This window comes from Coffea arabica, chromosome 7c, assembly GCF_036785885.1.
Source record: "Coffea arabica cultivar ET-39 chromosome 7c, Coffea Arabica ET-39 HiFi, whole genome shotgun sequence".
Lineage (NCBI taxonomy): Eukaryota > Viridiplantae > Streptophyta > Magnoliopsida > Gentianales > Rubiaceae > Coffea > Coffea arabica.
The window spans coordinates 1946135-2072471 of record NC_092322.1 but is presented as its reverse complement, the minus strand read 5'-3'; the positions used below and the strand labels follow the sequence as shown (position 1 = coordinate 2072471).

The following is a 126337-nucleotide window of genomic DNA, read 5'->3' as shown; positions in this document are numbered from 1 at the left end:
CTACGTAAATTTCTTTCTTTCTTTCTTTTTTTTTTGATCTAAGCATTAAGGGTTAAGCTTGTTATCGTGAGAATATCGCTTCTTGGACGACTTTGATCGATATTGTTGTCCAAATTATCTTAGAGTTTCATGGGAAAAATATTGGCACGTCGATCAATCCCTAGGGCAAATTTGATGTACGCTTAGTTTAGACTTTAGATCCCATTTTTCATAGTTAGAAAGGTGAATATATAATAAGGTGATCGTATGAGTTTCTAGGACCTGTCTGCTAATGCAAGTCAGATCTTTAAACCCTGTTGCTTACAAACCCTAATATACCAAATTAAGTAAGAATAGAATTGATCATTGTCGAGAAGGACCGGCAAATGTCTTAATATGCCTGAAATATCACAGCAGAACCTAATCTGTGAAAGATATGGATGGAAAAGTAAGCGGGTTGAAGTTAGAAAATCTAACAGTACCAGGAAGGCAGTAGAATATAGAAGCAAAGAGGTTTGTTTCCTCACATTGGCTATCCTCAATGGTTGTTCTGCACATGAATCATAATGGAGTAGTTATTGATGCCCAAAATTTGCAGTATTAGTAGCAGCAGGAGTATGATTTTTGAGTTTGGGGGGTTTGAATCAAGTAGGCTTCGGATATTTCTCCATACCAAGAATGTGACGCGCAACCAACAGCAGTAAAGACCATCATAAATACGCCTTTCTTTCATCCGGACAATTATGTAGTCGTCGGCATCTATTCGCGATGATCAATTCCATTTTCTTTGCATGAGAATTCTCCTTTTAGTTCGTTAGGAAAATTTTCTTGTGCAGATTGCAGAGCCAGGGAGCATCGTCCGCTGCTGACAACCATGCGGTTATGTGATAGCAGGAAAACTACTCATTCATTGTTTTCTTTCATAGAATTAAAAATAACTCAGTAATGTAGATCGATTTATTTATTTCTCCTTCTCAACCCCGGAATTCAGGAAAAAAAAAATCTTTGTAAAGAAAGCAAGTAATTGATAATGTCAGAGAAAGAGGAGAATCATCAATTGACACCAGAGAGTAACAATTTTGGAAGGAGTAGAATAACACAGAGCTATTGACAATGGACACGAGAAAGAAACCAGAGAGACTCCGGAAACTCGATGAGTATGCCTAGTTAACTTCATCATCCCTACGAATGATGAGAAATATTACTGCTCCGTAGCATGCATTTGACGACCGTGACTCAAATCAATTGATGAACAATTGAAACAACACTTCTTCGTTTTGTGGTTATAACAGTTGATGATCATAAGGCTTCTCATTAGTCGTAACTTCTAAAACATAGGCGAATCAGAGGGTGAAGAATCCACCAAATTTAGAATGCTATTCCAGTAATTCTTGTTATCTTCCAAGTAGTCATGACTTGCATCTCCCGAGCCGGCACTCCCACTAGCATCACCGTTATCAGACTCTCCGCAGCCCTCGCAAAAGCTCCGGTCGCCGCCACCGGAACTACTAAGCAAGAGGTCCGTGAATCTCTCCACAAAATTGCCGCTGCCAGAAACATGTTGATGAGAATCAGGACTTGGCCTGAGGGACTCCCCCGTCCATGCACTGTTATGAGTATTGTCCACAGTGATGGCCATGTCCTGAAGTCCAGAAGTGAACGACATGGAATTATCAATGCCTTTCCAATCTTCTTCACCTTCTTCCTTCATCATTCCCCCCTCGCAAGACCCCGATGAATTCCCCACGAACTCGATGTAAGCCGTGGAACTATCTCCAATTCCGTTGGATGACATTTGGGGTGCGTTCTCGGAATAGCTAAGTGTGGATGTGGGGGACTCCAGGTCACCGGCTAGCCCGGTAACTGACGCCGCGGCACCACCAGCGCTTGTACCGGCTTGATCATCATTGGGCTTGGTCCATACACCGTTCCACGCCTTGAGTATGTCGAGACAGCGTGGCGGCCCCGGAGGGACCAGGGCCGGCTTGTTGAGAGGACTGGAGGGGGAGGAAAACTCTGGAGAAGCAAGGGGGTTGTGGAATGAACTGGAGCGTAGCTTTGATTGTCTGACCAATCTGGCTTCGGCTTCTAGGCGGGCGCTTTCCCATTGAGCCATGTGGCTGAGGTTGGCTGCATGCTTGGACTGGCCGTCGTTGGACAAGATTGCGTCCGTTTTGGGCTTGTGGGTGACTGGATCGATCCCCATTTTGGCCAGTCGTTTCTTGAGATGCGTATTCCAGTAGTTTTTTATCTCATTGTCTGTTCTCTTGGGCAAGTGAGTGGCTATAGCCGACCACCTGAGAACAATTAAGGCAACCGGAACATAAGAAGACAAACTCAAAAACAGCAAAAGAACAAAACCCTTGATTATATCAAAATTTAACATCAACCGAATAGCAAAAGGCAAAAATTTTCAGTTCCTTCCGTGACGACAAAGACAAAAATGCCCGACCAATGTACAAGCAAATGCCGAAATCCTGTTTTCTTTCGCCACGTTGAAGAAAATTACAAGATCCACGAGGCAGATCACTAAAACAGAAGAACCATACGCCACATTTTTAGCCTTGTGCATTTCCAGAGCAGAATTACTCGTACATTAACTTGTCCACATAAGTACATGTTATGGAAGCAACTAGCTAGGAAGCACCGACCCTTGAATTGGAATGATTGAAGCAGTCGTTAATTAATGAGACTCTGATGAAATACATTTGCTTTACTAAGCAAGCTATTTGAGAGGCTGGTATGCATAAATTACTGCCATGAAATAAAATCCGATTCACAAAATGGGCAGTGCCATAAGTAGACTCAAGAATCCCGGAATTTTAAGACTTGAAAAAAAAAATGGGGAATACATACATAGGATCCCAACCTATAAGAAATATGGTCTCTTGGATACCCTGAAGCTAATTGCTCATTGAAATTGTCAACAACAGTGTTAAAATTAATATAGGAACATAAGAAGAAATGGTTCACCTGTTGCCTAAGAGAGCATGGAGTTGAATGATGGTTTGTTCCTCTTGTATACTGAATTTTCCTCTCTTAATGTCGGGTCTGAGGTAGTTGGTCCATCTCAGTCTGCAACTCTTCCCACATCTTTGAAGGCCTACAAGCGAGGAAGCACCATACATACTTTTAGTACACTGATGATCATCATGCAAAAGCCAGCCGTTGATTGATGAAGCATGATTGATAGTGCAAAAAAAAAAAAAAAAAAAAAAAGAGTAGGAAGTGTTAAATTGAGTAAAACAAGTCACCAGCTTTGGCAGGCAAGGCACGCCAGCTTCCATGTCCATGTTCTTCGATGTAAGCCAACAGTTTCTGATCTTCTTCAGGAGTCCATGGCCCTTTCTTGAGGCCTACTTTATCACAGCATGGAGATCGCCCCATTTCGGCGACTAATGATTTTGGTGATGATCAGCAACGAAAAGATTCTGGCTCTTGCGGCTCTTTATATACTGCTGCTATACTCGCACAGTCACACCAAAGCACGGTTTCTCAAATGAGAGATGAGAGAGAGGGAGAGAGAGCTCAATGTAGTGTAATTAACTCTCCATGTCTTAGGACTGAGAGAGAGAAAGAGACGAAGCGGTAAGTAAATACAAGGAAAGAGATGGCTAGGAAGAAAGGTCAGCGACATAGGTGGGATAAAGATATTTAATTCGATCAACCATATGGCCATGGGCTTCCTTTTGACACGATTCTTCTTCTTCTTCTTCTTCTTCTTTCCTTCTTCTTCTCCCAAAATACTCTCTCTAAACACTAGACTAGTAGGCTTTTGAGGGACTTGTATACGCACTCATTCCGCAATCATTCTTCACCCTTTAAATCTTGCTGTACGTATTGAAGTATATGAGGAGGGACTTGGTATTAAAATTTTGTATTATATTTTCATTTTTCAATTTCACCCATATCAGATTCAAGAATTACTAAAAGATAGTAGTAACTATTTAAGTTTCGTGACTTCTAACAATTTTCACTTTCAATAACTTCTATTTTTTTTTTGTTTGCCAGAAAAAATCATACTTTAACTTCGTTTTATATCAAAAAAAAAAAAAAACTGCGCTTCTAATAACTTTTAATTAAAAAACTTAATTTTTTTCCTAATTTGCACACCCTACCCATAGAGTGTGCTTTTTTCACTAGTTATCTTGATTCGTGCGAAACTACCTTTTACTCAATGGGCGTGGTCGTTGGAACTATCCCTATTTGGCGCCTCTTTAGATTTTCTATTGACGTAAAAACATGAAAATATCCTTATAATTTCATTTTAATTACAACTTGACAACGATTGTGCGATATGGAATGAAGTGATAGGGATATTTCTGCTTGATTCACAGCGTAAAATTGTTCAAGGAGACGCCAGTAGCTAACAAGAAACAGCTGGTATTTATAAATTCTTTGCATTTCAAACTCTAGGCAGTCTATATATATACGCATATGATTGAGTTGTGAGGATCCCATTTGAATGGAACAGAACTTTTGCCAAAGAAATAAGAGTGATCTTTTGCCTTTGATCACAATGGCAGGTAACTTAATTAGTTGTCATTATTTTTTTCTTTTTTTCTCATGATTGGATCTTGAAGTCCTATAACTCGTAGAATAGGCTAGTATGACCGTATCAGTATCTGCCGGCCGATGAACAATTCTCAGCAGTGCAAATCCAATGGCAGTAGTATTTTGACTGCAAATTCATCGGCCGCAGAAAGAGCCAAACAAACAAACAAAAGAAAAGCTGTTAATTAATTCGACAAATCATCAGCCTGACAGGACAATTATATGAAGTTCAAATTCACGATTCAGGAGGAACAGTTGAAGTGGGGTGTTATTTCGGGTGTGTCGTGGCCGAAATTATTTCGGGCTTATCTTCTTCGCTGTTGATGATCGACAGGGACTGTGCCAACCGCAAGAGGACTAATTGAAAAAATGTGATACGGCTTTCACCGCATAATTCATAAAGTAACGACATCAATTAATATCTTTTGCTTCTGTTGATAGTCACCAGCTAAAGACTAAGTCCCCTCTACTCATAGTAATAGGCATTTACAGCAAGTAGATTTTAGGACCATTTTAGTTTTTGGAGCAGCACGTACGGTACTCCTATGAGTTAAAACAATAACGAAAGCGTCCCATTTTTTTTTCCTCTCTTCGAAAGTATCTATTATTTTTGGGGGGCGGGGAGAAAAATTCTTCTGTAGTATTTTATTTAAACACATTTTCCTATTACTTTTTTTAACAAAATATTGCCAATCGAAAAAACTTTAAAATTTGTGTGAATTATTATTATTACATCTTTATGTGATTTATTTTCCACATTATCCTTGTAAAGGAGGAATGAATTTATTTCACCTGTGTGCATTTGGCGAGGCACGGAGGCCAGTTTCTGTGATTCATGGATTATTACTTGTTCATTTTATAAGAGATAGATTTTAAATTTAAATCTTTTATTTACGATCTTATGGATTGCATTTTTCATGATTTTTCATAGAAAAATTACTGTAACGATTTGATGTATGTGAGGGAAGAAGATAATAGAAAAATGTGATTACGAAAAACGACGTAATTTTTCGACCAAAAATAGCAATCCAAACAAGGCCTTAGATTTTTTTTTTTTTTTTTTTTTATCAACAAGGCCTTAGATTTTAAATCGAGACTTTCTACTTGTAATTTCTTCGACCTCATGGTCCAATCCAACCACACCGCTGGTGCTCTCTGGTGCAGGGTTACAAGTTTCCCCATGTTGCCTTTGTTTATAGCCTGGCAGCCCATTGTCGCAATCAATGCATTTCCTTCGCCGCAGACATTAATGACGCAGCGCAAGCTTTGTCCGGACCTCAAACTGATTAACTTGTCCTGTCATATTCAGCGTTGTTAAATTTGGACTAGGTAATGATTCGGTTAAACTATTAGATTATGGATTAATGTATCGAATCGATAGACCGTTTACGAAAACTCTTTAATGTTAGTATGATGTCATAATTTATTTATTTTTTTATAAGTTTCAGAAATATTGAAATTAAGTTATTAGTTATATTCAGCCAATCATACAAAATGTTCCAAAAATATTAGACTTACAATCAAATACACACATAATAATTATATATAAATTCATGACTAAAATATGTCCATTTTTTAAAATATTTGAAAAACTAAATTAAAACAAATTAATGTAAGTTAGAATCACTCTTGCTAAATTGATGAGATGACAAAGATGAAAACAACTTGATTTAGAGATCATTCAAAAAAATGAGTGATTTTGGTATTTACACTAAATAGGTGGCATTTTTTTTTATTCCTATTAGTAAATAAAAGTGTTACAATTTAGGTAAGTCAAATTATGTTTGGAGAAAATAAAAAAGAAAAGTTTAAGAATTGGGTCAACAATAGAATCGGGTCACTGGTTTAACCGATCTTTAACAATTTTTATTGATTTTTTACCAAAAAGATTTTGTTCTACAAACTAATTCGAAAAGAAAGCCAATTTACGGTCGAACCGGTCAAATCTATCGATTCGATTCGAGTTTAACAACATCAGTCATATTTCAGGTTTTTACTACCTACGTACAAGCATTTAACCTTACAAATCCATTAATTTTGGCCACTGCAAAAAAAAAAAAAAAGGTCATTTAATTATGAAAAAAAGGCAATATGTATATTTTTTATTTTGGTTGTCTGAGTAAGATTAATCTGTGAATCTGAAGTCATAGATTAAATGCTCAGTATCGGCCACTAACATTCTTTGCATGAATTTTTTCTCCAATCTACACCCAAAAGAACTTTTTAGAAAAAAAATTTTTCATTGCCCGTCAAAGTTAAACACAAAGGGCACCATTTGGATCCCCTTTTTATGGATTTTATTACTTGTACGGTCACCCAATTGCATCATCAGAAAAAAGTTTCGTTCTTCAAAATGTGCTGCTTAGGTGAATGTTATTTCTTGTTTTACGTTTGCTACTTGGGTTGTGGTGACACATATTGCAAAATGGCGTGAATATTGAGATACACACAACTTATTACGTGTCTGTTTTTTTGGAAGTTTGTTTTGTCTTCAAAAGAAAACTTTATTTTTGATAGTACAATTTTTTTCATTTAATATAATATATTTTAATGTTATAAAGCAATATCAGAAAATTTTTCCCCTTAAGACGTATTATAATTTATAGCATGTGATATAGCCCTTAATTGTAGTTTACAAACATACACGTTTATTAAGTCTATCTAAATATTTTCCTTACAAATAATATATGCATGCTGTCCGTGATATATACTCCCTCCCTTTTTTTATAACTGATGTTTAAGAAATTTGCTCTAGTATACTTTTATCTGTCGTTTTATTATCCTCATACAGTATTAATTATTTTTTCACAATTTTACCCTTTTATCTCTCTTTTCCAATACAGGGTTCTTAATTACTACTCCATTTAGTTTGCATTGCTTTTGGCCTAGTAAAACAGCACCATTTAGTACTCTAATAAGAGAAAACATGGGTGAATTGGACAATTAATGAGGGTATAAAAGGAAAGTAGTTTACAGATTTAAGCAATGAAAAACTTTTCTTAATTGATGTGCAAAACCTTAAACGTCAGTTATAAAAAAAGGGAGGGAGTATATATTAGCAATAAATAAGAGGTTATTACGGTAAGTTGGTGACCTCGCGAGGTAGGGAGATTTTAGTGGTGTGGACCTCTCCTCGTGCGAGGGATATCTTGGGTGATTGTATGTTGTCGAAATTAGGGAAAAGGGCCCCAGGAGCAAAAGGCAACAAAAGAAACAAATGTGCTGCCGGTGAGGGAAGAGCGGGGAGGACAATGGGGTCTCCCACCTTAACTTCTCTTTCCGATCGCTGCCAGCTCCAGCCTTTTTTTTGATACATATGGTCCAACATCGTCTTAAATCTTCCATTGAATAATCTCCCCACAAGGCAAGCAAGAAAGAACTCCAACGTGGCCAATTCCTCCTCAAACAAATTAAATATTAAACCCGTTGGAAAATAATGTATAATAATAATAATAATAAATGTTGCACCTTTGATGATTAATGCATATAATGGCCATCCATGTTCTAGTAAATTAATTTGACGCAATGATCATCAATAATTTCTAACACCATCGCCGTTATTTTTGTTTTTAACAGTAATCTTGTAATAATAATAATGTAACCTACGTCTTGCTGCTTCCATGCAGAAAAAAGGGGGGAAAAAAAAAAACACATACCCAATTATCATTCCATTTGACCCCAGAATACAAAAAGGAATTTGATGATTATACACATGGTTATAGGGTTAAAAGACAAATCAAATGACTAAAATTTAGTTGAACTTCGTAAGAATCTTACTCGTTCGAATCTGATTCTTCAACTAATCAAGTCAAGTTTAAACAGTATTTCTGTATTTGGCTTTTCAACTAATCAAATCAAGTTTAAACAGTATTTTTTTATGTTTGATAAAATCGAAACTCGACCAGAGCAATGACTCGATCAGTATAGAATTAAAATTTACAACTAAAAAATTTCGAGTTACTTGAACTCTATTCAAGTTTAGCTTAATAAAAACTCATCTGAATCCATCGAATCAAACTTGAACATTTTAAAGTGTTCGACTTCGTTTGAATCCTCACATGGTTGCATGTACGACTGGAAGAAAGGCGATTTCACTTTTGGACGGACACCATAAGCTTTACGTCGTCGAGGTCACTAATTTGAGTATTATGATCAATTTGGTACCCCATATAAGTGAGGCAGGTCATGTGGGTTCATTGAATGACCGAATGTGGATCTTTCTCATCTCTACGAGGATGGTAATTCGTTAAAAATGGACCAATCTCATTATTTCGCACTCCTCATATATACTACTACTACTAGTAATTAATTTTCAATTCTCATCACAACTCGTTATTTGCAGCATCTTATACGCTTAAAAAAGTAATCAAGTTTTGTGAACGCAAACTATGAATCAAAAAAATAAAAAAAAAAGTGGGTTTGGACGATGCCACTTTTACCGCCAGTGGAGAGTTCCATGCGCATCATGCCTTTGTTTTGTCAAATTCCATAGCAAAATAATCACTTGGAAAGTGAAAGTTGGTGCATCTAACCATTGAATCAATCAATTTTATTTTCATATATTTGAAAGATAAAATATTAAGACAGAGAGTAAATAAGAAAAGCAAGTTGGAAAGGGAAGTTTATGGAGCTTGGACCATTGCGCCACCACCAGCCAGGCAATGGGTTTGATTTGATGGACTCAGGGAATGGACCGCACGGGGTAGCGATGGGTGCATGGTTATCCCCATTGTTGTCAGACAGGGTTCCTTAGATGCAATCAAATTGGAAGTTGCTTTCAATTTTTATTTTTTAATGATTTTACATCAATGTCCACTCTTCTAAGTGTCTAATTGTGGTCATTAGGCCATCTGATTAATGGGTAATAAATACTCAACACTTCGTCACCCGTCGTCTCTGGGGCTTTCGTGCCTGCTCCATCTCAAACACCGAGAGAAAAAACTAACGAAGCCGGCGCTGGGGGGACAACGGCGATGGTGTTTGTTTTGAGACTCATGGGCCGGCGGTGATTCGGAGACTTGACGATTTTTCTTTTTGTCTGCTTTATAATTTAATCGGTTTGTTTGGACAGCTGATTATTTTTTCAAATACATTTGTTTACCTCATCATTACAATTTTCAATACACCTTTTTATCTTCTCAATTACTTTTTTATCTCACGTACATCACACCACATTACAAAAAATGTTACAGTAAAAATATCTCAAATAACTTACCATCCAAACAAACCCGTGTGCACGCCTATACATTATTGCCAACAACGTTGTTAGATGTATGATAACTAATTTAAACACCAATTTTATTAGAACATAATATTATATACAATATCAAAAAATATATATAAGATCTACTTTTATTTGTACATGTATGGTAAAATTTGGGCGTCAGCCCGTTGTGCAGCATATTATTCACAACCGAGTCGTGGAGGTCCCTTTTTGCTATTTAAACCTTCATCTGGGACGGGGAACACTACTACAAGGACCTGATAGCTCCTGTCTCGAGCAAGGGTCATTCTTGTTAATAGTCTGTGATATCTAGCACGGACAGTGATGTACTGCTATCTTTCGCCTTTATCGTTCTTTGCCTTTCTAATAATTTATCTTATCTTCCTATTATGCTATTAATCAAGTTTTGGTGCAGGGCCATGTTTTCTCATACAACCTGCTGTATTTGTTATAACCTCTCTCTCTCTCTCTTTTTGTCATGACGAGTGAGTGGTCTCGAACTCGAAATCTTTTACTTGCTCTCCCTTTTTTCGTACAATCCAACTCATCCCTTTTTCCTTTCGGTTGTATTTGTTCTCGTTTATTAATACAAGTGCAGTTTATTTTTATTGTGTTGTGCCTCCATAAGCTTTTTATATATTTTTATCTCTTTTAATTGCTTTACTTTAAATGTACTTGTGATGCACTCGACTATTGCTTATATAATCTGTTGCTCTCTCTCTCTCTTTGCGTCTTTTTTTAATCAATTATTTTTGTTTGTAAGTGAGAGGACTTAAAATTAATACCTCTTAATTACAACTACTTTCATCTTACCACCCAATTATTAGATTCATAATCGTCCTTGTGAGCTTGCAGTAAAACTCCATCTTCGTCCGCTATTATTTATCAAAATTCAACTATAAAAAATGACTAAAAATCACGACAGTGTTTTGCTTGTATCTGTCATATGAGAGTGGTAGGGTTTTTCTTATTTATCATTTTTCTGTATATTCACGGGATTCTCGTCCCAAAAATGGGGGCGATCGTATTGGGCTTAGATGTTTGACCCATAATCAGTCCTTCGGCATGCTCGCCCCACACATGCTTTGTCCAATCCTACGAAGCAAAAAATCTCACGGTCCTAGCAAAGAAATCTGGCAGACAAATGCTCAAACCAACTTAAGTTGAATCTGGGCCTCCGGACTGAATGGGATCTGTTATTTTTTAGGGCCTAATTGGCCGACAACGTCCACCCAGTCTGTGGACTACTATTATTGATGTACCTTACACCATCAACTGGACATTGAAGATCGTTTTTAATTTAAAAACTTGTTCTTTTAGTTCCCTTTTTTTTTTAATTAAAGAATTTATTTTCAAACTTCAACCTCATCAAGCCGAAAGAGAATTTAATTAAAAACAGGTTCTTATTTGCAAAACTCAACCTTCAGGTTTTCGTTTATAATTGATGGCCCAAGATGCCAGCTATACAGTGGGCCAGCCAAATAACTAACAAATTTGGTCACAGTATTGGGCTGAACTGTTTTAGCTCTCCTTGAGCTAGTAGCTGTGCTGTTCCTCGCTCTGCTTTATATTGTCCAGAATTTGGAGTATTATAGCCGCGAAAAAGCAAGTTTGTTAGAAAAAAGACATTGATAAGAAAAAAAAATAAAAAGGAAGAAAGGTTCGTAAGCAGAAAATCTCTTTTGTCAATTTTTTTTTTTTACTGAAACAGTAAAAAACCCACGCACACACACAATTAGAACAAGCACGAGAGTTAACGGAAAATTCGATCCGAAACAAGTAATCTAAGGGGGATTCACAGCGCAACCCAATCCAGCCAATTGATGATAGGACGGGCACCCCGTAGACTTTAACCCGAGGAGGTTTTTTTTTTTGGAGGTAGGTCAGCAGAAAATTGGGTAAGAGGAATTCAGCAGAGAAGAAAGATCCACGTAAGCTAAAAGCAAAAACTACACAGTTAGGTGAGCTAAACTTTGTGTCTGACTTTCCATATCCTAAACGTCTAGGTTACAGTCACCTGGACACCAATTCTCTGTCTCTCGCTCTCTCTCTCCCTGCGGCTGCGGCTAAGCCACGGCCACTTGGCAGTTGGCATATGGGACTTTTGGCTCCAACATGTTGCAGAAAAAACGTAGGAGTTGGGCAGTTTTTAGTGGCCATGCCTTCTTTTCTCATAAGTTTTGGTTCCAATGATTTGTCATAGTCCGTTGAGTGCTCTTGATGTATACGTACGTATTGTTCAGTACTCGTAGTAGTTTGGTGGGTTAATTCTGGGGTTTGTTTGTATTGTTGTTTATTTATCAAAATATATTTACTTACATCATCATTATAATTTTTAACACACCTTTTTATCTTTCCAATTATCTTTTTATCTCACATACATCGCCTCACAAAAAGCACTATAGTAAAAATATCTCTAATAATTCACAATCCAAACCCTAAACCTTTAACTGTACCTGAATTCTTCTTCCTTTAACTGTACCTGAATTCTTTACTTTAAACCCTAAACCTTAAAGCACTATATACTTTAATGTTTAAAGCGTAAAATATGTTCCACTTAAATTTTTAAATTGTTGACGGGATTTTATTACACTTTGAAAACTAAAGTATGACATATGTTGTGATTAAGAGAGACAAATATTATACTAAAGTGGGATTTTAATTCCTTCGTTAATTTAAGAAAAAAAAATGTATACATATAATAATATTTTAGGGCTTACAGTAGGACAAAAAATTGTATTCTAGGGACTGGAATTAATGCCCCGGTTTAAGATTTGAAAACCGAAGTGAGAACTCGGTAGAGTTAAAAGAGGTACGGTACGAAAGTGAAATAAACCCTTGAGATAGGAGCGTAGCTGCTAATTGCTAATGCGTTGGCGGCAGCCGCAAGGAGAAGTAGATGACACATGCATGTAATTATGTGATGACGCAATTATAACGTGAAGTATGGTCATGGGTTACGTCAACAGCGTATTAAGATGTTTGATTTTGTCCGCATTTCAAAGCCGGCGAGGCGAAGCCCTCTCCTCATGTTATCAATCAAATCAAATACTCACTCCCACGTAACAGAAAGGAAGAGATAAACAAACGAATATTTTTTGACGGTAGAGAGGCTAAAGGCGGAAAGGCACTCAGGAGGATTGAGGAGGACCCCCACTCGTTTCATTACTTCCTTCGGCATTCAGTTTCCCATCGCACTTGATCACTTCCCGCTCTTGTCTTCACAACCAACTAGACGTCAGAGATTAGCCGAATATGCTATTCTTTCATTAATCCAATCAATACATCGAGTCCTCCCTCCCTCAAGAGCCTTCTTATCTTTGCTGATTATCAGAAAAAGCTGATGGCCCTAATTAATATATCATGCATGAATGCTTATCCTAATTTTCTCTAAATTTAACCAAGTGTTTCGTGAGCCTTGATTAGTTACCCAAGATCATAATGATTTAAATTAACCTTTCTTAAATTGCGAGTTTTGGAGCGTCACCTGAATGTGTTGTTATAGTGAAACGATGGCAGTACATTTTTTACCAGAAAGAATAATCAGTGACGACCATGGGTATGCTTGTGTGTTTCCTTCGTCCAGGATATGGTATGCTAAGCAACAAGAACACTGTAAACGATAGGAATTGAAAGAAAGGAGTTTTTTTTTTCTTTTTTTTTTTTGTGTTTTTGTTGGGGGGGGGGGGGGGGGGGGGGGGGGGGGGAGGGAGGGGAGAGGCTACCTCCTTATCCGATCAACGGCATTAATATTGTCTGTAACCTTTAGCCTTTAGAGCACATTTTTCTTAAAATTTTCTGTTACAAAAGAACACATTCTGGACATGCTGACTGACTAGTACAGTTGATTCTTTATTCATGAGACAGCATAATATATATGTTAAAAAGATTGTCGCTACTGATTAGTTGATCTAATTAAGCAACCTTCATTCAACCATTAAAAGCTGTCAGAAAGTTTATTATTCTTGTGTTTTTTAATTAGTTGAAGTTTGATCAGCCATATTCCAGAGGAAAAAAGAAAAGAAAAGAAAAGGTCAAGCGGCATAGCTGATATGTATGACGTTAATAGGAAAGTTACGTCTGAAAATAGGACATAGTCGAATAGTCAAGGTCCCCGTCTCTTCCCTACAGTGCCAGACGTAGGTACATAGTCCTCAAGAAATTTGCATGGTGATTTGCGTGGCTCTTGGTCTATCCAAACCAAGTTTCTAAACTCCCGGATTAATCTTGATCTTCCTCCCAATCCAATCGTATTATAATAAGCAAATAGTCAGGAGAGTCATCATTACGAATACATACATATATATATATATATATATATATATATATACACACAGCAGCAACTAGTAAAACCTTAAAAGGCCGCCTGAATATATTAATGCGCAAAGGTATGATTCATGAACCTGGGACTGGGACGATAGTTGCAACTTTAGATGGAGACTGCCAACTCTCTCTTCCTCTATCTGTTTCTTTCTTTTTTTTTGAGTGCAGGAGCTTTTGCTTTCACTTGTTTCTCGTGGGGTCTTCGGGTCCTCAAACCAGAGTCATATGTGTTGGACCCATTAAAAGGAGCTCAGTTATCCCTCCAAATACAGGATAATTAAAGGAGAGATTAGTATGAAATGTTGGCATGACGTTTTGTGTAGAATCACCAGTCAATTTTCTGGCAGTGGCACAGTACAAGAAACTGAGTTTACTTTTACACGGATCTTGTAAGAAGGTTTATTCATGTAGTCAAAAGAAATTAATCATCATAATGTACTTTGATTTCCTTCGAGACAAAAGAAATTATGCCACTTTTACCGTAAGTAATCCACAATTTTGAGCTAAACTTGGACCGGATAGTGACTCATCTAAACTATTAGGTCAGGGGTCAATTGGTCGGATCGGTCGGACAGTTTTTCAAAACTCATTGATGCCAACATGATATCATAATTATTTTATATTTGTATAAGTTTCAAAAATATTGAAATCAAGTTCTTAGTTATATTCATTCAATCATAAAAAATGTTCCAAAAATATTAGATTTGCAATCAAATGTACACCTATAAAAATGTATATTCATGGCTACATATGTCCATTTTCCAAAACTACATGAAAAACTAAAGTAAAACAAATTAATGCAAGTTGAAATCACTGATGTTAAATTAATAAGATGATAAGGATGAAAACATCGTGATTTAGAAATCATTCAAAAAAGTGAGTGATTTTGATATTTACATTAAATGGGTGGTGTTTTCTTATTTCTATTAATAAATGAAAGTGTTACAATTTAAGTAATTCAAATTCTGTTTGGGGAAAACAAAAAAGAAAAGTTTGAGAACTAGATCAACTAGTTGAATCGTGTGATTGGTTTAGTCAGTTTTTTACGATTTTGACTCATTTTTTATTGAAGCGACTTTACGCTACAAACGAACTCGGGAAGAAGGCCGGTTCACGGTCAGACCGGTCAAATCAGCTGGCTCGGTCTGGATCTAACAACACTGGTGGATAGTTGGATACCAGTTGACAATAATGAGAGTTGAGTTAGCATTTATGAGTTAGCCAAAGAAAATCACTTGAGATCCTCGGTGACATGTTTTCTATGCCAATCCAATGCCACCAATAGTATTGCGCCAAGTGTCATGTTATTATTTACACTTTAATTTTCTAATAATTTAATTTGGCTTGATTTACACTTGTGTTAAATCAAGCCAAATTAAATTATTAGAAAATTAAAGTGTAAATAATAACATGACACTTGGCACAATACTATTAGTGGCATTGGGTTGGCATAAAAAACATGTCACCGAAGATCCCAAGTGAAAGAAAATGATATTTACGATATTTACGGATCAAACATTTCCTAACCTTTCTTTGGTTATGTTACGTAACGCAAAAAGGCAAGAGAAATAAGCTAGTAAGGTACTGTTACACATTGACTTAAGAGTGTTCATGGCCTTGTAATACTATTTTGACAATAGTATGATCGGATAAATGTTGACAGAAAAAATAAACCAAGCATCATTAAAATTTTACTAGCTTCAGAATTAGAGATGTTATAGGGTAATTAGAAGTAGAATAAGAAGCGGTAGTAATTAGTAAGGCTATTTTTAGAGATTGAGTTAGTTTAGAATCTGGCTAGATTTGAAAATTGGGGTCGATAGAACAGTAATCTTTGATTCCTCTCGTACCTTTCTTGTGATTAATCAGCGGATAGCTTTGCCATGTTGTTTTTGTGATTAAAAAGAACCAATAACTTTGCTCTTGTATGTTCATTACCTTCTACTTCTCGTTTCTTGATTATCAAAATTGCAAGCTAGTATTACGTACATTTCCTGCATTATTTTCTGTACTAATCACAAATCAATTTAACATCAAGGAATACATTGCTTGACTGCATCTTAGCGAAATGAAGACTGTTTATGTATAGAAAGATGCATGAACAATTTTCTCAAGTTTCTAGGCCAAAAAAAAAGAAAAAAGAAAGAAGAAAAAGAGATAGTTGCTACGAGTTGATTTGGGGAAAACCCCATTTCGTCCCATTGGGAATCATCTGATGGGCTCACAAGTCCTGAGGCAAACGATAAGGGTGTGCACAGAGAGCGACGGCGACGTGCATGCGATCAGCGCATGGCGTGGTCATTGATGGAGGATAGATGTTGATGTTGATGACGTGCATGGTAATTAATGGAGCATGGATGTTGATGACGTGGCAAGAAAATTGCGGCTATACCCAACCCACATCTGCAACGTTTTGTGGGCCTACTGGTCTTCTGGCATCTTCCCGAAGGTGGGGCTACGGGATCGGGCCCCTATATCGCAACGTTTCGAGCCTTGAGCAATTGCAACAAAGGACGTGGGTCCTCATTGGCTATCCTTAACTTCGATGGCTTTATTTAAACTGGCCTGGGAGTCCCAAGTTGTTGGGATCCCTGTGCGTTTGGACTTTGGACATGAGATTATTTGAAAAATAATTAGTATAATATTTTTTTCCCATGTGATATATATATATATATGCGATAAAAATATGATTAAAAAGGTAGAAAAGCGCATAAAAAATATATTTATGATATAATCAAATAATTTTTAAATGAATAACTCCTATCCAAACATACCCGGACCCAAATACACGACAACTAGTATAATATCTTTACCACTACACTTCATCACTTTGGTTCGTATGAACGAATCATTTTGTCATAAAATAAAAAAAAAGTTATGTATTCGAATCTCATTTCTGATATAAGGAGTGGGTTGATGGATAATTTTGAAACGTCTCCTCAGCCAGAATAAAAAATTCGAGTACAATATCTCTAGTAAATATCCGAATAAACAATTTTTATTTGTTTGGATAGGAGATTATTTGAAATAACACTTTTTGTGACGTAATATATGTGAGATAGATATATAATTAGAAAGAAAAAAATATATTAAAAATTATATTTGTGACGCAAGCAAATAATTTTTGATCAAATAATGGCTATCCAATCACACTTGCCGGCAGCTTTTATATCCTTTATCTGTTTTCCACATGAGATTTAATGATGCCTTTCGGGAAAGCCTGATGAAGAATTGACGCTCATGTCATGTGAGCTGTATCGCCTAATTTTACTGTTTCTTCAAGTGCGTGATTCTCATTACTTTTCATAATAAATAAATTACAATTCCTCTCCGTCTTATGCATGTAAACAAGAAAAAAAAAAAATTTTTCTAATCAAATTTCTTCAACACTAAATTAAAAAAATCTTCAATCTTAATATGAAAAACTCTTATGTATAACAGAAGACTTGCATGTAACAGACCCTGGTGGTGAAGGCAAAAACTAGAGGAGGGTTTTAACCTGGGATACCTTGGCACAATTATTGTAATACTAAATAGACACCACATTCTACACTGCAGTTTCTTTTTGGAGCTAATAAATTGCATGCAGTTCTTGCATAACAGTGACAATAACAATAATTGATTTCAGAATTATCTGTACACAAACTTGTTCCGCCAATAACTTCAGCCAGAATTAAGACTCCATCTTTTCAACATGATCTCTTCATCTCTTTTTTTTTTTTTTTTTTTTTGGGCTGTCTTTGTAGTCTTCAAATAATCAAATTCAATAATTCCACAGACACTCGAGGTCCACGGGTCCAGCTGAAGTGATTGGACATTCTAGATAGCCAAAAGGCCTCAAATCAGAAAGAGAAGAGGACATCTCTGTGCTAATTCCACCAGTGATCTGGGAGACTTCAGATTTGGCATTTCCATTTGATTCGTAATCATCGAACAAAAGCTTCAGTATGGAATGATCTTGCATGAAAACAGAATCTGAATAGTGCAGGTGATCCATATGCGGCATGATCTGAGCAGAAAGAATTGAATTTGGAGTTGAAAATTTAGGCGAAATCAAGGAAGCAGGGGAGAAAGCAGAGATATTTGAAGCCAAAGTTGCATAAGGAGTGTTGATCAAGTCGGCGTACTGAGGCTTTTGGTCCTCCGCCTCCATTGGGTCGGAGAAGCAGGTCACGTTGGATGCCTCAGCAACTGTGGTTCTCGTTTGAGCTTCATCAGAGGACAGATCCATTAAGGGAGGCAGCTCCGAAGAACTCGAATCATCACGACAATTTGTCGCCCTGGTTAGCCCTGAAATGTGTATTTTCTTCCCTTCCGAGCTCTTTTTAAAGATTCTACAGATTACCCATTCATTCTGGGAGGATAAAATCAGAAACATTGACCGGTAAGCATCGTCCAGTAGTCAATAGTAACAGAAGAAGGGAAACAGAGGATCGATGTTCTTACCTTTTCTGCTTTAGAGGCACCATGAATGGAATTCTTCCCCTCTGGTCTGTACTCATGCATGACCCAATTGGTCTTCTCTCCTTTGGGAGCTCTCCCTTTGTAGAAAACCAGAGTCTTCTTCATCCCCACGAGCTTTTTCACTTTGAAAATTTCCTTATCTTTACCGGTTGCCTTCCAATATCCCGCATCAGTGGCTCTATTTGTCCTCATCCCTGTTGGGTATTTTCTGTCTCTGACGCAAAAGAAATACCACTCTTTTTCTCCCAACTTCGCTCTCCCTGCATTTTGCAAGAGCTAATTAGATTTTGTGCACGCAGAAAGAAAGAAAGAAAGAAAAAAAAAAAGACTATTTTTAGAGAATAGTAGTATAGAAAATCACTCACACGGCAAATCCCAAGGTTCAACCTTGTTTAAGTCCACCTCCCCAATTGCTATTGCGCTGAAACTGTAGTCAAGAACCTTTGGAGATAAATAATGAGTTATGAGCTCTTCATCAGTTGGATGAAATCTGAACCCTGGAGGCAATTCCATCTTTTCATCATCATCTGTTACAGCAGAGACATTTTCCATTTCTCGCGTCACTTATAACTAATATCTACCTCCTCAAGTAATATATTCCAGCAGGTAAAGTTTGGTTTAAAAGTTGTATCCAAATTCCCTGTAAAGAACCTAGCTAACAGTCTTTGAAAGTGGATTTAGGAAGAAGAATTAACCCTCTAATTAAGCCCAAAGTTCTAAACTAGGCTTTGAAGACCTCTAAAATCCTACCGTGGAAGACAATACAGGGGAAAAGAAAGAAAGCAAGCAAGCAAGGATTGTTATGGACTCTTGATTATGTATGTTTTGTTTTTAAAAGAGAAATGAAGACCATAAGCACGGAGAAGTGGGTTTGGGATGTGTAAAGGTTGGAAGTTGGAAACATGAGGAGCACAACTGTATAAATAGAGGGTGCTTTCCCACATGAGATGAGAGAAAGAAGCGTGGTTTGTAAGGCAGCTTAGGTTGGCAGTTTAGTCTATCATTTGACCTGGAACACCTTATCTTCCTACTCGGCTATCGCATATGATTACAACTCTAGTTGCATTAAATTAATTCAAGTGCACAATCATATGCGTAGTTATTAGGTAAAGAAGGAAATTTTAAAGGTTCAGACTTGCTCAGTTAGTTGGCCATTTGTTTAACCGAAGTCATCTACCTGCAACAATCGTATGGCAAAGATAACTACTCAATTTTTGCAGTGCTCACCCCTCGTTGTCCTCGTTTTAAAAATAGAGGAAAGAATTACGTACGTTCTGCCACTGGAACATATTAATTATACACTTACTATCATATCATATCAACAACCTCGTAGACCACAAAAGCCCACGTTCAATTCATGGCATAATCATCATCAGTTGATGGCTGCCTAGGATCTTTAAACCTGGTTTATTAGTTGATAGTTTGATTAATTACATCGTATTACCCTGCTCTTCTCTTCTTAAAGGTACGTTAAACAAAAAAAAAAAAAACCGGTCAAATTGAACAGGCTGCAGCACTAAATCAGCGATCGACTTTCAGGTGAAGTCAGAGAAGAAATCAAAGGATTTTGCCAATATGGTTAACTGAGACCACACGTGTGACTAAACCTGTACAAACCCGCGCCGGAGAAATATGACTTGTTCCATCTGCTTTCTTGAATTTCCAGTACGGATGATTGTTGTAAAGGGATAAAGAAAACTACGTACAAATGTTGAGAGACGATAATAATATCTAATCACATGCCTAAAAGGGCTTTTATTATTATTATTATTTTCTTTTTAAAGCAAGAAAATGGTGAAATTTAAGAAGCGAAGAAAAAAAAAAAAAAGAGAGAGATTTGAGATTCCCGCATCCTATGATTGCATCAATAATGTAACTCCTCAAAGTGACCTGAATCTCTTCGCTTTGAGTTTGTGTTCAAACTTGAAGTTCTAAACCGTACTTACTTTCTTTGTGGGCGTTCTCCATGTCATGCACTCTGTCAGAACTCAGATGACGATCACAGTATATTAATGATAGTCTGCTGAAAGTCTTCAAATTCAGTGTGAAGTCTGAGGTGTCAACCTTATCATCATCGACAAATGAATGCATGATTGATTGGCATGCCAATGTTAAGTTTTTTTTTTTTTTTAGAAAAAAGGGAACGATACGAATGAGAGGGGGCTGAGGTTTGGACGGGAGGCCTTAAAATTCCGGATTACTTTGCTCTACTCAAATCAAGATTCAAGACAGTAAAGTATAGAGCACAGTTACGTTGCATACTTGTATAGCTGCACCCGGATTTTCGGCAAAAGTCATTTTAATAATGAATGTTAATTTTTGAACGCAAAATGAAGAAATGTCCAAATCTTCCTCTCTTGCTTTGTAGACTTTTTAGGTTGGATGGTTCTATTTCCATTCTCAAGTCCACTCCGACTCCCCGCGGTGCATGTTTTTCGATCTAGGCAAAGTAAGCAATAAATTCTTTATGCATGGGATTACGTTTCACTATTCGTTGCTTGATGCATTTGGGGACGAGATGCAACCGACTCCCCTCATCGAGTGGTTGGGGTTTGGCAGCAATATACAGTTGTTTTTGAACTGTGTACTACAAAGTTATAAGTTACTGGACAGGACACGAGTTCTGATCTGCCTGCAAAATACTAGTGTAAATTCTTAAAATCGTACTCATTTTTTATAATCATCTTTTACTATTCATTATCAAGAATGATTAATTTGTCTCCGTTTCGATTCACCAGGGTGTTTGTTATCTCTCTCATGCATACGCTTGATGCTCAGGGCTGGGTAAAAACTAAAGGGTACTTCAGCATAAAGCACAACCTGCCTAACCGTCATTATTGACTGATGACAGACCGACCAAGAGAGAAAACCGTCAGCATCCCGCTAATCCCACAGCAACCTCGTTCTGATCCAGACTTCACCTCGAGGTCCTACTCAAGAGACAGTTGTTTATGCTTATTAGTATAGCTTCTATAAGATAGGTTTGGCCTGCAAGAATCTTTTTCCGAGTAGGATTATAGTAAAAAATATATATAAAAAAAAATATTAACCCAGACGCATGGTTTCAAGAAGTCATTTGGTTTTGGAAGTTCTAGCTGAAGTCCAAAAGCAATTTCCTTTCTCTATTCTTTTTTTGCTTCCCCCTCTAGGTCAGAGTCTTGGCAATAGAATAGAAGGTACGTACGACAGTAACTTTTGAAAAATTTTACTAACAGCAAGCGTGCAAAACTAGGGCGCAATAATAGAACACGTACACTAATAATCTGTCGCATGAGACATCCCATCATCCAATAATTGACAAAGATGTAAACAAATCAGTGGATAATCCTAGCTACCTAACCCCAAGAAAAGAAAAGAGTAAAGAATGAAGGATAGGGGTGGGCTAGTGTGGGATGATTAGACCCGTCAATCGGGTCATGTGAATTGGATTTTAATAAGCCAATGCTACTTTTGGATTTCGAGTTATGAGTTTCGAACTCATAAATATGAAAATTATATTTGACTTACAAAATGTTCGTGTTGCGAGTCTAATTCAAATTTAGTCCAAGTTTACTTATTATTCTTTAATTTTCTTGATATAATTACTATAACTATTAAATTCTAAAATTAGTTTAACATCCACAGAACTAGTTTCGAATTAGACCTGTCAATTGGGTCACCTAAATCGGATTTTAATAAGCCAAACTTTGACTTATAAGTTAATGTTACTTTCGAATTTCGAGTTAAGACTTTCGAATTGATAAATATGAAAATTATATTTGATTTACAAAATATTCGGATTGTAAGTCTAATTCAAGTTTAGTCCCAATTCATTTATTACTCTTTAATTTTCTTAATATAATTACTATAACTATTAAATTCTAAAACTAGTTTAACATCCACAGAACTACAACATTAAAACTATACACGAACTAGTAATAGTTTATTAAAAAGTATATAAACTAAAAAATGTTCAGCAATAATAAATCCAATTAGTTCAAAATACATGAAAAATAGGAATAAAATATAATCAACGCTCAATACATCTTCAAAGCTCTTCAATTTGCTTGTACAAAGATTTGTCATTCTAAATCTTTTGACATAATTTTGTATATCTCATATTTCTTATATATACAAATATAATTTGACACATAGTTCATAAGTATAAAGTATTAATATTATATATTTAGACATATAATTGCATATATGCATATGTGTGTGTATATATCAAAATATGAATATATTATATATAATTTATATATATATAAATAGATTAAAGGGTCGAGTCTATATTAGGTTTGAGCCGAATAAGACCTAACCTAGGGTCACATTTAATTTGGACTTGATATTTAAGTTCAAACTCAGGCCAATTCAGTGAAGGGTAAGTTTATCGGGCTCTTTTTCGGATCAAATAGGCTAAGTTTGGGCTGACCTGATTCCATTAACAGTCACTGGATGATTATAATTATAATAGCTACGCATCATTATCCTAGTTTTTTGGACGTAATACTGGCAGTGCGTAATACGAAAATGCTTCCCTTTGGAGTTTGTCAGGAGCCATGCATTTGCCGAATGAAACCAACTTGAATATCCCCAAAGTTTAGCAACTCGATTGTGGCAATGAATAGTTCCATGTTCTTGATCAGGCTAAATTAAGGACTTGGCCCTGTAGCATATAATTGAAGTAATATGTTCCTGAGACTAAAACCTTCCTAGGTTCGAGATATTCTTCAACCCCACCTCCCCCAAAAAAAAAAAAACTATGTGGGTCGTAAATCTTGTATCACATAAAACAGAGACGAGTGTCTATCGCCTTCTACCAAAAAAAAAAAAAAAAAGGCAAAAGAAAAAAGTCAATTGTTATCATATGCTAGTCTTACCTTGAAAGAATTAGCAAAGGCTAACATGTCAAAATAGACGTCTATAGCCGAACAGGGCAACCCGAGGGTGATCTTTGTCAAATGCGTGTTAGCACCTTTAACTAGTTTTGGGAATTTCAAATTCTTGGGCAACTCTTTTGCGTCAGACGGACTAGATTAAAATAATACAATCATCTTACTCTGCCGTGAGAAGGAGAAGAATTGACTGTGCCGCCACCGCCGACGGACAGCCATCATCGCCATATTCTAAAATGGGGAGTTCCCATTGGACGCGGATAGATCAATTATTCGGACCGATGGTTAAGCGATGAACTCTAAGTAAACAAAGAAAAGAAGAAATCGATGAAGTCTAAGTAAACCTACCGCTTTAGCTAAGATTTGACTAGTGCAGTTTAATAGTATTTTTTAAGCTCATCTGGCGATTTAGATGATAATGTCTCATCACTTCCAACATGAAACCGCCAAAGGGAACAAGCACGTGCCCTAATTTTATTCGTCTAATGCCCCCAAGTTGCGTGCGATGATTTTTGCGGGGCTCTAGTCTTAGTAAAGTTTCTCAATTTAGGCTAACAATTTTGAGATAAAAGCCTCCACTTTTGGAATACTACCGTAATATCTTTGATTTAACGGATAACAAACACTTTACTAGGAGTATTATTTTTCTTTTGGGGCCTTGTCCGTTGATTTTGAGCAAATTAAACAAGGTCTATAGATGCTAGAGAGGCACAATAAGAAGGTGGAAGAATAACTTTATTCTTTCTTTCTTATTATTACATATTTTTTTTGGTTTTCTTGGGGAGGGGGGGGGGAGGGTATTGGGGGAGAAAAAACCTTGATTATCATATTTTGAAATGAAGAAGAAACATATATGGCCATGCAAGGGTATAATTACTTGCACCCTGCTCTCGAGTGGATAGAATGGGTGTTGGATAGAATGGGTCTTGGCCAAAACACAAGTATGCCCTACTCATATTTAGAGTTGCAAACGAGTCGAGTCGAGTTTTGATCTAATTGAATCGAATCTCAACCCAAGTTTATGAAACTTGAATTTGACGAGTTCAAAATATAAAATTCCAACTCGAGTTCGACTCAAATTCGAGTTGAGCCCGAACTTAAAATTTTTTTAAATAATTATTTTATTTTTAAAAAATAAATAAAATAATAATTTTTCTTAATAAATAATAAAATATTAGAAATATATATGTAATTTTACTATTAAAATAAAAATAAAAATAAATAAATATATATATACTCGATGTTAGCTGAACTTGAGTCGAGCTCGAGCTCGAACTCGATTGCGAGCGTCAGCCCTACTTATACCCACCGCTAGTATACAACAACACTATTAAAAGGAGACAAGTGATGCTTCTGGTTAGTCAAAACTTAATTAAGAAGATGTGCTAAATGAGAAACCAAAAGTGAGCCATTCTCTTCTCGTCTTTTTGGGTGTAGAACTGAAGAAGTAAGTTAGGCGGTGACGGAACACCAAAGATCCATCATTCATTGCACAGAAGCCAATTATTACTCTAACATTTTAGGTTGAGGAGGGCAGAGGGGGTGCACAAATGCACAGAATCATGCCACCTCTTTAAATTGCGAACCAAAAGGAGGACTAGTGAAGGATAACAATCAATTATCGTCTTAGAATGGAAAGAGATTTTTACGTCCGGTATGCTGAGTAAGTGAATATCAACGAATCCCTGTCCCAACTACCAAGTAGAGCATCAAATGATTTGGTTTTAAACCAAAAGACAAATGCTAATTGGTTAAAGGATTAAGGACTGAAGGTTTATTGACTCATTCAACCCACCACGTGACAGATGATATCAAGGATGTATTAATGTGTCCGACGCGTGCTTATTTCGGCATGCACAGGGGTAACTTTTGCATACCGCACGATGAAGGCAAAGCTGCAACCATCTAGCGAACTGGCTCAAAGAATTGAGATCTACTCCGTCAAGAAATCAAGATCTTTTACCAATTGACCAGTCCTGGTCTTAATAATATATAATTTGTGTGTGTGTGTTTTTGTGGGAAATGGTACAACATTTAATTTCAATTTTCATTTATTTTAAATTTTTGATGCCCCTTTTTCTTTTTCTTTTTTCTAAACAAAGAAAAATCACTTGTTATTTGGGGCATGGTAGGACGTCTGTTTGTTTTGCTAATTGTAGGTTCTTCTCTCCGTCGAAACAATAGAGTCGTCATGCTCATTACTAAACTTGTTGAAGAGATGAAATATAACCTTCAGAATCAATAGTCATTCGACAAAGGGCAGTTGACAATTGAATTTGATTTTGACGAGTATTTTCATATTCATAATAGTGTGAGAAGATGGGCCGGCTCCAAGTTGTTCAAGAAATTACAAATTTTGGTCGACAAATAGACATGTACATTCCCTCCGCTTGGCTCAAATTTGATATTCCCATGTTTAAGTTGTCTAAACAGTTTTCACAAGCCTCTCAAATGTGAGTTCTAAGTGTTTATGGTTGGCTTTGAGTGCCAAGTTTTGTTGGTACATCATGCATGTGGCTTTTCGGCCTACAAGTAAATAAGTCCACCATAAGCCAAATACTAGTGCTAATCACATAAATATTTCTAATTGCTTGTGCGCTAATTAGCGGCTCATTTTGCAGCCAGGCTCTTTAATTAGCGGCTCATTTTGCAGCCAGGCTCTTTAATTAGCCTGAAATAATATGATATATTGATACTCAACAATTTATTGGATCCTAATTTGACAAATACACAATCAAAGTAGATAAACAAAATGATGAAAAAAAAAAAAATCAATCTAAGCACTCAATATTTAGGGATGACCCAGAAAAAGTCACCCCCAGCACTGCAGCAGGTCGGATTTTTGAGCCATGAGAATCCGTTGGCTGGTGCCACACGAATAATTGAACTAATGGCGAGAGAGAGCAACGGCGGACATCGAAATCAAGAGCAGGAGCACGACAACTCCAATGAAGGAACCAACCAAAGCCCCCGCAACTCTGTCGCAGAAGGAGTTGTGCTGCTGACAGATGGCCCCACCATTGCCCTTGTGGGCCAAATGCACCATGGCGGCTGCTGAGGAAGCTCCACCCGTCAGATATGCCACCATCACCTAACAAACATTACACCATCACTACGTATCACCACATCGCTTTAGTTAGTTAATTAAGCCTAATAAATTGACCGTTTAGGAGTTTTTATCTAAACTGCTTCATTTTTTCGTGCTGGGCTCAACTTTAATTGCATATATTTACACAACATGGCCTGGAGAATTAGAGAGACATACAATAGATGCTGACAGATACAAAAATCTAGCCAAACAGCGTAAATAGGATTTTTTTTTTTGGGGCCCGGGGGGGGGGGGGAGGGGGTGGTTGTTTACCGTGTCCAAAATGATCAAAATCACTCTAGTTACTCGGGCAGAACTCTTCAGAATGTGGAAGATGGACAGTAGGAGAGAAAGAACCAGGTAGCCGCATACTATTGCATTGGTAACCACCAGAAACCTGCCACATATATTTGTTTGAAACGAGAACTACTTTAGAAAGGAAAGAAAAAAAAAAGGGTTACTGCTTAAATGCAACGCAGCAATTGTCTTGAGAGGAATAGGATGATCATCATCGATCAGTGATTAATATGATACTCCTAATCAAGAGATGCGGTTATAAGTTAAAAATGACATACGTGAATGTAGGAAGATCATCATATCCCGCCCCAAAACGAAAGAACCCTGAGAAAAACGGGCCTGACCCGTTGGCGGTTCCCACGGCAAGAGCACTCCCAAGGGTGCCGATTGCCGCAACCATTCTCATAGCCAAGTCTAGTTTGGAAATCCCTCTGTTAGCCCCGGCTTTTGGAGCTGACTCATTGGACTCTTCGTCGACCTCAGGCTCGGGCGATACCTTTGTCTTCTTTTTGAAAGGCATTTTGCAACCAACTTCAGGGAGTATGAAACTGGGGTATTTTCGTGGTAGATTAGATCATTAGATTATGGTGCGATTAAACTGAAGAATGCAGCTTCGATTTATACGATTCCTGTTGTTGAGTTGCGCCGCTGGTGAAACCGGAACTTAATTGGGAGGTAGACTCCCACTCAGTTTTTGGCCGACGACCAAAAATGTCAATTCATTGGTGGTCAGGTACCAGATGTTGGTACTTAGCCCAATTTTGAATTTTCAAGCAGTCTATTCCATTGACGTCCGTTTCCTACCTTGGCCTTGTAGTGAACGAAAATGTAGGAAATATACAAATTTAAGATAGGTTCTGAAACATGACTCACTGTATTTGAGGTAATTTTTTTCTTTTTAATAAATTGATGGTTATGAATTCAGAAACTTCTACTTACGATTTTTCTCATCTTATCATCCAATCCGACCATCTCCTGATATTATCTGTCTCTACTAAAAATTAATTATCAAATAGAGCAAAGTCAAAAGAAAAGCTCATTGTGAATAGTTTTAATTATTTTTAGAGAAAGTGGACTTATATAGAAGGATCGAGTACAAAAGGTTAACAATTCGAGGAGGTCTATTCAGATATACATAATTGGTTGTATTAACCGTTGAATAATTTTAAATTAAATAAATTATTATTTTTTCCATAGACAGAAGAAACACACACACACAATTAGATTAGAACGCTCAGAAAGTCATCGCCAAATCGTGTCAGAGACTAATTTAAGGGGGACCCACAAACTAACACCATCCAGCCAATTGATGACAGGAGGTGCGGTTGAGGACCTTAAACCCAGGTTAAATTATTTAGTGACTAAATTTGATCATCAGACCGTGTAAAGGGCAAAAAAGAAATGACATGTTATGGAAAACTTCTATGTCAAATCATGCAATTTTTCTTTAACATCGGACAGTGCCGCTGGGAACTTTAATCCTGCACTATCCAAGCTATAGTGTTTCTAATTTCTATCCTGCAAGATAAAAATTTCATGAGCGATTATGAACCAAGAGGGCAAGGTTTCCAAGAAACTAGAGCTGCCCATCTTCATCTTCCAAGTTTAGAGTTTGGGTGCGTTTTGAGATAGTTTTTGTGGATATGAGCCCAAGATCATATTGAGGCGGTATGATCCAGGACCATTATGTTGTTCTAGTCCAATTTGTTCAATATGCATTCCACTCTTCTCCATTTGATAAAAGAACCCAATGATAGGACCATTTAGTGGTACCATGCAGCCCATCGTGTGGCGTTTGGGTGCGTTTTGAAAGAATTATATGCGTGCTAAAAATATGAGCACAACCATGCCCATTTTCTTGATTGGATCTCATTATCAAGGTTAACGAACAAGCCTATATTTATTATTTACACTCTATTTTTTTTGTTATTTGCACTATCACTATTTATTTTATTGTATAGTCTAATAAATAAAAATTATATGAGTAGAATGATAGTAGCAGTGTCATTAATAAAAATGGATAGTATAATAAATAAATATTATATGATTAGAATGATAGTGGGAGCGTGATTAAAAAAAAAGGGAGTGCAAATAACATTTCTCTATTTATTATTGCTATCGATATACCTTTTTTTTAATCTTTTGAACGGAGAAGAGAACCTGTAGAGGACGGAAATGGCTCAGTTGCTACGTTTCTTCAAAGGAAGTAGGAGTAAGTAACAAACATGAAAAAGGGAAAACTCATGCCCTATCAATTACAATCAAGTATAAAACTATAGAGCCGAATGATAAATGCTACAATTGTTTAAATAATGCCTTAATAAGACCAAGAAGCTCCGGAACAATTTAAGGTAACACGTACGCTAGGACATTATAAAATCTGCAAATTTTGCTTCTTATTAATTTCCCCATTACATTCCTCAAGACACCTAAAATTTGCAGCAGCGCAAAGTTTATGGCCCAATCGAGACGTATCAGTTAGTAATTTGGAGATTAGTTGCTTTTAGGCAGGCATTCTTGATCCTTTCCTTTTATTTGGAGCTGACTAGGGATGTTGCCGAGTCGAGTCGAGCCGACTCGAGTAGTATCATACTCGAGCTCAAGCTCGAAGGTTATGAGCACTACTTGAACTCAAACTCGAACTCGAACAAGCCCCACACTTCAAACTCGAACTCGACTCAATGTATTTAAAAACAATTCGAGCTCAAACTCGTATAAAGATTCGAGCTCGAGTACTCGAGCTAAACTCGTAAAATGAGCTCGATTAATGTTTTCAAATTAAGTTCTCTAAAAACAAGAAATAAGAATTCCTATTTTATGAAATTCCTACTTTGCCCACACAAATAAATAAATGTGATAGAATGGTTCATTGTAAATTTCATAAGTTGTTTATTTGTATTAGTAATTTTATATATATTATATATAATTTTTCTTATTTTTCGTCGAACTCTCGAGTATTACATGTATAAGACCGAGCTCGACTCGCTAGCTTTATCGAGCAGCTTGATCTCAGTCAAGCGAGCTACTGACCGAGTAGCTCGCGAGCTTGAGTCAGGCTACTCGGTTCAACTCCACCCGTAGAACCGACTAAGAAACTGATACGAGGTATCTTCAAGGATAGAATTCACATATATAAGACCGAACTTGACTCGCTAGCTTTATCGAGCAGCTCGAGCTCGAGATCGAGATCGAGCTCGAGCTACTGACTGAGTAACTCGTGAGCTCGAGTCAAGTTATTCGGTTCAACTCCACCCCTAGAATTGACTAAGAAACTGATACGAGGTATCTTCAAGGATAGAATTGCATGGGAGGAAAAGAAATAAATCTGTAAAGAGAGCCCAAAACACGTTCTTAATGTCGTACGTACTATTGTACAAATAATCAATCAATGACTCGAAAATATTTCACAGAATATAAAATAAATTGAAATACATTGACCACCTTAATTTCAGGGTCATGGCAAACACACCATGGCTCCTTTACAACCAAGAAACAGGGGAAGGCAAAGCATTGAAGGGACACAAACTGCTAAAAGAAACAGGAACAAATGAACCAACCATGTGATGTGATTGATAATGTTATCCTAGGCATTTCATGCTCGGATCCTGGTAGACTTGAGCATATATATCAAGTTAGCAACGAGAGAGGGCGACAGCAGACAACAGGATTAACACAACAAAAATAAGTATTCCACCAAAAGAGCCAATCATGGAACCCGAAATTCGTTCGCAGAAGGAGTTGAACTGCTGGCAGATGGCAATCCAGTTTGCCCGGCTATTGCCTTTGTGAGCTAGGTACACTATTGCTGCTGCAGCTGATGCTCCCGCGGTCAGAAGCGCCAGCATTCCCTTCAACCAAATTTTGATATGTTAGTTTACATACTGATATATATATGTCAACACCAGACAAAAAGAAATACTACTACTAATTAGGAATACTTATGGTAGCTGTTCTTTCCCTCTGTAATATATATGATTGGCAATATACATACACACATATACATATACATATACATATACATACACACATATATGTATTGCGCGTTGTCAGCGGAGGTAACTAATTAAAGTACTACCGCGTCAAAAAATATCAAGACGACTCGACTGGCATGCGCCCTGCTCCTCATGATGTGGAAGATGGATAGTGCCAGAGAAAGAACCAAGTATGCACTCACCACAGAGTTCGCGACCACAAAAAACCTGCATTAAACGTCAAGAATTATATTTGTTCAAATCCATAAGCTTAGTGGGAGCACTTTTTTTTATTTTTGGGAAGGGGGGGTTACTGTCGAAGTTGGTCAGGAATCGGGACAACTAACACGATATACTAGTAAATTGAGCACTAGTCCAGGAGTACGTACGTGAACATTGGAAGATCAGTGTATTTGGCCCTAAACCGAATGAACTGTGTGAAAAAGGGGAGTGTCTCATTAGTTGTTCCCATGGCAATGGCACTCCCTAAAGTCGCAATAATCGCGACAACCCTCAGAAAGAAATCCACCACAGCAGCTCCTCTATTCACTGGACCTGAAGCCGCGCCCTTGGCCACTTCACTCCCCATCTCAAGAGCACCACTCCTCATTTTCCGACTAGTACTGGAAAAAGGGAGAGAAAGAAAGGATAATCGCTAAATGAATTTACTGGTAACGAACGTGAAAATGTAGATGATGTTATGTAAGTTCTGGGTAGAAGAGGGACGGATGCACGGAAGGAAGTTATACACGAGCGGGGTTGGCTCGCCCATGCATCACGTTAAAAAAGGAGTTAATCATAGTGGCCACTTGGCCGGCCCGTGCTTGGTTTACTTACTAAAGTGGACTCTGTCTCATTTACCTGCCCGTACTTGCTCTTCCCCATTTTTTTTTTTTTGAGCCGGAAGCAGTATATCCTCCAGATTCCAACTCCACCAACCTAGCCAGTTTCCCTTCTTAGGAAACTCGGGATCCTACCCCATTTTGGAACGCGTTCTTGTACATGTGCATGCGATTAACTAAACCACTTTGAATAGCCATCCCAACAAATTCTCTTTCCCTCCCAATCATGCAAGACAACCTTTCATGATAAGCTGCCGGACGTTTCATTGAAGCCTTGTAATGGTTATCTGCCAGCCTCGTACCTTTTTCCATATTAGTTAAAGCACTGACTACCTTTCAAAAAAAGAAGAATATTCTCTTCTAGTATATTGAGACTAGGGTGAATTTCAATTTGGCCCTTCAAAGTAGATCAAAGCTTCAATTTAGCCTCTGAAAGTGAAAATTTTGTTTCGCGTAAGCCCTTCCATCATTTAAATTGCTATTTTAAATATGATTAGAAAAGCACTTCACTATCCTTTTTAACTCATTTAAATAGACATTAATTTCTCCGAAGTCCCTAAAAAAATTGGGAGATGTCACTGTACTACTAAAGTTGCTTTTGCGTTATTAATCAAACTTGAATTGACAGGAGGGCTAGTTTGAAACCAAAAAAAAAAGCCAGTTTAGAGGGTTTAATTTGAACTTGCTCACTTTTAGGGGCAGAATCGATACATTGGTCTATTTTGTAATGGCTAAATCGAAATTCATCCTTCAAGACTACTAGAACACCAAACTAAATGAGAAATTGAGAATGTTTAACAACTTTAATTAGCATCGTAATTTCTGATCTTCCTATTTTAGCATTCAATCCGTAGGATTTCTAGTCTCGAGCAACCACACAGCCCAACACAAACCCAAAACATGTACAGTCCAACATGTATTCAAAACATGTTCAGCCCAACCTATTCTCCACTGAACTACATGAATGTTTGCACTTGATGGGTCGATGTGGATGTGGGCCAACCAGATTTGCGCTATTGTCAGTCTCAGCTCATGAGCAACGACATGTTAGAGTGGTCTTCAGAGTTTTCTTGATATTTTAAAAGTTTCCCATTATTCTTACTTAATTGGAATCCATTCCTTATCCTAATTAGTAGAATAGAGTCCAACCTTCCTTGTCTTTAAAAGCTTGTAATACATGGCCTGGAAAAGGATTGAGTGAAAGTTTCTGCTTCTAATACCTGAATTTAGATTGTTTTAAGTAGGGTGTCGGACTGATGAATTAGCCAATTTCTAAAGTTCAATGGCAGCCTCAAACGAGGAGGAATCACAAAGACTTGTACAAGTATGCAGCTTCTTGAAGATGTCATTTGAAGAAGTTATTTTTGTCTCGCTGGAGTGAGTCACCCGAACTGGAGAAGGACCGTTATCTTGGGCAGCTCCCTCGGACGAGGTCACCTGCTCAGGTTATAGGGGGGACTGAATCCCCCGATATAACTCCGAAGCTTAAGTCACTTCGGAAGTAAAGAGAGTTGGATAGTGAATGAGGAGAGTATTGTTTTACCAGAAATTGGTCATCCCCCTCTTTAGTAGAAGGGTTGAGTATTTATAGGGGAAGGTTGCGCGGGAGGAACTTCCATCACAGGTCCCTAGAGATCTGATTCGGTCAGTGCATCCGGTGGATTAGACCGGTCCCTATGAAAAGACATGATGGGACGTCGCTAAGGTTCAGGCGGCATGTCAGGACAGCCTTCTGTCAGGTGTCAGAGGTTCCAGGAGTCACATCCAACCTTTATGCTGGAGTCGGGTGTCCATAGGTCACCTCGGCTATGAGATTGACCGAGGTGACCAAGGGGCGGGGAGTGACTCGATGGGCGGTGTTCGGAGCGGGAGACCCGGGGTGAGCCATCGGATTACCCGGGCCGAAATCACCATCCTCACTAAGCCCCCCAAGCTTCGAGAAGGGCGAAGTCGTTGTCATCTGAAGTCGTACCTCCTCGAGGCTGATGAGCGTGTAAAACACGGAACTGAGAAAGGAGTGAGAAATGAGTGAAAAGATGGCTGTCAGCTTTAACGTCGGATCCGTAAAATCAATCGTCAGATGAACAGGATTTGCATTAATGAGGAGAGAGAACGGGTGCTGTAGGAAGTTCGAGGGGTGCCGACTCTTCGGTTTCCCTCTGCTGCCTATAAATAGGGGTTCTTTTTCACCGTTTTATTCTCTACTAAAAATCGAAAATCACTTCAGAGCTCTGTCTCCTCGTCGTTTCACTTCGGCAGTCTTCTACAAATTATCCTCCACAACCTCTTCACTTCGCATTCCCTAGTAAGTACACTTCTCTTTTCTGCCCTTATGGCTAGAATCGCTCATACCCACAAAGAAACAGTGAGACCCAACTTCACTGAGGCAGAGAGGCCCGACCCTTCCGAGGAAGGACATACAGCTGGTACCGGGGACGGAGGTGCGGAGGCGTCTCACCGAACTGAGACTTCGGAGGAACGGGCTGACGAGATCGAGATTGATCCCGAGGTCCTGTATAATGACGACCTCGGGAACGAGGTTCCTAAGGATGAAGGCGTGCAGGAGCCTTCCACTCCTCCTAACGTAGCAACGATGAACTACGGTCACATGCCAGCCTTCCGCAGTGCTATGTCGGAAGCTTCTGTGGCCGGGGTGATACGTAAATACCCCTGGAGAAGAGACTACGGCATTTACGTACCTCAGCCGGACCAGTCTGCCGCCCTGCCGCCAAAGGGGAGGGTGGCGGTATATGTGGATCAGCTGGAGGCCGGGCTCAGAATGCCCACCACAAGATTTCTCCGGGATTGCCTGAGGTACTGGGGGGTGAGGATCACACAACTCACCCCGAACGCGATCCGGGTCCTAGTCGGCTTCCAATTGCTCTGCCGACATCAGGAGATCGTGCCCACCGTCAACCTCTTCCGCCGCTGCTATTCACTTAAGAATAGCGGAAGTGAAAAGGGTTGGTTTTACTTCGGAAACAAGGTTCCGAAGTTGGTGTACGATGCTCCGAGCTCGATAAAAGAGTGGAAGAGGAATTTCATGTTCGTCCCGGCTGAGGACTTTCCTGGAGGATTCTGGTGGAGGCCTCCCACTTCGGTCAAAGAGACTTCCCCGGGGAAACTGGAAGAACGCAACTTCCAGAAACTGACGGGGTCGGGCCTCAAAATCAACTGCTGGGACTTCCCTGAGAACGTGCTCGTGGAAGGAGGGCTCAGTCGAGCCCTAATCAGCCCGGATCACCCCGTCCTGATCTCCACTAGGCTTCATATACCCCGTACTTTTCCATTTTTCTTTTCTTGTTCCTTCTTCTTGAATTCTAATTGACTCTGCTTCACTCTTTGCAGTGACAAGACTTTCCGATCTCATTACTTCGGAAGAAGTCGAGGTGGCGAAGAGGCCATCAAAGAAGCGCAAGGACGCTGCCGAGACCTCTTCCAGGGCGGCCAAAAAGACCGCGGCAACAGCGGGCACCCGTGAGCCCGCCGTGGTGATAATAGGCGAGGGTTCGCACACCTCGAGCACGGCTGGGAGATCCAAGTCATCCATCCCGACCGGGATTCCTTCCCGTGGAGTGACTTGGGTTTCTCCACCTCGGGGGAGAGGCCGGGGTGCTACCATGGTTCAGGATCACCCCATTACGGGGAACTCATTGTTCAACCTCCATCATGTACCCTCTCTCACAGCAGGGGAAGACAAAAGGCACTCTGGGGCACAATTTTGTCCGGAGTGGGAGATTAATGTGAATGACCGCTGCAAGAATCCCCAGGTCGCGCACGAGCTCCTGGTGAATTCAGTCTTGCCGCGGGACAATACTTACACCAGGAAGCTCGATCCAGCCGAGCTGATGCAAGGAACAGCGGCCTCCTGGGCTGCCACTACGGCATTCGTCGCCGAAATGTACCAATGCTTCGGGGACTTCATCAGCACCTACGAGTCACCCTCCGAGCTTCAAAAGAAAATTGCTGACCTGGAAGAGAAACTGACGGCCACCGAACAGGAGCGAAATAAAGCCGAGGCGGCAAGGGAGAAAGCCGTGGTTGAGAACAACTCCCTGGTCACCGCGCTTGATGAGGAGAAACAAAGGAGGGCCCAAGAAGAGCAGTCAAACCAGGCGGCAATAAACGCAGCGGGGGTCACCGCCGTGGAGGCGTTCCGGAAGTCGGAGTCATTCGTCCGTGACCTCGGCGAACTCTCCCGGCCGAGTTTCATGCTAGGCTATACATCGGCCATCACCGAGGCGACACCCTTCCTCTCCTCTGAGCAGCTGGAGTCCTTTCAGAGCACTTCGCACTACAATGAGGATGCCAAGGAGCTATGTGACCGCATAGCTGAGGGTATTCAGGCTGGGAAGGACCTAGCCGAGGTCCGGGCTGAGTTCAACAAATGGCTCCTAGAATCTGAGTTGGATGGGGATAGCGCTGAAGGGAGTCAAACCAGTAAAGAGGCTGAAGGAGGCCAGGTCGGCGAAGGAACTAAGACGCAGCAGGATGCCGAGGCTGAGGGTGGAACTGGAGGGCAAAGTGCCGGGGTAGGGAGTGCTTAGAAGCACTCCTTTTTTGTAATAGAAGGGTCGAGGTCATAGATGACCTTGGCCCCCTACTTTTGTACCATAAGCCGGGGTCGCACGTGACCTCGGCTTATTGCTTTTTCATACTTCAATAGAATTAGCTTTCCTTATATCTTTTTGCTAATTGAGTTCGGTTTTCTCTTGTTTTTCTTCTTTTGGCTACTGTTTTGTCCCCTTATTTCTTACTTAAGATAAAGGAGAATAAGTGAAAAATAACAATGGAATGAGATTCGACAATACGTACCCCTTCAAGGGAAATACATCTTAAGATTCTCAGCGTGCCAAGTTCGGGGCACCCGCGAACCATCTCGGTAAGCTAACTTACAATATCCATTTTGGCTGGACTCAACAACGTGGTAGGGTCCCTCCCATTTGGGGTTAAGTTTTCCCTGGGGTTCAGCTCGGCTAACTGAATTCTTCCGGAGTACGAGATCTCCCGGACTGAACCTTAAGTGTTTGACCCGAGCATTGTAATAGCTAGTTATGATATTTTTATAGGTAGCAACCTTGGCTGCGGCTATATCGCGCTTATCTTCGGCAAGGTCGAGGTCAACTCGCCGCTCCTCTTCGTTGATTTCTGCAGCATAGGCGGCCATCCGTGGACTGGGTGTAATAAACTCAGCCGGGACGACAGCTTCAGATCCATAAGTGAGGGAAAAAGGAGTTTCTTGGGTGGCCGACCTCGGCGTGGTTCGGTATGACCACAGCACACTTGGAAGCTCTTCCATCCATGACGACCCAACTCGGTGGAGCCTGGTCTTAAGGCCATGGAGGAGGGTTCGGTTGAAATTTTCGGCTTGTCCATTAGCTTGGGGGTGTCCGACCGAAGTGAAATGTTGTTTGATCCCGAGCTCTTCATACCAGGCCTTAAAAGGGTTGTCAGCGAACTGCCGGCCGTTATCCGAGATGATCACCCGAGGAAGGCCGAAGCGGCAAACCACGTTTTTCCAGAAGAATTTTTGGACAGCCACCCCGGTAATGCTTCTCAAGGGTTCTGCTTCGACCCATTTAGTGAAGTAGTCTACTGCTACCACCACGTAGGCATAACTACCTGGAGCCCTTGGGAAGGGGCCGATTATATCAGTTCCCCATTGCTCAAAGGGCCAGGTGGAGGTGATAGGAATCATTAAATTGGTCGGCTGGTGGTGCTCAGGAGCATGGTGCTGACAAGAGGGGCAACAAAGGACCATGACCTGGGCGTCCATCTTCATGGTGGGCCAGAAGTACCCGAGTAATAAAGCTTTTTTCACTAGCATCCTGAAACCGACATGAGCACCACAGAGTCCCTCGTGAATATCTTGAAGAATTCCGTTGCCTTCCTCCGGGGTGACGCACCGCAACCAGGGGCCGAGGTAGGACCTCTTGTATAAGAGGCCTTGTCGAAGAGTGTACCGAGCTGCTTTACGTTGAAGCTTACGTGACTCAACTCGCTCTTCGGGGAGTTCACCTCGGCCGAGGAATCGAACTAGTGGCCCCATCCAGGTGTCCCCGGGGTAAATGGGGTACACTTCTCCTCCTTCATACCCCGGCTCGGCTAAGACTTCGACGAGAACAGTCTTGTTCAGGTCGGCAAAAGAGGTCGAAGCAAGTCGGGAGAGAGCATCGGCTCTCCTGTTTTGCGATCGCGGGATTCTCTGGATCTCGAAAGACTCGAAGTGAGCCACCAGCTGAAGGACTTTGGAGAGGTAACATTGCATTACCTCCTCCTTGGCCTCGTATTCGCCTAGTATTTGGCACACGACGAGCTGAGAATCACTGTAGACTAGAATGTGCGCGGCTCCGAGCTTACGGGCAAGCTGCAGTCCGGCTATAACCGCTTCGTACTCAGCCTCATTATTAGAGGCTGCGAAGTCAAATCTTAGAGCGTATAAGCACACATCTCCTTGGGGATCTTCGAGGAGCAGCCCGACTCCACTTCCCCCACTGTTGGACGAGCCATCCACATGTAAAGTCCAACGCTGAGGTTCGGCGGCCGACAAGGTGGCAGCCCGGGTATCAGCTGAGGTGTCCCCGGCCTTCTCATCAAAAGTGAGCTCGGCCAGGAAGTCCGAAAGGGCCTGAGCTTTGATCGCCTTGCGAGGCTCGTAGGATAAGTCGTATTCTCCCAGCTCGATGGTCCACTTGGTAAGGCGCCCAGAAGCCTCCGGACGTGACAAGACCTGCCGGAGTGGTTGGTCTGTCCTCAAGCAGATGTGGTAGGCCAAAAAGTAGGGCTTGAGCCTTCGAGCGGCGTGGATCAGGGCCAACACAAGCTTCTCCACTTGAGTATATCTGGTTTCTGGATCTCGGAGAACTCGGCTGACATAATACACAGGTGTTGGGACGCCTTCCTCCCTGATTAGCACGGCACTTACCGCCTCGGCTGCAGCGGACAGGTACAAGAATAACTTGTCCTCGGAGCGAGGTGAGGTGAGTGTTGGAAGGTGGTTAAGGTATTCTTTAAGTTGCTCGAAGGCCTGCTTACACTCCTCGGTCCATGAGAAGTCGTTAGCCTTTTTGAGAACTTTGAAAAATGGCAGGGCCTTAGAGGCTGACTGCGACAAGAACCGGTTCAGGGCGGCCAACCGCCCCGTAAGCCTTTGGACTTCGCGGACGCACCGAGGTGGAGACATTTCTTGAATTGCTTTCACCTTGTCCGGATTTGCTTCAATACCTCGTCTGGACACAAGATATCCCAAGAACTTCCCCGAAGTGACCCCCAGGACACACTTCTTGGGGTTTAGCATCATTCGTGTCTTCCGGAAGACTTCCAGGACCTCTTTTAGGTCAGCCAGAAAGGTGGAGGTAGTACGGCTTTTGAGGAGGATATCATCTATATAAGCCTCGACAGTCCGACCGATCTGAGATTTGAAAGCTTGGTTGACCAAGCGCTGATAAGTGGCTCCGGCGTTCTTCAGCCCGAAAGGCATAGTTGTATAACAGTACGTGCCTTGATCGGTGTAAAAGGCGGTCTTCTCCTGATCTTCCGGGCTCATTCCGATCTGGTGATACCCTTTAAAGGCATCAAAAAAGCAAAGGACCTCATAACCCATTGCCGAATCTACCAAGGTATCCACCTTGGGCAGCGGGTAGCAGTTCTTGGGACAGGCTTTGTTGAGGTCGGTAAAGTCGACACACATTCTCCAGGCCCCGGTGTCCTTCTTTACCATAACCGGATTAGACAGCCAGGTCGGGTACTGAACCTCCCGAATGATTTTTGCTGGGAGGAGCTTGTCCACCTCTTCACTAACAGCTCGGCTACGCTCAGGGCCGAGGTGCCTTCTTTTCTGTTTGACCGGGCGGATTTGAGGGTCCACGTTCAGCTCATGTACCATGAGGTGACGTGGGACCCCCTGAACCTCCTCTGAATTCCATGCAAAGACGTCCCGGTAGTCTCTGAGGAGATCTAACATTCCTTTCTTGACAAGGTCGGGTAACCGGGTACCGACACGGACCGTCTGGTCAGGCTTCGTAGGGTCCAGAGGGAACTCTTCTACCTCATCCCCAGTCTCTAGCCTCGGCAATTCCTTAGCTCGCCGAGGATCAATGCTGTCTATTGAGAGAATATTCGACCTCTTCTCGGTCCTTGCTTCGGAGGTCGAGGGGGGTAGCGGCCTGGAGAGTGGCGAGGTAGCATTCTCGGGCAGCACCAACATTGCTGCTGACCTCGGCCACTCCCGCAGGAGTGGGAAACTTAAAGCTTAGGTGGTAGGTAGAGTATACTGCTCGCAAAGCATTAAGTGTAGGCCGACCCAAGAGCAGATTATAGGGCGAATCCGCCTTAACTACTACGAAGTTAACGGGGATGGTTCTGCAGAAGGGGTGGCATCCCACAGTCACTGTCAGCGTTACCATCCCTTCGGGGTGCACGATGTGTCCCCCGAACCCCACAAGAGGGGTTCTTACTGGGGTCATGATCTCCCTGGCCAGCTTGAGGCTCTCAAAGGTGCGCAGGTACATGACGTCTACTGAACTTCCCGGGTCAACGTAGACCTTTTTCACGATATAGTTGTTGGTGAGAACTTCAATCACCAAGGCTTCATGACTGCTGGAGGCAGCTGGAACGGGGTCACTGGGTCCATAGGTGATCACCTCGGCCAGACGAGAGCTCGACTCGGCCTGTTCCGGATTGGCTTGCCTGTAAGTCCTCTTCCGGGAGTTTTGGCTATCCCCTCCCGTCGGTCCTCCGGCGATAGTGTTGATCACCCCGGCAATATTTGGTCCGTAACCCAACCCCTGGCCTGATGATCCGTCTGGGGGAGGCCTTTTGGTTTCCCTAGGATCCTCAGGAGGTCGGCAACTGCTGCGTGAAGTCCGCCGTTCATCTCGGCGATGGTCATTTCGTCCATCACGGCGGTTGTCCCGGCGTTGATCACCTCGGCGGATGAACTGCTTTAAGTGACCTTGTCGGATCAGGCTCTCGATCTCCCTCTTTAGATCGTTACAATCCTCAGTCTCATGCCCGATGTCCCGGTGATACAAGCAGTAGAGGTTCGAGTTCCTCTTGTCTCGGCTACCGTTCATCTTGGGAGGTGCTTTCCCGAGGTTGTGTTGTTCCATTACGGATAGCACCTGAGATCGGGAGGTATTTAGTGGAGTCAGCTCAGACTCAGGGATGGGGGCTTTCCCTTTAGAAATTCTATCGAACACGCTGCGGCGATCTCGGCCGGGACTTTGGAAACCACCTCCTGCTTTTGCGTCACTTCGACCGAGGTCCTTCCCTTTTCGGGCATCAACTCTCGGGCGAGCAGCTTGGACCTCTTTCTTCATACGGTTGAGGTCTTCGGCTTGTATGCCCTTCTCGACCTTGGACCACAACTCGTGGAGGGTGCGGGGGTATTTTTTATGAATTCCCGTGTTGAATACCCCGGACACGAGCCCATGGGTAAAAGCAGCTATGGTAACCTGCTCGTTGGGGTCGGGTATTTGTACACTTTCCTCATTGAACCTCTGGACGTATGACCGGAGTGACTCCCCCGGGTTCTGTTGCATACTCAGCAGGTAAGCCGAGGTCCTAGTTGTAGGTCGAGAGGAGATAAACCGGTGAAGAAATCTCTCCACTAATTCTCCCAGGGTCGAAATGCTCCTAGGTTCCAAACTTGCGAACCATTTTCGGGCTGTGCCCTGGAGGAATACGGGAAAAGCCCGGCAGATGACGGGGTCAGGAATGCAGTACAGACGGAAAGCGGAGATGAAGGCGTGGATGTGATCCTCAGGATCACCTCGGCCATCATAAGATTGTATTGATGGAAGTTTGAAATTTGGAGGAAGCCTTTCCTCATTGATATCGTCAGTGAAGGGTGGGGCTCTCATGTAATCCACCCCAGGTCTTCCCAAAGGCCGAGGCTCTTCCTCGGGTCGTCTCCCTAGGAGCCCTCGAGAAAAGGCCTTAGTAATAGAGGCTACCTTAGAGGTGGCCTTAGAGAAAGCCCGTTTCGACGCACTTCGGCTCAGGCGCCTTTCATCTGACTCCTCTTCGGATGAGTCTTCAGGAGACCCATCCGACTTCCTCTTGGAGGATTCGGCCTTTTGTTTGCCTTGCCTCTTGAGGTATCTTCTCAACTCCTCAAAAATGTTGGGGTTCTCATTTACGAACTCGGCCATACGAGTTATGGCTTCTTCGTTCGGGGGCGGAGCCCTCGGGGGCTCCTGCCCTTCAGAAATATTCTCCGGTTGAGCTGCATTGCTTTGCTCAACCTCTATAGTGAGAGCTTTTCTGCTCTTAGAACGCGCAGGCTTCATTTTCTACTGTCTTTGCGTTCCCACAAACGGCGCCAATTGAAGAAGTTATTTTTGTCTCGCTGGAGTGAGTCACCCGAACTGGAGAAGGACCGTTATCTTGGACAGCTCCCTCGGACGAGGTCACCTGCTCAGGTTATAGGGGGGACTGAATCCCCCGATATAACTCCGAAGCTTAAGTCAGTTCGGAAGTAAAGAGAGTTGGATAGTGAATGAGGAGAGTATTGTTTTACCAGAAATTGGTCATCCCCCTCTTTAGTAGAAGGGTTGAGTATTTATAGGGGAAGGTTGCGCGGGAGGAACTTCCATCACAGGTCCCTAGAGATCTGATTCGGTCAGTGCATCCGGTGGATTAGACCGGTCCCTATGAAAAGACATGATGGGACGTCGCTAAGGTTCAGGCGGCGTGTCAGGACAGCCTTCTGTCAGGTGTCAGAGGTTCCAGGAGTCACATCCAACCTTTATGCTGGAGTCGGGTGTCCATAGGTCACCTCGGCTATGAGATTGACCGAGGTGACCAAGGGGCGGGGAGTGACTCGATGGGCGGTGTTCGGAGCGGGAGACCCGGGGTGAGCCATCGGATTACCCGGGCCGAAATCACCATCCTCATCATTCAAAGTTAAAAAAAAAAATAATAGTAATAATTCAGAAAAAGCCTTGCTCCTGTTTTTGAAGATTCACTGGTGGAAACTGAGAATACATGTTGATGCTGGTAAGAAGAAGCCAGCATTTGCTGACAAGCAGCTATACTTCTCCATTCGACCATCTAATTTATTCCGCTTACGAGTCTTGAAAGGAAATCCAGCTTTTAAATGAGAGTAGAGCAACATCAGCACTGGAAACTGACATTCGTCAGTTGTCTAACGATTCCGTGGCCTTTGGGAGAAAAAGGGCACGATCCTCATCGGGCCTCAGCCCACATTAGAGTTGCATCAAGAAATGACTATCAGCCGTAAAGATTATAAACAAACGGGTTATTGCGGTTACGGAGATGCATGCAAGTTTATGCATGACCGTGGGGATTATACGTAGAATAAGCTCGCGGGGATGTATACAAGAGGAGTAGGAGGAAACGTTGACAGTGACTATGATGAATTTGCTAGTGATGACTGATGGGGTGCAAAGATGGTTGAGCTGCCTTTTGGTTGTTCCATTAACCGGTGGCATTTGTGAATCCCTTCACTACGGTTTCTAGATAAGCATGAAACTGTCAGCAGAAGAGACCGTATTTGAACTCACGGCCGTGCAGCTTCCAGTATCTGCAGTGTCTTTTTTCTTTTTCTTTCTTCTTTTTGGGTTTTTTTTTGCCCTTTTGGCTGATATTACACGATGAAGCTGCATAGCTGATGCAGGAAGTGAGATTTATGCTACCTTAGGCCCACTACTGAACAGATCAAGAAAATAAAAAGAATGCTTCTTGTCAAGAAACTAGCCTTGCATCTATCTGAATTTACTGACACAGAGTATACCAGAACTTAAAAATCAAGAAAGCTCACGTTAGCCTATTCTTAGCGTTCAATCCTTCCTAGGAAATCCAATTCCAGAAAGAAGATTTGAGAGGAAGCCGCCACTTTTAGTTTTATCATCTTTGTTGACGGAACTGCTGAAATTGCTTATTAATGACCAATGAGTCTCAAAATCAGGCTCCTGGCCACACTGTTGCATTGCTTTTAAGAGTTGTGATGCTTTCCCAAGGTTATTTTCAGATCGATACTTATTGATCACAGCAGAATACATCTCCCTGCTTGGAGTTTCACCTCTCTGAACCATGACATGAAGTAGCCTTTCTGCTTCGACAACTCGTCCGGCTTCACTGAAGCTGCTGACAAGAGCATTCCAAGTCTTGCTGCTTGGAATTAGGTTTCTGCACAACATCTCACTGTGGTAATCCAGAGCTGTATCCAACTTGTGATTTACGCAGCAACCGAGGACGAGATAGTCAAAACTGGTAGAATCAAGAATACTTCCATTCTTTATCATTATATTCAGAAGATCACTAGCCTTTTCCAGTTCTCCATGCTGACAGAGCCGCTTTATTATATAGTCATAGTTGACACTTTTGGGGATGAGACCTTTTAATGCCATCCTGTCCAAAAACTTCACTGCTTCTCGAAGGTTACCGGTTCTAAGGAAGGCCTCGACTATATTAAGTTGAATAACTGAACCATGAATCCAACCTCTCAATTCCATTTCTTGACTAAGTTGCAAGGCTTTTCCCAGCTCTCCAAGGCAACAAAGGATGCACATCACGTTTCTCAGAGCACGATTACTTGGTCTAAAACCTTGTGTAATCATAGTTTCAAGATACCTCAAAGAAAGAGGCACATCATTATTATAAGATGCGCCTTTAACAATGGAATTGTAAGTTACCGCATCAAATTGCAATCCTTTACTCTGAATCCCATCAACTATTGTGTCCACAACTCTAGTAGTGTTTTGCACTAATGATAAGTGAAATAGCAAAATATTATACGTAGCAATCTGGGAAAGGCTGTTTTCTTTAAGCATAAGCTCTTTTAAGCTCAATGCAGAAGAAAACTTGCCTGCTGCACAAGCCAGTTGCACCAAATTGCAATAAGTAGATGTTGACATGCCTACTTTCTTTCTTATCATGACACCAAGAAGCTCTCCCACTTTCTTCAAGTCATTAACTTGATAATACCCCTGAAGAAGCATATTATAAACTTCCTTGTCCAGAAGTTGCCTCTTCAGTGACATCTCCTCAAGTAAATGGAAAGCTTCTACTAACCTCCCCGCCTTGCAAAGTCCATCGATCAAAGCATGGTAGACAGAAAGCTGAGCAGAAGATTGTTTTTTGATGCATATATCTTTCAGCAAAACAGCTTTCTCCAAGTTACCAGCCTTACAGAGCTGAGGAATTAACTGAAGGGATACGTCCAAGCAAGGATCAAACTTCTTGGCAACCATGGCATCCACTAGCAGAGAAGCTTCAGCAAGCCTTTTCTCTCTACAAAATCCGCTAAGGAGATGGTTGTAAACCACATCATCCAAGACAAGGCCCCGCTCCAAGAGTTCCTTTGCCAATACATCAGCAATATTGGTGAAACCTCTAAAGCACAGCTTTTCAATGAGCCCGTTACAAGCATCCAATGGTTTGCAACGGAATCCCATTAGGATGGCTTCAAGCAGTTCCACAGCCTCTTTCAGTAGTTTTGGCTGGCATAAGCAATTTAGAAGGTCCTTACCATCCTTCAAGGCAGGAAGCCAGATGCTGTTGTGTGCAACCTCCCAGCAAAGTTGGAAGCTTCTCAAATTTGCTCTTTTGCACAGGCTTATCAGAAGAGCACTATATGTTTCATTCTCAATTTCTAACTTCATTCGTATCATGTTATCAAATATCAATTTTGCCCTGCATGTACATCCCCTTCTGCTATACTTCTGAACAAGCTTGTTTAATGCTCCCTGATCAAGTTGATAAATCAAGTAAGGCAGTTTCTCCAGGACACTGTTAATCGTCTTAATATTTATATGGGATCCAGAAAGCCTCTTGATTAATATTGATGCAGAAGAGGTAGATAATACTTGGCCCCATTGAGACATTTCATCCACCATCTTCACCGCAACTTTAATATCACCATCCATACAATTCTTCAACACAAGGGAATTGAAATCTGGAATCATGGCATCATGAAGAACATTAACCATTATTTTGTCAAACTCATGAAGATCCGTCTCCAAATAAAGTCCATTCCCAAGATCATCAAAAAACTCAGTCTTTGAAAACTGCATATCATTGTCCCTTCTAACCTTTATGGCCAGTGAATTAATCCCCAGCGAGGTTAACGCCATAGACAGGTGATCTTCGGGCAATGAGAGTCGAATCAAGCCACGACCTGCCATCTCACCAACTATGGCCTTCACTTGACCAAATTGTCTCGCTTTTAACAATCCTGACAACAGAACCCTGAATGTTGATAACTTGGGTATCACTCCCCAATCATTCATCTCTACAAGAACATCCAGTGATTGCTTCCACAGGCCCTCCATGAAGAGGGCACTCATAAGAGCATTGCAGGTATTTACGTCAGGCTTGAGGTTTCTTGACAGCATCTCTGAGAGAAAAATGAAGGCATTCTTCACACTCCCTTCAAAAGAAGTCTGACCAATCAGAATTCCAAAGGTTATTTCATTTGGAGAAAATCCTAACTGCTCCAATTCTTGCATGAATTCATTTGCTCTCTCGGCACCAAAGCTTCTACTCAAAGAACATATGACCTTGTTGCCTACTGCAACATCAGGCACTCCCCTAGTTTCAATAAGAAAACTCAGTATGTCCTCATAGTCCTTTTTCTCGCAATATCCATTAACAATAGCATCAAGAACAGCATTAGTAGGTTCGATTCCAAAAGCTAAAATGCTCTTGACAAGATTCCTGGCTTCTTGAACCCTTCCTTCTATGCACAGAAGACGTGCAACATTCTCACAAATGCGCTTTTCTCCTGCGCTTCTTTCCATCCACACCTTGATCATATCCACATAAGCTTCATACGCCAAGTGGGTTTCATTGATTTGAACCAAAGAGTCAAGAAGTGATCGGTAACATGAAAAGGATGGGGATAAACCTAGCCTTCTCATTCGATCATAATTCAACAAAGCCCTCTCCAAGTCACAATCCGCTAAATACCCTTCAATCAAGTGACTGAAGATTTCATGATAGCCCAAGAAAATTGCTTCACTATCCAACCTGGAAAGCAAGCACTCAGCTTCACTAAACCACCCCACCCGCACAAGCATTTTGGCCATAATCTTGCAGGACTGAGGAAGATGCTGAAAGTTCGAGGTCTGTTCACCAGCCCACTTATAAACTCCCCATAAAGATTCAATCTTTTTATGCTCAATGTCAAATATCCCACTATCAGATTCAAAACCCAGTAATATGTCAAGAACATCTTGAGGTCTCAAAGCAGAAACCCTCCAAAACCTCCGAATACTTTCAGGAGATATATTAGACAGTCTCAAAAAGTAATCTTTTAAAGAAAGATTGACTGAAGGCTCACCTTTATTCTTATTGCTATCCCAAATATTTGTAGACTTTGATATGACTGATCTTGCAATGCTACGGAAGTTAATTGAGGGCAACCCTTCATTGGATTCGTTTGTTTGAATCAAAGAAGGTGATAAAGATAGTTCTGGGGACTCAACGCAAGTTGTAAAGTAGCAAAAGACAGAGACCTGGGAGAGAGATTGAAGTCGGACCTGCTTGGCGGGAGGTTTGTTTAGCTGGGAGCTGAAGAGCGTTTGAAGCATTCGCTTGCTGTGCAATGATATGGGTCTTCTTCTCATCAATGTTCATTGTTGGATTTTGCCTGGAAATCTTTTCTTCCTTGTTTATTGTTTAATTTGGTGTCTGCAAAGGTAGAGAAGACGAGGTTGTTTATGAGGTTAGTGTGGGCCTTTTAAATGGACTTCGGAAGCTGTTGGACATACTTCGTGAATGTCGTTGCCTGAACAATGGGCTCAGATCCAGGTATCAAGGCTTAAAACTGATCTTGCAGTTTAGACCATGAAAAGATCGTACGAGTAAAGGGCCCGAAAGCAGAAACTGAAAGGATTCACTTTATACGTACAAGGGAAAATTTCAGAAACCTCTTCTAACAATTTCACTTGGCTCCCCTCAGATATTAAAAATTACACTTACCTCTCTTAGAATAGTAAAATACCTATAATGCCCACCACTTGGTAGACAATTTTAAATTTAAGGTAATAAATTTACAAAACCCAAAAAATTCTATTTTCCTATCTCTTATCTATTTTCGCTTCTCTCTTTTTCTCATTGATATAACCTCTTTTTATTATTTTTAATTTTGTTAATATTAGCAAATTGAAATTTACAAAAGCAATAGAGAGCAGATTATGTGTCAAATTAGAAAGAAATGAAGAGACTCATAGTGATAGAGAAATAAATAATAAAATTGATGATTGAAATAGGAAGAAGAACTAAATATGTGAAAATAGTTATATTTTATTTGTTGTCAAAAAAAACTTTTATAAAATGTCAATAATTACATATGTATTTCTTTCATTGGATTAGATTTTTTTATTAAGATTTTATTATGGAGGTAGAATTTATTCTCTACTTTTAAGATATTAATATTTTTAAAACCATAGGAGGGTTGTAATGGCAGTTTTGGATCAGATTAGCTTGTATTGAAAAGGTATTTGAATATTGATATTTAATTTTTGGTACAACTAATTGTCAATTGGGTTGGTGTGTGTGTTTTCCTTTTTTTTTTTTAGTGGCAGGTATTAATATTTTATATGTAATTTAGGATTTTTTGAACGGCCACTTGATTTTAGAACTTATGATTGGATGGTTGTTAAGGATTAAGTTTGTTAATTTATGTAAAGTGTGGAAGAAAATAATTGAGTATACTATATTTTTCTTTCCTAATTCTGTACAAAAGGGTAATTTAGAATTTTTGTAAAAAAATCTATCTTGTTGGACCTACATTGTTACTAAATATTAAAAATATGGGAGATATATGTAATTTTTAAAACCTAAAAAGAACTCTTTGTAATTGTTAAAAACCTCTGTGGAGGTTTGTGAAATTATCCCTATGTACAAAGTACCAAGGTTAATATCAAAAAGCGGTGTACCGTTTCCCGTGGCTTAAGAAGGAATAGTAAAATGCCTGCATTTTCTTTTTCAATCTAGAGGGCCTAATGAGAATCATGATAAGAATTACCAGTTAAATGCCTTAAAGAGTAGACTTTGCTCCGTGGAAGTAAATAAAATCCTTGATCAGCTCTGGGGTAGATCAGCAGAAAATTTGAAAACGAAAGGAGGACAAAAATTAATGATGTTGAATGGTCAAAACAAGGATGAAGAAATAATTATAATCCTACTTTAAGAGGAAATGAATAATTAAAAGGTTGCGGTTTGCCAAGAGACCAAAGCAATTAATCCAGATTCATCATCTCAAGGAGTTGACTTTTGGGGTTCGCCTGTGAGAATTGAGATTAGTCTCACCATTATAGGACCGGCTAGCAGGCAAACTCGTGTGTGGTAGAGTAAACGGGGAGTATCACTATTTTGTAGACTTGTTTCATCGTGGGACCTGTGGCTCAGAGGGAGGGGAAAACAAAGAGCAGAACTGAAGGGCCAAGAAAATGAATCCGAACACAAGTTCCCTCCTGATTGGGATTGTTGGTGCAGCCATCACTCTGTCTGCCTACTCGCAGACTCTCATCTCTCCCACGCAGTGTATCACAGTTGGCCTCTTCGTTCTCATCTTTGGTCTTCTTGTGAAGGAAGGTCTCATCTCTATTTGACGCTTTTCTTCATTCAAACTTATATCCGGCCTTATATTTTGTGAAGTAGTGAATTGGAATTAAAAGATGGAATTCAACCCTTCCCCTAATTTGTACTTTTTGAAGTGCTATTTCCCTGCGTTTGTTTTCGCAGTACTAACTCTTGAGCTCCTTGTTTGATGCATCAAGCAAGATTACTGTCATGTTTTTTTGCCTCTTTGATTTGTAGTGTACTCTCTCGTTTGACAATGATATGTGGGATCTTTCCTGAATCATCTTTAGCCTCCTCTTGCAGATAAAGCGATTACATTAATGTTCAGTGGCAATCATCTACCTTTTGAGGGGGAAAAAAGTCTTCTTTTATTATTATTTTTTTTTTACCCTTTTAGCTATTATTACTATTATTATTTTGGGTGAAGCTCATTAGTTGAGAGACAAAATTTGCCAATCGGAAGAGGGCCCTGTTTAGGGATCTCTACCAGTTCAATCGTTAGGCTTTGATCATGTCTTGCTTTGTCTTTGGGCTGAATTTCGTGAGTTATTAGGAGTGCTCTGAAAAAGAATAATGTGTCTATGTCATACTTAGAAGTTGTGATTGTAAAGCTGCATGATAGTTTTGAGGCTACAACCACCCGCATAAGTTTGTAGAACGCATTCAAGCAAGAGAACATCAATTTGGTACACTTTTTTCAATTATCCCAAGCTTGGCCAACTTCTTCGAAGGAAGCAAAATCACAGCTTCGCCATTTTCCTGAAAACATATTAGATAGATAAAGAAACACCATATTATTGCCGAGAAGTAAATTGCAAAAGCTGATGATATTTCCAAGCAAAAGGAGTCGTGAAGAGGGAAGGTGGGAATGTACAATTACTGCATTTCTACCTGGAAAATTGGCATAAAATTTCTCGAATGCTCTGGAACTGGAAGGCCAGCATGATCCCGATAGTTATGTATGGCAGAAGTGTGATGCTGTGGGCAAAAATATTCGGGTAACTAACGAAGCAAAAGTCCAACTAAACATTTCACGATTCAGAAGAACTCGTGGAAACCCATTTCTGGCTGAGTCCTGAGTGATCCGTAAGAGCTGATGGCACTTCATTTTGTCATCAAAACTCTAGCATGAGAAAAAGAGGCAAAGATGTAGCCAATAACAACTTGCCGGATGTTATACTAACACTGTGTATAAACAAGCTCACCGGCAAGTCATCCTTGGCTGCAACCCCATGACCTCGTTTCCTCATGCAAGACCTTAGATGATGATAGTATCAAATTAACCCAAAATGTAATTCGACCACGTCATAAACTATGTGGTTAAAAAAAAAATGTTTGTGCCAGACAAACATTTTTTTGTCTCTAGGGAACATTAACTCTAGGCAGTCCATCCAATCCCAACAAAGCACACACATCTCTCTCAAGTAGCACAAAAGTAATGATTGGAGGACTTTCCCGAAGAAGAAATTAACATTCTCTGCTGCAAATTGCAAAATGAATCAAGGGGTTTCCTTATTCAACCTAGCAAATAGCAAGCGAGCATGATTGCACCAAAAACAGGGAATGCACGCATGCATGCATGCTTTAGAAGACAGAAGCCGATTGGGCTAGAAAACCCGCTTGAGACCAGAGCATAGAGGAATGGGGGGCTTGAAGTTGAAGCAAGAGGTGGGTAGCTTTCTGGAGCTGTTTATAAAGAAATTGACTCTTGTCATGAAAATGGAAATCTATTTCCTCCACCATTATGATAGCTTCTTTAACGCCATTCATAGCCTTGGCCAGTGATGGTCATGCATTGCCAGCAAATTACTACTTATTATGACGAATTCTTTCCCTTGCACAAAAACAGGCTTTGAACGGTCCTACTTGTTCATTGTCCGATGTAGAAAGAAAAGTTCAGGGAGATGATAAGGTTAGATGTGACCATCCACTGTTTCTATCAGCAACATAAATATTTCGTGAAGAGCTTTTCCTCTCAAATGTGTACGAACTTCTCGGAAGAACTGATGAGGGATTTGCTTGGTAATCAAAGCGCTGTCAGCATTTAGATCCGCTTCTGAACCTGCACGGATTCTGGGGCTCAGATTAGGTGAGCGAATTAACTTCAAGTGCTACTTCAAAAGATGCATCGGGGTAACTCTATATTTCTCCGGCAGTGAAATTTTTACCATTATACATAGAACTGATCACATTCTTCCACTGCCCCTATTATCATTTTCGCCCTCTGAGACAGAGAGACCGTCATATTAAGTTTCTAACACGGTTGAAATCAGTGAACAAAAACCAAAAATAAAGCAGCCAACAAGGTCATGCCAATTTCTTTGGTTAAGGCGGACTCTCTTTCTGGCAGTAGTGAACTAGTGATAATGATTAGATCTTTCTGATCATAGCTAAGTTGGCATCTTTTTCTTGTGAAATCACCGTACGCTCTTCTCTTCGTGTTAATTAGTACCATATGAAAATAGCAACCAAGGATTTCCCCTTTCCTCCGTTGAATGGATAAAAATTTTCCAAAAACCAAACACATACATACCTAAATGTTTGTCCACAAATTAAAATTAAAAAAAAAAAAAAACACACACACACACACAGACAGAGACGTAACTAAAGGAAGTCATTTTCATTTTAGTTTCCGATTTAACTTTTAAGAGGGTTAAGACATCCAACCAAGATTAGGTAGGACATCGTGCACGATGGCCCATAACCTAACCCGAACAGCCCAACTTCTGACAATCTCATCGAAGCAAAGACGCGCTTAAGGAGACAAATCACGAAACATACACCAACTTACTTGGTAGACGAACGGAGGCGCAGGAATTCGGACGAATCTCGCCAATTTATCTAGTTTGTCGGGAGTTTATTGGCTTCAGAGCTTGATTCCGTTACCTAGATTTTGCAGGAAACTAAAGCCTTGTTTTTGCACTAAACTAAACATTTTGAGAAGCCATTTTCTCCTTAAAAATTTCTACATTTTTCAATCATTTTTTTACTTTACATATATCAAATCGCTATAATATATTTGTTTACAAACACTCCAAAAAAAATTAGCAATCCAAACGAAAAAGCAATTACCCAATTGACATCTCAAGGCAGACAGTCTCCATCCTTTTTTTTTTTTTCCAGAAAAATGAGCTAAGAGAGTCAGCCCATAGCTCTGGAGTCTGGCTGCAGAAAAACGACAAGGACCGGACCCTAGTTATAAGGAGAGAACCGCAAAAGAGCTTTTTACAACTGCAACACAATCAAAGAATTCTTCCAACTGGCCATTCCCGATCACCAGATGCAAAACTGGCAGCATTACCATTATGGCACTATTATTCTTGTCAGCCTCATTTGCCTCAAACCTACAGGACTTACCGTTGACATCAACCACGCAATGTTCTTCCATGAATGTCACTTGCGATTCAACAATTTTTTATTACTGGACAAGTACTTCAACTCACACGGATGGTAGTTTGAATTTAGACAGGAAAGACGGACGCATTAGAAGAAAGCTAAGAACTTCAAAGTGCACCAGTGAAGACAACCATGGCGCTAAAACATGTAGCTCTACTCACGTGAGAAGCCAATGCATTGGCTCTTATACAAGAGAATACTTTCATAATTCCCAACTTGCTTTAAACAAGAAGATAGAAAGTATCTAAAATCTAGCAAAATAGAGATTACAGGCTTCTATACAACAGCATTACCAAGAGAAACGCGTTCCAAAAGGGTCAATAAGTCCCGCCCCTTCTCAATTATAATCCACAGCAATAACATATCAAAAGCTACCTCAAGTGGGGAACCCCCAAGCCCCCCCCCCAAAAAAAAAAAAAAAAAAAAAAAACTCTCTCTCTCTCTCACACACACACAGTCACACACACACACACACACACACACAAAAGTACAGACCACAATCTTAATCTTCCAATTGTCAGTAGCAATTTTAAAAGGACTATTACTTTGAGTTTTCCAGGAGGAGATCATTCGAAGCAATATGACGCTTCAAGCATCTCTGCGGTTGGAGAAGGAACATGTTTTCCTTTTGGCCTCAGGGAACTCCCCAGGGTGGTGGGTATCACAACAAGAATTTGATAACAATGGCGAAACCACAAACTAGGTTATTTAGATGATAGTAAACACAATTAAGATCTTGATCAGTGATGCATATGTACTCCTCCAGGAACACTAGAGATGTGACTTGTTAGTCCTTGTAAATTTTCTACTCCCTACTATCGTGGTGACCCTCACAGAGTTGAGCAAATATGACTAAACCCATTGATACACAGAAAGCTGTAACACTCCCCCCCCCCCCAAAACAAACAACACCACAAAAAAAATTATAGTGAAAAACATGACCAGAGTTTTTTAAGCCCCTTAAAATGCAAACATTTGTATTTGGCTTTCCTTTTTACTTCAATATTTTCCTTTTTACCACTTCTCTAAGCAGCTTTGTGGATCAAGTGATACAGAACAAGACTTTGAGAGGTTGCTGGTATAGTGGAGAAGCTATGCTCATGCATACAATCCAAGGGAAGTTTTAAGGGGTGCCAATTGTGAGGAAAGAAAATGGGACACAGTTACAAAATAAATAAAACTAAACTAAAAGCAAAATGCCAAGAATTTATGGGGCATCTTTACCTTCAAACATTAAAAATTTAGGTGCAGCGATTATCAAAAAATGTTCTAACAGGAAAACTTTCACACTTTCCTAATCTCAGTTCACTTAAATATACACTGATTGAGTTTATTAACATTACATATCTTCTTTGAGCTTCGACCAATGAAACCATAGGAATATCTAATTACCTTATCGCTTTCAACATTTAATGATACCTCATTCTCCCACAACTACAGATTTAAGACTCAATGAAAACAATTAAAGAAAGCAAGATATACAAGGAGGTATAAGAGTTACCTGTCATTTTCACAAGGAAATATTTCATCTGACCCTGCCAAATGCAGTAAAGACTTAGAACTTCCAAACTAAACCTGAAATTGCTTTCAAATCTTTGCAATATTTCAAGAAATATAGAACCTACCACCAGCTTCATGAAAATCCACTTTTCAATCAGTTATCAAAAAAAGCCTTCAAAGCCGTGCATTCAACTTGCAAACAGGTCAGGATGTGCATTCTGATAGCTAGAGATGTGAGCACCTTTAGCAGAACAATAATTCAATTTCCAGACAATTACATTTAGAAACAATGACCATTAGAACATGCACAATGGTAGCAATATAATCAATAAGTCATGTAATAGCTTGCACAATCCAACGAAAGTTCAAGGAAAAAAGCTTTCATATGAATGAGTCAAAGTCCAATTTTCAGGTTTAGAGGACAGTTGGAATAATGAACAAACACATAATAACCCAGAGACATAAAAATCTAAGAAAATCAAAATAGCAGCCTCGCAAAGTTTTCAACAACTTGAGATTATTAACCCAGACAACAGCTATTCAATAAATAGATAAAATCAACAATAAATGCCCCAAACACGTAGTTGATACTAAGAAATTGTATCATCTTATACAACAAAAAGGACAACTAAGAATGGACAATGGCAAGCTGGCTACACAGGTTCTTGGAAGCAGAATAGTTTAAGCTGGTAGACTATTTTGTCGGGAGTCGGGACATGGCAATTTCAGTTGTAGGTAAGATCTTCAGATATTGAAGCATCAGGGTTGGCCATGAGTTTTCCAAGCCGTGATTCATCTGGTCTTCAGGTTTAGGCAGAGGCTGGCTTCAGAATTCAGGCTTCAGTTATCTCAGCTGTTTTGTTGGGAAGGGAAAGTAAACAAAGGGAAAAGAAGATTATCAGTTATTCAAATGGGAGTTAGGCTACTTATCATAATGAAATAAATGGGAGATAGGATGGGCCAGGATAGCAGATTTTCATAATCCTACAATTGATTGGTGCTCAAAAAATTGCTGATTAAACTGAAGGTGGACCCAAAAAGAAAACCCAGATCTACCTGCATGGTCTATGAAACTTTAGTAAAAACTTTTCCTCCTGGAAACAGGGTTCTGCCCAGATAACCTGGCAATAGAAGCCAATAATTAAGGACAAAAATCATCCACATAATCAGATGATCGACAATGGATTTCCAGACTTCAATGCATGAAAGATAAGACTGCATGTTAAAAATGATATTCACCAAGCATATGAACCTCTTAAATAGCCATACTCATTTCATTAAAATCTGATGTCAAAAGACATCAAGTGAAAACAGATGGGATCCGTTTTGTTATTCTAGGCGGTTTTTCTATTTTGGGAAGCCGACCCTTACCCAGAACCAGCAGACCGTCCCGAAGAATATCCACCATAGGCTCCATAACCTGTTCCACTCGCACCGCCCTGCAAACAGCAAGCAAAGAGTTTCACTTGCCTCAATAAAAAATTAGACTATTAACTTGAGATAAAACTAAAAAGTATAATACTTACTTGGAGACTAGCATAATTTCCATATCCATCAAGAGGTGGCATATCACTAGAACTACCATAACCTGCTGAATAAGAATGTCCACGGCCATGCCTTTTCGCATCTCTGTTTTCATATCTAACACTATCTGAACCATCTGTTGACATGGGAACATAAGGTAGAACAGGTACAAATGCAGATACAGCACCCTCTCTTTCAAAGAGATTTGCCCTCAACCGAGAAGTAACTTGTATAAGTGCATCCTTTGCAGTATCAAGATCTCCCGATATCTGAGAGAATATATAGCATAAAAGTAAACAAAACGAAAAATAAAAATTGCAGGTGTACTCTTCGCTGTCATAAGAGATGGTCAATTTTCTTCAGAATTCACACACGGCAGAGTGAACAATCTGCTAACTTCAAAACTAAAGAGTTTCAATAACTCACTAGTATCTGCTATTGGATGACTACCAAAAAGGCCTGAACTGACCCATAAAGCAAATCGGCTAATTTCAAAATCAAATTTCTGAATAGCTATACCAGAGCATTCACGTGCCACATAAAATCTTTACCTGCACCATCTCATCATCCTCCGCTGCAACTTTGGGAAGGTTATCCTTGGTCAGGACACGAATATTAGCTTTTGTGATTTTCCTCATGTCAGTAATTATTGAACCTCCTTTTCCAATAAGGCAGCCAATTCGAGAGGTTGGCACAAGTAACCGCGTAGTGTATGAAATAAGACCAGAATCTCTTTCAACTTTCTCACTGCACCTAGGTTGCAAACGTAATGCTGCATCAATTGTTGGAGAGAATGTATCCTCGAAGAACTGATAGGAAATGATAGAAAAGCTCAAGATTAGTATATTTTTTCATACCTACATTCAGAATTATCGAAATCGAAGAAGGGAGAATAACAACTACCTCTTTGGCTGAAATTGATATTACACAATCATCTCCCTCAGCAGCTGAACTGTCGACTTTTATGCCTGCCCCAGATTCTTGTCTGATTTGATTGATAATGGTACCACCCTTGCCAATCACACCACCAATATTTGCAGTTGGGCATACCAATCTAAGAGAAAATTCCTTCGAAGATGAGTCGTCCCTTGGAGCCGAGTAAAATGACCGAGACCAGTCCCCACTCTCCGTCTTGTATCCCCCATAGGGTCCCACCAACGGGGTTAATCCCATTACTGGAGCAGCAGCAGTAGCACCCATAAGTGACCCACCAGATGGGTATGCATTTGGAACAGCTGATGCAAGCAAATGCTGAGATCGGGATGGATTATCATGAAGGCGAGATGCAATCTGATAAAGAGCCTTCCTTACCACAGGGGCTTCGCCAGTTATCTGAATCCACAAGAAAAGGTCAGAAAGACCCTTGAGGGGTCTTCCAACTCAAGTATAACCATGAGATCCAGAAATTCAAAAAGATAAAATGATACCACCGAATATATTGAAATTCAAACTGACAAAAAGCTAATTCTGATCAAAATCGATCAACAATGTGCAACGTCCTGACCGCTCTCCCTCTCTACAAGGAGGTCAGTAGGAAATAGAGCAATAATATGCCTCGAGGATTTCAGGTTTTGAAAACTCAATTCTTTTGAACCCCCCCCCCCCAAAACAAAAAAAAAAACCAAAAAAAAATGAAGCTGTTTTCTCAATAAGAAGGAAGCCAGTGGCTTTTTGACCTCTTCAACACTTTTTTTTTTTTTTTGGGAAGGGGGTTAGGGTGGGTGGGAAACTTAAGAAGACTGAATTCCTCACCTGCACGAGTTCATCAGAGCTCAACGCACAGGCAGGCAAATGATCATCCTTTAATATGCGAATCTGTGCCCCGGTATCACTGCGGATGCTTTGTACAATTTGTCCCCCCTTCCCAATTATGCATCCAATTTGGTCAGATGGAACTAGAAGCTTGACAACTACTTGTGCAGTTTCTTCCCTGTCATCATCACTGGCTGTTTCGTCAGAGACAATTTTTTCATGAACCTTAAAGAGAGCATCCTGTGCTGGACAAACACGCTCCTCAGAACCATCAAAATCATTAGTTTCCTCGCTGGAACTATATATAGTGACAACTCGTTCTTCGCATCCTGGAACTGTTTCACCAATTCTTATCTTTGATCTAGTGTCTGCCCTTAGTTGCTTAACAATCTCCCCACCCCTCCCAATAATACTCCCAATTTTTTTGGCAGGGCACAAGTAGCGGTACACAGTATCATCAGACCCAACAGAGAACGGGTCCTTATCAGCACCAGAATTCCTCCTTTTATTTCCTCCATTATCAGAATAGTCATGAGAACGCTTTCCGTAGCTGTTCCTTTGTCCAGCCATCCTGAAAAAATGACCAAAAGTTGTAATCAGTTCATTGTTAAACACAGAATGTACATCAATATATAGAAAATAGGCAACTCTTCCACGTGATAGGCATTAACCTAACCCAAAAACCTTTAAAAAGGTATTTAAAACTGATTGCACCGTCTGGATATCTACCATTTATCAGTCGATAAACCAACTTAACATACTCTCCACAAAAGGTCTACTACCTGGTACGCTCCTGTTATAAAGGATGAGAAAGATAAAAAGTCAAATGCTTACTTTCCAGCAGTAAGCATGTAGGCTGCAGCTAAAACGCAAATTTACCGTTTTCTTTTTGAAAAAAACCAAACCAAAAAGAAAAAAGAAATCCCTCTGACAATATATAGGATTTAACGATAATTCTTATTCTCGTCGCGCCTTTTGAAGAAGAAGAACAAGAAGAAACAGACGGAGAAAAATAAAAGATCGAGAACCAAGTATACGTTTATGCTTAACAGTAAATTATTCACGGCTATACAAAATAATTGAAAAACAAAAAAAAAGGCAGGACGAATATTCCCAATACAAAAGAAAAGCTAGATCTAAGAATCAAAACGCAAGGGAATCACTACCATATTTACCTAGAATATCAGTAATCAGTCTCTTTCAATTGTTCTTAGATGTTGCTATTATCAAAGAAGGGGGATGAAAATCACACAACAGACCAAATCAACGGCATGAACAGACAGGAGGAAAATAAATTGACAATATTTATCTAAATTGAATTCTACCTTGCCAACAAATGCGGAGACCTGTGATTTATATTTTTTTATCAGAAAGAAAGAGAGGATTAGGTATCTGAGTTGCGTCAAGTAGGGAGCCTGGAGTTGGATTTGTTCTGCTGTTTGTGCAGCAGGCAGGAACACTAAAAAGATGCAGCTGGTTCGCACCAGTCTTTTTTAGGGTTTTGGACTCCGACGTTCGATTATAACGTCAAGTGACTGAACCGGCTGCGTAGGAGTAATTTAAGAACTAGCAAAGTTGGCTGCAGACCCGGCCCGAGGTGAAATCAATGAGCATGGGGCCCACGGTCTCCATAAGTAAGCCTGAGCCGTCTCTCGTGAGTGACGCCAGACAAAAAAAAAAAAGGAAAGATTAAAAAATATAGATTTATGACGCGAGCAAAAAAATAAAAATCTTTTTTAATGTAAATAACAAACCACATTTCCAAACAAACCCCCTAATTCATGAGAAAATTACAAAGTCACAGCAGTAATCCGAGTTCCACTTCTGTAGTAATGTCGCAAAAGTGGCAAAATATAACCTCCCTAAGATAGCACCATATAAGTATGTAAGAAATTGACAAAAATCAAATTGAATATGATGGTCAAGTATTGAGTTTTTGTGGTATAATGACCCAATTTCTAACATCCTTGAGTCCTACACATATTCACCTTTACTTATTTATTTGGTAGCAAACATAAAAATACTGAGAAGAAGATAGAGAGTTCGATGTGTTATTGTAGTAGCGGTTATAAGAGTATCATCGTGAAAGATAAAATATAATAAGAGGAATTTTTTGCCGTCTATAGATTAGAGATTTGCCCAATTTGAAACCTTTCTCTATTATAAGTTAAATGAGAACCGCGACCACTTGAAACTGGAGGTGATAAGAAAAACAAAATCTATTGAGACCTGAAAGAACGATAGTGTTGTACAAGTGGGAGAAGTATTTATTAATTCAATTAATAACAAATGTCAGTAGATTAACTAAAACTTCATTAGGAGTGCAAATATTATTTACCCGGACATATAAAACAAATTGGCCTTATATAATAAAATATGACAAAATAAATTGGCCTAAAATATGAAATATTGAAAAAGGAGACAATTATAAAACCAGAAAGAAAGTGAAAAAAAAAGGGTTAACTACATTTTGCCTCCTTTAAGATATAACCATGTAACAAAATGAACCATGCGCTTTAGTCAAATAATAGTCAACCTCTTTGATTGTCAAAAGCTGTATCACATTCCCCCTTGCCATCTCGAGACATTAAAAAGACATTAAGAATAGATGAAAAAGAAAAGCCATTTGGATTGGCCAATTTTTTAAAAATAAGTTTTTTAAATATAATGCTACAGTAATATACAATAATTTAAAAAATATCTAATCCATATAATATATAAAAATTTTTAAATAAATCTTTATTATAAATTTTTTGTTATACACTGTTATAATAAAATTTTTTTAAAACATCAAAAAAAGCAGGTAATCCAAACGGAGGTTTCGTAAGGTACCTTTTTCCTCGATCATTTCACTCGATAACTTTCCAAAAAATGGTCCAAAGATAGCATTGCTCTTTCTTTTCACCAAATAACATCAGCTCACCTCTCAACCTTTTATCCTTTCTTAAACCTAATATATCAAAATCTTAGGAAAGAAAAGGCTTATTTTTTTGCTATTTTTTTAAAAATAATCTTGGGCAAAAGAATAGTAGAGTTGGTTTTTTGGCGTATTCACGTGAGATTCCCAACCTATAAGACAAAAGTTGATAGATTCTTAGATCATTGTTTTTACTAATTTCGATTTCATTGGTACGAATTTTGATCCAATTTGAACGAAAAAAACTACTGGGTTGTCTCTTTCATTGATACGATTTAACTATAGTTTATTTATGATTTTGTTTATGGGTAAATTTTGAAGTTTTGAGAAAGACCTGAAAAGTGAAAAGTAGTAGTAAAAGGAGAAGAGGCCGCACCACCAGAAAGGGTGAAAAGTTATTTGAATCGTTATGTGACTGCAATGCAAGGAGAAGAAGAAGTTTGCTATGGATTTTTTTTTTTTATTATAAAAATTTTGGATTCTTGAACTTTTTGTGGAGCAATTTTGATATTTCACTTATTCAATTAAATTATTTTAAGAGAAGTTACTATCAAGGGGTCTTTTTGGTCAAATTACAGGTTTGTTTAATAATAAATGACCGAACCTTAAGGGAAGTAAATGTAAATTTTTTTTTTTTTTAAAAAAAAAAAAAACCTGCGGGCGCAATGTTTAAACGCGGATCGAAGGAAAGCAATTTGCCCGAGCCCGAGCCCGAGCCCGGGAGCTAGAACTAAGTAGTTAGAGTAGTACCAATGCCTTTGCTTTCCTTGGAAACCAGATCAAGCTCCGCCACTTCTCCTCGATCGAATTGTATATAAACAAGTTTGATTTAGGGCTTTAAATTGGATTCTACAGAGTAAAGGCAGACCCTAATATAGTACATATCTGGCGACGGCGACGTTGACTTCGGTTACACGCAGACGCCTTGAAGGTGCTGCACCTGCGAAACCTGCCATGGGAATGTAGTGAAGAAGAGCTAATGGAGCTATGCAGCCCTTTCGGAAAGGTCGTGAATACCAAGTGCAACGTCGGCTCTTACCGCAACCAAGCCTTCATAGATTCGTAAGTTGCTTCTCTTATTTCCACTTTCTTTTCTTGTTTTTCTGGTTGCAAATTTTGCTCAATGATCTAGCTCTTTTTTTCTGTTCTTGTTTGGTAAATTTCTTCTACTTTGCAGCGAGGTGTTAAATTGTAACTTATAGTAGGTGATCATGGAAATTGCTTTCGTGAGTTGTTGTAATTATTGAAGCATGGCAAATGAAATAAGTAACAATTGTTTAATTTTGTCCTGTGTGAATGCGGTAAACACGTTACCACTTTTTTACAGTAGATAAATATTTCTGTTACTTATCTTAAACACCAGAAATCATGTGTATGACTGACAGTTTTTCCTCCCATATCCTTTGGATGATGAACATTGAAATTTCAAACGGACAGAGTAACCGTTAAGCATGTGCTATAGAAAGCAAAGAAGATTTGGCATGAATTGGCAGAATATTATTCTCTGGGACGTATTAAAATTTTGGCGGCTAGACTGCTCATCGGTAGCTAGAGTAGTTTATATAATCACATTGCATGAGTTTGAACTCATACATGCAGTAATTATGTGATCAGCCGAATCTTGTTGTATGGTTATGCAGTGCAGTTAAGTGGTGGAAAATTGGCTGATTTCGGGATTTTTGCCGAGGGGCTGGTTCTGTATTGACAGTAATTCTTGTTTCACGTTCTGATGCAGGTGGACCTTAGTCAAGCAATTAATATGGTCAACTATTATGCTTCATCTTCTGAGCCCGCACATGTACATGGAAAAACTGTTTACATTCAGTATTCAAACAGACATGAAATTGTTAACAATAAGAGTCCTGGAGATGTTCCAGGCAATGACCTGCTGGTTTTTATGATCAAGGGTGTTGAAGCTGGAGATGTCAGCATCGATTTCATTCACTTGGTAATTGCTTTCTGCGAGTTCTTTTATACTAAGATTTGCATTTCGAGCCTAAATTGGAGCTTAGGAGTTCATTCCCTCCCTATGTTTTCTCTCTCTGTCAACATATGTTCACGAGTTGTTCATCACTTGGCATTAGGTTTGATTAGAACAAGCACACAAGCCTTTCTTTAGGAGCCAGGTAGTTATTCCACCACAAATTTTGTGCAAACTTTCACTACCATTTATAGGAACTTTTCATTGTTTATAGTGTCTGTTATCCTTGTTTGCATTTCAATTATTTTTTCCTGTAAATGTCAGACAATATCTTTTTGTATTTTAAGCTCCATACTTTAGTCTTTGCATTGCACTTGTCCATCTATGATCAGTATTCTTGGCATCTCTGCCCATGTTTGTTTGGTTTTTTATCCTGGTTTCTATGGCAGTACTTAATAGTCAATTGTGTAAATGTCGGACAATAAGGACTGTATGGTTGAGGTATTGAAAGTGCAAGTTTGTGTTAGTTCTTCTGTACTTGTCACGAAATGTTATAGTTGGGTTTCTTATTTAAATTCTCACATAAGAAGGATGGTAACTTGGACATGCCGTTTAGTATTCCTGGTAAGATCAAATTGTTAGCACCTGATACTTTAAAATATGAACTAAACCACCTGGCCACAATGATCATGGAAAAATAAAAAATAAAAGTGGTCAGTAGTAAGAATTAATTAAAGGGGAAACCAATACATGCAACTATTAATATAGGATCAGGGTCAAGATTTAGTCTTTGGAACAAATCTGGATTGAATTAAACAATTAAAGTAAAACACCAAAAAATATTTCAAACAAGGGAAATTTCCAAGATAAAGGTTCTAGACTATTAAATAATTATTATATTGTGCACTTCAACTATACATTGAGCTGGCTTACCAAAATTAAATGAAATAGTGATGGTAATGAAAGTTGAATGATTTTATGGGAAATATAGGGCAAGGAACAGCACACCAGAAATGAAAGTAAAAAATGAATAGCAATAATGTTATTAAATATTAGTAAATCTATGTTGAGCTATGCTGTGAAGGACTAATCCATAAAATGCACTTGAAGGAAATGTTAAGCAAAACATTGAGACCTTTGCAATAAACTTCTCTGTTATTCATTTGCAATTTGTCAATTTTCTTGATCTGTTACCTATTTGTGCTTGTGAGTAAATATCAATGCTCGGTGAAATATGTTGGAGTATCTGAAATAGAATTGTGAACCCAAGAAATATTTTCCTAGGGAGGTTGTGAACCTGGTTATACTGGGGGGGTTGGACTCTTGTCAGATGTTGACATAATGCTAGTCAGGAAGGTAGCAGGCCAGTGACTAGCTTAAGATCACTCTGACGCGCCCCCTGATAAGGCTAGGAGGTTTAGCCTTGTTCAGATGTGGGCATTTGGAGATATTCTGGATATTCCATACTATGCCTTTAGGTAAATGGTGTGTTGAGGTAGCTTCATAGTCGTGCATGCAGAACTCGAGGGGATTTTGATATAGTACTCTTGAAGAAATATGCTTTACAATGTGTATTATCTTACATGAACCATTGTACTTATTTTCATTAGTTGTGATAATTTATATGCATGGGTGCTTGTTTCCAGCAGAAACTGGCTGCTATCTTTTTGAGTTCTTTCTGTTTGACCTGTGGCTGCTCTATTTGCAGATGGTACAACAGCAGCTGTAGCTAAAGAGCCCTTAGAAGGTCACTGCATATATGATGGTGGCTATTGTAAGCTTCATCTTACGTACTCTCGTCATACTGATCTCAATGCAAAGGCATCAAGATGAATTCTAAATTTTTTTGAGAAAAAAATTAAGATGAATTGTATAAAGCCTTTCTTTCTGCAAAAGAATTTGTTCACCGTTGAAAGGGAAAAAGATTTGGTCCTTGGATGCATGCTTCTTCAAAATTTTTGTGGTTTCAATTGGTGTAGGTATCTTTTTTCATCATACTGAAGTCATTATCTGTGTAAACTTTTTAGCCTACAGTGAAAGGAGTCGAGATTATACAATTCCAGATTCAGAATTGCTTGCTCTGCAGCAAGCTAGCCTCGCTGGCGCAGCAACAGTTTGGCAAAATTCTTAGGCTGCTTCACTGCTACCTGGGATTGGGTTTGTCAGGGGTGGTGCGGCGCAGGCTCAATCATGTATTGAACCGGTGTCCTCTTGGGATCCAATCATGTATGCAGCCTGTGCATCAACTGAGCGTGCTGCCTGGAGGTGTTTATAGTCACCCTTCTTACCCTCGTCGGTAATGTGATTCTTAGGTGAAAGTAAGTCTTTTGTCGTCTGTGCTTTCAAAGCAACATAGAAACTTTGTATCTGGACCCAATATGCAGCATACTCTCTTTGGTTTCTTTTTCTTCACTTTTTAATGAATGCTGCCTCTTCATTGTAATAAACACTTGTGCCGTATCATGAGCTTTTGGTTCTTTCAATCATTGGTACTGTGAGAATGCTTACTGCCTCTTCATTGTAATAAACACTTGTGCCGTATCATGAGCTTTTGGTTCTTTCAATTATTGGTACTGTGAGAGTGCTTACTGGTTTTGAGCTGCTTGAATGCCTTGAGAGAACTCCCTGTCAAAAACCGTACAAGGCCAATAACCGTAGAAGGGTATTTATAATCTATAGGGATAGTTATCTAATAATAGCATATACCAGCCGGGGGTTATATCATATAGGGGCTTTTGGTTATGCATCTTTTGACTGGTGGTCTGACCACCAACTTTACCCCGCTTGTGCATGCGTTGACCCTTTTTCTTAATAATAAATGTTCATACAATTTGTGTTCGAATATATTATCCTAGCCGCTGTGGATCCAATGTAGTAATAAGTTTTTTATCAAACTTGAAGAGTAGTTCATTTTACTTTTTCCAAGTTCCAGTGCTGCTTGTACTTGCGTTCGCTCTTAGTTGTTTCGCACTAGAGATGGAGATTTATGTGATCAGGTGGATGTGAATTGCTCAATACTTAAAAACGATTCTCCAATCAAGCAACTCAACGGGGCGTTTTTGGGCACAACATTTTCTTTCCTCGAGTAATAGTGAATATTATATGCAGGGCCATAAAGGTATGATTAATTAATTTGGAATACAATCCGATCAAATCAGCTTAGCGGTGGTTTTAGGTGTTCGAGCGAAGAGGCTGGTTTCTGAAACCGTAAGAGGTCTTGCCTGGGTGTCGGAACAGTGCTCAACGTGAAAGTTGAACAATCAATAATGTGGTGTTTCCCTTCCCCCTATCCCACATCAATTATTTGTTCTGCCTACGCATAAAATGAAGAGTCTTTCCGCCTCTGAAGCTAACATGTCAATCACGGTAAAAAGCATCCTCTAAACCTTAATAACGTTGTTGGTTGCATTAGAGCCACCACCATTTATGGGTCAATTAAGCATATTCTATGAGGATGTTGAGACATTTTCCGGAATTCGTCGGAGGGCAAGGCTGAGTTTTGTGTGCTTGGGGTCCATAAAAAGCTTTGTCAGTGGAACGCATATGTTTGAGTATCTGGAGTAGCGATCAAGCTGGAGTGTAAAGACGGCGACCGCACCGCATTTATTCTTCTCCTTGTCTGGGAGATTCAACTGTATTGAAGAATTGACGCTTAACCATGAACATAACAAACGAAACTCAAATGACCCTCGAGAAGGGCAGCTGTGAATGACCGGCACCTGATATGACGGCGAGCATTAAAAAAGAAAGCCCATCATCCAACAGCACGGCGGGAAGAGCATGTCATTTGAACAAAGATCTAACGTTGATATGCAGTTTCTTGAACCTTTTTCCCTCACTTTTCTGTATCACTGCACTAATTTTTCTTCTAAGATTTGCCATAACTTTGAATTGCAGTACTAGTTCTTAAGATGTCGTTTTGGTGGTTGTCATGTTAATCCGTGGTGGTGGTCCACCTTGTCAGCCACCAAAAGGAAAATATACTGTGCGTCCTGCGGGTTTATCTCTGCAACCACAATGTACAACTTCCGCAACTGTGTGTGTTTCTTTGATGCTGGTTGGTGTCCAGATCAGAATTAAATGGTGGTTGGACTGTTTTCTCTCATTTCTGGACCCAAATTTGGAGGGAGGGCCATAACTCGTTAGTCATCCGTTTTGGAAAACTGCAGCACAGCACGTTGGTGCAGTTGTTGCGCATTACTCATCCAAAATTTTCCAAGAATCTAAGGAGGGCCAAGTCTGCCGTCTATCACGCCTGCCCATAAGATGTTCACAATTGGTCGCGGAGGAAGTTGAAAGGAGGATGACTTTGGCATGGTCAATTTTACAATTCCGATTGTAATTTACTACTCTAGATTGTTTGGGCGTGAACATTGCAGACTCTCTTAGCACTTCCGCTACACAGACAAGATCATTCACAATACTGTTGCTGAGAGATGACGAACGATGGCTGTCGGCTGCGAAATGCGTGCTGTAAGTAAGGTACTAAGATGAGGTAAAAACTTTAAAATTTGGAGGAATTTGGATAAATAAAGTACAAGAACTAAAATCAATCATATGCAATAACCAGAATTCGCTACTTAAAATTGGTCATCACCCAATTTGGAGGAAGTTGCTGAGGAACATCCAAATAAAATTCTCGCAATTATGGAGCTACGCGTGAATGTAATGCGCACAGGCCACAGCTGACAATGGCCTAACCCCGTATTTATTTGATGCCGAGCAGCAAACATGTCTGTGTAGAGATCATGTGGCAACTTACTTGCGTCGCTCTCTTTGCAACCTGAAACCGAACTATCATGTGCTGCAAAAAATGCACAAGCAAGTGTTTGATCTAAATTTCTCCCTAGTCTCCTACCCTATTGCAGCACTATGTAGATTCAAATGCTAGAGAGAGCTGCAGCTGCAGAGTAGCTTTCCGAGTTTCGACCCCATCCATATCATATGCTAAGGATTTTGGACCCTTTTTCCAATTAATCCTACCACTTGTGTCCATACATTTCTTCTGCTCTTTTTCCCTTCTTTTGGGTTGGGAATGAGTTGCTTAATCTCTCATGGCCTTTGACATAGACTGCGTGATTTCTTTCATGCTTTTCCTTATCTGAAGTACACAGCACTGCTTGAATGGAATGGGTCTGTACATCCAACTAATCCAGGCTTGGATAGAAATATCCCAACTCTAAACTCTGATTCTGGTAGGATTCTTTGGATGTTTTTTAACTTTTGAGAAAATTCTTGAAGCGACACTACTACTGTCTAGTTTCGACAATTGATTTTTACTGGACAGAACGGTTTATATGCGATCAAGCCTGCATTTATCATTCATGTGGGCGTGAATTGATAAAAACTAGCAATTGAATCCAAGCACTAGTTTAATTTTTGGTCGTTAAATATGATTCAATAGTACCCGAGTGAAACATCCGGCTGCAGAGCCATCTGGGGTGCAGCGTCTCATTGGGTGCTCCTCCGACGTAGGAAAAGATAAATCATTGAGAGGGTCCCCGATCTTTCATTATCGTAGGATGATCCGGGTGCTCCTATATTCTGATGATCATTAGGCAATCTTTGCAATTTTGATCACCTTAACCTCCATTTGCATGCAACTATATGCAAGGCCTTTCTTGGGTGCCATTTGGTCCTCTACACTGATTCTCCACCAACAGTCAAAAAGTTATTGGGGTGCAGGCTGCATCGAACTTTTTATTGTCGAAATTAGTGGGTGAGTAAATAAGGACGAACTACTAAAATCTAAGAAATGATTTGCTGAGAAAAAAAAAAATCGTACCTGTGGCTTTACTTTAAGAATTAATCTTATATCCAGGGACGGAGCCAGAAATTTATTTTTGGGGGGCTGAAGTGTATTAAAAAAATTTTTTTGTGACAAAATAAATATATTTAATAAGTAAAATTTAGAATCAATAATTATAAAAATAATAAAAACATATAATTATACATACCCAAAAATTTGTTATTGATTAACACTTGAAGTATTGGTAGTTGTTGCACTCGAATAACGAAGAGGAGGCAATTGCATTCTGCGAGTCTTCATCCGTTGAAAACGCTGCAATATTTGCTCATTTTCAATTGTTGCAAAAATATCCTTCTCGATGTATACAACCAGACAGTCATTCATCCACTCGTCTCCCATTTTGTTGCGCAAATCAGTCTTGACAATAAAGCCATATGTTCCCTTGCTAGCACATCCATACATTGCCCGATCAAGTTAAGGTGGTCATAAGAAAAATTACATGATAATGATATGCATCATCACCTGCATAATCAGTCAGTATGTACTAATCTTTTTTATTTTTATTCCTATTTTGTTGGGGGTGCTCAAAAAGGTTATGCAATAATAGTAAATACCTTATTTTGCCCATTTTATTCAATTTCATTGATACGCACGACGGATCTTTTGTGCTACTTTCTGTTTCACTTTTTATCATATTATTTTTTTCTCCTTCATAACATCACATTTTAATTCTTTTTTATTTCCTTAAAATCTAATAACTATTAATTAAATAATACAAAATTTAACACATTTCTATATGTAAATGGCTTAACCGGACGAAGATAATAGATGAAAATGTCTCTGGGTAAGATACCGTATTAAATCTAGGACCTTTTAATCAGTGAGCTAAAGGCAGACATTAGACGAATGGGGAAGATGAGGCATCTAAGCTAGGCTAAATGATCAAATCGAATTGGGTAAAAAAAAAAAATCAAGTGAACAAAATAAAAAAATTTTTCAAAACGTTCAGCGGGTATTAGTATAGTTTGCCCAATTTAGTAAGTCTCCTAACTGGGCCGTTGGCAAGGAGCCCAAACGCCCAAGGGGTCCCTGTGTTATTTACGATGGTTTTCTTGGTCTCAGGACATATAAAAAAAAAAAATTCTTGAATCTTGAACCTATATATAGGGGGTTTTCCGGCGGCTTGGGGGGGGGCTTAAGCCCCCACCAGCCCCCCCTTAAATCCGTGCCTGCTTATATCTATAAACTAACAGCACGTATATACTTTTACCATTGAATGCATGACATATAATTCGAATTTGAATTTAAAATTCAAATTTTGCAGATGTACAGTGAATCAAATCGTAATAACAATGAGTGTGTTTGGATTGTAAGTTATTTGAAATATTTTTACTGTAGCACTTTTTGTGATGTGATGTATGTGAGATAAAAAGGTAATTGGGAAGATAAAAAGGTGTATTGAAAATTGTAATGGTGATGTCAGCAAATATATTTGGCCAAATAATTGGCTGTCCAAACACACTCAATGTATACACTATCAATCAGTATATACAAAATTTATTCTTATTTCAATGCCCAATTTTCTTCATGAGATATATTGCATAATTGGGTTAGCTGGATGGAGTAGATGAGTCAATAATAATTCTCTTAAAATAAGATGATTGAAATTGAAACGCGAATTCCATGGCGTTGACCTATCCAATCCAACTCAGAGGCATGCATTTAAGTCTTGGTCTTCCTTATTCATGGAATGAACTGCTCCTTTGATTACGGGGTGGATGACAAGAAAATGAGAATTCGGTGGCAAACCGGGAATCAGCATTACTTTCCTTCCTTCATGTTGACATTGTGGGAGTATTTTGTTGACAACTTTTTTCATGAACCCTTTTTCACGTACGAGCCTTCGGCATTTGGCCAATGGATTCCATTTTTAAGGACATTCCCACCTCTCGTCCTCTGATTAGTAGGTCATGGAGGATATCCACGCTCATCAGTTTCTGATTAAAATTAAATGCCTGAAAAGGCAAATATAATACACTACTCTCCTTTTTGACTTAGCGCGATAATTGCAAACCAAATCCGCGCTTGAAAAGAAAAACTAAAAGATGCTCCAATTCTTAAATGCCGGGACAACAAGAACATGAGATTATCCACCCAAAAACGTCTAAATATTTTTAACCATACATCTCACATAGTCGTGTGTTGGTGATTTTGGGTAATTTTCTCCATAAACATCCATCTCACTATAAAGTTGCGGCAAAATCATAAAAATACTTTCTCATATATCAGGTTTGTGCCTTTTATGTCTCTCACATGTGAAATGGTGATTTTTCATTCCTTATATATTGGTTTTGTAATTTTTACATCCCTCGCATGTGAAATGTTGTTTTTTGGCACGTGACTCTTTTTTTTTTTGCGACAAGAATGTTGCTAAAAACGAGTCAAGAGACTAAAAATATGAGAGATGATTCATCATTTTATATGTAAGGGACATAGAATATACAAAATCAATATGTTTTTTTTTTTTATCAGAGACCACGTGTGATATCCTGAATCACCAGACTAATCCACACGTGTCCTACACTAACCTGCCCAAGCCGTATGGGGGTTGTTTCACTGGGAATTCGATCAATTGCAGTGGTACTCACCTAACTAGGCTACTGCCACCGTATCAAAGCCCCGGGGCTGTACAAAATCAATACGTGAGAAACGAAAAATTATCATTTCATATGTAAGAAACGCGGAAGATACAAAGCCCGTATGCGAAGGACTATTTATATGATTTTCTCTAAAGTTGAAAATAAGACAAATTGATGGAGTAATTTACTTGGTAAATATGGCAACAATCATCCGGTGAATTTCTGGAGTATCCCATGCACCGACAATGAAATTTTGTCCCGATTTAGATCTCCATTCTGCTTTCCATTGTTCCCAAATGCAGATGTGGATTATTGTAAACATGCATGGAAGAACCAGCATTCACCGTTCTACTTCAAAGTTTGTTTTAACCTTTTAAGAGAAATCCTGCGTGAGTATTGACCTCTTCCATTCGAACTACGTATGTAGCTGTTGCCAGAACCCAACAAAGAATTCACTTTCAATGGCAAATTAACTACTTATGTTTGTACAGCAACAATATTACCAATATATTGGTCCCAAGCAACTGGCGAAATTAAATGTCAAGCTTGTCAGCTTTCGATGTGTTGTCCCTCTCCCCTCTCCTCTGGGCTCTAAATAAGTCACACCCCTCCAAAGTCCAAACTCCTATTTATTCCCGTCCGATACTCTCGTCCCTCTTCACTTCCTCACAACTACTTCGAGCTTACTCTCAAGCTCCTCCCTCAAGCCGGTAAGTAATTCTCCCTCAAGCCCCTCCATATATAGCAGTATTGATGTGCCACCACAAGTTCTAGGAATACTGATTGTACTAGTTGCCTTTTGCATCCGTGAAGCAGTAAAAATGCAGCTCCTTGGAGGACTACTCTTCATAGTTGGGCTACTCTCAGTTGTATCATCTGCTCATGGGTATTATGGTGGTTGGATGAATGCTCATGCAACCTTCTACGGTGGGGGTGATGCTTCTGGAACAATGGGTACGTACGTTTAAAAATTAGCCTTGGTACTGCAACGTGCGTGAAGTTCTTCTTTCTTTTTTCTAATACAATTGAATAGAACGTTGTGATTGAAGGGTAGTTTGGTTACTTGTTGGTTGCAGGAGGGGCTTGCGGATATGGGAATCTGTACAGCCAGGGTTACGGGACCGCTACAACTGCACTGAGCACGGCTCTTTTCAACAATGGATTAAGCTGTGGATCCTGCTATCAGATTGTGTGCGCCAATGCACCCCAATGGTGCCTCAGGGGAAGTATCATGGTGACCGCCACCAACTTCTGCCCGCCAGGGGGATGGTGCGACCCTCCCAATCATCACTTTGACCTCTCCGAACCGGCTTTCCTTCGCATTGCCCAATACAGAGCCGGGATCGTTCCAGTTGTTTACAGAAGGTAAAAAGTTTACCACCGTTACTCAGTGCATTGTGCTCATCTTATCAGTCTGACAAGCATTAATCGCTCTTGTTTATACGTTGTAGGGTACCCTGCAGAAGAAGGGGTGGAATTCGGTTCACCATAAATGGGCATTCCTACTTCAACCTGGTTCTCGTTACCAATGTTGGGGGTGCAGGGGATGTACAAGCTGTGTACATTAAGGGATCAAGAACCCGGTGGCAACAAATGTCGAGGAACTGGGGCCAAAATTGGCAGAGCAACAGCTACCTGAACGGACAAAGCCTGTCTTTCAAGGTCACCACTAGTGATGGTCGAAGTGTAGTTTCTTACAACGTTGCGCCTCCAAGTTGGTCCTTCGGCCAGACCTATAGCGGCCGCCAGTTCTACTAATCAAAACTTCAATGCCCTGCCACAACTTATCCAATTTAAACACTGCTATGGTACTACACGGTAGCTTTGCATTCATATAGTTTTATTGCTGTAAAAATTAGATTGGGTAATTATTTGGGATCGATGACTTAATTAATTATGAGCCAATTTTTGGGGAAAAAGGGGGGCCCTTGAGGCTTAAGTCTGGTCCCTTTTTTTTTCTTTGTTTTTGGATTGTTTTCGGAGGGTGATTTATGTATGGAAAGAGATGAGGGAGGGAAATTGAGGGTGGTTAAGTAATTATAAATAATGGGCAGTTGGTTGTAATCTTTTACAGTTTTCATTAAGAGGTGAGACATTCATTATGCAATACTTATTTGCTTGTATGAAATATAATCTGCTTTTCTTTTAAGTCATAATAACTTCTGTGGGCGATGATGATTCATTGGTTCGAGCAGCAAATTCTTGATAACATCCATTTGCCTATGTAACCATGCATGTCAAATTTAACAATTTGAAGTTTCTTCACTTTCTTTTTTCAGCTTTACTGCTTATCGAATGTGATGATATTACATCCAGTTTGAGCCACTACATGCGAACCCAACTTCCAGGTCTGACGCCACATAAACAACAAATATACTAAGCAACACAATGAAACTACGAATCCAAAGTCAAAAACTACACAAATTAGTTATGAGGACTTCATTTCTCGGAAAACCAAGGGTCCGTTTGGATTCTTGTTTTTTGGCTTGTTTTTTAAAAACTGTTTTTCACAATCCAAATGTTACAGTAAATGTGTATTTCAAAAACAACTCAAAAAACACCATATCCAAACAATATAGCAAAAACAACTCCAAATACATATTTAATATGTTTATTTCAATTTATATATTTCAATTATGTATAGGATGTATATATATTATATTAATTTAAATATATTTATTTATACATATTATAAATATTTTATTTTATATAAAATATATTTTTATATATTTATATAAATATTATATATTATATAAATTATATAAATTATAAATGTGTTATTATACATTTATATAAATGTTATATATTACATATATTTAATATATACATAATATATATTATATATATTGAACATTTATAAAAATGTACATTTAAACATAATATATATATTTATGTATATTTATAATATACACTTATATTATGTATTATATATAATATAATACATTTATACATTTATATTAATATACATAATATTAATTATAAATTTATACATAATATTAATAAATTTATACATTTATATTTATTACATTAATACATTTATGCATAGTATTAATATATATTTATAATATATTAATTTATACATTTATATAATATTCATTTATAATTTATACACATTTATAATAATATACATTTATACATTTATAAATATATTTATATTATGTATTATATATAATATAATACACTTATAATACATTTATATATTTATTTATAAATATAATATATAATAAATAAATATAATACACTTATTTATTTATATATAAAATATAAATTTATTTATAAATATAATACACTTATTTATTTATAAATAATATATAAATATATTTATTTATAAATATTTATAATTGTATTATAAATGCATAAATGTATATAAATATAAAAACATAAAAATTATAAATTATAAATTATAATATACATTTATAGAATATTCATTTATAATTTATACACATTTATAATAATATACATTTATACATTTATAAATATATTTATGTTATGTATTATATATAATATAATACACTTATAATACATTTATATATTTATTTATAAATATAATATATAATAAATAAATATAATACACTAAAATATGTTTTAAAAATACATCTAAAAATAATCCATAAAACATCTACAGTAAAAGTTTTTTATATAATTTTTGAAAAACAACCCCAAAAACAACTAATCCAAACGGACTTGTATTTGAAAAACGAAATGTTACAGTGCTGTTTTTTAAAAACAACCCCAAAAATAGCTAATCCAAACGAACCCCAAAGCGAGTGAATTAGTGTATTTACTATAGAGGGACACGCAACTGAGGGCTGTACTGTACAGCTTGCTTTTACATATAGGATTCGTTTGGCTCACGGAATGACATAGGATTGCGTTACTAATACTATATTCCAATGTGATCCCATGTTTTGTTGCTATTTATGTATGGAATGATACATCCCATGTAACCGAATTAAATCCCTTGTATCGGGGATAAAATAATCCCCTTGAGGAGAGATTGTACGAGTTATCCAAAGATGAGTGAGAGGTGGGCTAATGACAATTGTGACTTATTTTCCCCTGCTGGAGAATGATGATTTATTCTAACAACTATATAAACCTACTCTCTTGCTAAAACATTATCCAAATTTTGGACTAATTTGCCTCCATTAATCACATAACAAAATTTTGGATGAATTAGTCCATAATAATTTAAAAATTTTTTAAATTTAATTTTGGAATAATTTGTCCATATCAATGATATACTATAATTTTGGATTGATTGTTCCATACGATTAACAAAACTAACTTTTTACTCGATTGACCATATTAATAAAACAACTAAGACAAATTTGCCCCTACCCACAAAAAAATGTTCATTGAACTAATTTGTCCATTTTAATGAAATCACTAATTTTTTTTACTAATTTACCCCTATTGTTAATAAATTAAATTTTTAACTAATTTGGCCCTACTAAAATTTTAAACTGATTTACCCTACTAAAAGTAAACATAGATTTTGTACTATTTTACCCCTACTAGTTAATTAGTAAACAATTGGACATGTAAATTGAGACTTGTGAACCCATTTAATAAGGTCGAACTCGATCCAAAACAAAAACTTATATGTCGATTCGAGTTCAAAGCACACAAAGCTCACATATGTATGTTATTCACTAATATCAAGCTCGTGTTCAAATCAATTATTATATATATTTTTATGCATATGTGTGTATGTGTGTGTATATTTACAAGCTAGGTTTAGGCTTACTAAAAGCTGAACACTTCTAATTGTAGGTTTGCTAAAAAAAAAGGGCATTTTGGTCTTTAAATAAGTAATTCAACCTCATCATATATCCAACCAAACACAGGATAAGGTTGTTTACTAAAACATCCCATCTAATATAAAGACTACTAAATACTGAACAACAAAATTACTCATCCGAAAATGATTCAATCCAAGATGAATAATTCGAGAATAAGTAATCCTCTCTCATCTAGTCTGTGAACCAAACACACCCATAGTTTGTAGAAAACATATAATTTGTTTTATGAAGAAGCAGCTTTTACTCATGGTAGAAAAAATCGGTTTAAATGTAAAAATTGGTAAAAAATTTACATATATAAAGCCGTCAAATTAGGAGGGAAAAGGTCATCTTTTCAAAAAAAAAATGTTGCAAAGGACATATCCAACAATAAATGTGTTACCAAATATTTGGTGGTCCTAAATTGAGGGACAAAAGCATGTGACAGTGGAACTTAGATCCTCGTTTATGATCAGCCCAACTAATCAACTGTCCTGGAGTTGGCCATCAAGTGAAGTCTAAGATGCAACTTGGTTAGAGTTCGAGCGTATAATGGTGCACTCCTTTGATTTAGAGGTGGATCCTCCGCCTCTTATAATCCCCTGATCCAATTGAAACCTCCTCTAACATAGATTAGAGTAGGAGTAAAATTAGGAATTGTCGATTGACTAAAATAAATAAAGATCAGACCAACTCTTGCTCTAATTTTTTAGGTTTTTTTTTGTTTGATAATAGCAGTAGGTGCGGCGGAACCTTAACATTTGGAGAATGCAGTAACGTCCTTTGTAGGTCCATATTTATGGATGGCAGGACCAATAATTGGTGTTTTCAAATGTGGGGGAAGATGTCATTGTCTTCCTATTTAACTCTGTCGGCAGGCTGTGTGTGCGGATGTTGTCGATGGGTTTGGGTCACATGTTACTGGAACCCCAGTACGATAGCTTTCAATTTTTTCTGTTTTTTTTTTTTTAAGGATAGCTTTCAACAGGTTTGAAGGAAGGTTACTACTTGTCAGCTTATTCCATGATTTTTTTCACTCTTACTAGAGACTCCGGAGCAATTTATTGGTTTTAAAAAGGGATTAAAAACCTAATTGTCAAGTGAAAACAAGTGCAAAAAAAAAAGAAATCGTGAAAGATTTTCACAAGCACATTAAGCTTTTTTTTTTTTTTTTTTAAGTTGAAGCTTTTGAACCCATGAACCCCTACTTATAATCTCTCTCCCCATATTAAGATAGAATGTTTTGTCTTTCATTCGTGGCTTTTATCTAAGTAAAATTGTTTTAGTTCTTCTTAAATCGAGTCTATATAACATTTATTTTAGAACGATACTTCTTAATTTAGTTTGTTTAATATCTTGCACTCAAAAATAAATTTCCCTTTTTTTTTTTTTGGTGTCAAACTTCAAAGCCTGAATGCCATTTTGGAATATGAAGAAGCATGAACTAAATTGGTGCGGAACAGTAGCTAGGCTGACAAAAAGCAAGTAGGGCTGCAAACGAGCCGAATCAAGTCGAGTTTTGAGCTAATTGAGTCGAGTCTCGATTAAATTTTACCAAACTCGAGCTCGACGAGCCGGCAATTTTCGAGCTCGAGCTCGACTCGAATTAATTCGAGCCAAGCTCGAGTTCGAAAAAAATAAAAAAATAATTATTTTATTTTTTAAAAAATAAATAAAATAATATATTTTTAATAAATAATAAAAATATTAAGGATATATATGTAATTTTACTATTAAAATAAAAAATAAAATATATATATACTTAAAAATAAAAAATATATATACTTAAAATAAAAAAATAAAAAATATTATATATATACTCGAGCTCGCGAACCGGCTCACGAGCTAACGAACTTAATATTTTGAGCTCAATTTCGACTCGAGCCAGCTCGAGTTCGACTCGAGCTTGACGAGCGGCTCGATTTGTTTGCAACCCTAAAAGCAAGTCCTCTAGTTTTTTCTTCTGTTCAATTTGGAGATTGACGAGTTAAATATAAAAAAATAATAATATCTATACAACAATAAAACGAAAGAGGAGGCAATTGAGGTAGACATTTTTTGAACTTTCAATTTTGTCCTTAAAAAAATAATTTTTATCCTTATCATCTAATCACGTTTGCTAATACAATCTACCATAACTCTTTTAGATATTGTAACTACCAAATTAACTATAACTATATTTTAAAAAATAACTAATAAATTACAATTTTTTTCACGAAGAATTTATATGAAATTTAATTTTGTAAAAACAAAATTAATATATTCATGAAAGCTAATACTTCTAAACTGCATACACATTGTGTGTGCACTTAATACTACTAGTACTAGTGTGAATACCCGTGCTACGCACGGTGCTGATAATATTGAAAAAAATAAAATGGTGAACAACTAAAGGTAAAAAAATTGAACCAACAAAATTTAAATGTAATATCTGTTTAACAATAGTTTGAAATATAATAGAATGTGTATATCATTCAAGAACTGTCTTTTTTCGAAAGATGGATCCTGAAAAAAAAATTAAAATTTATATTAAAAAAGGGAATGATATATTTCTACAAATGAATGCAATTGAATGTTGTTAAAATGAAATACTTACAAATACTAAGCATTCGATTTGATAATCTTTCTTGAAGGTGTGAACACTCTTCACACCAATCCACTTTTAGTACGAAAGCCAAAATTGATGATTTAATTAACTATGTTGAATTTTGTGGAGTGTGTACTACAAATGAAAATGCACGATCTTTGACGATATAAAAAACTGTATATTTACCATGATCACGCAAAAGTTTTGGTGATGCGGATGGCTGTCGAACTTGAAGAGAGGCAATATTTTCATTTCTTTGATCTAGAAAAATATATATATTAAATAAAAAATAAATAATTTTTGTATTTATTTTATGTGTAGTAAGTGATACATTGTATGAGAATTGTTAACAAAAAAAATACAATAGTTAATATAGAAGTAGCATCAATAAAATTTAATACAATTGTGTTGTAATCAAATGAAAATTACGCACCAATAGAATTGTTATTAGCACTCATAGTTAATGAAGTAATCCCTATATAAATATATTTTGGTATATGTAGACCCCCCAAATCCCACAAAACCAATCACCACTTATTGAAAACAAACCAATAAATGCACTAAAATGCCTCCCATCTATACCTCAAATTGCATTTTAACCCATGAATTTTGTGCGAAATTATCCCTCTAATTGCTTTTGTCCTTTTCGATTTTTTCACATGTCGCTAACTGCTTCATTCCCTCTTGTAACAGCCCCACCTTCCCCTAAGGCGAACCAAAGGGGTTAGCGGACTGCCTGCCCAACTCTCGCCAGGACTAACGGTACAGTTCACGTCGATCTAATACGTTCCGAAACATACCCACGCGCGTAAACAAGTCAAAATCACAAATAAAAAAAATAATGAAAATCGAAACCGATGAAGAACAGTACCGGCCACATCAGAATCCAGATACTAGGCCGAAAGTAGCCAAAATTTTTCTTTTGCCGTTTGAAATACGAGTTGATCCGAAATTCAACCAAATATCAACCAAACATACACACATTGAAATGTAACATTTTCAAACCAAAGCGGCATATCAAACCATTCATTACGAATATACATGTTCGGTTTGCCAATCAAAAGAAAGTGAACCCAATACACATTAGGGTTTCATTCGAAGAGCTATTCAAAAGATACATTTACATGAGTTCAACTTGCTAGTACAACCTTTCCAAAAGTGATCATTTTCCTGTAAGGAAAACAAATGAAACGGAGTGAGCTAAAACTCAGTGAGTTACTACCACAATAGCATCTAAGATCACATAAGCATAACCATTCAATTCAAGTATGCAAATAAGAAGTAAATCAAATCAGTGAAAGGATACGGACGGCTCTCAAGAGCCCATTTCCACGCTTACATTCTTGATCCAATCTCATTGACTCTCCGTCAACGTTTATGAGTACCAACCGTAGACCTCACTTCACTCCATTCCTTCCACCAAACATACCCCAACCGGGCCCGCACTCCATTTCAGTAGTTTTTGGTAATACTCGAGTATACCGGAATCAAGAGTCTCATTACTACAAGGTTCCCCAGTACAGTCCCCGTGGCATGACAATTTTCACGACCAAACCCTCGCCGGCTCGATCCAATTGACTACTAAACGGGGTTGAACTCAGTAATACAGTAAAGCCGCTGGTTACTCGTCCAAACGACACCAAATCAGTTTCCATGCATGGAATTCAGTATCTCATATAACAATTGCAGTATTTCAGTAAAACAGTAAATAGCCATGAAGAAAATTACAAGGGGTGAGGGCGGTCAAGTACACCCTCACCTCAATCACTTCCAATAACCAATTAAGCCTTCAAGGCATCAAATACACATGGAACAAAGCCACATTATAACAAGTAAGTGAGTAGTATACTCACTAAGCAATTAAGTGCTATGTCATGCACTTCCGTCAGGGGAATGTCGTGAACCACCGTCACGCCCTAAAACACATAAGCAAGTACAATGAGACTCAATAACGAGTCATAAAGTAATGCCAATCACAACCCCAATAGGGTTTCATAAGCATATACAAGCATTATAGCAAACCAAAAATTCAAACAATGGCTTTAGCCTTGGCCCTGAAAATAAAACTGTTTTGTCCTTACTTTGCGGTAATGGCGTCAATTTCACTACGATTATCGGATGGGGGTGTAAGACCCACCGTTTCGAAGCTATGAAACAGGGCTACAACAATGTAGAAGGTCACTCAATCCAGTTCCTAGCTTAACTAGGTCAAAAATGCCAAATACTAAACCAGAATGACCAAAACAGGTTTGCAAATCACACAAAACTGTAATTACTATAACTCAGTCTATATAGGTCCAAATGCCGAAATTCCAAAGGCATATGGTAGCTAAGACATCCAGCTACATTTCATCAGAAGACACTAACTTCAAAATCCAAACCAATTCCAGCCAAAATAGCCAAATACCAACGCAGTTTTCGCATTCTGTCCAAAGCAGAACAGCTACAGTAATTCCAACATAACTCACTCTACACTAAGCCAAATGGCCTGAAATTTTACAGGCACCTCAAACTCATCAATACCTACAACTTTCATGTTTTGAGCAAAGTCCAATTCGGCCTCTAACCCTATGATCCAAAACCGGACAGAATTAGGGATTTATGAACCCTAACTTTCCATTTTTCCATCCAAATCCAAAATTGATTGCATTTATCAACAATTCACACCTACTAGAGTCATTTTAAACCATTACCATTCATCATACAAGGCCACAACATCAAGATCATATTAAACCAGAAAATTCATCATAAAATGGAAAATTTCACCAAATCACTCCAAATAAAGAAATAAATCACATATTCCATCACTCATGTCACCATTAAGCACAAAATAAGCATCATTAGAGGTAGTAGGGTGTTCAAGCATCACTTACCAAGAAATCAAGAGAGAGAGGGATGTTGGCCACCTTAGACCTTCAAACAAACTTCACTAAGACACTTACTAGCACTAGAAGGAAAGATTTTATGGAGTGGAACCTAGTGTAGGCTTTTGTTCTTGGAAGATTGAGTGAAATGGAAGTTTGAAAGTTGAAGAAATTTTCTTCCTTCTTGAGCTAGGAGGGCCGGCCAACATGGAGGAGAAAATGGTGATTTTAGGGCAATTTTGAGATATTTAATCCTTTGGTCAAAAAAAGTCAAGAAAGTGAATAGTAATTCTTAAATTCCAACCAATGAGAATGTGACACTTGTCACCTCATTAAATGCATTCCTATCCTTTCTTTCTTCTCTCACATCAATCATTTCACACACTCTACTTATCTATTAACACCCGATAAATTTTACACAGTATCCGGAATTTAACCTAATTGGCCGAATTTTTCCGAACTTTTCGCACTAGTGGGTCCCACGTCCAATATACATTCTTAATTTTCTAAAACTCACCAATGCTAGAAACAATCAACTAAAAACTATAATTACGCATAAAATCTACCAGAAAAATATTTCTAAACCAGAAAATGCAAAATTTATGCAATTAAGGGAACTAAAACCCTAGGAAAAATAATTAGGATTTTACGGGTTCTCACACCTCTGCTATCATTTGTATATTTAAAATCAATTTTTAATATTAAATAAAAAGGAATGTATTAGTTTATAATATGTTCATAATGTAGATAAATTATTAAATTTGGAAAAGGGCGTATGTTCTTATAGGCTTATTTTTTATTTTTTTTTTTGGGAAAATGAGTTTGTTCTTGTAGATTTTTTTTTTATTTTTTGGATACAGAATTGTTTTTCAAAGATTTTGGTTCGTAGTCCCTACTATGTTTAAACCATCTTTTAATATCCAATTCAATATTGTCTTTTAATTTGGCAGCCTCTATAATTTTTAATTTATTCTTTTAGTTTAAGTTCAGTTAGAATTCAGAATTTTTCAAATACCAAGAGAAACCAGATTTTTTTTTTAAAATCACTGTCTTGAGTCAGGTAGAGCGCCGAAATATGAGTCAGGATTATTTCTTTTATGCCAAAGTTTCCTGATATCTGGTATGATATATAATTATGTCCCTTGGATTTTTTTTCATATAGATATCGTTAGGTCTTTGGCATCACTACTAAACATTATCCAAACTTAAAAGGACGCGTTTTTTCTAATCCAGTGGATGCAAAAATATAAAAATATAAAAAATGAAGGTAATATTGTGATTCAAACTCTAAAAAGTAGGATACCATCCTTCAAGAAGTTTCATGTCTTCTTTAGCATCTCAAAAAGATGCAACATAGAACAGTTATTTGAATGCTAATAAACTCTCTTTCTACCAATTTTGAAAGGCCAACCATTAAAAGTGAAGTGAAAATTATTACAGTTAATGCAGAGAGAAAATGATAAAGAAAAGAAATGCTAGAATGCAATTTTGCCAAAAGAATTTCTGACGAAATTAAAAATTAATCCAATTTTAATAATGGGCGTATAGTGCCTTAGTTATTAGTAGTATCTGAATTGTTTTTCTCTAATTATAAACCATTTTTAATTATCAAGAAAATATATTTTTTATTTCATGCACGATCATTTTTGGAATAAAATTATGAAAATAACTATCGTAACACCTTTTTTATGTGATAAATGTGCAATAAAAAATAATTAAAAAAAATTCAATAATACAAACACATGAATTTTTATAATATACAATTTATGTTAGAAATAGTAAAACCCTCAATCATGAATCTATACCATTCGCAATTATATAAGCAATCAATACCTTATGTTAGAAATGCGATTGTGATTTTGTGTTTATACTTTATCCCACTATTAACTATCTTTGCTTTACAGTGTAACAATAAGCAAACAACCGTTCATAGGATTTCGTAAAAAATTTTCAGAAATAATGGATGATCAAAAAATCAATGCAATATCATTCATGACAAAAAGCAAAGCAAAAGCAAAACATACTTAAAAGGCAGAGGGGACTGACCTGAAAAATTAAGTTGGCAAGAATATACTTCCAATTCTCCGCAAGAAGGTTGAGTTCTGCTAAAGTCTCTGCACATAATATCTTCCACTACTGCTCATAAAAGAAACAAAATCAATACATTTACAAAATGAATAGAGAACCAAAAACAAATAAGAAAATGAGAGAGAGTGGGGGTGAGATAGTGGGATAGTGGGAATAGAGAATTTGTAGGAGTGATTATAGGATGAGTTAAGATAGTGGGATAGTGGGAGTGAGATAGTGAGAATATTGATGGGTGATAAGGTGGGTTATAACCCACTACATTTTATGTATTAAAATAAATAAAAAAATCTAGAAAAAAGAATGAGAAGTTTAGAAGTCATTGAGAGGATTTCTCCTAAAAATCCCTTCCTGAATACATATAGATATAGATATAGATTTGATAAATGCTTATCCAAGAGTTGTACTCTAGTAAGTAGTAACTTCAAAAGATCGCCGAGAGAAAATAAAACATTCTTCTCGGATTGGATTGTTTTTATGCGTCAGGCCAGCTGGGGATTGTTGAATAGTACAATGCCAAGAGCTTGCTTCACTTGTAACCACCTGGACAGCCCAAAGACCAACTTGATTTCTTTCGTTAGTGGATCATGCCCATCTTGGTGTTTCAAACCGACACAGAGAGCTCTTTAGCCCATTTAAGACTAAACTATCTTCCCTCATCATTTCGTTTCGTGCAACAAAAAAGGCCCGATTTGGAAGTTCTATCTGAATGGAAAAGAGTTGTAGCCCTAACAAATTCGACTCGTTCGTTCTGTATGATTTTTCGAAAAGAGAAATAAGTTGAGGAAACCTTGATCTAGTAATTAAGGTGAAGCAAGGCCTATTAGTTAAGGTGAATGTTTGAGAACGTAGAGTTTTTGGATTTAAATCTCCTTCCTTTTTCAAATTCCACCCTTTTTCGTTGGAAAAAAAATTAAAATGCACCGCAAGCAGAATTTTTAAAACCAAAAAAGTAAGAAAAAATATGTCCCACATGCAGAAAAAAATTTGAGATTTTTCAAACACTTTTTTTCACTACACGTTTATTTTTTCAATCATTATTTTATTTCACACAAAATATATAGAAAATATTACAATAAATGGTTCCACTCCGCTCAATAATTTTATTAAGTTAAAATAAGCACTACTATTAGCATTAAGATGTGCATTTTTCAATTGCTTAGACATTTTTTTTATATAAAATTTCCAGGCTCTTTGTTGCTAAAAATTTGAGTGCATAGTGTAATTGTGTTTAAATCAATTTAGCAATCACTGAAATATTGTTATTTGTTAGGTTGTAATTGTTACTTGCGTTCAAGAATTAGTCAAAAGTATTTTGGTCTTGTATATTTATATCTATACTATATTCTAAAGGAGAAGGGCATGATTGGTGTAAACTTTTTTGTGTCACTTTACGTTCTCCTTAAATTACAATTGGTAACCACTCATTCCTAACTTCCAACATATCATTCTTCCAACTAATATGTGTTCTTATTATTTTGTTTTTCAACTTATTTAATAAACCTTAATTTTTACTAGTAACTACCAATTTTGACTATAAATTACTACCGCATAATTATTTATATATATATTTTTTATTTTAATAAATTTTCCACCATATTTACTATCAGAATATAAAATTCATTCTCTTGAAAATGATTTCAAATATACTCAAAGGTTTAGCACAAATTTATTTTATTAATTGCACACACATTCGTGCATGTTTTAAATACTAATTTGTCACCATCGCTGTGATCTTCTATGTTGGCGACAAAGTGAAAAGAGGATGAAGGGTTTGATATAAATAAATCGTGTCATTTAATATAGTACCTAATTTATCCCTATTTCTAAACACAATTAGATTATTTTAACTATCCACCTTCATATATTCACTCCATATCTATTGAATTAACTAGCATTTCCTTAACAAAAAAAAACTACCACCCTTGCTAAAATGCTAAAACAATTATACCATTTTAAACTACTTTTTTTACAAAAAATAATATTAATAAATTTTAATTGATTGCATACGCATTTTAATAAAGAGATCATTGCAATTCAATCATTTGACAAACATGATGAAAGCGTATGCAATCAATTAAAATTTATTAATATTATTTTTTGTAAAAAAAGTAGTTTAAAATGGTATAATTGTTTTAGCATTTTAGCAAGGGTGGTAGTTTTTTTTTGTTAAGGAAATGCTAGTTAATTCAATAGATATGGAGTGAATATATGAAGGTGGATAGTTAAAATAATCTAATTGTGTTTAGAAATAGGGATAAATTAGGTACTATATTAAATGACACGGTTTATTTATATCAAACCCTTCATCCTCTTTTCACTTTGTCGCCAACATAGAAGATCACAGCGATGGTGACAAATTAGTATTTAAAACATGCACGAATGTGTGTGCAATTAATAAAATAAATTTGTGCTAAACCTTTGAGTATATTTGAAATCATTTTCAAGAGAATGAATTTTATATTCTGATAGTAAATATGGTGGAAAATTTATTAAAATAAAAAATATATATATAAATAATTATGCGGTAGTAATTTATAGTCAAAATTGGTAGTTACTAGTAAAAATTAAGGTTTATTAAATAAGTTGAAAAACAAAATAATAAGAACACATATTAGTTGGAAGAATGATATGTTGGAAGTTAGGAATGAGTGGTTACCAATTGTAATTTAAGGAGAACGTAAAGTGACACAAAAAAGTTTACACCAATCATGCCCTTCTCCTTTAGAATATAGTATAGATATAAATATACAAGACCAAAATACTTTTGACTAATTCTTGAACGCAAGTAACAATTACAACCTAACAAATAACAATATTTCAGTGATTGCTAAATTGATTTAAACACAATTACACTATGCACTCAAATTTTTAGCAACAAAGAGCCTGGAAATTTTATATAAAAAAAATGTCTAAGCAATTGAAAAATGCACATCTTAATGCTAATAGTAGTGCTTATTTTAACTTAATAAAATTATTGAGCGGAGTGGAACCATTTATTGTAATATTTTCTATATATTTTGTGTGAAATAAAATAATGATTGAAAAAATAAACGTGTAGTGAAAAAAAGTGTTTGAAAAATCTCAAATTTTTTTCTGCATGTGGGACATATTTTTTCTTACTTTTTTGGTTTTAAAAATTCTGCTTGCGGTGCATTTTAATTTTTTTTCCAACGAAAAAGGGTGGAATTTGAAAAAGGAAGGAGATTTAAATCCAAAAACTCTACGTTCTCAAACATTCACCTTAACTAATAGGCCTTGCTTCACCTTAATTACTAGATCAAGGTTTCCTCAACTTATTTCTCTTTTCGAAAAATCATACAGAACGAACGAGTCGAATTTGTTAGGGCTACAACTCTTTTCCATTCAGATAGAACTTCCAAATCGGGCCTTTTTTGTTGCACGAAACGAAATGATGAGGGAAGATAGTTTAGTCTTAAATGGGCTAAAGAGCTCTCTGTGTCGGTTTGAAACACCAAGATGGGCATGATCCACTAACGAAAGAAATCAAGTTGGTCTTTGGGCTGTCCAGGTGGTTACAAGTGAAGCAAGCTCTTGGCATTGTACTATTCAACAATCCCCAGCTGGCCTGACGCATAAAAACAATCCAATCCGAGAAGAATGTTTTATTTTCTCTCGGCGATCTTTTGAAGTTACTACTTACTAGAGTACAACTCTTGGATAAGCATTTATCAAATCTATATCTATATCTATATGTATTCAGGAAGGGATTTTTAGGAGAAATCCTCTCAATGACTTCTAAATTTCTCATTCTTTTTTCTAGATTTTTGTATTTATTTTAATACATAAAATGTAGTGGGTTATAACCCACCTTATCACCCATCAATATTCCCACTATCTCACTTCCACTATCCCATTATCTTAACTCATTCTACAACCACTCCTACAAATTCTCTATTCCCACTATCCCACTATCTCACTCCCACTCTCTCTCATTTTCTTATTTATTTTTGGTTCTCTATTCATTTTGTAAATGTATTGATTTTGTTTCTTTTATGAGCAGTAGTGGAAGATATTATGTGCAGAAACTTTAGCAGAACTCAACCTTCTTGCGGAGAATTGGAAGTATATTCTTGCCAACTTAATTTTCCAAGTCAGTCCCCTCTGCCTTTTAAGTATGTTTTGCTTTTGCTTTGCTTTCTGCCATGAATGATATTGCATTGATTTTCTGATCATCCATTATTTCTGAAAATTTTTTACAAAATCTTATGAACGATTGTTTGCTTATTGTCACACTGTAAAGTAAAGATAGTCAATAGTGGGATACAATTAGTGTGTTTGGATTGTAAGTTATTTGAAATATTTTTACTGTAGCACTTTTTATGATGTGATGTATGTGAGATAAAAAGGTAATTGGGAAGATAAAAAGGTGTATTGAAAATTGTAACGGTGATATTAGCAAATATATTTGGCCAAATAATTGACTGTCCAAACACACTCAATATAAACACAAAATTACAATCACATTTCTAACATAAGGTATTGCTTGCTTATATAATTGCGGATGGTATAGATTTATGATTGAGGGTTTTACTATTTCTAAAATAAATTGTATATTATAAACATTTATTTGTTTGTATTACTGAAATTTTTTTAATTATTTTTATTGCACATTTATCACATAAAAAAGGTGTTACGATAGTTATTTTCATATTTTTATTCCAAAAATGATCGTGCATGAAATAATATAATATTTTTTGATAATAAAAAATGGTTTATAATTAGAGAAAAACAATTCAGATACTACTAATAACTAAGGCACTATACGCCAATTATTAAAATTGGATTAATTTTTAATTTCGTCAGAAATTCTTTTGGCAAAATTGCATTCTAGCATTTCTTTTCTTTATCATTTTCACTCTGCATTGACTGCAATAATTTTCACTTCACTTTTAATGGGTGGGCTTTCAAAATTGGTAGAAAGAGAGTTTATTAGCATTCAAATAACGGTTCTGTGTTGCATTTTTTTGAAATGCTAAAGAAGGCATGAAACTTCTTGAAGGATGGTATCCTATTTTTCAGAATTTGAATCACAATATTACCTTCATTTTTTGTATTTTGGTATTTTTTCATCCACTGGATTAGAAAAAACGCGTCATTCTAAGCTTGGATAATGTTCAGCAGTGATGCCAAAGATCTAACGATATCTATATGAAAAAAAAAAACCCAAGGGACATAATTATATATCATACCAGATATCAGGAAACTAACTGCATAAAGGAAATAATCCTGACTCATATTTCGGCGCTCTACCTGACTCAAGACAGTGATTTTTTAAAAAAATATGGTGTCTCTTGGTATTTGAAAAATTCTGAATTCTAACTGAATTTAAACCAAAAGAATAAATTAAAAATTATAGAGGCTGCCAAATTAAAAGACAATATTGAATTGGATATTAAAAGATGGTTTAAACATAATAGGGACTACGAACCAAAATCTTTGAAAAACAATTATGTATCCAAAAAATAAAAATAAAAAATCTACAAGAACAAACTCATTTTCCCGAAAAAAAAAAGAAAGAAAAGAAACCTATAAGAACATACGTCCTTTTCCAAATTTAATAATTTATCTACATTATGAACATATTATAAACTATTACATTCCTTTTTATTTAATATTAAAAATTGATTTTAAATATAAAAGTGATAGCAGAGGGAATGAATCAGTTAGCGACATGTGAAAAAATCGAAAAGGACAAAAGCAATTAGAGGGATAATTTCGCACAAAATTCGTGGGTTAAAGTGCAATTTGAGGTATAGATGGGAGGCATTTTAGTGCATTTATTGATTTGTTTTCAATAAATGATGATTGGCTTTGCGGGGTTTGGGGGGTCTTCATATACCAAAATATATTTATATAGGGATTACTTCATTAACTATGAGTGCTAATAATAATTCTATTGGCGCGTAATTTTCAATTGATTACAACACAATTGTATTAAATTCTATTGATGCTACTTCTATATTAACTATTGTATTTTTTTGTTAACAATTCTCATACAATGTATCACTTACTACACATAAAATAAATACAAAAACTATTTATTTTTGATTTAATATATATATTTTTTCTAGATCAAAGAAATGAAAATATTGCCTCTCTTCAAGTTCGACAGCCATCCGCATCACCAAAACTTTTGCGTGATCATGGTAAAAATGCAGTTTTTTATATCGTCAAAGATCGTGCATTTTCATTTGTAGTACACACTCCACAAAATTCAACATAGTTAATTAAATCATTAATTTTGGCTTTCGTACTAAAAATAGATTGGTGTTAAGAGTGTTTGCACCTTCAAGAAAGATTATCAAATCGAATGCTTAGTATTTGTAAGTATTTCATTTTAACAACATTCATTTGTAGAAATATATCATTCCCTTTTTTAGTATAAATTTTAATTTTTTTTTCAGGATCCATCTTTCGAAAAAAAACAGTTCTTGAATGATATACACATTCTATTATATTTCAAACTATTGTTAAACAGATATTACATTTAAATTTTGTTGGTTCAATTTTGTCACCTTTATTTGTTCACCATTTTTTTTTTTTCAACAATATCAGCACCGTGCGTAGCACGGGTATTCACACTAGTCTATATGTATTGCAGAAGGGGTTTTTAGCAGAAACCCTCTCAATGACTTCTAAACTTTTCATTCTTTTTTCTAGATTTTCGTATTTATTTTAATACATAAAAAGTAGTGGGTTATAACCAACCCTATCACCAATCAAATTTAAAATTTAAAATATTCCCACTATCTACTTCATAAACCGTTTATAGTTTGTTATTTATATTTTAAATCTTTTTTACTCCTTAATTAAAGATAAATGCTCATTCGTATGCTTTTTTAATGCAATGTTACTTTTTTATAATTAAGAAATATTTGTCACCACACTAACCCTATAACCACCCCTACAAATAAGCTTTGCAAATTACAATCACGTTTCAAAAAAATCACAAATGTGCAACTAAATGTAAAGTTGAAGGGTAAAGTGCAACTAAATATAAAGTTAAGGAATTTACTATATTTAACCCTAAAAAAAATCCCAAGAACGTACCAAGTAGTGGGTTATAAATTTTTGTATTTATTTTAATGCATAAAAAATAGGGGGTTATAACTAACTCTATTACCAATCAAATTTAATATTTAAAACTTTTTCAAAATCTACTTCATAAACTGTTTATAATTTATTATTTATATTTTAAATCCTTTTTACTCCTTAATTAAAGACAAATGCTCATTCACATGCCATTTCAATACAATTTTAATTCGCAAGCATACAATATGATCAAGAAACAGCAGAATCAATTAGGACTAGATTTTGACCTCCCAAAAAAAAAAATTAGGCGTAGATGACACTAGCACGTTGTCGTAATTTGAGATGCCAATTAGGACTATTTAGTGCTCTTTTTTTTTTTTTTTGCAAGGAGTTAGGACACTGTAAAGCTTATGTAGATAAACTTTATCTCATCAGTGATTTGAGTATCAAGTTATTGAATATACTACAAATCCTATAATATCAGTCTGCTACAAAAATAATAATATTTTACTAGCATGTGATATTTGCGTACGAAATTTCAGAGATAAATCAAATACTTTTGCTTATAATCTATATAATTTGAATAGTTTTTTAGCGAATATAACCATACTATGCAGGACCATCACTTTTGTACAATTGGAGACTAGCAAATTGTATATCAATCATAATTTAGATTTTGCTCGATACCTGCGCAGTTGGTGAGTTCCATCAGTAACACTACATCAACTTTTTAATGTTGTTTCATACTCATATCAACATTTATTTCAAAAAATTGTAGGTTTGAAAATGATACATGTGCTCGAAAGTTAGTTACGTGATTGAGGTCAAGCAATTTTATAACATTACATGCATTGTTGATAGAAAATTCAAAGAGAATATGGATATCTGAATATACAATCATACGTACGGTAAACTTACTCTATTCAATTTAACTATTGCATACTTTTTTTAAATTTATAATCATAACCTATACTTTCTTTCATTCTTACTAGGTTAAATATTTTCGAATACTTGCTCACATTCAGAGCATTAACATAGAAAACATGTTCTATGAGTTATGCAAAAATTGTGGATAACTATGTGAAAGTCGTTTTTCAAAAATAGTATGTATGCATTATAATGACGTAGTCGACACTGTTGTTAGGTAATTAATTTCATGTACCTTTAATTTCAATAAATTTTTTTGTATTGTATATAACATTTTATTTGTCAAACAGGTACAATGTTAACATACAAATCAAAGATTCCAATGGTAACATGCATCTTAATCTACAGAACAGATATGCACGATTCATATTTGATTGTAATACTTCTTATCTCAGAGAATTACAAAGGAATGTAGAATTTCTTGATATATGTTTATTTTTTATAATGCTATTTATAAACTATATAAAAAAAAATATACTAATTTTGAATTTCGCACGTACTTAATTCTCAAGACAGTGGTGATAGGTTGTTCAACTAACGAATCAATTCATGCAAAGATTGTGCATTTTCATCTGTAATACAATTCCACGAAATTCAACAGAATTAATTAAATCATCAATTTTGACTTTCGTACTAAAAGTTGATTGGTGTGAAGAGTGTTCGCACTTTCATACAAGATTATCAAATCGAATGCATAATATTTGTAAATATTTTATTTTAATAATATTTAATTACATTCATTTTTATTTATATATCATTCATTGTGTAATATAAATTTTTATTATTTTTTCAGGATCTATCTTCCGAAAAAGGTAATTTTTTAATAATATACACATTCTATCATATTTCAAACTATTGTTAGACAGATATTATATTTTAATTGTGTTGATACAATTTTTTAACCTTTTTAATTCATTCTTTTATTTTTATTTTTTTAATAATATCAGTACCGTGCGTAGCATGGGTATTCACACTAGTTTGAATGTATAAGTGAATATGTTATCAATCATTTTTAACTTAGTTAATTCATAAGCTTAATTTTTGACTATTATACGCATCTGAACATATTAAGGTGTAAATTTATTAAATTTAAATGCTAAACTAAGTTATCAAACAAAACCTAAATTAAATACCACTAAAAAATAGAATATGAATATTCAATTTCGACGGCCTCTTGTGCCGGGAGTCCGTGACTTTTTTGAAAGAAGAAAGGACTAGACTTTCAGACATTCCAGCTGACGAGTCCATGGGCCTTACGACAGGTTACATGATAATTGACGAAATTGTTAAGTCGGATCATGGGCCTGCATTAGAATAGCCCTGTACTCGCAACTCAGTGTCAGAGTATGTACGGCTACTTTGGAAGGTGAGTTTTTTGAAAGTTTGTCTAAAATTTTACTGTAATTTACTGTAAAAATTTTTAAAATATATAAATTTTTGGATATTTTGAAATGTATAATTTAAAATTTTTAAAAATTAACTTTTATAATATATTTTTTATTTGTGGTATATATATCGAGTGTGCCTAAAACACTATCAAGGTTGTTTTAAAAAACCATATTAAACTGTAGGATTTCTTTTTTTGGCCTACTTGGGATCATTGTACTTTCACAACTTAGGGTATAAAAGCAAATCTAAAAATGACACTACGTGTTAATATCACACAACAGATCTCTCTCATTATATATTGTGTAGATGCTTGTATAGAGAAAATAAAACTAGTATTGTTACACTAAGACGGTTGGTAAAATTATATATGATGTGTTTGGATAGGAGATTATTTTTTAAAAAAATTGAAATAACACTGTAATATTTTTTTCTATATGATGTGTGTGAGATAAAAAAATTAGTTGAAAAGATTAAAAAAGAAGATTAAAAAATATTTGCAATGCAATCAGAAAATATTTTACAATTGATAATGTAGTTTTTTTTTTAATTCAACATAGTCCAATTGGATAATCTCCCTTGCGTTTAGGGGTATCAACAGGCCGGGTCCGGGCCGTAATTCATTATTTCGGACCCGGACCCCAATTAATATACCGGGCCCGGATCCGATCCGTTTACCCGTCGAGTCTTTTATTCTATGTTCCGGACCCGGCGGGTCTCGGATCCGAGTCGGGTCTATCTGAACAAATTTAGCAAAATTTATAATTTATAATAAAAATGAGAAAAAATATATTTGTAAACTAATTTCTAACTAATGCAAAGAAAAAATCAAATAAGAAAAGAAATCAAATTGATTTTACTCAAATACATCATCCTAATCAAATTATATTGATAAATATATATTTTTTAAATTATTAATTCATTTATATCCGGATCCGGGTCTAATACGGGTCGGAATACTATATTCCGCATCCGACCCGCTTTTTTGTTTGATAAAACAGATTCGGATCCTGATCCGAGTAACGAAATTAAATCCCTACCCATACCCATAATAATTTCACGGATCCGATCCGGATCCGGGTCTAGACCCGACCCGTTGACAGGCCTACTTGCGTTTTCCTGAGAAGGCATCGATGAAAACGAACATTTAAGCTGCCCGAAAATTGTTTTTATTTATATGTTTTTGCAGAGGAACAAAAGTTTATCTCTAACCGAAAACAGAAAAAGGAAATTTGAAATTACCTTTAGTGAAACACCGGGGGGGGGGGGGGCAGCAGCATCTTGGTAGCCATAAGTCTCCACCGTCATTTTCCCGGCTGATCCTGTGCATAAAACCAAACGGCCGGCGTAAATAACGAAGCTTCAGAAAATCAACAAATTTATACCGATTAATAATTACTGATGGTCTGTACGTAGTTAACATGAACTAATTACCATGAGTAGAAGAAAGAATTAGAAGAACTGACACAAGGAGCATTGCCTGAAAGCAAGAGGATCTCATGATTGATCTTGCTTGTTTCGCAAACCCTGAAAATGAGCAGCTATTTGCTCTGCTCTGCTACCGAGATTGTGAATGTAAGAAGATACAACGAAGAATGGAGAATGCGGAATGTGTCAGAAGAATGTAAGACTGGCCTCAGATCCGATGAAAGTACTGACACTTCTGCGGACCCTCTTTTCAAGGGGTTTTTGTTTTTTTTGCAAGTAGTTTCCTACACCAATTGTACAAAGATTTATTCCCATTAACCGACTTAAATAAAACGTATAATGTGTAATTTCTAAAAATTGATCAGTTTTGTCAAATCTTTTTGGGAGGGAAAAAAACTGAATGGTGGCATGCAATTTCTTTAGTAGTAATTTTTTTTGGGGCCAAGGATAGTTTTTGTCAATTTTCTTATTTAAGTATTGTATTAGGTAATTTCTTATTTAAATATTGTATTAGATAATTTCTTGCAGTACAAACTTCCTGATCACCAATAAGTGTCGAAACTTCTTGATCGCCGAGTTACGTAGACTACATGTATCGAGTTTAGGTTTTTTTTTTTTTGGTTCAACTTTACATTTTGATGGTTTTCTAATTTAACATTTTGATAGCGCTAAATTCAAAATTTACTTATGCATCATTCACTCAATTATGATAGTGTATATAACTTGCTATTGGATTAATAATTTATACCAGTTTAACTTACTAGATGGAACAGTTCCTGCGTTGGAATAGTCTTATTTTAATCGCCGAGATACAGTAGTACTCCCTCCGTCCCACTTTTATAGTCCTGTTTTTCTTTTTTGTCTGTCCCAAATTGCAGTCCACTTTCCAATTGAAGAATGTAGTTGTATTTTCATTTTCCTAAAATACCCTTATTCAATACAAGTTGTTGTTGCTATAAACCTACCCTATTTAATGAGAGTTGATTCTTTTTTTACCATCAATTCAAGTTCCCATAAAGTTGTACTCTATTTAATGTGAGGGTATTTTAGAAAAATAGCAATCTAAATTTACTTTTCCAATAAAGTTAACTACTTTTTCTTAAACTGTGTGAAAAAAAAAACAGGACTATCAAAGTGGGACGGAGGGAGTATTATAGTGTCCCTTGGATCTTGATTTTTACTTCTTCTGTAACAATTCCCTCAAAATGCAACTGCTTAAGAAAGAAATAATCAATGATTCCAATTAATGCTCAAGTTTATGGGAGGATGGGAAATGTCTACTTCGAGATGGCGTTTGCGGTGCCCTTTTACTTTTGGCTGCTCTAATTATCCAAGCCTTCTTCTTTTTTTTTTTTTCATTTTGTTTTAAATATATATACTTTCCAATCATCAGAGTCAGAATTCAAATCCGATAGTGGGGAGAACTTCCTTGATCATTGAGCTAACCCGAGCTATTACCCAAACGATGTTGTATATAAGTACATAAAAAAAACTGTCAAAAAAAATAAGTATATCAAAAAAGTTTATCAGAAAAGAAGACGGATCCGAAGGAGCTGTGCTTCGTATTTGGGAACGGGTTGAATGACCTGTACAGCAAACGAAGCAGGATAAAAGAGTACGGAGAAGTGAAGAATCAAAAGAGGGAAAAAAAAAAGGGGGGGGGGGGGGGGGCGGTGGCTTATAAGCTAATTTAAGCAAATAAATTGTAATAGCACACCGATGATGCTGATTAAATACAATTGCACGTTCGGGTGGGCGGCACCTCACATAAACAACTCTAGTCAACACACATTAAATTCTTGTATTGGTTGATGCATCAGGCACGCACGAGTGCATTGCTCTCGCAGATCTGAGTTGAGTTGATTTGGTTCTGAATGATATTATTGTTTCCAACTAATCCAAATGCAATATTAATTAGAGACTCCCAAGACTACTAGTAGGAGTAGAATCTCTAAATCAGCCATCATCCGATGATGAACGATCAAATATCATTAATGTAAGCGTTGACTGTAGCAAGATCGCATCGATTCCAAGTGTCACGGACTGCTTAATGTCCCACGAGCAAACGCACCGTGCGCGGCACTAGTAGTAGTAGTAGCCAACGAATGAACGGGCCGGCCAGTTGCAAGTACTACGATTAACGTAAATCCTTTACGTTCCAACAGTATAGTGTATTAGTGTCTGATCCCTTCCAAGATGTATTTTGGGAACTTCAACTCTCTCTCTCGCGTGTATCTTCAACTTGCCAATTTGTTTTGACAATCTCTACAGGGACTCCGGCCGTCCCCCGTCTTATCTTCTGACGGGTAAATCGCGGCTAAAACTTCTAACTCCGTCACAAGAGGAGTGAGAGGTTCTACCGTACCATCCAGATGATTAACCCTCCCCTCCCCGGCCCCCAAAGTAAAACAAAATAAAGAAGAGCTTATGCTTGTATTGTACCTTATCAACAGGGTGTGCAGCTACTAAGATCATGTCTCCATAACACAGTGGGAAGCACCAAGTTAGGCTAACCAAGATAACTGGCAATAAACCTTTCTTGCAGCTTCTTTCAGTTTTATACATAATCTACGATCATTCCAAAAGGTCAAAGCGGTATCCGGTCCCTATTGTTGCACCGTTGTTGTTAAAATCAGCTGATACAGCAACGCTTCTCCGGCCAACCTATGAAATCTACTGCTTGGGATGCTAGGATAAACTATACAGATCTTATAACTCAGCACCAAAGGCACAAATGGCTCATAGAAAAAGAAAAAAGTACCCGCGCATATTCAAGATCAGAAGATGGTAGCTCCTCAACAATAGAGAAGCGAGATTCGCAAAATCAATTTCTAAAAGAAAATGCCAAGAGAAAAACGCTTGATTTTATTTCAAAATTAGTGCACATACACAAGCTCACTCTGATTGTCTCGCTAAGTCATATATTAGTATGTACATGGACTAAGAACTCAACATGCCATCTTAGATACAAAACCACCTAATTGATACAACATCCAAAACAGTGCAACTTCCTACACTCTAATCATCAAGTATGCTTCTGATCTCTTGCATCAAGATCTGGTCAGGGGCAACAACATGTGTGGTAAAACTAGCATAAACCAATAGATCCTGTCTTCTGTTGCCACAGTATCGAGATGTTTGTCAAGTTTGCTGCCTATTGGTTTACGACGTCTCGTGGAAACTTAAGGACCTGGATAAGGCTGCTGGATTGGCTTGCAACACAGTAGAGGTTTCTGAAACACGTGTCTTTTCATCCCCCTTCGGTTGGAAGGCCTTGAAGAGACCAGCTCCACCAACTGAATCAACTTTATCAATTTTTATTCCCAAGGTTGCCCATATAGAACTCCTTGCAGCTTCTCCTGGGTCATCAATGCGCAATGTTTTTGGAACCCACAAGCATTTTTCAGGATTACTCTCTTTCTGTGGCTCTTCTTTCTTGCTGTCGACAGGTTTCATTATGCTATCATCCCTCGAGTGCTTCCCCAAAGTTGGGGAATTAGGACCAGAAGTCCGGGAATTGAGGTTTTGGGATGTAGGTGGTGGGCTAAGCCAAGGGACAGTCCAAGTACCCGGTACGGTACAACCCCAATAAGGAGCAGCAGGATAGAATTGCATAGGAAACCCAGGAGGGCAAAAAGCAGCTGGTGGTACTGAAGAGCCCCATGGAACTGCATTCCATGGGTAAGGAGGCCAAGGAGCCCCTGGAAAGCAAGGTACCTGAGGAGAAATGCTCTGACAATTAGGCATCTGCTTGTCTGGCAAACTATCTTTAGCAGCCTCATCCTTTGAACTTAATGTAGTGACAGAAGATCCACTCAAGTGTTCATCTCCATTCCCTCCAGTTCCATAAGGAACTGGTATTCTCAACTCCTCTGGTCTATGGAAGCCATTCCGGGTACAATTCTGCATCGTTTTCTCAGCAATATTCAAAACCGAAGCCATTGACTCGCACAAAGGTGCATCTGAACCAAAGGTGAGTACGGTACCATTGGGCTTCAGCGTAGGGTGGTGTATTCCATTTGGAAGATCTGGTTGGGAATTATGAAGAGTTTCTGACACTGATATGTGTCTATATTGTGAGACTGAATTTTTGTTCTTGCGTCGACCAGCACCAACAGGAACATTTCTCATGGTCCCGCCAGCAGTCCAGTACCTCTGGCAATTCTTACAGAAGTGTCGGGGCTGGTTCACGTTGTAATTGTTATAATAACAGAACTTTGTATCCATACTATTACAGCGAGGACAAGGAAGTATCTTGTCTGGCTTCTTCAGCGTCTTATCCTGTGAGTTACTTGTTTCATTCTGCTCATCTTCAGCTTTTGAAGCTTTTGCAGGTGCAGCTTCACTATCTACTGATGGTGCTTTTGAACTCTCCTTTGTGAGTGAACTCAAAGTTGGATCTATTAACTCTTCAGGCATCATGGATTGGGCTCCATCCTCTGTTTTACTATCATTTCCTTTTTCCCCTGAAAAGTCCTGCAATTAAAAAAGATCTACTTAAGTATGAAGACAACATAAGCGGCATAAAAAACAACTTGTTATTGCCACTGCTTATGAAATACGATTAGTAAAACACTGGTAAGTAAAAAGTGATACACTTCACAAAATTAAGCAAATCTGAAGCATAGGAGTAACTACACAAAATAATTGTGGCTAAATATAAAAGTATATATATGAACTCTGCATCTAAAATATCTCAAACACATCTTTTCAACAACTGATTGTTATGCACTGAAGTACCTAATCTTAAACGTCTCCATAACGTTGCCAGCATTTGACAAATTACACGAAATTCCTCAATAGAACAACCTTAGCTTATTCATCAAAAAATAGAGCATCCACAAATTAAAGCATTTTTGGTGAGATGACACAACAATGGCAGACATTACAACATACAAAAAATTAAATCAGCTGGGAAGTAGTGGTAGGTACAATTAAAGAAGTAAATCCAGCAGACATAAAGCATAGAATATGCTGGATTACAAACTTCTTCACAAATTCTGAAAATACCACATGGTACCCAGAAGTGTCTACTAAACTGGATTATTAGCTCTCATCATTTGTAAAGATCACATTAAACACACAACATATAAGTGAGACGAGTGTACCTTAAACTCATACACCAACCTATCCTACTTAATTTTGTTGCATAAAGGGCTCCAACATAATAGTAAACAGAAACTTTGCCCCGGAATTGAAATTTGAAGGAACAAATAAAAGCATGAAAGCATCCTTGATGGATCCAGTCTCTAGGGTTCAGGCTCCCATTATTAGATTAATTAACAGAAACAGGAGAAGAATCTAACGGTCCTTTAGAGTACCGTCACTTAAATTCTATGGACTGGATGAGTAGATAAACTTTCAACCCCAAAATACCAAGGGCAAGCTAGTCTCGTCCGTCCAGGGACAAAACTCCACAAGGAAACCATTTTTGGCAGCATCATCAGCAGGCAACTACAAAACTTGAAAAAGACTGCTTCTAAAGGTTGAAAAAGTTTTCATTCCAGCAAACCTTCATTCAGGTCTAAAGAATAAACTCACTTGAATTTGAGCACGTATACCAGCTCATAGAGATAAACACGTCAATTCAATCCGCAAAACCACTAGAAACATGAAGAAGATGGTATCAAAGTGACGAGTTTTCCCAATCCAAAATATACCCACTTACCGGAAAAGTTAATAAAATACTCAAATTGAATCATATTATCCGAAAACCCCAAATCAGAAGCTGAACAAAAGATAAAAGAAGGTCGCGGAAAGTCAACTGTATACTGCGTACCCAAAACATCTGAAAACGAAGATGGAACCCATCATTCCTTTCACAAATTCAAGTAATGGGTCATTTACGAAATAAAGAAATAATCAAGTAGGAACCTTGTCGGATTCTTCCTCCGCTCCACTTCTATCCAGGTTGCTGTCTTCAGGTAAAGAATTCGGTGAAGAAGGACGATCTTGAACTAAAGTATCATCAGGGGAAATATCATTAGATAGAGCTGAAGCATCTCCGCCGCATTCGGAAGCCGCCGCAGCAGCCGGAGCCTCCGGCAGCTGTATCGTCTTCCCAAACAGCTTTATCGCCGGGTCCTTTGCTTCCGACATATGTGGGGTTTTGGATAATACTAATAATAATATCAATAATATAATAGCAATACAACAACTGCTAGCTAGTACCAACAGGCAGAGACAGGAGTTACGGAGCAAAGCTAAATCCGTTGATAAATGGTAATGGGAATGGGCCGTCCCACATCCACTCTTACTCACTCTCCCTGTCCCTGAGGCAGAGATCTGATGCAGCACCCACAACACACGCTCACGCACTAACCAACGCAACCATTGGGAGTCTGCTCTGGGGGGCAAAAGGCAATTGGGCTCGAGTCGATTAGAGTGGAATTGAGGAGGGGGTTACTCCGTGCAAGCTGGGTTAAACCCAGTTGGGCAAGCCACGTCAGCAAGAAAAAGCAAAGCTCAGCCACAAGTTTTATGTGGCTTTGAGATCTTCTCTTTCTCTTTCTCTTTCTCTTTCTTGCTTTTGATTTGATTCTTTACAGAAAGGGGTTTGGGGGGATTTAAATCTGAGTCAGCACGTATTTTTCCCCAATTCCTCGGCAGCCCCCACCTCTCTCTCTCCCCCAACTCTGCTTTACACATCTTTTATCCTCGCTTTTCAAAAAGTCGCCAAGCTTTTTCCATTGCAAAACCATTTCTTTATTTTTCCTTTCCCTTCTCCTTCTGGAAGGGGTTTCATTTTCTTGTGGATGGAAACGCAAGTTGGCTTAAAGTGGAATGGAATTGCTGAACGATTTCTCTCTTCTTCTTCTTTTTTTTTTTTTTCTTAAATATATATATATTTTTTAATTTTAATAAGTTTTGCATCCAAGGCAAGAAGGGTGGCCGCTTAAAAACGTACGAGTTCAGTATTGTCTAATTTAATCACCTTCTTAAGTTCTAAGAACGTTTGACGCCCACAATATGTAACCTGTCCCCAGTTGCACCCATCTAAAATTGGAACATCGACTTGATCAGTCGTTGGACTGGTGGCCACCACCGAACCATTAAGGCTTTGATAGGATTCCATCAATTATCACATTAAGGCTTTGGCAGGTTTCGATAGTAATTTTGTCCTCATTAATTTCCATAGATCCAGTTAGATCTTTTTTTTTAGTTAAATTAAAATATAATAGGATATAAATAAAAAGTGATAATTGATCAAAAAAAAAAAACTTGATCAGGTTTTTTTTTTTGTTTTGGTACTAGTATAAGAAAAGCTTAACAGACGCTTCTATTCCATTCCTCAATCGAGTCATCATCATTTCATTCATGTCATAGATTTTTTTTTTTTTTTTTAAATTCAGTTGCCTATGGCCTCAACTTGCATCCTTAAAGCGGTCCTGGAAGGAATAAGTTCTGTTTTATTTTGGTCCACATGGAAGCTGGAACAGCTTAGTCTTGGCCTGCTGTGTATGGTGATCATTAGTATATTTTACTTTCATTCACAGCCACATTCCACACATATGGTTTCAGACCTTTTTGTGTTGACACCTGAAAGAGCCAGACTAGTGAGTGGGGGAAAAGAAAAAGGAAAAGAGAAAAGTCAGTGCTAAAAGTGTTCTAGTCCAATTTACAACACTTTCACTACATTTTGTATCAATTCTTTAATCCACGAATTTAACTTTATTTTTTTTAAGTTGATTGAATCCACAAACTGATTAGAACCAACACCAACCCCCCCCCCCCCCCCCCCCCGCGCCATCCCCCAAAACCAACCAAAAAAAAAAAAGACAGACAGAGGGTCAACACCACCACCTTACGAGCGAGTGTGTTTGGATTGTAAATTATTTGAGATAATTTTGTGAAAAAAAATATTGTAGCACTTTTTTGATATGATATATGTGAGATAAAAAGATGATTAGAAAATGTGTTGATGATGCAAGCAAATCAGTGTGTGTAAATAAAGTATAATAACTTACAATCCAAACACAATTATATGGTATCTGAATTTTTTGAACCTGCGGTTGAGGGGAAATATACCATTCACAACGTATATTCAGGCCTCGTTTGGCAAATGAGTTTTTTTAGTGTTTGTCTAAAATTTTACTGTAATTTATTGTAGAAGTTTTTAAAAAAAAATTTTTGAAATGTGTAAATTTTTGAATACTTTGAAGTGTATAGTTTAAAAACTTTGAGAAGGTTTTTTTGAGATTACTGTAATTAAAGTTTTTAAAAAATTTGTAACAGACAAACTTGGCAAAAAATTAAAATGCGAAACAGGGCCTCAATTCCCCTTTTCTACCTAAATCTTCAATTCACGAACACAGCCTAACAACTAAAAAAGTTCTACAGTAGTGTCTCAGTGTCTGTTTTCTTGATTGCTAAAGTATAAAATTAAGGAGCCACCGCGTTGTTAAGATTTCGCCTAATTTACCGGTTACTGAAGAGACTAGAAGTAAATATAATATTTTAAGAAATTGTACAGTTCTATTGAAAAAATGGATTATAAATTAAAGTCCTTTTAGTTTATTCATACTTACAAACGCTCCTTTATTTCTTATATTCAATTCAATTAAAGAGAATGAAGATTTGTTTATCTCCTCGAACGAAAAAAGTTCTCTTATGTACATCTTTTTATTTCATCATGTTTGGACCTTTTACTTTGGTTCATTATTACTTTAAGTTGGTGTTAATGCTACAAAATATAATTTTTAATAAAACATTCAGGTTGTCCTTCTCAAGTCCACGTGCAATCCTTGTTTGGACAAAAAAAATCGATATGTTTTCCGTGAACACATTTTCCAATCACTTTTTTACCTCATGTATATCAAAGGGTCAAAGGGTAAAGTACATAAAACCCCCCTGTGGTTAAGGAAATTGACACGAAACCTCCTCATTTTTTAGAAACTCCCACTTAACCCCCCTGTGCTTTGGACTTGTTTGGATTTTACCTGCTAACCGGCTGGGGAGCTAGCGAGTGATATTTACGCGACTTAATGGTAACTTGTGTCTAGCAGAAACTCATTTCATTCCAATTTTGTCCTCCATGTCTCTTCCAAGCTTGCACCCACCATAGTTGTAGATCTGCAAATGAAAAATTTCGACAGAGAGATGAAAAACGAAGACCCAAAAACGTAAAGAGCTCAGCGCAACTTTGGATGGATCAAGAAAAGCTTTGGAGGGGCTAAATCAGCTATCATTTCAAGGAAGAACCCAAAAATGTCAAACTCCCAAAATTTTGGCGGTCGAATTCTTCTGGGCCTTCAGTGGTTGTGGATAATTTGAGGGCGTATTTGCAGATTTATTGACGTGGCTTCAACATTGGGGCTTGATTATGATATATCTGATCATGGTTTTCAGCTTTTTAGGAATTGTTCTTCTGCTGCTTGCTTCAGAAATCGAAGCGGTGAAGCTCTTGCTCAGGCCATCAGAGAAGCTCAAGAACCCAGAACCCTCCAGGTATATGGCATTATAATGGGTTTGGGCCGTAAATATATTTGATCATTACCTTTTCATAATAATATGCTTGTTCAGGCCATTCTCTCTTTGCATCTCTCTCTCTCTTTTTTTTCCTTTCTTTTCTTTCTTGGGAAAACTGAAGAAAAGAGAGAGTGAACGGCCGAAGTCAATGGTCCCAGGTCTCCGAGTCAGCCCGCGCTTTTTCGAAGAATCCTACACCCATGGGCATACGGCCTGGCAGGCCTTCCCTTTCCGCCGGAGCTTCATGGGCGTTGCCCCGTTCCCCAATCAGATGTTTGGATGTGAGCTATACTCTGCGAGGAGCCAACCGGGCGTATGGCCTTGCCTTGCCATTTGACCTCTCTTCCCGTGTGACTAGGAATGCTCAGTGACAACCTCTCAATTGTCACCGCCTGGCCTCTCTTGCTACCACGGTAGCACCTAGTGTGGTCAGCACCAATCGTGTTCGGGCAACGAAGCTTACACTCATTCACATTGGTTCATCCTGCTATGCCCTGGGCCTTTTGCTCTTCTAACGTAAAAGGTGGCCGGCTATTCGTCAAGGCCCAGGAATCCGCTGGACATCTCAGCGGCGGGATTTGATACCCGCATCCGATCGAAGTTCCATTTGAGTGCCCCCCTAACATAAAGGAGAGCTGTTTCTAGGTGGGTCGCTTTGCGCAAGACATTGCTTAGGACCAACGGGTCACACGACAGGTGCACGATCCACTTTGCACGTTCCCTCCTTCGTCCCTTCGCCTATCGGCATGGCAGGCAAGCTACCTTGATCCATCTTCGGCTTCGATTTGTTATGCTCAGAAGTTCCAACAAGCCCTAAAGTCTCTTGCCGCCTAAAACTCTGCCAAGAGAGCGCTGCTTTACGTTTGATCCTATGTGCCCAGAGAATGCTATCGACTATTGCATCTGTAACTTTTCACATATTATATATGAGGGTATTTTTGGTATTTCATATTATTACCGGCTCCCCAGCCGGTTGGCAGGTAAAATCCAAATAAGTTCAAAGCACAAGGGAGTTAAGTGGGAGTTTCTAAATAATGAGGAGGTTTCGTGTCAATTTCCTTAACCACAGGGAGGTTTTATGTACTTTACCCTATATCAAATCGCTATAGTAATTTTTCTATAAAAAATATAGAAAAATGCAATCCAAACACAATTCAAAGGGATAGTTTTATCATTTTAACGCAAGTTATCATGAAAAATAAATTTTGATCTACGGCAGTATCATTTGCCAACTATATACTTGTATTTGACCCTTTTTTTTTTTTTTAGGATTGTGATTTTTAACTCCTTATGACATAAAGTACACAAATGACATCTTTTGTCTCTTGGAAAAGTAACACAGGCAGGCTTCCCAGAGTTACAATTATTCCACTATTAAGAATATACTAGTCTAATAACTCGTACTATGTACGATGATAGAGAATGTTATGAAAAAATAAATCAACAATTATGGGAATACATGATACATAAAAAAAACTTAAAAAAATAGTTTAATATATGAAACATCAAACAATTTTTAGCTATCTCATTCCCCCTTTCAGCTTTATAAATCCAACCCTTCAATGCTAAAAAAATTAGCTAGTTCAAGCATCCATTACAAAAAAAATTATGTGATATAACACACAAAACATGCCATATTAAATTTTAATAGATCTAAAACCGAATTATATTTGCTAAATGCCAATTCATTTCTTTTCTACATAATTTTAATTTTTATATTTTGAAATCTTTGTTTGTTTATTTGGCCTAAAAACATAAAATAGTACATGATTTTACAATTTCCAACTTGACATCATATTTATAAATCAAAAAATGTAATGCTTTGAGCGTGTGCAATTTAACTAGTAGAACACTAGTGAATAGAGGTGAGTAAATTTCTTAATCAATAGATAGAGTAAAATGACAAATTGAAGCATGCATAGTACCTAGAAATTTGATAAAAGTATTTTTGTAGTTTAATTTTCACGAAAAAACAATTTGTGTCATCAATGCACTACAAGATAGTATAAAAGTTAAATTTATCACAACTTTTTTTTTTAAACTCTCTTGCCTCTTTCCACACTCTTCTCATCCCCGTAAACTTATCAAAACTAATTACATATATAAGCTTCAAGTTTAATGCAAATTCTTAAGAAAATATGCTACTTATAATCTTGTATTGGAATTTCACTTGATGCTAAGAATAAGATATAGATTTGGCACTTTCAAATCTAAATCCGTCCAAAATAACTTATATGAAAAAAAATAATTTTAAATAAGTATGCAATGATTGGTTTGAATTTTGTCTTGTAAAATATGAAAAATCTATATCAAGTCCGTCAAAAAATGGGAAGATTCGAATGTGGACTTGGAAGTGAGATCATGTAAACCTCTCCCGTGGGGACATTTTCTTTATCCTATAGAAAAGAAGATTTAGCCATTTTTTCCATTTATTCATAAGATTGTGGCCATATGTAAACTAAATGGAGGGGCGACAGTGAAACAAACGTCAGTGTTGAATCAGTGAAAGTAGAAGGGGTCCCATGATCCGCAAGACTTGAAACGATAATTTGTTGGTTCTAGATCGCAATATTTACACATTTTGGAGGGCTTGAGTGGAATTAACTGCTAAGCTGATTAGATATCAGCTGCCTCCCGATTATTTGCCGAGTATTTCGTAGTATGGACGGAAAGCGGACATTTTGAAAACCGCCAACCGCTAAAGGATCAAATTGTGGGTAAATGACATCGTCAAAACCATCCAACTCATCCACTTTTTAGGAATACACGTAAGATGAGGGCCCACATCGTTAGCCGGCATCCCTAAAAAGCACCCATCAAAAGTGTTCCTTATTTTATGTTTTTACTAGTTTTTTGAGTAAATTGCGCCGGTACTAATTTCCTTCCAAACTGCCGCGTGGGAACAAAATCAAATCGGAATCAAACAGTTTAGATAATGCCACGTCAGATCTGTTAAGTTTTGAGCCCCAGCTAGGAAAAAGTGAAGTCTAAAGTAGCCCACCTTTACAATTCACTCGTATGACCAACGTACACGTGTCTTTTCATTTAGTACATTTTTGCAAAATGATTCTTTAACCGGCTGTGCTTTTAGCCTCTTAACAGGTCATTGTGTGAGATCACCAATCATCTCTCATATAGTGACACGTGTGTTTAGCGGAAAAAGCACATCTCACTATTTTTGCCATGTAGCCTAAATCTCAACACGCCACCAAATCGGGTGTGATTCATTTTTATTTTAACGGCTAAAGCCACGTTTAGGTGAACTTTGGCTGCGTTTGGATTGAGTGTTTTTGCACCTGTTTTTGAAAAATTATTTTTCACATTTTAAATGCTACAGTAAATATGTATTTCAAAAACAACTTAAAAAATACCATATCCAAACAATATATCAAAAACAACTCCAAATATATTTCAATTATGTATATTTAATTTGTATATTTTAATAAGTATATTTCAATTTGTATATTTTAATTATGTATTTTAATATGTATATTTCAATTATATTTTAATATATTTTAATATGTATACTTCAATTATGTATATTATATATATTATATTAATATAAATATATTTATTTCAATTATGTATAATATTATATATATTATATCAATTGAAATAACTATTATATATTTATATAAATACATTTATTTATATATAAATTTATAAATATATTTATTCAATTTTGTTTTATAATATATGTTAATATATATTAATATGTATATTTCAATTATGTATATTATACATAAATTATATTAATAAAAATGTATATTATATATATTATACATTTCTAATATTATATATTTATACATACATATTATAAATATTTTATTATATTTATAATATATTTACATAAATATTATATGTTATATAAATTATATATAATATATAATACATTATACATTTATATAAATGTACATTTATACATAATATATAAATATTTATGTATATTTATAATATACATTTATATTATGTATAATATATAATATAATACATTTATAATACATTTATACATTTATATTAATATACATAATAATATTTTTACATTTATACATAATATTAATACATGTATACATTTATATTTATTATATTAATACATTTCTACATAATATTAATATATATTTATAATATATTAATTTATACATTTATATAATATTCATTTATAATTTATACATTTTTAATAATATACACTTATACATTTAAATATACATTTATATTATGTATTATATATAATATAATACATTTATATAGTTATATTAATATACATAATATTAATTTTACATTTATACATAATATCAATACATATATACATTTATATTAATTATATAAATACATTTCTACATAATATTAATATATATTTATAATATATTAATTTATACATTTATAATAATATACACTTATAATTTATAATATATTTATAATATTCATTTATAATTTATAATTTATAATAATATACAGTTATACATTTATAAATATATTTATATTATGTATTATATATAATATAATACATTTATATATTTTTATATGAATATATAAATATATTTATTTATAAATAGCTATAAATGTATTATAAATGCATAAATGCATATTTATATAAAAATATAAAAATTATAATTTATAATTTATACATTTATATAATATTCATTTATAATTTATACATTTATAATAATTTATGTATATTATTATAAAAGTATAAAAGTATATTTATATAAAAATTATAATATTCTAAAAATACTGAAAAATATGTTTCAAAAACACCTCTAAAAATAATCCAAAAAAATCTATAGTAAAAGTTTTTCATATAGTTTTTGAAAAACAACTCCAAAAACAACTAATCCAAACGGACTTGTTTTTCATATTCAAAATGTTACGGTGGTGTTTTTGAAAAACAAACCCAAAAACAGATAATCCAAACGGAGCCTTTGCCTCCCATCAAAATGTCACATTTAAGTGATTTGTTTCAAAAAATTCAAGCAGGTGTGTTATACATTTTTTTGATTCGATGGTAATTTCAGTCCCTTCCGAGTTATTTCTGAGTCTTCTTAGATCCGCCCCCTCCCCTTAATATAGAATAAATTATGTTATACAATAATTATCGTTTCCGAAAAAAAAATAAAGCCATAAAAGACAGGACTCGGATTGGAAATCTCTTAGCAGTGGCAACTGGTAAACTTCAGGACACCTGTCCACTGGGCAAGAACTCCAACCTAATGGTCATTTACCATAAAACCATTACAAAAATTCAGTGTAGAACGAACAAACGTTTTGATACAATGCATGCATGTAAAATAAAATAATGATTAAAAAAATGTATCAATGACATTGCAAAATAAATTTGGCAAATAATTCACTGTCTAAACAAATCAATTTTCATCATGCATGTTTGGGTCATCTCATGAAACTTAGTATTGGGCCAATTTCAAGGCCACTTAGACCTTATGTAGCAGTATCAATTCGCTTGCTAATATTTTTCCTGGGCCTGCATCAAATAATATTTCTAACATAAATGTATCGGGCCGGGCCGTTTTGATAGATGCATTTGAATTCTAGGAAGGGTTTGACATGGATTTATTTTTTTGTTTGATCAGTCGTCCCTTATCTACTCTACACGTACTTCTACTCTTCTTATAGCCTATTCTAAGAAAGAGGGTCCAACTAAACCTACAGAAGAACTGACAGAGATTGAATCACCATCGAATCAGACAGGTGTACTACATACTCTTTTAGATTTAGAGGAAGCCACTTAAAGTAATAAGCTACATATAGTGGTAAGTAATGGGAAACAATTGCTCTGTTTGGATTGTAAATTATTTGAGATATTTTTACTGTAGCACTTTTTGTGATGTGATGTATGTGAGATAAAAAAGGTAATTGGAAAGATAAAAAGATGTGTTGGAAATTGTAATGATGATGTAAGCAAATAAATTTTGGCAAATAAGTCTCATAATTGGATAATGGGTAATTCCAGTTTAAATTACTTATCACGAGTCTAAACATGCTAATGTAGACACTGTTAATTTTAAAAAATTAATGGGTAATTCCAGTAAGTTTGAAATGGTCATAATTGGATAATGAGTATAATTGAATTAATTAATTCATATGTATTTAATACATGGTTATAAGCATATTCAATTATTTATTTATGACTCACTTGAAATTTTATCATCTTTACACTCACTAAAAATGTGTTTAAGTGCGCAATTATTTTAAATAAATATAAATAGATGACACGAGTCAACACACTACCCATTAATTAAACGGATTTAATTGGATCACTCATTTAAATCAATTCAAAATTTGTTGCAAACACAAGTCCACTTATTAATAGACAAGTTTGAGCGAATCAACATAATTGAGTTATAATTGGCATATCTACTTCCAACGCACAAACTATATTATCCAAAAAAAAAAAAAAAGTTAGGAATTTGAAGGAAACGAGTCCATTTCTAGTAGAGCGGAACGTGAACTGTCGTACGATATCTCGATGACTTTTGTCATTAAGGACCCAGAAAGCAGTTTGGAGCTTACATGGAATCGCTGGCCCTTCAAACTCCAACGGAAATTACGGCGTCGAAACATTTTCCAGTCCATGACATATTTGTCACTCTCATTCTTTAGAAACCCGAGACTTTCCGCAACCCGAGAGTTTAGCACTTGGTTTATTTATTTACTAATCACGCAGAATAAATTTCATAATATTTTGAACACTAGACAATTAAAATGACTGAACTCGTTATTACATTTGTGCATGTAATATAAATCGCTCTATAGCAAAGATGAATGAATCGGTTTAGGACAATGCTACTATTTGTTTTTCTACAAATTTAACTAATCTTGCATTAACTTCTCGGGTCCTACTTCTGCAATCCCTTAACCAAAGTCAAGAACTGGAGACGAGTCAGCGTGGATCACGATTCTCCTGCATGACTTTGATCTTCTCTGAAGACTTAAACAATGATATGTATCGTTGAATGAGAAAAATTATATATCATCTTGCGTTCCTTCCACAAGATGAGTAATAAAAAATTCTCCTTTTTTTTTTTGGAGCAAAACATAAGTTACGCGTAAAATGGTGCTTAGCGACAAGCTTTGCCCAATTCGAGACTGCAACATTCAAATCGTCATCGTCTTGTTCGCTTTGTAATTTTGTCAGGAAAAAAAATTTACGTTTCTCACGAACATATTTTTTAATTAATTTTTAATATCACATATATTAAATTGTTACTATATATATATATTATAAAAACTCTAAAAAAAAAAATAACAATCCCAAGTGGACCGGTAGTATTATTCAGAGAATCCTACGACACACCCCAATAGCAGTTTGTGAAATACTACGAGAAATGGAAAAGTACCGGTAGCGGCGACTAAAGTCTGAACGCCAGTTGTAGGCCCAAGTTCCTTAACACGGTAGCCAATACGGAACCAACCGCACATCATTCACGAATCATATACCAATAACAAAACGCTCAATCTATGTGGCCCATGCAATTAACCACCAGCCCAAAGGCCGGTGGCCACCACTTAGCTTGGTCGGGTGGGAGGTAAGGGATCAAAATGACACATTTAAGTGATGTGTTTCAAAAAATTCAGGTGAATGTGTTATGCATTCGTTTGGTCCGGTGGTGATTCAGTCTCCTTCAGATTATTCCTGAACTTCCTCAGGTCCACCCTCTTCCCTTTAGCGTAGAATAGATTAGATTATACAATAGTTGTCGTCTCCGGAAAAAAAAAAAAGAGTGGGCCGTGCAATTGCAGCCCGCAAAACTCACGATAGCTGATTAAAGGAAAAAGAAAAGAAAAAAAACCACATTCCTCCACCAACCCTCTCTCTCTATTAACGTGTATGACCCTCTCAACGTAGGAACCATTCATCTGGGGAAGATTACAGAGGCTAGGCTATAGAAGTGAGGAGTGAAATGAGATAAGTAACTGATATGGGATGGATAGACCGAAACAGCATAATAAAAGCAGCGCGGGTATACCTAAGGACTCCGTAAAAGACTCTTCCTTGTCGTCTCTGCTACCTACACACCTCCTCTAAAGAGCCGGCCGGTTTCCAATTTCTTTCACTACCTAATCTCCATATCACACTCTTCTTCAGCTATTATTCTCGACCTTCTTTTCTCCCTTTTGGATCGCATGTCACCTATCTGAAAACAAGTGTCTTGGATGAAGAAAATTCAGAAAGAGACCAAGTGGGCACCGACAATTTCAGATCTTCAGGTGCACTCGAGTTTCGATTTTTTTTCCCCAATCTCTAAGGAGATTCAATTTGAATTTGATAGCAGGCTCGTCGGTCTGATCCATATTTGATTTGGATTGGTGGAATTCTCAATAAAGATTCAATCTTTAAATCCTTTGTTTCAATCCAAATGGTCTGTTTCCATAGCACAATTTCGGTTGACCAACATATAGCTATGGCTAAATCTGTTAACTCAACCGACCCTGGCTTGAAACTGAAGCAGATCAATCAGATACACAGGAAAAAGAACTCTTCCAATCCCCAGAATCACTTGAACATTCCAGCATGCCAGCAATCTCGCTCTGCTGTCGTTGATGTGATCATCATGATTGCTGTGATTGGTGCTTGCGGAGTCTTATTGTATCCGTGTGTGAAGAGTTTAGTCCACGCTACCGCTGAATTTGTTGAAGAAGCTGCATATATCTTCACAGAGGAAATTTTCCGCGCTCCAGTGGTCTATGGATGTTTTGGGCTGAGCATTTTATTTGCTCTGTTAGCACTTGTAGCAATCACAGTCTATACGAGTAGGACATGCGGGAATCCTGGTTGTCGTGGGCTAAGGAAGGCTGCTGAATTTGATATACAATTGGAGACGGAGGACCGTGTGAAGAGTTCATCTGGGATAGCGAAATTAGGGGTGAAGAAGGGACTATTTCAGTTGCCTCGGGACCATCATAGAGAACTGGAAGCAGAGCTCAAGAAGATGGCACCGCCCAACGGGCGAGCTGTACTGGTGTTTCGAGCTAGATGTGGATGTTCTGTCGGCAGAATGGAAGTTCCTGGACCAAGAAAGTCTCGAAAGGTTAAGAAGTAGATTTGGATATGATGCATTATTTTATACAAATAAATTCGCTATACACACAGTTATAATGATGGGATGATACCATTTGTCGGTAATCTCCCGAAATTACAAAATTGCACAATAAACTTATTGGAATAAGATGCATGGATTATACTATAATGAAAATTAGGAATTGTTTATTTTCATCGCTTTACCTTTTCGTGACTTTTATCTCCTTGGATAACATGAGGTTTTGATATCATTGGTGGCTGTCGTATGCTTTATGCCTGGCAGTGCCTTCTGAACCACGGACTTTTGCCTTTCAGTAAGGTGCAATCATGATATTCTTCAGTTATCTTTTGGAAGAAGGTCCAAGAGTGGAATCTCAACTGTGATGGGTGTTCTTTGTTATCTCTCCAGGATCTAACTATATTAAAAGGGAAATTTTCCATTTCCATGTTCGAATTTACAAATGGTCTTTTATTGAGTTCCATAGTTCTTTCTTCCTTGAAATTTACTTGTATGGATACCGGTACTGAGTTTTACAATATTTTGCTTGTACTCGACCCATTTTTGTGCTACGCTTTGGCTTTCAGTATACAGTATTTGTCTTGTGACTTATCAGAATAGATGAATTGATCCCCATTCTTTTTTTGCAACCCAACCACTGAATCATTAAGATTCATTTAATAAAGCTATTGGCATTCAAAGTTTCCATCATTCCAGTCACTTCTTATTTAATGGATAGGGGAAAGTTTTACAATTTTTTTGCCTTTGCTGCATCCCATGTATCACCTGACAGAGTTCATATGCTTGAAACTTAGTTAACTTTCCAGCTTCTATCAGTCGATTTATGGAAATAGTATGCTGCTGTCTGAGATTACTTCTTCTTTGGGTTGTTAATTGGTTTAGCCTACATAAGGCATTAGGTCCAATTTTCTTAGAGGTGTCCTGGTCTCTGGTTTCCTGATAGCTAAAATTCTTCTTGTGGGTTACAATATCAATCTTAGCAGGCAATACTGTATATGAGTTTTACCAAGTTAGAACATGGAAAGCAGGGATCTCAGTGAGCAATAGCATATCATCTCGGACTCATTTATCAAATTGCAGAACTTACTTTCCACTGTTACCACCATAAGAAAAGGCTAATGCTTTAGAACCTCAACATAACTTACTTATGATGGTTGGTTGTAGAGGGATTTTGTCTTCCATAGTGAGATTATTTTACTGCTGATTGCAGTTTGCACTCCTCCTCTGGAGGAGAGCTTTTAACATTCTTATTCTGGTTGCCTACAAAGGCTGAGAAGTATGTTTATTATGAAGAGAAACCCTGCAAGTGATGACCATTCTAAATCAATACTCCTCCAGTTGCTGTACGTATGTAGGACCATAGGATATTCTCTTTGATTTCTTCATCACTTTCTAATGACTCCGATTGCTTAATCAAGTAGACATGGATGGATGCATTTGTAGCTTGGTGGATTGAAAATTAGTGTATTTGTCCTGCAACCCCTTGCTATACCCTCTGTGAATTTGACTTCCAAGTGAAAGCGAAGTCTCCTTTTGCCAAGTACTTTGCGAGTCTTAACATTTCTCTGGGTAAAAATGCTGCTAGGGATCTTCCATTCCGGTATTCAATTGACAAGTATAAAGCTTGTCCATGTGCGAGAGCAGAGCACTCAAGGATTTACTGATCCATGAATTCCATATTTTGGTCTCAGAAATGCATGTTCTCTAGGTATAAATCTCGTATTGTTTCATTAGTATTTTTTTTTAAAAAAAAATTTGCGTGATATTGGTCATTATTACTTATGCTGCTTCGCTTTTGTTGCAGAACTGCATTTCCACGAGTCTCATCTATTTTTGGCTAGTTGTCTTCTGTATAATCCTTGCATCTTTCTTTGAGAAGCAGAGAATAAGCCAATTTTTTTCAAGCCTAGAATTTGGATGCCAGCCACAGGTGCATCTACATGATTTGTTCCCAGAGCATCCAAGTCTTCTTGTGATTGCCCGCTCCATGTGTGTCTGTTTTTCCATTTTTTGGTGACAAACAACTTCGTGGTGCTCCTTCATAGAGGAGGCCGATCTCTGCTAGTTACTTTTTATATCCTGAGTTGCAATTGAATTTAATCTTTGTAGTGTGTGTAGCTGAAGTTTTTGCTCCAAATCACTTGTCGTGGGACAAAGGCAAAGTGATGTTGTAAGAATCTGAATTGGGTATCTGCCTCTTACAAGGTAAAATCAACCAATCAAAGCCTAGTGCTACCAACTCCCAAGAAGAAAAGGCAATTTGACATTTGATTACAACAGAGGTGAGATTGACCGGTGAGCAACGAAATGATAAAAGGAGTCTGGAGAAGAAAGAAGAAATACATTCAACTTCAATACCCCCCGCATTCATGTCTTCCAATTTCGGACGGAATAATAATAGTAGCAGTACCATTCACCGGGAACACACTACTCCGACTACCTAACCTCCCACCTGCGCCATATTGGAGTCTTTCTTGTTTAATAAGCAGGCAACAACGTTAGGGCGTGCCCATCATAACCAATTTGGGCTGCGAAATATGTCCCTCTCATGGGTGCCGACACGTACACGTTTTCCAAGTCTTTTTGATATCTCAAGTTGAAAGAAAGCCAGAATCCCGCATTTATTTATTGTACAGATGACCAACCCTATGTATAATTTGTATATCCCACCAAAAAAAAAAAAAAAAGGGGTCCGCGTGAATTGAACCTGAACCGAGTCAACCGACCAACCCCTAAGCCTGAAAGCCGACGCTTTTAAAATAGTAGTAGTATATGCTGTATTTAGCCGCAGCCGTCCACCAAAAAAAAAAAAAAAAAAAAAAAGAACCGGTAGAAAAAAGTAACTTAAAATTTAATTAGACTATAGATGGTATCCATATTTACAGTGCAATTTCACCAAAACAACCCTAGAGCACATTGAATGAATTTTCTTAAAAAACAAAAACAAAAAAAAAAAAAAAAAAGAAGAAAGAAAGCCTATGAGGTGCTCTGGTCTATATCCATTTCTGGTGATGATGTCCTGCTATCATCCTCCATATCTTCTGTTGAGGACCCGTCCACATCTCCCGTTGAAGCCGAATTATCATCATCGGCCTCAATTGCTCCGCCAGAGTCTTGATTGCTCCGGCGACGCGGAGCAAAGTAAATGTGAAAAACAAAAGCCGGCATCCTTCCATTCATACCGCTGCCACCTTCCTCCTCCTCCTCCTCACCATCATCCTCCGCCTCCCCATCGCTATCATCACCGCCACCTTCTCCATTGTTAATCTTCTCGTCCTGCTCCACCGGCATGCGATATCTACAAACAGGGCAAGATCCTTGAATTCCCAACCACTTATCAATGCAACCCGCATGATAGTGATGTTTACACGGCATCTGTTTGGCTTCCTCGCCGACTTCAAGCTCGGCCAAACAAATCGCACAATCCAAACCCCCTTCCGCCACTTTCACCAGCGGCATGGCTTCTATTGAAGCCTTTGATGCCGGCACGCGCCCCTCTTTTCCGAGGAGAAGTGATTCGACATCAACAGAACCTTCGATCACAGTTAAGGATCCGGTACGAGGGTTTACGATGATGGCAATTTCACGCGGTCGATCAGACGGCGCGGCGGAGGAGGAGTAGCCGATGATGAAAGGGAGTAGTATGGTTCTGGCACTCCTCCTGGCGAGCTCTTCGAGACTCGGTGGCGACGACTGATCCGCCACTCTCTCGGTTGGGGTTGACGCCATCAAGGGGAAAGTCGAAGCTGAATAGTTACAGAAACAAATACTAATAAATAAAAACAATAAGAAGAAAAGAAAATGGACAAAGTGGGGAAGTCCGGTGATATATCGAAGCTGGGGAAACGCGGACCGTGAGAAATGAGAAAAGTTGAGGAAGAGTCTAGAAGCTGGTCGAGTATCTTTGACTTGCAGCGGTCTTTAGATATACTTAGGGCTGTCAACGGGTCGGGTCCGGGCCGGAATTCATTATTCCGGATCCGGACCCGAATTACTATGCCGGATCCGGACCCGACCCGTTTATCCGACGGGTCCTTTATTCTACGTTCCGGATCCGGATCCGGCGGTCCCGGATCCGGATCCGGGTCTACCCGAACAAATTTACCAAATTTTATAATTTCTAATAAAAATGAGAAAAAAATATATTTGTAAACTAATTTCTAACTAATGCAAAGAAAAAATCAAATAAGAAATCAAATCAAATTAACTTTATTAAAATACATCACCCTAATCAAATTATATTGATAAATATATATTTTTTAAATTATTAATTCATTTATATCCGGATCCGGGTCTAATACGGGCCGGAATACTATATTCCGTATCCGACCCGTTTTTTGTTTGACAAAACGGATCCGGATCCGGATCCGGAAAACGGAATTAAATCCCTACCCATACCCGCATTAATTTCACGGATCCGGGTCTAGACCCGACCCGTTGACAGGCCTAGATATACTGCTACTAGGAGTGGTTTCTTTTTTTTCTTTTTTTTTTTTGGGGTGAGGGGCGTCAGAAAGAAGGTTTTTTTTTTTTTTTTTTTTTTTTTTTTGGGGAAATTGGCGCCTCATACATATTTATTGATTCGTACGTTGCTCAGGATGAGAAGGGTTTTTTGAGGTTAAATCAGGAAAAATAGGGGTGATGATTTTAAAGTTATCTTTCTTGAGTTAAAAATGAATAATTAGAAAAATCATATATTTGACGACAAAAAACTTTTATTAAATGGAAAAAATGAAACTTATGATTTACAGTGGAGCGCAAGTTTGCATGGAACTTATGATTTTTCTTCTTATTACTTCTATTAAATTTATGATTTTTCTTTTTTTCGATTTAGACAAATGTATTAGTTCTTCATATGCACCCGCAAGGAAATTTAAATAGCAGCTTTTGGAAATTTGCCATTGGATAATGAGAATTTCCATGATAATAATTAAATTTAAAGAAAATTGTTCGAAACGTTATTGATATTTTATTAAATAAATTTTTCATCCTTTACTTTTAAGATATTAACTTTACATCGCTTATAAATTTAAGTTTGTAAATTTTGGTTTCGACTTAGGTTTTCGACCAATTTTTAACCTAAAATCACTACTTTAACTAATTTGTAATAATTTTTATATACAAAAAAAGTTTAGATTTCACTTTTTTTAGTGACAACAATAAATATGAATTGCATCAGATCTCACTTTTTTAAGAAAGAAAAATGAACATAGTTTTGGTCACAATTTATTTTCTTAAGTGCAAAAAAATGAATATAAATTGGGTTATCTATTTAATTATAAATGGATATAATATTTTTGTTTCTAAAAAAAAAGACCATTTATGAATCATGTGATGGATTTAGGGTAAAAAAATAATATAAAAAACTTAAGTAATAATCAAATTTTACAAATTTGAATTTGTAACAGACGTTAAGTTTTGATATTTTAAAAGAAAATTATAAAAAAATTCATTGAATGACGCGGTTTGAACGATTTTCACTTAAATTTAACTATTAGTTGTATATATCAGCACTGCTTTTCTTTTTTCTTCTTTCTATGTTGGACAATTTCACTTAATTTCCAGCGTCGAAATTAAACTTTTCCTACAAATGTAGCAATCGCACTCCGAGGCAGTGGAAACTGGGAGACAGCAACGATATTCATTCCATCTCCTATTTAACAAGCAGTGAGTCGAGTGCTCCTCGAGTCACACACGACTCACCAACTCAGTTGAGTTATTGGGGTCGTCCGTTTTGGGTCTCTAATTTTCCATGAACCCCAAAGCCAAGCCCTCTTCTTAATGCTATCTTTCTTTGACTACTCGGTTTTGAGCTCCCCTGCCGCACAGCCATGGAGTCCTCTTCCTTTGTTCCCACTCGGTTCGACATCTTCGAGATTTACCGACAATATTGTGGTACCTTTGCCCCCTAACATACGTCTTCAATTGTCTTTGCTGTAATTTTGTTCTTTTCATTGTTAATTGATTGTTTATGCTTACTTGGATTATGAAAAGATTGTAATTTTACTGATGTTTTGCTCGTGTTTATTTGATGTATGCGGGCAACCGTTACTGGTGATAGTAGTATTCCTCTCTTTTATTTGTTATATTGGTTGGGCAGTTATCAAGCACTCCTAGCATAAAGAAAGGAACAATCTTGGTTGGCATAACGCTGGATTGGGTAGTAGTGCAAGATTTACGTTCCACAAGAATTTCTCTACTGTTTTCTGTCTTTGAAGAAATTTTGAAGTTTAGGGACTTATATGGCACAAGGTGCAGGAGGCATTTACTTTCAGTTTTGTTTTAAGCAAGAAAGTATGCAGAATGATAGAGTTTTAGTATGCAAGGAAAAGCTTCGCTGGCCTTTGGCTTTTAACTCTCTCATGCTTTCCTTTCTTTCAGTTTTGTTTTAGAGCAAGAAAGCGTGCAGAATTAGAGAGCTTTATTATGCAATGAAAAGCTTAGATGACCTTTCTTTTTTCACTCTCAAATGCTGTCTAGGTCATCGTTTTCTTTACATGCATCAGTCGTAGTCCTGGGTATCTCAGTGTAATGTTCATGAGTACTTGAATGTCAACTTATGTATTTACTGAATTTAAAGATCAATTGGAACATTTATGTGAATGGCGTTTCTAATTGCAGCAATCATGTCAAGGCCATATGATTCTGGGAGCGAAGGATGCTTATCGAATGAAGAATATCAGAATGGTAGATACTCAAGAAATGCGTTGACTCAACTCTTAAAGTTAGTGGATTCAAGATCACAAACAAGGTATGTGTGTGTGTGGTATGGAGGACATAAGATTCACAGTAAGACTATGAAGTTGAACTGTTTGCCTCCTTAACATTGAGATTCTGAAAATTTTTTGTGCGCCTTGTTGATTGCATCCTATAGAAGACAAACATAGTGAAAATCATTCGTTCGGTTCCAAATTTAATTCTTTGTTCATACAATTGCTACTGCTAACCTGGCTGTTTTCCAGCCTTGCAAGTGGCTTTTGGGGGCACTGGGCTTGCGCCCAGGGGGTTCACTCTGTATGGTTTAGGCACAGGAGTTTGTTCTTGTGGTAATCTTTAAATGATTCAGGCATCGATGGAAGTTGGTTTGCACTACATGATGTAGCTATAATTTGCAAACTATTGCAATAGTTTGTGCATGCAGTCAATGTATTGGCTACAATGAGGGGAAAGAAGATGTTATGTATTTATTTATTTATTTTAATTCTTTTATAACTCAACATAACTTAAAATTATTCTTGTGCACATCTCAGGTTCTCTGTTTTTGAAGAAATATACAAACTTATGATGAGGTTAGACTTGCTGGTAAGTTATTCTGTTTTTTCTTGTAACTTGAGTGAAATTGGTTTTAACATATACAAAATTTTGTTTCTTTTGGACTATAGCAAAATCTAATTGCTCAAGTATAGGTACTTATCTGATTTTGAGTGAGCTGCAGCCCTTTCCTTAGTTATAACTTGTCACTTGTGTGCTTAAATTCTCAGTGTACTTTGCTCAGTCTTCCTTTCATGCAGGCAGACTTTTCTGAGTTCTCACGGTTTTATGATTTTGTTTTCTTCATTTGCCGAGAAAATGGTCAGAAGAATATCAGTAAGTCAATTTAAATGAAATTATATCCTTAGGTAGTTTAATGCCAGTTCAGTTTTCTTAACCTCATGTGCCTTTATTGTTTATTCACCTTGCAGCTGTAAGCAGGGCTGTTATGGCCTGGAGATTAGTTTTAGCTGGTAGATTTCAACTGCTCAATCAGTGGTGCAACTTTGTTGAGGTAATAAGACTTGTTAGAAACTCCCGTTAAAGGGGATAAAAAAAGAGGATAAATCTAGGTATTCCTCCTAAACAAAGATTGTCTTATTAATTAAAGAGGATAAAAATGTCTTCTAAACATGGGTAAAGATTTTGTTTCCCAGTCGAATGATCTGCTTGATTATTTTCGCTAGTCTCTTGGCATATTAGTTCTCTTGACTATTGAAAGCACGGAATAGCCGTTCCTGCATTTCTGAGATTAACCCACCAGAAGCATCAGAACTTATTCCTGAAACAATTAATGTTTACCATGCTTCTGCATTTCTTTGGAAACTTTCAGTTTAACTAGTTTGATTCTCATCATCAGCCCCTTCTTCACTGATTGTTTCTTGTCTGGTATAGAAGCCTAAAAATCATTCGGAACATAATGAGTTTATCTTAGCAGAATCTAACGGAACGTGTTGTCCATTCTTTTATTTGCCCATTGAGAAAAGTAGATATTTAATATTTCATCCATCTCTTCCTTGCTTTTAGACGAGCATTCAGGGCTTTCCTTTTCATTGTTCTCATGACATTTCCAACTTTATCCAACATGTTAGAGGTTATATTGTTGTGATTGATTGCTAATAATCCATTTTCATCACTGCAACCCTGTTCAAGTTACTTACTGAAAGAAGAAATGACTAAAAACACTGTTAAGCTCCCCAGAGTTTGCAGAGTGGTGTTTTAATCGTCATTTATAGCTCCATGTGTTGCCAGTGCAGTTGCATTTTTGTGAAAATGATTGATTAGGGCCTTGAACATGGTCTTTACTCTGTAGTTGTCACCTTTGGGAAAGTTTAACAGCCAAATGTTAGCCATTCCTCTTTCCATGATGATATTTTCTTTTCTGTTTCATTGTAGCTGATTTCTTAACTCATGTTGTTTAGAAAAATCAGCGGCATAATATTTCTGCGGACACATGGAGGCAAGTTTTGGCCTTCAGTCGCTGTGTACAAGACAATCTTGAAGGGTATGATCCTGAAGGTATTTATAAATGATCCTTGCCAACCATTTCTTATTGTTCTCAACAACCCTGACAATAGAAAATTTCTTAATTCTGGACAGGAACTGGTGGTTCATTAGATGATCACCCGGTTTTCAAACTTGCATTTGCTTTACTGACTACATTTGTTCCCCCTTGCAGGAGCTTGGCCTGTGTTAATTGATGATTTTGTTGAGCACATGTATAGGTTTGATTCCTGATCAATCATCTACGTGTTTCCACAATTATTCGCTTTTAGATGGTTTTATCTGGATATTATGTTATCTGACCTTTTTCCCCTTAGTTTGGCTGGGAAGGGTAAGAGATTTGGGTTCCATAGTCATTCGATGCGAAGATAGGTCTATTGCATTAATAAGATATCCATACTGCTAGGTGTGGAAAAATATACATTGTTGACTTTGATATCATAGACAAAGATGCACCTTTTACAAATGGAGAGTTTGTGTTTCAATTTTAAAAAGGAAAGATTTAGTATGGGATCTTTATTTGAGTAATTTATTGTGACTGATCTGATGGCACTGAGATGCTATATTGCATCTTCAAGGCATGGAAGAATGCGTGAAAAACAGTTAATATTAGCATCATGGCTAGCATTTTGGTCTAGTTGTCTTGTGACTGAGAACACGTCATATTAGTAATGAAAAAAAGACAAACCTTGACATTTTTGACTTTCTGATGAAGTCCATTGCACATAAGCACAGTTTATCTGGGCACCTGCATGTATATCTGGATATGTAACATGGCACGGATTATATGTCTGTTGCAGGATTGGGTGTAATGATACTAGTTATTCGTTGTGCAGTTGCGGTGATTCGGATGAGCGACCATTTGATGATTCTCTTCCTGGTAGAAGACCTTTTCTATAGCCATGATCAATAATTCACATGGACGACTTGTTTGACTTTTATGGGACTCTAATCATTTGACAGGTTCGAAGAGCTTACCAGGACTGAAGAGGAAGTTGGGTGATAACTTGCAGAAAGAGCATGAATCTTTAAATGGATATGTTCACTCCAACGGAGCAAGACTTCCAAAGAGAAGGCAACTTATTTCTGCTGACATACTTTTCAACTGTGATGAGAATTGTGGGAGTGCTGCGGATGATTGCATGGAAACAGCTAAACAAAACAGTGCATTGGGTTGCACGAAGTCTCCTTGTTCTATTGAAGGCTGTTTGTCCAAGGGGTTTGCAGGACTCTTCTCTGGTCGTCCTTATTTGCAATGTAATCGGCACAGGGGAGTCTCCTAGATATCTGGACACAGTCGAGATGGTTTGTTGTTGTGCGTCTTATGTGTTATTGGTGTTGACAAGTTACAGGGGCCGCAATTGTTCTGTCACGAACGAGCGTGGCCATTTTTTATTTTAAAATACGAATTAAAATAAAATGTAATTTCGGAGTTATTCTATTATGAAATCAATAAGGCCACCGCCCGTTTGCGTTTCTGTCTTATTGGGTTAAATTGTAGTCGTCCCATCCCATGTACTAATACATTTTTAATGGAATGCTGCGTTTTAATTAATCGATGAGCGTAGTTACAATTCAAAGAAACGCTTATTTAATCAATTAAAGTTTTATTTTATTTTATAAAAATATGAATTATTTTATTAATAAAAGGAGATTAAAAGCCTAATGAATATAAACTAATTAACATCTACTTAATTTAAAAGTATAATTCAACTCTATTAATGTCTTCAATATACGTGCGTAACTGATATTATTTTTCTATTATTAAGAAGTCAAAAAACTTAGGAATACTAATTGATATATATTCACTTCCATTTTGTTAAATGCATACAATGGATCAGATTGACAATATTATGTATATAAATAGGTCCTCTTATAGTAAACAAATACAAAGTCTTCTTATATATTTGTTACATCTAAATGATGTTTATAAATAAAAAATAGACTCATATTTTACGAAAAAATATGATCTAAATGGTGTTTACAAATCAACAATAGACTCATATTTTAAGAGAAAAAAAATATGACGTGTACTTCCAATGAATTAATAATTTATAATATGAAAGGAACTTGCGTAAAGTTTTTTAAAAAAAATTAATGTCTTATTATTATCAAAATTATTAATTAACTCGTTAACCTAAGGTGGAACAGAAAAATTATTATTTAATAGAGACAATTAATTTATAGAGATTTTAGTGTATTTCAAAGTTAATGTGGTTTCATGTAAAGACTTAAAAACTCCTCTCAAGTCCCAGATGACAACGACGGAACAAAAGTTGTCTAAAAAGTAATTCATGGAGTCATACGAGGCGGTCATCTGGGAATTTCTTAGCTTAGAATTTAACAAACAGTACAAGCAAAATCTTTTTAATGCTGACATCTGAAATTCTGCCCAACTCAACATTGAGGAAGTGAAGCCAAGCCTTTGGATATTTTCCTGGCAAATTGTTCTGAGGTTTTCCTTGCGGAGATAAAGGAGTTCACTTGTTTTTAGCTTTCTGCGGATTCTCAAATGTATTGCTCCCCGTGTCAATCAGTACCTATGTTTATGCTTCATGACTCACCACTGGTACTTCGCCGCAACGAGTATGTCCTCGTACTTTTCAGCAGCGTTATCCCAACTTAGGTTTTGCAACATACCCCGTCTTTGAATCCCTTCCCAACTATTTTTGTACTCACGATATGTGAGGAAGCAATTCCCTAGCGCGTTGATCAGCTGATTTGCCTCAGCCCTTTGAAATGTCCATCCAAGCCCAGACTCATTATAAGGATTAAAAGACTGCACAGTATCTCTTAGACCCCCCACTGCATGAACAACAGGAACAGTACCATAGCACATAGCATAGAGCTGATTCAGTCCACAAGGCTCAAATCTTGACGGCATCAGCAATATGTCTGCACCTGCAGTTATCCGGTGAGCTGTCTTTACAGAAAAACCCACCCAACCTCTAATTTTGTTGCTGTACTGTCCTTCAAATTGCCTAAGCATCTGTTCAAGGTCAGGCCTACCAGTGCCCAACATGACCAGCTGCACATCCTGGCCCATCATCCAAGGAATTGCCTCAGCTATAAGATCAACCCCTTTCTGGTGATCAAGCCTTCCAATAAAACCAATCAAGGGGACATTGTCACGGACAGGCAAACCTAACTCCTTCTGCAATGCTTCTTTGCATTGGGGTTTGCCAGTCTTCAAGGTGTCTAGTGAGTAATTTGTGTAACCATCTGACTGAAGATGAACATCCAACTCAGGATTCCAATCTTTTGTATCAATCCCATTAACAACACCCGCAAGTTTCCAGTCATTCTCATTGATTATCCCATCCAGGCCCCAACCACCTTCAGATGTCTTCAACTCCCAGGCATATCCATGACTCACTGTGACAACACGATCAGCTGTCTTTATCCCTGCGGCAAATATATTGAGGTGCTCACCCCCAACAGGATCATACAACCTAAAAAGGTCCAAGTAATGTGGTGGAAGATCAACATAAGAGAAGTCATCCACAGGACCGCGACCCTGGATGCAGACATGAGAAAACACACAATAAACAAACAGAGAACACGGGCAATGGAAAAAAAAAATGTATTGCGCAAATTTTGCAGAGGAACCAAAAATTGTTTTACCGCTAAAATGATCAGCACCTTTTCAAGTATTGATGTAACAGAAAACAAAAATTTAATCAAACCATGAACCAGTGAACGGGAGCTCTCCCTCCATTCCCAACCTCATATCCGCTTCTGATATAATGTCATGTATGACAAGCACCTATATCATATATGAATTTTCAAATCACACTTTCCCCTACTCCCAAGGCTGATCATTTGACAACTATATTTGGAGACAATACCTATATGTTGTTGGATGATAAGTCTCAGGACAAACCTGGTGAGCTATGTTATGAATCACAAGAACACATCTGGCATATTTCATTATTCCGTGATCACGATAATGTGCCTTCAAATACACGGGCAGTAATGCTGTATGCCAATCATTTGCTATAAAAACCAAATTTCCATCTCCATAGCAGACCCCACCACATGGAACATGCCAAGGCACCTAAAAATAAATAAATAAATAAAGCATTTCAGTACTCCAGATAACATATAAGAATACGGGGGACATAGAAACAAGGAACATTGAAGAAATAATCATGAGTAAAATCAAGGTCTATTTCATTTCAGCCATTCTTTCCATGAATTCCACAGGACTAAGCATTTTTTTTTTCTTTCTCAAAGCTTTTTCCAGACAATTTTATCAATTCTTGCATGACAGACGGCCACCTCCATAAAAAGTCTAACCCTTATCATCCCCAACATTGACTGATGAATGACAGCTTGTAAATCTTCTCATCAGTAAGATATCGATATAAAGAGTACAATTGCATGACTGAACATGACTTGCTGTTTTAGTTCATGAAGGTTGACAAATATGTAGCCTTGTGAACGCAAGGCCAAAAGAAGTGCCAGGCCATGATGCCTCATAATGTTGTACCTCAACAGCAGCTTTGCAAAACAGAACCATGCGCTTTAAAACATCCTGGAACAACCAGCAGCACAAAAAATTAACATCTGTGAATCAGAGAATTGATGATGAAGAAACACAAACATTTACATCTGTGATTCTGATACACGTCTATATTTTACATAAATACACAAATAGGCAGAATAGGAAAATGCAATGTTGAAGCAAGGGAAGCAGCATCCAGACACACAAGCATCTGGTCACAGAAGAACACTAGGAGAAGGATAATCAGGGAGAAAAGTCACATCCTGTAGAAGATATACCATCTGGGCATAAGACTGTATTTCCACCATTGGATAGAGAATAACAATACAAAGCTTACTTGTTTAAGAAAAAAATAAAAACCTACCACACGTTTGCCCCCATATATGTCATTTCCAATATGTCGAAATGAAGGACTGTCAATGAAAACAAAATCAACACTATCAATGTAAGCTTGAAAGTATGTCACCTCCATATCCTGCATGACGTGCAACCAGGTATCAGAAATTTTAATGTCATAAATGTTTTACTTAAGATACAATAAGGGTGTACAACTTCATACCTGACCATCTACTTTATACCTTTTCCGAACCCCTGTATCTTGAGCTCCAGCATAATCGCCATACCGAGGTGCAACAACCTATAAATCCACCAAAAAAAAAATTTCGTTTTATATGTACAACTCAACTACCAAGAATCTTGCTGGATTTCTGCACTGTCCGCTAACTTACATACCATACTACAATTACCGTGAAGTGCAGAGTGACAAGTTTATGGAAGAATGAAAATTTCTCATTTCTTACACAGAATGCAATATTCCACATAGACAGCATACACGTCAAAATGAGGACCATATGCAACACTGGAAAATAAA

The 126337-nt window shown here is 37.2% G+C and overlaps 11 protein-coding genes and 3 long non-coding RNA genes across 21 annotated transcripts in view; 5 read left to right on the top strand and 9 right to left on the bottom strand.

Annotated features, from left to right (window-relative positions):
- Window positions 1-1010: 1010 nt before the first annotated feature.
- Window positions 1011-3595, bottom strand: LOC113698859 (transcription factor MYB16). Its single transcript, XM_027218808.2, has 3 exons — window positions 3234-3595; window positions 2953-3082; window positions 1011-2276 (listed from the first exon to the last, which is right to left on the bottom strand). The coding sequence occupies exons 1-3, from the start codon at window positions 3364-3366 to the stop codon at window positions 1307-1309; spliced, it is 1233 nt and encodes a 410-aa protein (XP_027074609.2). The 5' UTR covers window positions 3367-3595; the 3' UTR covers window positions 1011-1306.
- Window positions 3596-17474: 13879 nt separating this feature from the next.
- On the bottom strand, window positions 17475-19468 carry LOC113697836 (NAC domain-containing protein 92). The gene is made up of 3 exons (XM_027217428.2): window positions 18910-19468; window positions 18527-18804; window positions 17475-18434 (listed from the first exon to the last, which is right to left on the bottom strand). The coding sequence occupies exons 1-3, from the start codon at window positions 19094-19096 to the stop codon at window positions 17844-17846; spliced, it is 1056 nt and encodes a 351-aa protein (XP_027073229.2). The 5' UTR covers window positions 19097-19468; the 3' UTR covers window positions 17475-17843.
- Window positions 19469-26063: 6595 nt separating this feature from the next.
- On the bottom strand, window positions 26064-27449 carry LOC140010377 (casparian strip membrane protein 1-like). Its single transcript, XM_072057115.1, has 3 exons — window positions 27082-27449; window positions 26780-26903; window positions 26064-26509 (listed from the first exon to the last, which is right to left on the bottom strand). The coding sequence occupies exons 1-3, from the start codon at window positions 27321-27323 to the stop codon at window positions 26306-26308; spliced, it is 570 nt and encodes a 189-aa protein (XP_071913216.1). The 5' UTR covers window positions 27324-27449; the 3' UTR covers window positions 26064-26305.
- Window positions 27450-43420: 15971 nt separating this feature from the next.
- On the bottom strand, window positions 43421-47209 carry LOC113698857 (pentatricopeptide repeat-containing protein At5g15280, mitochondrial). Its single transcript, XM_027218806.2, has one exon. The coding sequence runs from the start codon at window positions 47207-47209 to the stop codon at window positions 43421-43423; it is 3789 nt and encodes a 1262-aa protein (XP_027074607.2).
- Window positions 47210-49730: 2521 nt separating this feature from the next.
- On the bottom strand, window positions 49731-50167 carry LOC140010347 (uncharacterized). Its single transcript, XR_011817627.1, has 2 exons — window positions 50061-50167; window positions 49731-49928 (listed from the first exon to the last, which is right to left on the bottom strand). It is a non-coding gene; the product is annotated as an uncharacterized lncRNA (long non-coding RNA).
- A 2504-nt stretch (window positions 50168-52671) lies between these two features.
- On the bottom strand, window positions 52672-58874 carry LOC140010346 (KH domain-containing protein At4g18375-like). Of its 4 annotated transcripts, XR_011817625.1 has the most exons (9): window positions 58667-58864; window positions 57342-57912; window positions 56493-56921; window positions 56141-56398; window positions 55592-55858; window positions 55437-55504; window positions 55122-55186; window positions 54191-54306; window positions 53856-54100 (listed from the first exon to the last, which is right to left on the bottom strand). XR_011817625.1 is itself a non-coding variant. In XM_072057028.1 (8 exons), the coding sequence occupies exons 2-7, from the start codon at window positions 57909-57911 to the stop codon at window positions 55141-55143; spliced, it is 1638 nt and encodes a 545-aa protein (XP_071913129.1). In that variant the 5' UTR covers window position 57912; window positions 58667-58874; the 3' UTR covers window positions 54550-54918; window positions 55122-55140. The 4 variants fall into 4 exon arrangements, 2 of the variants coding, with proteins under 2 accessions (XP_071913129.1, XP_071913130.1); XR_011817626.1 differs by lacking the exon at window positions 55122-55186 and having other exon boundaries at window positions 52672-54100; XM_072057028.1 differs by lacking the exons at window positions 53856-54100; window positions 54191-54306 and adding an exon at window positions 54550-54918 and having other exon boundaries at window positions 58667-58874.
- A 2154-nt stretch (window positions 58875-61028) lies between these two features.
- Window positions 61029-64665, top strand: LOC140010781 (polypyrimidine tract-binding protein homolog 1-like). The gene is made up of 4 exons (XM_072058299.1): window positions 61029-61320; window positions 61994-62206; window positions 63888-63953; window positions 64207-64665. The coding sequence occupies exons 1-3, from the start codon at window positions 61246-61248 to the stop codon at window positions 63906-63908; spliced, it is 309 nt and encodes a 102-aa protein (XP_071914400.1). The 5' UTR covers window positions 61029-61245; the 3' UTR covers window positions 63909-63953; window positions 64207-64665.
- A 6478-nt stretch (window positions 64666-71143) lies between these two features.
- Window positions 71144-72359, top strand: LOC140010787 (expansin-A10-like). 2 transcript variants are annotated; one of them, XM_072058316.1, is made up of 4 exons: window positions 71144-71277; window positions 71381-71521; window positions 71644-71932; window positions 72019-72359. In XM_072058316.1, exons 2-4 carry the CDS (start codon window positions 71389-71391, stop codon window positions 72323-72325), a joined length of 729 nt encoding a protein of 242 aa, XP_071914417.1. In that variant the 5' UTR covers window positions 71144-71277; window positions 71381-71388; the 3' UTR covers window positions 72326-72359. The 2 variants fall into 2 exon arrangements, with proteins under 2 accessions (XP_071914417.1, XP_071914416.1); XM_072058315.1 differs by having other exon boundaries at window positions 71189-71277; window positions 71384-71521.
- A 20751-nt stretch (window positions 72360-93110) lies between these two features.
- Window positions 93111-93935, bottom strand: LOC113698854 (uncharacterized). Of its 2 annotated transcripts, XR_011817460.1 has the most exons (3): window positions 93691-93935; window positions 93499-93578; window positions 93111-93375 (listed from the first exon to the last, which is right to left on the bottom strand). It is a non-coding gene; the product is annotated as an uncharacterized lncRNA (long non-coding RNA). The 2 variants fall into 2 exon arrangements; XR_011817459.1 differs by having other exon boundaries at window positions 93111-93578.
- Window positions 93936-96526: 2591 nt separating this feature from the next.
- On the bottom strand, window positions 96527-100442 carry LOC140010345 (cyclic dof factor 1-like). Of its 2 annotated transcripts, none has more exons than XM_072057025.1 (2): window positions 99559-100442; window positions 96527-98160 (listed from the first exon to the last, which is right to left on the bottom strand). In XM_072057025.1, exons 1-2 carry the CDS (start codon window positions 99781-99783, stop codon window positions 96847-96849), a joined length of 1539 nt encoding a protein of 512 aa, XP_071913126.1. In that variant the 5' UTR covers window positions 99784-100442; the 3' UTR covers window positions 96527-96846. The 2 variants fall into 2 exon arrangements, with proteins under 2 accessions (XP_071913126.1, XP_071913127.1); XM_072057026.1 differs by lacking the exon at window positions 99559-100442 and adding an exon at window positions 99353-99457.
- Window positions 100443-102559: 2117 nt separating this feature from the next.
- Window positions 102560-104101, top strand: LOC140010225 (uncharacterized). The gene is made up of 2 exons (XR_011817520.1): window positions 102560-103131; window positions 103207-104101. It is a non-coding gene; the product is annotated as an uncharacterized lncRNA (long non-coding RNA).
- Window positions 104102-110957: 6856 nt separating this feature from the next.
- LOC113700000 (uncharacterized) lies at window positions 110958-112381 on the top strand. The gene has a single exon (XM_027220391.2). It carries the CDS (start codon window positions 111525-111527, stop codon window positions 112206-112208), a length of 684 nt encoding a protein of 227 aa, XP_027076192.1. The 5' UTR covers window positions 110958-111524; the 3' UTR covers window positions 112209-112381.
- A 5339-nt stretch (window positions 112382-117720) lies between these two features.
- On the top strand, window positions 117721-122437 carry LOC140004147 (defective in cullin neddylation protein AAR3-like). 2 transcript variants are annotated; one of them, XM_072057024.1, is made up of 9 exons: window positions 117721-118100; window positions 118827-118956; window positions 119456-119507; window positions 119717-119792; window positions 119888-119970; window positions 120878-120974; window positions 121135-121180; window positions 121796-121839; window positions 121923-122437. In XM_072057024.1, the coding sequence occupies exons 1-9, from the start codon at window positions 118037-118039 to the stop codon at window positions 122240-122242; spliced, it is 912 nt and encodes a 303-aa protein (XP_071913125.1). In that variant the 5' UTR covers window positions 117721-118036; the 3' UTR covers window positions 122243-122437. The 2 variants fall into 2 exon arrangements, with proteins under 2 accessions (XP_071913125.1, XP_071913124.1); XM_072057023.1 differs by having other exon boundaries at window positions 117822-118100; window positions 121760-121839.
- Window positions 122438-123275: 838 nt separating this feature from the next.
- The window catches only part of LOC140010343 (granule-bound starch synthase 2, chloroplastic/amyloplastic-like), a 5961-nt gene continuing 2899 nt past the window's right edge, over window positions 123276-126337 (bottom strand). The window contains exons 4-8 of the mRNA XM_072057020.1: window positions 126026-126103; window positions 125831-125941; window positions 125452-125496; window positions 124843-125016; window positions 123276-124476 (exon numbers count right to left, since the gene is read on the bottom strand). Of these exons, the coding sequence (XP_071913121.1) occupies window positions 123520-124476; window positions 124843-125016; window positions 125452-125496; window positions 125831-125941; window positions 126026-126103 (1365 nt within the window). The 3' untranslated portion in view covers window positions 123276-123519. The remainder of the gene's footprint in view (window positions 124477-124842; window positions 125017-125451; window positions 125497-125830; window positions 125942-126025; window positions 126104-126337) is intronic.

Excerpts from the sequence above, each read along its gene's own strand:
- LOC140010377 (XM_072057115.1), bottom strand. The coding sequence starts at position 27,323 with ATGCCTTTCAAAAAGAAGACAAAGGTATCGCCCGAGCCTGAGGTCGAC. Across the intron at positions 26,904-27,081 it reads GATGATCTTCCTACATTCAC|GTTTCTGGTGGTTACCAATG; the intron begins GTATGTCATTTT and ends TATATGTGGCAG. Across the intron at positions 26,510-26,779 it reads TTTTGATCATTTTGGACACG|GTGATGGTGGCATATCTGAC; the intron begins GTAAACAACCAC and ends AATGTTTGTTAG.
- LOC140010781 (XM_072058299.1), top strand. The coding sequence starts at position 61,246 with ATGCAGCCCTTTCGGAAAGGTCGTGAATACCAAGTGCAACGTCGGCTC. Across the intron at positions 61,321-61,993 it reads AACCAAGCCTTCATAGATTC|GTGGACCTTAGTCAAGCAAT; the intron begins GTAAGTTGCTTC and ends GTTCTGATGCAG. Across the intron at positions 62,207-63,887 it reads GCATCGATTTCATTCACTTG|ATGGTACAACAGCAGCTGTA; the intron begins GTAATTGCTTTC and ends CTCTATTTGCAG.
- LOC140004147 (XM_072057023.1), top strand. The coding sequence starts at position 118,037 with ATGGAGTCCTCTTCCTTTGTTCCCACTCGGTTCGACATCTTCGAGATT. Across the intron at positions 118,101-118,826 it reads GATTTACCGACAATATTGTG|CAATCATGTCAAGGCCATAT; the intron begins GTACCTTTGCCC and ends TTCTAATTGCAG. Across the intron at positions 118,957-119,455 it reads GATTCAAGATCACAAACAAG|GTTCTCTGTTTTTGAAGAAA; the intron begins GTATGTGTGTGT and ends TGCACATCTCAG.
- LOC140010787 (XM_072058316.1), top strand. The coding sequence starts at position 71,389 with ATGCAGCTCCTTGGAGGACTACTCTTCATAGTTGGGCTACTCTCAGTT. Across the intron at positions 71,522-71,643 it reads TGATGCTTCTGGAACAATGG|GAGGGGCTTGCGGATATGGG; the intron begins GTACGTACGTTT and ends TGTTGGTTGCAG. Across the intron at positions 71,933-72,018 it reads GTTCCAGTTGTTTACAGAAG|GGTACCCTGCAGAAGAAGGG; the intron begins GTAAAAAGTTTA and ends TATACGTTGTAG.
- LOC113698857 (XM_027218806.2), bottom strand. The coding sequence starts at position 47,209 with ATGAGAAGAAGACCCATATCATTGCACAGCAAGCGAATGCTTCAAACG.
- LOC113698859 (XM_027218808.2), bottom strand. The coding sequence starts at position 3,366 with ATGGGGCGATCTCCATGCTGTGATAAAGTAGGCCTCAAGAAAGGGCCA. Across the intron at positions 3,083-3,233 it reads TGCCTTGCCTGCCAAAGCTG|GCCTTCAAAGATGTGGGAAG; the intron begins GTGACTTGTTTT and ends CCTCGCTTGTAG. Across the intron at positions 2,277-2,952 it reads CATGCTCTCTTAGGCAACAG|GTGGTCGGCTATAGCCACTC; the intron begins GTGAACCATTTC and ends AATTGTTCTCAG.
- LOC113700000 (XM_027220391.2), top strand. The coding sequence starts at position 111,525 with ATGGTCTGTTTCCATAGCACAATTTCGGTTGACCAACATATAGCTATG.
- LOC140010346 (XM_072057028.1), bottom strand. The coding sequence starts at position 57,911 with ATGGCTGGACAAAGGAACAGCTACGGAAAGCGTTCTCATGACTATTCT. Across the intron at positions 56,922-57,341 it reads GCTCTGATGAACTCGTGCAG|ATAACTGGCGAAGCCCCTGT; the intron begins GTGAGGAATTCA and ends TTGTGGATTCAG. Across the intron at positions 55,505-55,591 it reads GAAATTATGCTAGTCTCCAA|GGCGGTGCGAGTGGAACAGG; the intron begins GTAAGTATTATA and ends TGCTGTTTGCAG.
- LOC140010345 (XM_072057025.1), bottom strand. The coding sequence starts at position 99,783 with ATGTCGGAAGCAAAGGACCCGGCGATAAAGCTGTTTGGGAAGACGATA. Across the intron at positions 98,161-99,558 it reads CGGAGGAAGAATCCGACAAG|GACTTTTCAGGGGAAAAAGG; the intron begins GTTCCTACTTGA and ends TTTTAATTGCAG.
- LOC113697836 (XM_027217428.2), bottom strand. The coding sequence starts at position 19,096 with ATGGAAAATGTCTCTGCTGTAACAGATGATGATGAAAAGATGGAATTG. Across the intron at positions 18,805-18,909 it reads TGAACCTTGGGATTTGCCGT|GGAGAGCGAAGTTGGGAGAA; the intron begins GTGAGTGATTTT and ends TGCAAAATGCAG. Across the intron at positions 18,435-18,526 it reads GTGCCTCTAAAGCAGAAAAG|AATGAATGGGTAATCTGTAG; the intron begins GTAAGAACATCG and ends TTATCCTCCCAG.